Source organism: Leuresthes tenuis, unplaced genomic scaffold, assembly GCF_036924035.1.
Source record: "Leuresthes tenuis unplaced genomic scaffold, fLeuTen1.0.hap1 SCAF_21, whole genome shotgun sequence".
Lineage (NCBI taxonomy): Eukaryota > Metazoa > Chordata > Actinopteri > Atheriniformes > Atherinopsidae > Leuresthes > Leuresthes tenuis.
The window spans coordinates 26,805,549-26,942,981 of record NW_027325375.1 but is presented as its reverse complement, the minus strand read 5'-3'; the positions used below and the strand labels follow the sequence as shown (position 1 = coordinate 26,942,981).

The 137,433-nt window shown below is 40.4% G+C and overlaps 5 protein-coding genes across 11 annotated transcripts; 2 read left to right on the top strand and 3 right to left on the bottom strand.

The window, feature by feature from the left end:
* Positions 1-3,869: 3,869 nt before the first annotated feature.
* On the bottom strand, positions 3,870-8,188 carry LOC140280285 (oligodendrocyte-myelin glycoprotein-like). The gene is made up of 2 exons (XM_072375587.1): positions 7,876-8,188; positions 3,870-7,139 (listed from the first exon to the last, which is right to left on the bottom strand). Exons 1-2 carry the CDS (start codon positions 7,881-7,883, stop codon positions 5,747-5,749), a joined length of 1,401 nt encoding a protein of 466 aa, XP_072231688.1. The 5' UTR covers positions 7,884-8,188; the 3' UTR covers positions 3,870-5,746.
* A 9,284-nt stretch (positions 8,189-17,472) lies between these two features.
* On the bottom strand, positions 17,473-41,978 carry LOC140279167 (kinase suppressor of Ras 1-like). Of its 5 annotated transcripts, none has more exons than XM_072374226.1 (21): positions 41,469-41,978; positions 32,818-32,958; positions 29,331-29,475; positions 28,750-29,239; positions 26,267-26,448; positions 25,954-26,023; positions 25,756-25,839; positions 25,003-25,064; positions 24,804-24,913; positions 24,241-24,409; positions 23,932-23,973; positions 23,557-23,605; positions 23,388-23,451; positions 22,972-23,259; positions 22,687-22,883; positions 22,493-22,589; positions 22,038-22,171; positions 21,636-21,767; positions 21,390-21,525; positions 21,133-21,266; positions 17,473-19,176 (listed from the first exon to the last, which is right to left on the bottom strand). In XM_072374226.1, the coding sequence occupies exons 1-21, from the start codon at positions 41,676-41,678 to the stop codon at positions 19,170-19,172; spliced, it is 2,943 nt and encodes a 980-aa protein (XP_072230327.1). In that variant the 5' UTR covers positions 41,679-41,978; the 3' UTR covers positions 17,473-19,169. The 5 variants fall into 5 exon arrangements, with proteins under 5 accessions (XP_072230327.1, XP_072230328.1, XP_072230332.1 ...); XM_072374227.1 differs by having other exon boundaries at positions 23,388-23,448; XM_072374231.1 differs by lacking the exon at positions 41,469-41,978 and adding an exon at positions 39,414-39,573.
* A 9,001-nt stretch (positions 41,979-50,979) lies between these two features.
* LOC140279480 (vascular endothelial zinc finger 1-like) lies at positions 50,980-64,386 on the bottom strand. Its single transcript, XM_072374616.1, has 5 exons — positions 64,301-64,386; positions 57,920-58,668; positions 54,468-54,537; positions 54,218-54,380; positions 50,980-53,413 (listed from the first exon to the last, which is right to left on the bottom strand). Exons 1-5 carry the CDS (start codon positions 64,331-64,333, stop codon positions 53,049-53,051), a joined length of 1,380 nt encoding a protein of 459 aa, XP_072230717.1. The 5' UTR covers positions 64,334-64,386; the 3' UTR covers positions 50,980-53,048.
* Positions 64,387-68,322: 3,936 nt separating this feature from the next.
* On the top strand, positions 68,323-69,441 carry LOC140279819 (gap junction delta-2 protein). Its single transcript, XM_072375014.1, has one exon. The coding sequence runs from the start codon at positions 68,323-68,325 to the stop codon at positions 69,439-69,441; it is 1,119 nt and encodes a 372-aa protein (XP_072231115.1).
* Positions 69,442-70,673: 1,232 nt separating this feature from the next.
* On the top strand, positions 70,674-130,488 carry LOC140279834 (unconventional myosin-XVIIIa-like). 3 transcript variants are annotated; one of them, XM_072375032.1, is made up of 43 exons: positions 79,970-80,899; positions 82,258-82,371; positions 82,543-82,614; positions 83,881-83,940; positions 85,011-85,098; positions 85,436-85,542; positions 85,630-85,806; positions 85,947-86,157; positions 86,255-86,397; positions 86,721-86,821; positions 86,962-87,025; positions 87,122-87,266; positions 89,509-89,679; positions 90,528-90,618; positions 91,016-91,208; positions 93,134-93,220; positions 94,990-95,128; positions 95,859-96,018; positions 97,096-97,282; positions 97,921-98,146; positions 98,333-98,442; positions 99,570-99,635; positions 101,084-101,212; positions 109,164-109,307; positions 109,459-109,548; positions 109,710-109,829; positions 109,938-110,052; positions 111,228-111,355; positions 111,497-111,651; positions 112,353-112,476; positions 112,567-112,767; positions 112,960-113,070; positions 113,591-113,695; positions 113,878-114,024; positions 114,220-114,333; positions 115,306-115,422; positions 115,628-115,711; positions 118,771-118,908; positions 119,737-119,922; positions 120,013-120,152; positions 125,441-125,563; positions 126,114-127,530; positions 130,407-130,488. In XM_072375032.1, the coding sequence occupies exons 1-42, from the start codon at positions 80,045-80,047 to the stop codon at positions 127,513-127,515; spliced, it is 7,440 nt and encodes a 2,479-aa protein (XP_072231133.1). In that variant the 5' UTR covers positions 79,970-80,044; the 3' UTR covers positions 127,516-127,530; positions 130,407-130,488. The 3 variants fall into 3 exon arrangements, with proteins under 3 accessions (XP_072231134.1, XP_072231135.1, XP_072231133.1); XM_072375033.1 differs by lacking the exons at positions 79,970-80,899; positions 82,258-82,371; positions 82,543-82,614; positions 83,881-83,940 and adding exons at positions 70,674-70,772; positions 71,765-72,848; positions 120,929-120,973; XM_072375034.1 differs by lacking the exons at positions 79,970-80,899; positions 82,258-82,371; positions 82,543-82,614; positions 83,881-83,940 and adding exons at positions 70,674-70,772; positions 71,765-72,848.
* The last annotated feature ends 6,945 nt before the right edge of the window (positions 130,489-137,433 follow it).

Here is a 137,433-nt window from a genome sequence, read left to right as displayed (position 1 = left end):
AGCACAATAGCACTTTGGTTTGTGATGACATGCTGTGATAATAGGAATTAGTATAGGAGTACAATAGGTCTGAAACCTGCTAGTTATATGCAGTAGCTGTCACGATTTTCTTGTCAAAACTTGAGTGGAATGGGTTGGGAGTCTTTTTTTGTTTGCCTAATTTGGGGTTAGAGTATAGGTCTCTGGAAAAATTAAACCTCTTAGGAGCCATAAGTTTGGAGAAACATTCAAATGCTAAAAAAACATCATCACTCATGTCTGCTTACATTGTTGATTGAATTCATAACTTTGGCTGCATGTAAGCCTCTAATTATCATGTCCTGGCGTTGCAGTAAGCTTGAGAATTTTGTTCAATAATGAAGTTAAGCAGAAGAAACTTTTTAAGGCTTTTCTTTTTGGAAATGTTCAAGTATAAGAATACTTATATCCCTATAAGAATCATGCCGAACTTTAATGTTAATGACAAACAATGTTTGTCACCACAAGAGGGGAATCAGAGCATGTGTAATCATAAATAAAACTGATGACTTATTTTATGTGCCTTTGTCGACCTGTGCTTTTCTATATGTTGCTTAAAGATCCAAGTTTCTTGTGTTATTTTATGAGTGATGTGTGAAAAGCCAAATATATACCAGGTTCACCACCTACAGTGCACTGTGACCTCTCTTACTTCAGCTAAGGACTGTGTGCACTGTTCAGATTGCAGTGGGAAGAGCTGAAATAACAGGTTGTTTCATGAACTCCCCTATTTTTTTTTTATTAAGTCTCAGAGAGAACATACAGTTCCAGGTTAAATCCAATAAACTGTTGTGTCGAGACAGGTTTGTATCTTTAAAAACAGAAAAAAAATTACCTTTTCAGAAACAAAGATGCATAAACAGCCTGTTCACACTCACAGTAACTGCATGCTTTATTAATGTAAAACATTACGTGTTCTTAAAGCCTTTCTGTACACAAATGTCTGAACACGGCGATACATACAACTGAGTGGAGATTAAATGTGCGACGAGAACACAAGAGGGCAGTACAAAGAAGTAAATCAAGGTTGAGTCTTATTGAATGTGGCTAGAAGAAAGAGGGAAACTCACTCAAAACAAGCTCGGGTGGTGAGATGAAGAGGGGAGGCATGGCAGCAGTAAATGATGCTCGCCTTCTACACCTTGTCAGTTATTAGGAGTAGCCAGAGGAGAAATCTGACATTACTTTGTGCTGTCTACACAGAAAATAATTGGCTTGCAGGCTGGCTCACTAGCACCAAAAGTACTTGGAAGAGATGTTTCAAAGTTACACAGCTAAAAGGATATATCTATATATATCTCTCTCTATATATATATATAACCTTTATGTTGACATATAGATATGTCTACATATGTATAGACATATACATATGTAGACATATACATATGTATGTGTATGTTTCCCTGACTGTTGTTTCTTTAAAATCATTATGTAAGGCTAAAGAAATTTGGCTTTTGGATTTCGTCAAATCTCCTCCCAACATTCAGTGGTTGTTGCAGTAGTGGCAAAGCCTTTCCAGGTAGCTTTTTAATCAAATTATGATCTAATCAATTATGGAGGTCAAGTTGAGATCTGGGAAAACCTAGAAAACAGGGTTTTCAAAGATAAATCAAACCCTTAAATCTTAACAATCTCTTGTGAAGTGGTGCTCTGATCTACCGTGTAGCCAGTCCTGCATAAAAATGACCTTCATGGATGACTCATCGGAGGAAAACATGTATCCTCACCCTGAAATTCAGCTTCAGAAGTCTGTGTAGTGCAAATCTGGAGTAAATCTAAAACAAGCTGCATTCTGGAAACAAATCCTGTAAACTAAAGCGGTTTAAATGCATCTTTATTCACTGTAATGACCACAGCTATGTTTGTAATAAACAGGGAACTGGATATGATGAAAGGAACACTGGCTGTGGTAGCCACCAGCGCTCAGGAGGTCAAGTAGTCATATTTGAATTGATCCTCAACTGCCCAGGTACCCTTGGGCAAGATACATAACCCCACATTGGCTCCATGTGTTCCTTGCTTGTAAGTTGGTTTAGATAAAAGCTGCTGCTGAATAATTGAATGAGTGAACACCTCTGCAAGGAGCACAGGGTGGACTGACCACAGTTTGGGCTTGTGTAGCACTCAGTGGCTCAGGAAATAATTTACTGGTGGAAGGAAGAATAGATTCTGTTCCATATCTGCACATTCTAAAGGCAAACACCACGCTGTGCTCAAAAGAAGCAGGAGGTGAAAAGAGGATAGTTGCTACAAAAGTATAATAGTCCTAAACACACTGCAAAATCCACAATGGGTTACGCCTCAAAAGATGTATGTTCCATAGCTTTGAGAGTCATCAACTATCATCAAAAATCTGGATAGACCCCCCAAAGATCAGTTTATCCGAGACTCACACAGAGGTAGGAAGATTTTTGCCGGAAGACTTGGTGAGAATTTCCCAAACGTGAACTGACTCATAAGTCTCCACAAGGAAGTAGTTTTTTTTATTATTATTATTGTTATGTGAAAGATAGAGATAAAGCAAATAAGCCTTTTGGAGATAAGTTAATCTTCGACTCAAGTGACGACTCATACCGACAGAAACTTTGAGCAGGGGAGCCCGGTTATTTGCATGAGTGTAAATGATTCCACGTCAGTTTGAAATTTAAATCCCACCAGCCCTTCACCTTCTAATTTTCCATAAAACAGGACTGCGGTGGAATAATTGGCTGACTGGATATTGGCAGAAATACAGATTCTGTTTTGTGAGATTAGAAGCAAAACAGACAAACAACCAAACAAAAATGATTTAGAAAATTAATGATTTCTTTAAATCAAGTCTAAAACCAGGGAACTGAGAGAGGAAATAAAAAAAAACAATTTGACTTTCTTTGAACATTGAATCCTGCTCAGAAATAAGAGGCGCATTAAACAAAAGTTTCTTTTTGTTTCTGCGTCTGAGCTTTTAATAGAAATTAATCTAGCTTGTGTTTGATTTTTAGATCAAATAAGTGATTGAAGTATTTTGTGGAAATCAGTGTTCAGTCATTGTAGATGTTCAGCAAGATTAAATTATTTTTGTTTAAAAATCATATTCTACTTGCTCCAATTGTCATCAACCACACAGTACTTTGAACTTCCTGTGAGAAAAATGTTTATGCAAGGATGTGTTTTAATCGTGGCTTCATGTATTAACCACAGCCTGTATGTCTATCAGATGTTTATCTTTTTACTGTGTGGCTGGTGACACACAATAAAAAGCATACTGTTGTTGCAGGCTGAACCACAGGGTAACCTTTTCACCAGGCTCACACCTCTCTGTGTCATTCACAGCCCAGAGGACTCCTGCTTTCTCTGTCACAAGTGTCCTCGCTTCTCTTCAACACAGTGATGCTGGTGACGCAGAGGGCGAGCTCTTCTGGACAAGTCTTTGTACCACATTGTACATCTTCTCGTTTTTTATGTTGTCAAGTGAACAAAGAATATTATTTGTTAAGTGACCAGCAGATAAAACCGTGTTTGATCTGAGCGGTTTCCAGGCACAAATACTGTAGGGCAAGCTCTTCCTTTGCGCTTTTCTGCTCAGGATTCCAGCATTCCCTGGAAATATTAACTATACATTTCTGTGAATAAAACCTTGGCTATCCTTTATTTTAACTGATGGAAGATAAGGTTGGTTGCCAAGTCCCTTCATGCTAGGCTAAGATGTCAAAACTGAGTCTAGTAGAGTCTAGGACTGAGCTCTGTGTTGATCAGCTTGTTTGACCTCTCACCTGAGACTTTATCAAACTGAAATGAACTTTTGCAGGGTAACTTGAAGTAGAAGACTTTATATGAAGAAAAGCAGATGTGGTAAAATTCCAACAATCATCAGAAGCTGTAAACCATCACATTTTATTTAACATTGCATTATTAAACTTGTACCCACGAATTAACGCATTCCCTTTCACAAGCTCTTCTTTAGTTGATCATATTTAGCTTGCTGTGATGCATGTTTTATTATTTAGGCAACTTGTGGTTTCTGGCGCTAATATGTTACTAAAATGTAAAAATCTATAGGGTGGTGCATCAGTGCTGCTTAAAGCAATGGGAATTTGAATGAACATTTTTTTTAGAAAAAGCTGAAAATGCCTGTGCTTTAATGCTCTGCAGCAATATACCAGTAGCTTAGCATTCTTGGAACGTTCAATCACCATGCAGATCATTTTCGCGAGTGTCACTGAATCATGAAGGACACTTAAGTCTGAGATGTGATAAAAATACAGAAGCAGCACTCTGAGTTTGTTGAATATAGTAATGCAGCGCTGTTCGTTTTTTGCCCCCCGCGCAACAGACTCACTGTGGTTTCCTGATATGCATGTGTCATTATAAATTTATACATCCTGTTCAAAGAAAAGACTACTCATGTATTAAATGTTTGAAGAAAATGTTTGCAACAGGCAGACGTCAAGAATAACAATAATGATAGTTCAAATGACTAAACTTTGCACGTCACATGTTTAAGAGAGCAAAGGGAAAACAGAATCAGTAGAAGAAGAAAGAAAAACCTCGACAACAATGCAAAAACAGTCAAATCAAGTCACAAAATTTGTAAAACTGAAAATAAGAGAAGCAACAAACAAAATAAAAGAAGCTTGACCAGCCTGTTTTTTGGCATTCAGTTACATAACAAACTGTTAGCTGAATGTATAGTGCCATCATGTGCTTATCTGCATTCATTACAACATTCTTTTTGCTTTATTTTGTAACTTTTGAAAAGTGTCATTAGAAAAACGGCCCGTTTTTTTTCTTCACATTTTTCTTTTAACATGTTATAATAAAAGTAGCATCACCCCGTAAGCAGCGCAGCATTATGTCATGTGTCTGTTGTGCTGAAGAAAGCTTTCAATATACAACTGTTTCCAAAAAAGTTGGCATACGCTTTAGATGATGAATAAAAAGCACACCCCAGAGAGGTGCAGTTTAAAAACAGGGAGGAATTCACTGCTTATAGACTGTGCAGACAAACAGTAATGGCTTTTTCCTGATCTAAAATTGCAAAGAATGTGAGGAATTAACTGTATTTTGTACACAATAGAATCTGGAGAAAAATCTGTACGAGAAATATGAAAAGTATGAATGGCCTCTCTTGACCTTTGCTCATTTAGGATGGTCAGAAAAATGGAAAAACTGCCTTCTGTCTGACAAATCAAAATAGTCAGTTCTTCAAACAATAAACACGGCTTCCTCAAGCCTAAAGGCAAGAGGATCATCCCACTTACAATGAGCACAGAGTTCAAAAGCCAGCCCCTGTGATCGTACGAGTGCTTAAACATGGTATAAGTTGCACCATTATTGCCAAATTATATTTTCAGGTTTTTGATCAACATATGCTCAAGATGAGGAATGATAAACAAAGTTTTGAGCATTATGAAGCAAAAGTTTTGAAATGGGAAGAAATAGAAAAACATTTTGCTCTAAAAAATACACCAACTACACTTCTCAGTTAAGAGAATTTTGTAGCTCTTACAAGACAGTGATAAACATTCCATGTTGTTGGCATCAATGCCTCTATATTACATCGAATCAAACTTTGGAATTACATTTTTTACAATTCATTTAATTCTTTTTTTTTAACCCACATTAGACACAGCTACCCAACTTTCTTGGAAACGTGGTTGCTTAGACATGACAGTTCTCCTCCTGTCAAAGGTCTTGTGTGTGTGTGTTTTATTTATTTGTGCTATAAATTTGCAGGTGTTAGTGTTTTTCAGAAGACTTGAGGCACAATGAGAGACAGAATCCACAAGTTGTGAAGAAAAGAGAATAAAGAACCAGTAGAAACAGCTGGGCTGCTGTTTCTCATGCCGTCAGGATGCCTCCTCACGCTCCTGGTGCGAAGAGTGGTTGTTCTCTTTGTTTGGATGGAGGGGGTCTCTGTTGTAAAGAATCGATCTGTAGCCAGCACCATGCCATTCCCCTTGGATGTTTCAGTGATGAGACTTTTGTCAGAGACATAGGGGCCCGAGCCTGTGCCGTAAAGTGACTCAGAGGGTGAAGTTTCCTTTGTGCCAGAGACGAGATGATGAATGGTTGCTGGACTGGCAGTTGCTGGCAGGTGATTAATTGTTAGGTGAGTAGCTGCAGTTAGGGTGGAAATACTGATGGGTGTGGCCGTGAGGGTGTGGTCCTGTGAGTTCAAGGTCTCCTTGGGGGTGTCAGCTGTGCTCAGCAGAGCAGACAAGTACCACCAGCCAGTGACATCGGCTTCAGGGGGCATGGTGCTCAGACCCGGGGCACTGGCAGCCAGAGGGGGCAGGTTGTAAGAGGCAAAGTGCCACCCTCCAGTCCGGCTGGAGCGCGCTCCTCCACAAACGGGGTGGGTGTGGCAGGGGCAGCCGAGGACACGTGCAGGGGTGTGCTGACTCCAGGACAGTAAGTAAGCGATATCATCGTAAAGATGGCAGGCCCATGGGTTGTTTCCCAAAGTGATGATTCGAAGTGACGTCATCTTGTCAAACATTCCAAATGGCAGCGAGGAAAAGCGGTTAGCATGGAGGTACAAGTGAGTTAGCTTGGGGAGCCGGTCTAGAGAGCCTGGCAGCACCTTCATAAGCAGGTTATGGGACAGGTCAATGGTCTCCAAGTGTGTAGGAAGGTTGGTGGGCAGAGTCCAGAGGTGATTGTGGCTAAAGTTGAGTGTGCATAAATTTATTAGTGTATTATTGATGAATATGACCTTCTCCAGCTTGTTGCTTGAGAGGTCCAGAATTTGCAGATTCCACTGGTAAACCGTATCATTTTTGTCCAGCAGCTGGATACGGTTGGAGATGGCGTGGAGCTGCCAGAGGGAGCGGGGTAAGTCCTTGGGCAGCCTGCTCAGCCTGTTGTGTGACAAATCAAGGATGCGGAGGTGGGTGTATGGTGCCAGCTCGCTGTCCAGGTTGTGAAATTGGTTGTGGGACAGGTTGAGGGAACGTAGGTTGTGCTGTAAGCCATCAGGCAACTGTCTCAGACCCCTCCAGGAACAGTCTACCTCTCTGTGGCTGTGGCTGCAGGAGCACGCAGAGGGACACACAGCCAGGACACGCAACTCCACCCATAACACAAGCACAAGTCCCAGAAAGGCCCCATCAAGAAAAAGCTTCAGCAGCACATGCCGACTGAAAAAAAGACAAGGGGACAGGAATATTAGTGGACACAGCAAACCTCTTTACCACCCCGAGGCACAGTTTGAAAGTAGAGCTGCGTCTGCAGTGTACTTGGATTGTGAACTCGGGACACACACATTTACTGTGTTGTTACTATAGAGGGCTGTGTTGAATAAAACTGGATTAATCATCTTAAGCATCTGCAAGACTCCTCCTCATGCACACCTATTATATACATGCACACTATACATACCCACAGTGGTAGCCCAGTGTTTACTGCACATCTTTTCATCTTTTGTTTGCAGGTACACACTAAACATTACACGACACACTAACTCCGATTCTGTGTCACTGTCCCTTACATGCACCATTACACGAGCATTGAAATGTGTCCTTTTCCATAACAGATTAACATTTGACCTGAACTGTGGGATGATATTTCAACTCTATTGGAGAATAACATTCATCAACGAGGAAGAGAAATCCCTGCAGTCATTTTCCCTGGCATCAGTTTCTGTTCAGTCATCAGTGGTTGTCAGTGAAGTCAGTCCCATGCTCTCAGAGGAGGAAAACTAGCTCAATAGACGGGTTTTATTAATGACTCCACAGAGGACTCATGCATCAGTTGGTCCAAAGGCAGGCAAAGACACAGACAGGAGCTCTGCGCCATTGAATCTGCAGTGTTTGCGAGCCAGGGTGTGGCTGAATGTGTGTGTAAAAAGAGTCTTTAAATTTGTCTATAACTCACCTTCTCATCTTATCATTCCAGTCACTTTGCTCTGTTCCTTTTTTTTTTGCTGTCCAGAACCTCTTCTCTCTCCTCTCTTGCTTTCAAGCTCGGGACCAGCTGGTGCTCTGCAGAAGTTGATTTTTTTTCTATGATTATTTTCCTTCTATATTCCTATTAGAGTTTGACCCTTGCTCACTTGTCCAGCGCAGGTGTTTTGCCCACCCTCACTGGCTTGCAGTTCAGTCCTTTTGTCCTCCTTGAAAGCTGAGTGTTTACTATCGCCTTTTATGGATCTTTTGGGTTAGCGCGATCAGGCACTGCAGGCTCTGGATTTACTGTGTGCAGTGGAAGTGAAAGGGGAGGGGTGGTGTGTTAAAGGGGAGGGGGGACTATTGGGAAGGGGGGGAAGAAATGAAGCGCATAATGGAAGTGCATACAAGAATTCCACTGGGGAAGCTTCTTAGTCCTTTTTAAATCTGACAGCTTTCAGGATTTACCTTTGCATTTCAAGTGATAACGATTGTTGTGTTTAGATTAACTGACTGTTTGTATTCACTAAAAGATAAACTGTTATCAGTTATCAACTAAATCTATATCATCCCTCTCTGAAGTGTCCCTGTGCCAAGTGATGAAGTGCTGTAATTGGTTGTTATTTTCTCCATGTAAATAAAGAGGCTGCCACAAAAAGCCTCAAGATTTATTGCAGAGGAGTCTCCTCCTCTGCAGCATCCTACCTGTCATCAGCAATACAGGCAACTCTCCATTTTGCACTGCATTGCTGCACTTCTACCCAAGGTCCCAAGGTCCAACTAATCAGTGTACAAGCTTTTAAATTGTGATAAATTCTACCTTACTAAGGTTGTATCATGTTCCTGATTTTTGCCAACACATCAGCTGAAAGCCTGAGATGTTTTCTTCAAGCTGAGAGATGTTCTTGTCTTTGCTTAGTGGATACACAAACTAAAAAAAAGCTCTCTTTTGCGTCATGCTTGCTTCCTCCTCATTTTCCACCCTTTTCACTTTCTTTTCTCGCCTCCCTGCATGCTTCCTGAATCTGGTTGCACCAATATCAAAACTCTTCTACCAAACCTCGAGTCACATCCTTGACTCTCCCACCCCTCCCCTTACGGTACGATACATTCTAGCTGTGTTACCATTTATCAACTAAATCCTGCAGAAACAAAGCTTTCACTTTAGAAATATTTTACATTGACTCACTGATACTGGCTCTATACTTGCACAGAGCTTCCCAAAGTCAAACATTTGCTTTTGCATTCACTGTTCAAGTTTCAGATTCAGCACAGGCTGTTTAGCAGAGAACAAACTATTTAGAGTTTTTAATAATAGGTGCACATCCGTCATGATGTCATGACTACGCAGATGAACAAATATCTGCACATGACAGCGGAAATAACCCCATATTGGTTTTTTGAAAAGGTTTTTTGTTCGGCTTTGTGGGCTCTGGCTGAGGTGAAAGAGAGCGTTCTTTCTGAGTTGTGTGGAGCTGCCTGGAAGAGGCACCTTCCCTGCTTGCTAATCGAGCAGCTCTTATTCTCTCTTTGTCTCTATAACACACACAAACATGCACACGTTACACATCTAAATGGGAAATGAGAGTATTTAATTCAAAACTGAAGTTGTTACACATTACTGCTTGTAGCCTCCAAACAAATGAAATCACAAAAAGTAAAAAAAAAAAAATGTTTCCCACAAAAGTGTAGGGCACAAATATCAGAACAATACATTGTCAACAAATTGGTTTTGATCTGAAATGCTCAGTGCACAGTGTGACAGTTTTAGGAACACACACAGCTGTTTGACTTAAAGGTAAGAAAAAGCTGCTGGGAACAAATTATTTACAGTTGAGGGGTTGTAAAGCTATAGGGAGGTGAAAGCAGCTGCAGTAAAAACTCAGGTTTCACACATGGAACTCTACTCCACATCCTTTGGTTCCTCTGTGCCTTCAGAGGTGGAAGCAGCAGCTGCTGAAGTGGCTTCAGAGGAGGCAGCTTCTTCTTGTGGCTTTGAGGTGGATGAACTGTCTGCAGTGGCAGCAGGTGTCGATGCCTCCTCACTGCTGGGAGTGGCCCCTTCCTCCTTCTCTTCTCCCATTTTTCCATCCTCGCTGACCTGCCCACCATCCTCTTTGGCGGTACCATTCATCTCCTGATTTGTTTGACTTATTTCAGTCAATAACACACTGGTTTCTTTGGTTTCCGTTCCTGAGTTGGTTTTGTCCTTATTGACAGTTTCCATCTGGTACTCAGAGGTCATGATCAGGTCGCTGTTGCGACTGATCATCTTAAGGCGTCTGCTCAGCTGGCACACCTTACATACCAAAAGCAACATAGCTAACAGGAAAAGAATGCACAGTATAATCAGACCAGCACACACCAGAACCACTACGGAATATGAGTTCAGTAAGTTTAGCAGTGATGTTGATTGGGTGGGCTGCGGTGTAGGTGAAGGTGAACTGCTTTGTTCAACCATAACAAAGGCTATCTCAGTTGACTCAGTGTTCACTGCGTCATCACGATTAACACTGGAAGTTACAGTCTCCGTAGAAACGTTGACTGAGTCTTCAGTTACTGTCTGGTTACTGCGTGCACACCATGGGATAAACAGTAAAACACCCAGAATTTCTGTGCAATACAGCAGGCAATTCATGTTGGTATCTGAAAAGACATGGGATGACAGTTTAGGTTTTAATTACATGCTTAATACAGCAAGTACAAGTATGGAGAAATTCATAGACACTATTGGTATTTCGAGGTACTTAAATTGAACTTATTCCATTACATTTTACAGATGAACACTTGACTTTTTATTGCACGTAATATGGTCAACCGATTAAATTACTCAGGCAGTTTTATAGATTAAGCTGCTCTGCACCATGTGGAGCTTTATTTAAACTTTTACCAGCCACACCATTGAGGTAATGCGTACACATGAATGGTGATCATACTCTGATGTACAGTCATGTAAGATTAAAACTCTATATAAGGGGTATGTTTGGCACATTGAGTAAGTTTTAATGCAAATTCTTAAATAAAATTTTGAGCTTTTGAATTTTGGATTTGCATTGCACTTAAAAATATTGTGTTTTCTTACTGTTACTTTCCACCACTGTGAGTATCAAATGTGACTTAAATTACTGGTCAGCTTCTGCCAATCATAATCTCTTAGATTTTAAAAATACATATATTTAACTTTCCTTGCAAACAGAGGCATGTGAAGAACAAGAATAACCTAAAAAAAATGTAGGTTGACACGAAAGAAGATGGGCCCAATGAAATATATGAAAGAAACAGGGAAGCCACTAAAAAGCATGGCTTTGTGAACTGGGGTTTTGGGAAAAAAACATGATAAAACACCATTTTGACAAAAAATTGAAAAAATAATAATTATTACACTGTGCAGTCTAATGTTGGTGATGCATCACTACATGGATGTTTTTTTACATACATCCGTGGAAACAAACGTTTGACCTTCAAATATCTAACAAAAGAAAGCGCATGTAAAAACCCTAAAAACAGCAATGCACTGTGATATATAATACATGACACTGATTTAATATGGGGTCCACTCAGGTAAAAAGATAAAGTTTGTTTCAATAAGAAAATAAATCAAAACAAACAAACTTTCTTAAGACTGGGGAATTATTTCTTAATACATTATTATAATTGTACACTATATTTCTACTATCAATCATAAGCAGTCATTGATGTTTAGTTGAAGGTTTAGAAAATTCGAGACCGTCTAATGTACCATTTTCGAAAAGTTTGTTTCAAATGGTTTCTAAATTCATCATAAACATTCGTTATCTCACAGAAAAAGAGATCGTTTAAAGAAACAAAAAACAATTTGTCACTTACATTGTTGGTGGTGATGTGCTGCCAAGAAGACCAGAGATCTGTGCCAATGAGTATGCACGCAACTCGCAGAGAGTGAGCAAAGTTTAGAAGTGTCTAGAGGAACTGAGAGACAGTGACAGCAGTCCAGATGAATTGCACGCTCATCTCGCACTCTCAATCTAACTTCTTCCTTTGGACTATATTAAGAAAAGGAAGTGGTTTCTGCATTCTGTTCAGTTGTGCTGCTGGTCATGAAGACATATATGGGGAGTCAGAGTATAAAGAATAGCACGGACTGTGGTTACTGTGTAGCTAATTTACAATAGTTCTGACTCTAACTACGAACACTGCAGGTCATCTTGTTTGTTTTTCTCTTGGACTATTAATATTCCCTCTATTTTTCTTTATAATTGACATATTTTTGCATTGTTAACTCTATCGTATACTTGTTGAATTCTAACACTCACTCCTACAGATCAGTTTTTATTTTTCACTTTTTAGCGGTGTGTCTGGTACTCCAGCTTAACATGGCTACCAGTTCTCTCCCTCCATCTTCTGCTTTCACCTGCTCTGTGTGTCAGATGTTTAGTTACTCCTCTGCCTCCTTTAGCGATAATGGTACATGTAACAAATGTAGTCTTTTTGTAGTTTTAGAGGCAAGGTTATCTGAATTGGAAGCTCGGCTCTGCGCCGTGGAAAAGCACCCGATTGCGAACCAAGTCCCTTTAGTCAGTCAGTGGGTCTACATGATGAGATTAATTGGATTATGGCTATAGTTGGGTTTTGCTCCTTATTTGAGCAAGGGTATTATCCTTGGCTATATGGCGGTGAATGAATCGAATCATTGGCACAAAGCATGTCGTACCATAGGTGGCACTGTACCAATTTCAACTATTGCTAATAGAGCCACTTCTGGTTGACCTCTTCACCACCACCACCAACAACAAAAGACTCAGGTATTCGCGAAAGATGGTGAACGAAGAGCAAGATGAAGCTACGTCCCTCTACATTTCGTTTATGATGAGCTGGTTATGGCACAGACGCGATTCACAACGGCGCATTCTCCATCGCGTTGTTTGTTTCTTGCCGAAGGCGGCAATAACAACAGTAATATCGTCTCCTTCGACTTCTGGGTCACGATCCCGGGAATCTCGAGCATGCACAGAACGCTCAATTCAATTCACCACGTGCTTCACCGTCTACATGCACGCTTTGTGTGACTATCAACCAAGTTATCTCAGGGTCTTAATCCGACCGCGAGTAAACCGATCTGGTCAATTTTTTGTCAGACTAAGGTGTATACATGAACTTAATAACTCCGTCTTATTGTAATTTAGCCATTAATCCAATTTCTACAGTGCCATGTAACCCCACTGAGCTCCATAAGCTGCCCCCTAGCAGAACCCGAGCAGCCGGGACCCCAGGCTGGCTGGGTAACTGTCAGGAAGAGGAGGCATAGTCCTAAAGTCAAGCCCGTGGTTCACCATCAACCTGTCCACATTTCAAACAGATTTTCCCCACTCAGCGACACACCCGCTGAGGACAAACCCCTGGTAATTGGCAGCTCTATAGTCAGAAACGTGGCATTAGAGACACCAGTGACCATAGTCAAATGTATTCCAGGGGCCAAGAGCGGGTGATGTAGAATCCTATTCAAAACTGCTGGCTAAGGATAAACGTAAATACGGTAAAATAGTTATTCCCGTCGGCGGTAATGACACCCGGTTACGCCAATCGGAGGTCACTAAAATGACTGTTGCATCTGTGTGTCATTTTGACGAAACAATGTCGGACTCCGTAGTTTTCTCTGGACCCCTGCCAAATCTGATCAGTGATGGCATGTTTAGCCGCATGTCCTCTTTCAACCTCTGGGTGTCTCGATGGTGTCCAGCAAACAACATGGGCTACATAGATAATTGGCAATCTATCTGGAGAAAACCTGGTCTGATGAGGAGAGACGGCATCCATCCCACTTTGGAAGGAGCGGCTCTCATTTCCAGAAATATCGACGGATTTATTAGTCATTTATTAGTAAAACATGACAACCCAGGGTTGAGACCAGTATGCAGAGTTGTAGTCTTACACATTTCTCTGCGGCTTCCCACTTGCTGGAAAACCTAAAAAAAATTCATATAAAAAAAAAACTGTAAATTAGTCTGGAAAGATAGTTTAACAACGTATAAGAAAGCCCTTCGTGAAGCTAGAACTGCTTATTATTGATTTATTATTGATAGAATAATAGAATATATATGTATATATATAAATATATATATATATATATTTTTATATATATATGTGTATATATATGTGTATATATACATATATACACACATACACACACAAGTTGTTTTTATCAAATTCCCTTTCTAGTTTCCTTCAGATTCCCTTGTGACTTCATTTCTGCAATTTGTGTGCACCTGCACTCCTAAAACACAGTTTAGAGGAAACCTGAATTTGACAAGTTTCTGTAAATGGCGGCAGCATGACTGAGTTCACTCAACGTTCATACGTTCATAAATCCATATAGCCTCATGAAAATTTGTTTTGCAGGAATAGAAATAAAGATCCTGGTGTTTGGAGTGTGTGACCGCCTGCTGTGCTGTGGACATTCTCATTACCATGACAGACTGGAAAAACCCATTTTGATTAAAATGACAAAAGCTGGAATTTTCAGGGTTTAAAATAATCGTTCAAGTGAGACTATCTCCCAAAAAATCTGTGCTGAGAATATTTGACAGCATTTTGTTGCTTTTCAATCAGGCAGAAGGATGAAAGTGAAAACTTACAGGTGTAAAACGCTGATGTCTTACATAACTGTGTAAATTACTGTGGCTGACCTTTAAAGAAACAAGCTGGCATGCTGCTGTAATAAACCCTAATCTACTCCATTTTCACATTTGTCATTTATTCACTTTTTTCACGTATCAGTAGTGGTCAAAGATTAAGTGCAGAGCACTTGCAGAGTGCATTGTTTTTGTTTATGATTTTCTTTTTCCTCATTAAAGAAAAATGTAGTTGGGTGCTGAGGATAAAACTATTTCTAAAGCTTTCCAGTTGACTTACAACAAGAGAAAGTAGAACATAGTATGAGCTCGGCTCAATGATGCAGATTTACTCTGATGAACAGGAAACGCACCATCGGGCTAAATATGCCAAAAAGGAAGTGAGAGCAGAAAGCCCACAGATGACTTCACCTCAAAAAACCCTGCACCTTCCACTGAGAGACAAAAAGCCCCATTTGTCAGAAATAGCACTTTCGCTGCTATACATTTGCCATGGATGCCTGTGTGTGCATGTATGCCCCTGTTTTTGTGGTCCATTTGGTGCTACCTTCACATCTATAAATAGCTACTTGCTGGCTGTGATGGTGGATAGCTTCATTAAGGGCAATCCCAAGGACAGCAGTTGATGGCTGACAGATGCAACAGCGGGCTCAGCAAATGTCAAAATGGCCTCCAGAATGCACCGCTTGCCTTTCGTTCTGCCTTCACCCAGGTTTAAGTGCAACATCACGGTCATGGTGCATTTCCATTCATTTTAGGTTGCAGTTTTAAAACGTGTTCAAATAACACTCGATTTGATTCAAATGTTATTGAGCTGATAAAAGATCAGAGCCCCAAATTTGGTCAAACGAAATAGCAAAGTCAAACAAATGACTAACTGTCATTGCATGACTGGCCTCCTTGTAAAGGAAATTATTTTTTCTCCTTCGCCAAAAGCTGGTCATGTGATGCAGTACCAGTTGGAGTCATAGCCCTCTTGGTTTCAGCAGAGGCTACAAAGCCCTCTCTTCTCCACTGGATTGATACCAGCACTTGAATATCAATCCATTTTTCCCTCATTTTAAAGCTGTGTTTCAGTATAAATGTGAAAAGGCGAGGCATGTATTTTGAGGTTTAGAAAATATTGTCTTCCTCTTTCATAGGATATTATTTCCCTTTTGATTACTAATATCAATATACGGTATGTGGGAGCAGACAGTTTAGTCACTTTATTGTACACTGGTTTAAAACAGATGTGCTGTTAGTCAAAGTCTTTTTTTAGATTCATGAGACACTTTTATTTTCCATAACATGCTTTGGAGCAGAACTCAAACTGCTTTACTGACTTTGATGGTAGGTTACATTCAAACAAGCTGAATGAACCATAATGAATAGAAAAAATGAAACGTGACCAAAGAAATTTTCAAAGATTATATTTTGGCACTTTGCCTTGACTGCTGTTGCATATGAGCAGGTGACTGTCTGTGATCTTGGCTGCTGTGGGTGTAACACTCACTGATGCACGTGAACTTATTTCCCTGAATTAAACAAACTAATGTTCATGTAAAATGTGCACAAGTGTAATAAGCTGAGCTCCGTTTCAGTGTGAGATCAACTTATACGTCCAAGTTTTCTGTGGGGTATTTACGCCATCTAGAGGCAGGATTTTGAAACTTATGCAGCTGTAATATCAGATACATCTACTAAAATGAGCTTAAAGGCTCATTACTGAGCCTGAAAACAACTATTTCATACACATTTCATGTTTTCTCTGAGGCCTTCTCTGCAACCACCAGAAGCTTCAGCTGGTTGTGACGTCTTCCTGCCTTAAGTCCGATCTTTAGCAGGTAGACTTTTGATTCACTCGGCCAGTTGAGGATGTTCTAAAGTCACGTTAAAAAGACCCTACCACTTTTAATTCTAAGGTTTTATGTGTCAGTTTTAAATTAAAGAAAAAAAAACACCTGGCCCTGAGCAGGTCTTAAACTCAAGCAAACAGAACCTGAGATAAACAACGTATGACATTATTTAAGGCTGATGAACACATACAGTACTCTGGTTTACCTCAGCCAGGTTAACTGAAATTTAACCTTTTGATGCAAAATTAGCTTTTTAGGCAAGATTAACGTGCACACTTTCTAAAAATGTGTCAAATTTAACACGGTAACAGATGTAAATATATATAAAGATATATCCATCACATGACCACAGTGTACGATATTCTGGTGGCTACTTCCAGCACGATAATGCACCATGTCACAAAGCTCATTTCATCTCAAACTGGTTTGAGATGAAACAATGAGTTCACTGTACTCCAATGGCTCCCACAGTCACCAGATCTCAATCCAATAGAGCACCTTTTGGACGTGGTGGACAAGAGATTGGCATCATAAAAGTGCAGCCGACAAATCTGCTGCAACTGCGCGACGCTATCATGTCAATATGGACCAACATCTCTGAGGAATGTTTCCAACACCTTGTTGAAAGTATGCCACGAAGAATATGCACATATATGCATTTACACACATTTTTTACCGAAGCATAACTTTATATGGATTTTGATAGATTACACATTTTAAAGGCAATAATACAATAGAATTATTGCAATTTGTGCTGTGCAAAAGCATAAATTAACAGAGAGTAAAGCAGAGAATTGGCTTGATTGTTTCAGCCCATTCAGATCTATGTTTAGGTGTTACTTCTAGAACGTGAAGGTTTTCTGGAAATCTTAAAACTGTCCATTAAAACTCAATCTATCAGTCTCTGGTGAAAGTTGAAAATTGGCATAAAAACCACAAGACTTCTTACTCTAGATAATAATGGGCTTTGTATTGTATCCGTTTAATCACTGTAATATTTCTGCACTGAAGCCTAGTGATTGAGATATATATATATATATATATATATATATATATATATATATATATATATATATATATATATATATATATATATATACACACACACATATCTTAAGTAAATGAATAGTATCTGCTCTGTTATTACATGATCAGCCAATTTTATTGTCCTCCATGGATGAAAACAGAAACTGTGTGTACATAATGGTAGTCACATGCAATACAAAAATATGAATTTTTACAACATAAAAAACATGTATTGGCCCATTCTTAAAAAGGAAAAAGAAAGAAAACAAAATGTACAGCTTTTATACAATATTTTATACATGAAAAAAATATAAATATATATACATATCTGTAATTGCCATAACAGTACCTATTCAAAAATGTTGTGATGTATCTTACATATAAAATGTTTATACAAATATTAGAAGAATCATGTTAATTTGCTTTATATTAAATAATGTATCTACAGTACATACCAGTGAATCCACAACACATTTACTACAATCTCTCTCTCTCTTTCTCTCCAAAAACAAACAAACAAACAAACAAACAAAAAACTAAAAGCCTACCCTAAAGATTCCAAGCCCCGGTCACCCAGTTGCACATGAAATCACAAACAAAAATAACAAAGGAGAAAGAAAAAATAAAACCCACATAAATACAAGCACTAAAAAGCCAGCAATCACAAACGGTGTACACAAGCACGCACGAGAGGTACTGTTCAAGGAGGAGGAGATAGGACACTTTTGTGCCAGGTTCCTGATCTTTATGAACGAAATCACTTAATTCCTTGAAAGAAGGATCTTTCCGAGTAACTCTTTTAAGGTGCACTTTACACTTAAACAGATGTACATTATTACTGATAAGTATTTTGTCATATAGAGCCAGTAGTATCTATTTCCATGTAGATTTCAGCTTTTCTTTTTTTTTTCTTTTTTTAAACCATTGTTTACACACACACACACATTTTTGTCAGTGCCCTGTTTTCAAATGCATCCAATAAACAGTGATTTACCAGACTGTACTCCAAAATGACGACATACAAGTAAACACATCACATTGTCCAGCCTCTGCAACTCTCCTGAGGAGAAAAGCTATAAAACGGCAATAAACACTATGCGAGATAAAAACTGAAACACAACCCCAAAAAAAGAAAAAGTCCATGATTATTTTTCCTTGCTGAGAAAGTGCATATTGTGTCATCACACAACCCTCAAGAAAGTAAGGGAGAGGAGGCGAGAGGCGGTTCGTTTGAGAGCGTCACTCAAGCAGCCTGGCCAACAAGTGTCACACCCTCAGGGAAAAACAGAGATAAGTGAAGTGGTCCGTTCAAAGATGGAGTCCATCTCATGTCCAGCAGTGTGTTTGTGTGTGCGTTTCAGAGAGGAAAAAGCGCCACGTGGTCAGGACCCCAGCGAGAACAACCACATCACAGCAGCACAGAGAAGGTGAGCAGGCCGAAGACAGCGCAGCCGTCAGCAGGCACAGATCACAACACGCCACTCAGTCTCGGCACAGACACCACGAGCCGGCGACTCAACTTCAGAGTCCCGACTGACATTTTAGGACAAAACAAAGGGAAGGCAAAGAGAAGGGAAAGCAAGGAGGCCGATAGTGGCCGTCCCCATGGCCACACTTCAGTCCACCGATCCTCTCTTCCGAACAAGAAAACCCAACGGTTAGACATGGAAGATCAGACTGTGGATTAGTGGAAGCGGTGCCCGTTTCAGGCAGAGGCAATGCTTTGATCAATCCTGTAAGAGTTAAGGATTCAGGAGCATGCAAGGCAGACCCAGGCTTTGTTTTGCATTGCTTATGTTTCAGAGTGACTGCTACAACCTAGATTAGAAAACAGAACAAGAAAAGAGGGAAAAAAAAGCAAAGGAAAACACAAATGTTAGACAGTTAGTGAGAGTGTAACTGGCTTACACTGAAAAAGCAAGATAGCTCACTGACACACACATTGATTAGTTTAAGGACATTTACTGCTTCAACACAGGTGAGGATGTAAGAGTTCATTTTATCCCCACTTCACTTGCATTCTTTCCTCTTACAGGTTTCTTATGTCTTTTCATAACTTCAACCAGCTGTGAGAAAACTAGCTGTTAAACATACAGGGATCAATAGTGAAGCCCCTGAGTGTTGGTAGTAGTCTTGGAGCAAAAGCAAAAAGTGCGTGAAAAAGCAAATCATAGACGAAAAGCAAAGAAAAGTGGGGCTCGAGTCAAATGGCCTGTTTTTAACTTGGAAAAGGTTCGTAAATAAGTGAAAAGGCCCAGATGTGTTTAAGTAGCAGCCACGATATGAGCTGAACCCACTTAAAGTCAAGGAAAAGAGCCTCAGTTCTCCCATAGCAGAGGACACTCTGGACCATCTTTTATGAAAGAGGAAAACAACGTTCCTCAATTCCTTGTGGCCAAAATAGCCAAAGCCACAAACATTTTCATGCATTCATACTAACGCAGGAGCCTCAGGAACTGGCGTCTCTTACTTATGTGCGTTTTCAATTCAGAACCTTGGCATTATGCAATACTTTCACAAGTCTGTTCAAACGTGCATTCACAAAAGGGGGGATTCATTATCTGATGGCCTTTTTGCTATCCATCCATTGCAGTTCCATGCGTTGGGCACACCACGGTGGTCTTTTGTCAAGCCTTTAAAACTCCCTGTTCCATACGTCTTAATCCTTGTCGTTTTTAAATCAGGGCCAATGAAAGGTGTTTAGGAAAAAAACAACGAAAACAGGAGACAATTTGACAACAGCCTGGGAAACATGGCGTGGATGTGTGATGGAGTCATGTCAATAAACAGAAAATGGCGGCATAAAGTGGAAAAGCTGGTCTAGATAAAGGGAGGTTGCATATTCACTCTACAGCAGAAATCTCCAGAATCATTAGGCAATCTAACACAGAAATCTAGCTTTTCAAAACAACCTGTTCCCCCAAAAAAGTTGGAACTATGAGTAAAATGTGGATAAAAACAGAATGTAAGGATGTTGGGATCATTTAAACCCTGAATTTAGTTGAAAATAGTACAACAGTCACAGTTCAAAAATATACGCTCATTTTGAATTTGATACAAGCAACATGTCTTCTTTTAAACAGCCACATGTTGTCCTCATTCTTGATAGAAGATTTCAGTAGCTTAACAGTTCAGGACCTCCTGTGTTGCTTCTTGTTCTCAGTTTAGATCCTGCTTTCTTTTCATCTCATTCTGTTATTATTCATAATTAACACAGTGTTGCAACTTTTTTTTTTTTTAAAACAAGGTTGTATTCACTTTCTTTGTAGGTTCTCTCTGCATAAAATGTGATCTGTCACAGTAAGGTCCATCCTATATCTGTTTGAATCTGGAAGCCTTCTGCAACTACACCGAAAAAACTCAATAATCTCATGCTAACATCATCACTTAATCTTAAATGTATGAGACAGCTACAATCAATCCCAGAGACATACTTTTCCTGTCACAGTATTGTTTGATGAAGCATAAATTAAACTCAAGAGCTCACATATTCATCTATAAACCCCAGAGATTAAATCATATCAGAGGGGGAAAAAGACATCATCAGATCGGGGGAAAGTTGGCGTGTTGATAAAGTGCAGCCTAAGCCTAACACCACATCTGGAAACAATTCTGCTTCAGTCTCACATTGTTTATAGAGTCAGAACATGACAGCAGCACAACTGACAGGCCATTGTACCACAGGGAACCACAACATACACAAGAGCAACCAGAATCTGTGGAGTATTCACATGTCCAGTGTCTTCACACCCTCCCTAACTGTGGAATACCTACTCTGCAGACTTCCAGAAGTGTCCTGGGTGGGACAGTCTGCGGTTGAGTTTGGGCAGCTTCTCCAGCATGTCAGCCAGCTGGGTGAAGGTGGGCCTGTCTCTCAGGTCATAGGCCCAGCAGGCAGAGAGGATCTCCTGGAACAAGACATACTTTGTTTTAACTGCTGCCGTTTTGCAACTTACTGATGTCTCTGAATCAGTACAGCATGAGCATTTGCCACTCTTCAGAATGAGTGACACACTTGTGCACTGACTCACCGTGACCTCCTTGCCCAGGCTGATCTCAGACAAAACCTTCTTTATACCTTCTCCGCTCCCAACCTGCCAGATAGTGGCTTCCACAGGCTGGTTGGTGATTGGCCAGTCCCTGGCTTGAAGTTCATACCAAATAGTTCTTAAAAGGAGGAAAGCAGTCACATGTTCTCAGTCAGAATAGTCGGAATAAGGGTGAAAGTATCCAGAACTTTGACTTAAATCTTGATGAACTGTGTGCTCAGAACTTACCCAAAGGCGTACACATCAGCTGCATTGGAAAACGGTAGGCGGTCTTCGTTGTTACCTGGGCTCATCCTACGCACAATCTCTGGTGCGAGGTAACAAATCCAGCCATGTGGAAGTTTCAGTTTATTCTCACGCCTGGAAAAAAAAAAAAGAAAAGAAAAGCAGGCAACAGTTTTAAGTAACTACTCAAATGGAGTGGAAAGTGTCAGTAGAAGGATACATTAGCTAAATTCAGTCAATCTCCAATTCCCGTGTAGAAAAACAGCCATTTATAAAGCCTCACGCAAAGGAAGTGCTAAGTTAGCATGCTCTTAAGTTCAATATGTGCTTCAGAAACAAGAGTGGGCACACAATTACACAGATTCTGCAGCCGAGCTTGAGGTTTCAAGATGTGGCACTTCTTACCTCCCTTCCTGAACAACTCCAGAAATTCCAAACAGCCCAAAATCCGTGATGATGACTTTATTGGTGTCATGGAAAACATTCTTTGACTTCAGGTCTTTGTGTACAATGCCTTTGGCGTGGAGATAGCCCATTCCCTGTATCAGAAGGCAAACGGATCAAGAAATGTTGCCACCCACACTGATGTTCTGACAAGTATGCATGGAATACATATACATATACAGCCTCGTTCGATAGTAGTAGCTTCAGTGTAGAGCTACAAGGGTTATAGGTTGAAGTGGCTCCCTACAAGATGGATTACAACTCCATTTATAGTATAAATGTCCACTTCCCTTCAAAAGACACAGGACCCCAAACCTTATGTGGCGATGCACAGAATGGTGCACGAGATGAAAGTGGCAGGAAATGGGTTTGGGTCTGTTGAATGCATTGTGTGGCGATAACAGGCAACAAAATACCTTTACAATCTCCTGAGCGATTTGTCTTGTCTTGTTTATATCCAAGGTGTTTTTAGTGTCCCGGACAACTGAATATAATGTCCTCCCTTTACAGAAACTGATGGGGGGGAGAGGGAGAGGAAAAATTACTTCCATGGAAATGCTTGTATTTGGGTAAATGCAAATGTTGAAGAGTGAGGCAGCTCTGGTCTTACCTGGTGATGATGGCAAGGTGGGGTGGAGCCATGCAGGCTCCCATGAAGAGGACCACATTCTCATGTCTGGTTTGTCTGTAGTTCATCACCTCCTTTTTAAAGAGCTTCAGATGGTCCTGATTGTTCCCATCGATCTCAAGAAGTCGGATGGCAACCTCCCCGTGCCACCGACCCTTGTGGACTTTACCCCAGCGGCCCTGGACAAACAAAACCCCGAAGTACTGAGGTACTGAGGTACAAGCCCCTGCTCAAACTTTGACACGGGTAATGGGTCCGATTCCTCACCTTTCCTATGAGTTCTCCGAGATCCAGTTGTTCAAAAGGAATATCCCACTCCTGCAGGTAGACACTGGTCTGACTGGCCTTACGGGAGATGGGGACCTTCCACTGGTTTCCCCGAGAGTAGGGCAGATCGTTAAGCTCATCGCACTCACCGTCCGAACCCATATTCATCCTGATCTCCTCCCTGTCATCTTCATAATCTCCTCCGTCCTCATTGCTCTCGACGTCTTCTTCGTGATCCTCTTCTGCTTCGGGATCTTCGTCTTCGACTTCAATGTCCTCCTCCCCATCCTGCAATCATACAAAAATGGTTTGTGTATGTACAGAGCATTATTCAGAAAAATAACGGCTCCACAGTGAAGCATAGTAAAGGAAGAGTCAGAAAAAGCTGAGAGTGAAGTATATTTTCTAAACATTACCTCTTCATCTTCATCCTCTACCAGCTCAGCATGTGTGTCATCAGCTGACTGCTCTATCTCACTGCTGTGAAGCAGAAAATGATATCAGACAAGTAGAATTCAAGAAAAACATCTGTGTCATCATCACCGAAACTGACTGAGCTTCAATTTTGTAATAGAAATATCTTACACTCGGTCATGGAGGCCATCAGAGTACACATTTGCAGGACTGGAAACATCTACAGAGAAGGGGACACCATGATTTAGGGAGGAATAAGAGGACTAATCGTCCCTCGTTCTTCCCTTGTAAACCCTTGTTTCACAACATACAGAACATAACTGCTTATGCAAATCCCCACTAGCTCCAGCAGATGGTGTCAAAATGCTGTTCACAGTCAATATGCACTAATTCTGCAGGCATTCAGTGAAAACAGAGCTACACAAACAGCTAAATCCCGAAGCAAGCATGCAGGAAGAGGAGATAGCTGCAGGGCATCAAAGGTATGCAGAGTGGTAAAATAGAAAAATAACAGGTCAATGTGTTATATTGGGACAGTCAACTCACCAGGGAAGATAAACTGCTGTCTGTGCTGAAAGTAACAGGCAGCTTTTACAAAAATAAAGAGAGGGAAAAGTCAGATAAGCATTGCAGGAAAGAGATTTTTGGTTAGAGAAAGCTTTGAATCAAGAGATCTTGTCCATGTTAATATATGTAGAAAAAGAAGGGGTTAGAAGTGTATGTGGGGCTCCATGCTATCAAAGACGAGAATCAGCAGAAATCTGTGTAATGAGGAGAAATAAACACTACATGTGTCCGTATTCGTCTATGTTTGCCCGGGCATCGTTTGTTGTGGATTTCTGTGCCCGGATTTACCTGGAAAGTTAAAGCGGCTGTCTCGATGGCCTTTGGGCGAAGGGTTGGGTGGTGGGGTGGCACTGGGGGGGTTGCTCTGCTGGAAGGGTGCTGGAGAAGAGGGTGTGGATGAGGTGGTGGAGGACGGATTGCTGCTCGAGTCCAGCTGGTTCATCACAGGAGGATGATCCTGGCAAGAAGTGGAAACAACTCTAATGAGAGCCTATAAATATTAGTCACACGATACTGCATTTTAGACCGCTTCTGCAACTTCTACACTTGTAACTTTCTTCTGCGATCACAGGAGTCACGTGTTCTTATAAGACTGCATTATGGCAGAAAGAGAAGCACCCCATAGCACAGATGACAAAAGTGACATGATGAATTGCTGTGTTATATATCCAAAATAAACTCCGGTCTTCCATGTGACAGGATATTGTGATGATTATGACAAACATGGAGACATATGAGGCACTTACATTATTGACACAGCGCAGCATTATCTAATCTGAAAAGGATTCATGCTGCTCATGAAAAATACAAATGTGCACTCTTATGCAGGACTCTTTTTCTTTTCTCTTTACCTTTTTAGTAATGGCCTTTGGTAGCGTGCCAAACTGCGGTGCTTCTTGTGGCCGGTCCACAGGGTTGTTTATGTCAGAGGGAACAGACTCAGTTCTCCGGATTTTGGCGACTGTAGGAGAGGAGGTGGACATTTTTAATATCAAACATGTATTCAAGACACAAAGACTGACAGCAGACCAAGAGTGGGACAAAACTTACTTGGTAGAAAAGAGATTCTGCAAGATGGAGCTTCCTTTGTACATTTGTTGTGGCACTTTAATCTGCAGAGAGAGGGCAGCATATGAGAGGCTTGGTAGCAATTAGTATTTTGTATCTAGACTCTTCAACTTTACGCCAAGATTTAATCGAGTACCGGTAATCAGATCAAGTAAGGACATCATGTAGGAAGTACGCTGATGTTGAATTTGAAACCTTTTAAAAGCTGTCAAAAAGTTGGGATGGCGTCCTGTTTGCCACTGTGATGCATATGGAAACATTTGGGAACTGACAAACTAAACCAACTGCTGTGGTTGCTCTAAACTGTGCTTTGATGACAAGCTGGAACATCTGTCCCCACCTTAACCAATTCCAAGATTTCCAAAAGAAACGAGGAAAGCCGAACAGTTTTTGGTCTATTTTAACTAGAGAATTTGCATCAGTTCTTAATGCAGAAAATAACGCCCCGACAAGTTAGTTAGCATCCATTGCGTAGTGAGATAAGTGATAGCTTTACTTTTAGAAGCACTACTGTTTAACAAATGGGGAGAAACATGCAAACTCCACACAGGAAGGCCCAGCCGGGATCTGAACAGGGAGGTGAGGCGACGGTGCTAACCACCACACCACTGTGCAGCCCCCCTAATTACATGAGGATTACATGATTCTGGTGTTAATCTACATTGTACTCTGCGCCTCAACTTTTTTTCTTTGTTGAGGCATGATTGCACTTAAGAGTAGAAGACCTAAACTTACCGACAGTGTTTGCACTTAACCCCAAACATCATGTTCTTCTGGCACACTTGACATGTCTGAGACAGCCAGGACTTAGTTGAAAACCTACACAAAAACAACTTCTGTAAGTCCTATAATCAGATTAATGTAATCATATTCCTGGCAAACCCGGCACGTTTGCTTTACTATGATTTAAACACGTTTAAAAGAGAGGTCTACCTGTGTGTGACTGCTAGACCTATGTCCCTCCTCACTGCTTGTGGGGAACTGCGATGCACTGCTACATTATCTAGACAGACAAAAACAGAGAGAAGGATAGACACAAGGAAAGAAAGATTAAGAGGACAGTAGGGTTAAGTCGAGAAAGGCTGGTAAGTCGTGTGGAAGTTTTTACTTTTGTCAGAAACCTAAAGCCTTCAGTCGCACTTCCCACACAAAACCAAAGCACGCTTAGTAAGTCCAGAAATCCCAGTGATTTTAAACATTTCTTATCCATCATATTAGGAAACGTGTGTATATATAAATGACTTACTTTTAATTATACTGTGCTCCTCCATGAGGGTGGGTGTCCCCGGATGGGTGTAAGGTGCTGTACTGGGAGCTGTGGGGACTCCAGGAGTCCGTGTGGACATGACAGGGTAGCGAGAAGGTGAGTCCTCACATCCATTCCCATTAACTTGCATATTCAGGATCAAATTGTTCTTCTTAACACACCTAGGAAGGAAAAAATGAAAGATTGAGCAGATACTGGCAAAAACTAGACTGGACACCACACGTCTGCAGCAATGCTCGAGCTCCGTACAGCACATGGAGGGTTATGTAAGAGCTGAAGGGAAGCACATTGGAGCACCTTAATACCATTGGCACAGGACAGCAAGGATGATATCCTTAACACCAAGACCAAGGTCAGAAGAGAAGCATCAAGCAGTGCCAGACCTGTGATTTATGTGCACATGCACACGCACATGTGAGGAATAATAGTCTAATTTGCTCTAAAAATGTGCACAATTAGGCCTGTGACCTGCTTTCAGGTTAAAGCACCGTGAAAATGTACACAACCTGGACAAACTAGCATGATTATCTGCGTGTGTGCTGGATGCATTGGATCTGTTTACTTGTGCCGTTGGCAGATTTTTCCTCAATAAAACTTTCCATAGACAGGATATTGTGGATAAACATGTGGCTTGTTTGTGTACGTGCACTTAATCACAATAGAGAGACAGAGAAAAAAAATAAGAGCGAGATTGTGTGTATTGCCACCTTTGAGCATTAGATCTGGGAAATATTTCCTGTTTTGACATGACTCAAAATCTCTGGGAATCTGTGGAGGATTAGCTCCGCTCATACAGTGAGAGCAAAGAGGCAACAGGCAGGATGTGAAAGGATTTAACACAGCAAGTACAAGTGTATCTACGGAAAGTTCTGCCCCTGCTCTGATACAGTTAAGAATGATGTTTTTCGAACAGGACAATGCTTTATGAAGCGATCTTACCAAGCGCAGATATTAAAAGTGTTTGAGAAATCCTACCCAGATAATGCTTAGCAGTTGTATCGATACATGACATAAGATTATCAATCATAATTACATTCAATTCATTGCCTGAAAGATGAGCAGCAGCATTACTAGCTGATAAATACACACATATATACACAACATACAGGGTTTTTCTCTGAAAGGATTTCTGAATTTCAGCTCATTACAATGTTAAAAAAGACTGAAATTGCAGTTTAACAAACAATAAAATGCTAACTTGTTTAAATTCTGAGACATTAGTTTGCTCTTTGCAGGCAGTGACTGGTTGAAGTCTGGGACCAATGGGTGTCACCAGAAACTGGGTTTTCTCCTTTGTTGTTTTGACAGGCTTGTATTTCAAATGTCGCTTGTTTCGGGAATTTCCGTCTTTAGCTTTGTATTCAACAAGAAAAATGCAGCTCAACCAGGTTGAGATCAGGCGAATGACTTGGCGGTGGGAGATTATTCCACCTCTTTGCATTTAAAAACCTCAGAGGAGGTGTTGCAATAAGTTTTAGACCATCGAATCTGAGATGACAGTATATCTCTATACACTAAGGAACTCATCCAGCTTTTCCTGTCTTTTGTCACATCATTGATAAAACTACTGCCACTGGAAGCAGCGTCAAACATTTTTACCCCTTTTTATCCCCTTTAACCCTACATGCATTGTATCCCTAAAGAGTATAGTTAGTCTTTTTTGTGCATCCCACAATCACTGTGATTTAAAAGTTTTTTCTCTTGGTATATTTATTTCGTTGCTGCTCTCCTTCTTGGCCTTCACTAATGAAGCCGGCCTGGTTCAGTGCGCAGCGTGTGGTAGAGGCTGAAACCACCACCCTGTAAGTCTATAGATGGTGTTTTTTCCCCACCAACAATTCAAAGCAGTTTTTTCACTTCTTTTATTTAATTTCCTCATAGGGCTACATCCTGCTCCTAACGGTTCTGTTATGATGAAACTTTTTGATAAAACTGTTTACGCTTGCAACAAGAATTTAAACATTTTTGGCAACTTTAGATTTTTTGATAATAGTATCTCTGATGCTCTTAAGACAGCGGTTATCCTCATCATTGTGAAACAGAACCTGGAAACAACCAGTCATTTTTAAGCTTTATGACAACTGAAGTCATGTGAATGCTGAATATTAAGAGAGGATGAGTCTTACTTGAACAATACCTGTTTCATTTGATCACATGGATGATTTAATCGCTTTGCAGTTGTGAGCATATTCTATATTGTGTACTTACGAGTTGTAATTCAGTGAGGCTAATTATTCTGACCAGGACTAAAAGATTCTGCAGTTCTCCTACCTCAGGACAGTTCTTTAACTGCCCAGAGCTGAAACATGTGCTGCCAGAGGCAGCAAAGGTAATTTGTCATAATTACAGTGCTGGACGAAAGGTCCTATTTAGCTCTTATCCGACTTACTAAAGAAAACCTGTGGACACGGACTGTTTCTCCAAAACTACGTCAGTTGACAGGGCTTTAGCGAGACACCTACTTGTTGGTGGAGGGGTCCTCGATACGATTACCCAGCTGGGACTCGTGGCTTTTGCTGCGTGTGAGTGTGATGTTGGGGAGCAGATGCAGGACTTTGCGGGATGGAGGTGGAGGGGTGCAGGGGGGCTTCGGACGGTGCCGCCTCTTTGAAGGGGGAGTTATGGGTGGGGTGGAGGTGCGTCCATGGAGCCGTGCTGTGCGGGATAAGGGCATGGGGAATGGATCTGTGAGAGGACTTTCACTGTGGATATATGATGCAAACGCCTCTGGTGTGGGAGCCGCTGAAACTGAGCCCGAGCGAGGATGGGAGAAGGTAGCACAGGGGGTGGATGGGGTAGACTGGATTGTCGATGGGCGGGCTAGAGGAGATGGACTGTGAGGGCGAAGGGGAGTTCCCAAATTGGTTAGCTGGTCTGCGGTCAGAAGAGATCCACTGTCCCTCCTGGTGTGTTCGGACAGCCACGAAATGCTGTCGTCTCTCAGTTCACCTCCTAAAAGAGACAAAAAAAATGTAGACAACTCAAGGACAAAACACTGATGCATTTGTATGTATGAACGCTCCCATAGTGTTAACAAACATACCTTCAGTGGCACTCTTTAAACAGGAGAGGGCAGCACTGAGTCTAGCACATTCTTCTGAGCTGGACCCTAGTCTTCGCATTGCATCTCTCACTTGAGGACGGGTCATCTGCAGTAAAGCATCTAGGGACAACTTTACTTCGACTGCCTGCAGAGGAGAAATTAAAAGAGAAACAGATTGCAGGTCCTCTATGACTGTACAGAATAAGGAAAAACAAAAAGCAATTTGCAGGATGCTTGAGGGAGAAACTGCTGAAAGCTAATTTTTAAAAACATATATAGCTATAGATAATATAAGATAAGATATCTTAAGTATTTAAATACAGTTTTGAGCCAGTCATACAACTTCTAACTTCTAACACCATTCATTGAAATCAGTGTTTTATTTTTTGCTGGTTTATGCAACTTCATATTTATCTTAGTCTCTTTACTCGTGGATGTTCAGATGAATGCAGGTATGGTTAAATAAAGAGCCTAAAACCTGACTGTTTCAGCACTATTCGACAAGAAAGTGAGACCATAAGAGCAAACAGTTGAATATACAGAAAAATATAAAACATTTTCCTCAAGAGCAGAACATCAGAAATACACAAAATGTTCACACTCATGACTCCATTTGACCCGAACAGAACTGAGGACAAGGTAACCTGCCTCGCTTTGAAATCATGCAGTGTGTTGCACTTGCTTTAGATTTTCACACAGTTTCACATAAAGTGTGAAAATCAAGAGGCAGCTAAGGAATATTAGTAGGGTCTTGCAGTTTTATGGGTATCCTGCAAGTTTAAATGGCTTTGTTTGGGTCGAGATGGGATTTTTGGGTTAGAATTGGGTCATGGTTAAGTTGAATACAGCATCCGGTTGTGTTACGAATAAAGAAATAAAACAACCAAATGCAACATTTCAAAGAACCCAACAGGATACTGGAAGTGGTTTTTAAACCAGCAAAGAAGAAAAGAAAGAAGGTCAATCATTACCGAGTTGATTTTAGTTAAACATGAGAACATATGTTTCTTCTTACATTAAGCTTATTACATAAGTAACATCAATCTATCAAATCAAAGGGTTTACTTAGTTTTACTGTTTACTAAAACGACTGATTATCACAGAGTATCTGCACACCAAAGAGTTCAAGACAAGACTGAACAGAAACTGTGAATGTAATGTTTATCCAGTGTTTAGTTACTGGGATGGAAAGTAAAAATAACGGCATGCAGCAGCTACAATCTATGGAGCACAGAAGGAAATAGGATCTCGTCCAGATAATTGGGATGTTTTTTTCTTCTTTTTTGGAATGGGAAGTGCGCAATCGCTTATCAGTCAGGTTAAACCCTTTGCTCTGAGAGGGCAAGCACTGATCGCAAATCTAGGCCAGCCTCCCACACTCGTGTGTACACTATAAGCAAAGCAAAGCGCACACATACAAAAACACAAGTGAGAATGAGTGAAGGGACATTTAAAAGGGGCTGTTGGTCCTCTGCTCCCTTCTCAACTTCTCACTTACAGCAACATTACAAATTTAGCCACACAAATAAAAGGGACTGTGTACGATAGCTGTACTGGGGCCTCCCTGAAACACTGTTACAGCTCAGAGCTCCAGTGGAAGTGTAGTATAGAAAGCAATAAACAACACACTGTTTTTCATAGATATTAGGCATCTCCTCACAGGTTGGCATTTTAGAATTCTTTGTACATAATAGTGAAATGCACATAGAAATAGAAACAGCTAGAAGGATCTAAATGTACAAATCTTCCTAACAGAGAAATCATTTAGGAAGCCAGCCTACATGAAGCCTACCATTTGAAGCATGGGAGCAGAGAAGTTGTTTTCAATAAATAAGCCATAATACAGTCTGCACGGTATATAACAAGGAGATGCACTGCAGAAATCTCACTCTAATAATGTGTGAGTATCTAAGTGGGTCATCAACATGTCATGACAGCTCCACATCTATTACGATATCCCTGTTGGTATGTAAGAGATACGACTGTGCACCTACTATTCCATCCAAAACACTTTTCTCACTTCCAACTAAATGATTTGACGGGAAGTGAGAGCCGGGAGGCAAAGTGGGAGGCAAAACTGAGCAAGACAGACAGGACTCAACTGTAAACAAAGGGCAAATAATCAGTTACTGAGCCAAGCCATAAAACAAAAAGAAAAGCATGGAGAAACTGGGGAAAAACGGAAGACTAACAGCCGCAGAAGTGTTTGAAAATGACAGTCAAGTCACTGAGCAATAAAAATACACAGTAGCTGACGAGGACTAAACAGTTTACAGCAACAAAGGAAGGGACACAAGTGAAAGGGGAGTAAATAGCAAGAGGATCAAATACGAAAGAAAAAAGAAAAAATGAAATGGTGGCACCCATATGTTCGAACATTTCACTTTCTTATGCAAAGGCACAGAGGTGAACTTACTGAAAATGCAACAACTTAATCATGTGGGATCTTCATTTATCATCTTATAACATCTTTTAAGTTGGTAAGGTAATATAACTAGATAATAGAACTAGATAATATAACTAGATAATAGAACTAGATAATAGAACTAGATAAGAGAACTGGATAATAGAACTAGATAAGATAACTAGATAAGATAACTGGGTAAGATAACTGGATAATATAACTGGATAAGATAACTGGATAATATAACTGGATAAGATAACTGGATAATATAACTGGTCCTATAACTGGTTCTACTGCAACCCGTCTATTCTAGCAGTTTGATGGGAAATGCTGCAAACACTACTGTTTACTTTATTATTCAAATAATATCTGCACTAAAATGAGGTTCTTATTGAGAATAAAACTACACCTTATATAAAGTAAACCTTCCCAGGAACATCATTCATTCGGTGATCTTAGGCTTTTATGCTTGGACTAGTCCATCAGTAATAATTCATCAAGATCTCTGTTTCTGTTTGTTCTTATTTAGAAAGTGGATTTAAAAATAAACAATTCACATTCTAACACCCGTACAACTATCAAAAACTCATCTTCACTAAACTACAATTTAAAAAAAGAGCTTTCATAAACACATGTGAGACTTCAACAAACATTTACGTCTGAGACATTCCTCACACACTTGTTGGAAAGTCACTCTTCAGTCGCACAAACGTGGGATCAAGTTATAAATGGAAGGATGCTGGGAACCGGCTTTTTAGGCATCCAAGATGAGTTTGTCTAAACAAACAGGCATATCTTATGGTACCAATGCAATATCAATAGTCACTTTGGATGCTGTATTGGTTGAAAGGAGCATGTTTTAAACATTGCATCTTGATAAACTACAGAAAGATTCTGAAAATAAACCAGTTCAAGCAGAGATTTCTGTTGCATCAAAAGGCGTGACCAGCGGCCTTTTGATGGCATTCCTCATGCACATGAGAACATGGACTGAGTACACATACTGAACACACATTTATGTGACACAAACGCATTTGCTCAGGCCAGAGTAAACTGGCCTTCACACAAAACGACATGACCTACCTCAATGAGCTCCGGTCGCAGGTTGATGGTGCGCAGCCAGTCTCTTAAGCGTGGGTAACTGTCAAGGGCCTCGGGCCTCTCAGTCTCTGGCACTTTCTGCTTGCACTGCAGCTGTTTACAGATGTATTTCATCAGCTTCACCTGCAGGGAGCAACAGAGAACATAGCTCAGATGGGAGGGGCAGTTTAGAGGGGAGGCTCACAGCATGTGTGGAGGCCTTCGCTGTGACGGGTGTCTGCCACACCTGTGTTGCCAGAAAACTTGTTTTTGTGGAGATGGCAGAAAAGCTATGCAGCTCATGATCAATATGCATAACATTGTTTGGAATAGAAACAGTTATCAACTGCTGATTTGCGTAATTAAATTACACAAGAACCTGACAAACTTTCCCATCTTCAGAAGTGCCTGATGATGTGTCGGATAAAGCAAAAGACAGATGCATAAATTACGACTGGCTCCCACACTCAATGTTTCCCCATTCTGGACTCAATGTACCTGTACTGGTGACAACACCAGTACTGGATTCCCAGTACACAGCTAATTAGATAGAAACTGCTATTATCGTGCATGGACTGGTCATCTAATGAGAGCATCTGTGCTGCTGGCAGAGCAAATAAATGCATTAGGAGCAAAGAAATAGCTCAGTCACATCAACGGTCTTAGAGATGGCAGAGGTGCAGCATGACCAATCACTTTTTGGGATCGTAACGAGGTCAGTGTACTTCCTTTTTTATCTGCAACTCTGTGAGTTGTGCACCTTTTGTCATGGTCATGATGACTATGATAACACAGTAAATAAATGCAGATTTAGAGATGCAGAGAAACATCGCTTTCTTTCAACTTGTATCATGTTGGCCTCTCCAGGCAGCATTCACAATGCCACCGCGTTGCAATGGCTTAATGGAGCGAATGGAGAGAAGAACAAAAGATCGCCTATTGAAATCTGCCTGTCAACATCACTCAGAGGGACAGAAACATACTGTCATACTCCTGTTCTGTTAATGCTTACATCTGCTAATTGGCAAAGCAATAACTAAAGCCGTGTATGTATGTCAGATGACGTCAGACACATCATATAACCCTGATGGGTCTGAAAGCCAAAACCCTCAAGTAATGTAAATGATTAAGTTAGAGTCTTGTTTTCAAGACTCTCTCTATAAAACTGAGACTTTACTTCAATGCATCCATGTCAAGTGCAGTGGTCCGTCCTGTGAGTATTACAATGAACACCATGGTGTTGGTTTGCAGCGGCCGGCATTGTGCAGCTCAGCATGACTGTATAATGTGTCCTTATCTCACAGTCTATCTGTAAGAGTCCATTACAACAGGCAGCACCTTCAGAAGAGCTGTGCAGCAACCAGTTAGCTCACGAGCCACCTCGCACATTCTGAATGCCGCAACAACAATGGCGAGCGCGAGTCTTTCTCTGCTCATTCAACCATTTCCATGACACATCCACTCTCAACCAGCCAGAAACTTGTACAGCCGCGCTACTCTCTGAAAGTGCGGCCTTGGGAAGTAAAAAGCCAGTCTCGACGCAGCTAACAAAAGAATCTCTTTTGCAGGCTGGAGAAATGAAAAGAGGATAGAGAAAGAGGATGAAGAGGAGGTAAATGCTCAACGTTTTAATCTTGACCCTGCAGCCATTCATCAATCATCAACTGCATGGAGAAAGTCAAAAACACTGAGCATAAACTAATAAAAAGTCACTTAACTCAAATACATCATGAAAGCGGATTAGTCAAGATCAAAATAAATGGTAAAAACATAAGCCAAAAAGCTACATTTTAGACCACAAATGTCAGACAGACAGAGATAAGTAACAAAGTAACAGGAAGCTCCTCAGATTATACTTCTAAACAAATAGGCAAGCAAACTGACATACAACCACATATACAAAGTGGATGGATGATACAAGCTGTCCTACACAAGGGGAAGCCATGATAAATAGTTATGCCATATCCTAATCAACTAAATTGAAATTTTAAAACATTATTCACAGAGTTCTCTGCCAGCACAAGTAGCGTGGCTACTAGCAGGACAACAGCAAGAGGCACTGACTCAATGGAGCTAACAAGCTAGCCTCCTCCTTTACCTCCCTATACAATAGTGCAGCACTGTGACGTCAGGTTACCTAGCAACCCCTCTTCAGAGTCGTCAGCAACATTTCAGTGGGATTTTCCCCATACATGTGAAACACAGAGCTCAGACACAATACATCACAACATACAAAAGTCATCCTGTCTCCCTATGACAACAGCTGCTGCAGCGATCAAACATGACCAACATGTTTATCTCTTTGTCACTCACAGGGCATTCATTTTACCAATTACGACCCTAAATAAGTGCGATGGATAGGATTACACAAGGACACGTGTCCCCAAATCCCTTACTGATATCAGAGATGTGCATGTTTGTGCTGGGAGCACACTCACACACACCAGCAGGCCAAGAGATAATGACAGGCCCCTTGCATTTTATTTTTGGTGCGGAGTGGAGAAAAACAGTGTTTGACGTGTGGCCTGGAGGTGGGAGGAGGGGGAGGATAAATGGCGTCAGAGCCCACCTGCCAGTGGAGCTAAACAACACCATGGCAACGGCCTAATGCTGCACGGAGCATGAGTGACAGCCAGTGTGTGAGCCACCAGAGAAGGCAGAGGAGTCCCAGCAGCGGCCGGCCTGACACAGCAGACTCGGGGAGCCCATCCCACTGCCTCAGTTGTTTTCTCAGGGCTCTTGCTGACACAGCCACTTTGGTGCACCTGCCAAGGATAGCATGGCCTATCTGAGAACCGAGCAACAATGCTCTATCCCAGAAAAGGATATTTGCACAGTAAGGTCAGCTAATTTCTTCCAGACTAGAAGACACACATATATTCCTTGTCTGCAGTTACAAGACAGTAGACCCTTGTTTCTTTACATGTGACCATTCTAGTTAGTGTCACAGTAGCATCTAATGTAGATTGATCCGTTGATCACAGCGTTGTTACAGTATAATGCAAGTCAAACCTTCAACAGGCTGCTGTGCATGTAGCTGAAAATGAATTCTATTAACACATAAAAGAGGACAAACAATGGCAGACACAGTAATGCAGAGGTCAGGTCACAAGAGGGGGTGGGACCATTGGGGTTACATGGCTGCTAGTCCTAGACAATGGCCAACCGCCCCTCCTCCATCATAGTTACAGGGCTGGGGGGGTGAAGCGGTACCAGAGCTGCTCCCGTTTCTCTCTGTAAGTGCAAGGTGTGTCTGTTCAAGCCTCGACAAACACATGGTCTTGTTTTGTATATAAAAAAAAAGAACATATGGCGACTGAGGCTATTCTACATATCCCAGGGCAGACTTATAGATATTAACTGTCCATGTGGCTTCTGGCAACCTTTTCCAAGAGGACACTCTTTACCATAAGAATATACATTTATTGACTTGGAGATAGGGCAAGCAAGCAAGCAAGCAACCCCCCCCCTACAAAGAGCAAAGGAAACCTAAAAATGACAGGATGTAATGCAACTCATCCTGAGCCGGTTCAAGAATAGATCAAGGCCTGCCTACACTGTTCAACCATTCTGATTTCTACACCATACAGTCCATTCTTATTGGCTACACCTCCCTTACAGTCAGGGAAAAAGAAGGAAACGAAGTCAGGGTCAGCGCTGATTGTCACTAGAGTTGTGTTTCCTCTAAACCCTGATGTGAGCAAAATTCTCTGCTGTCTAGGCGTCTGATAGACACACAAACGCACACGCAGTGGTTGTCATGTCGCAAGAAGCAGTCCAGCGGATTGGCTTTGATTCTCCCCTCCCCTTTCCTGCCTGCTCTCCCTTCTTGCTGAGGCTCTTTGCGCGTCATTTGATTTTCTTATTTAACAACCAACCCTGAAAATGCGTAGGAAGAAAGATGTCTAAATATAGATGCAGCCACAACAGCTCGCACCACGAGTGCACAGCAAACTCTCTCCAACACCATGAGGAGACAAAACAGAGTGACGCTTTGCTGTTTCTGATAATCACAGAGAGCACTGATCAGAAAGATATCATACATGAAAGATATTACTTTCATGTGAAGATTTAAAGCTTTGAGCAAATACCTCCCAGCATTTATTTAGGCTATTCAAAGAAGCACATAAGCAAAACACTTGGGTTCTGTTATAAGGACGCTTTTAAACTCCTATTTCCATCTGTCTTGATCATGTAAATCTGTCTGGTTTAGAAACATACAAACATCTGAGACAGCGCAAGAGGATATGATCAAACAATTGTCAGGAATAAACACAGAGCTACAGTTAAAGTAACACCGAGGCAGCATGAGAGGCAGACAGAGACCAAGCTGAGTGGGATTAACATGTGAAACGTGAAGTACCAGTTAGCACTCCATTTGAGAGCCCAGTATCATTATCCTCTCACTGGCAAAGCAGGAAAAAACACACACAGTTCAAGTGGAATAATAAAGCTCGCCCAATGAGAGAATAAAGCCAGTTCAAGCTGCACTTGATTGCTCTCCAGCGCAATATGGGAACGATAACCCTCGCCACAAGTGAGACAACTTCCATGACCTCACACAGATTGCACACATTCAACGAACAAATTAACAGCTTTGGTTGTGGTGACATTTATGGTTTGCCACTTTAACTATACATCATATGTAGACAGTTGCAGCCCAGTGTGCTTGCTAGAGTTTCGAGTCTGTGGGAGGCCACTGGAGGAAAGCTGCATTCTTTTTTTTTTTTTTCATCTCAAAGGAAATAAAGCAGTTAATATCATGGCTGAAGTGAGAGTTACATTGGTTTCGGAAGTAAAATTGTCATCTAGAATCTAACTGCCGAATCTACTGATTTGTAACAGATGAGGCAAAAGACAAATCTCAAGAAAGGGTGAAGCAAGAAGTGAAAGTGCGCACTTATTGGAAGTTGCAAAACAGTCTGCCAGTAAAGACTTAGGAAGTAAGGCTGGCTTCACCCTGGTTGAGTGCTGTGGCATTGCTGCATGTGGTTAATAAAACCAACCATCTTTCTGCAGGCCATCTACTGCCAGCACAGTTTTCTGACACCGTGGTGCCTTTAGCAACAGACACAAAGAGTTTTGTGTAATTCACAGCTGATATGATTTCAAAAGTAACGACGTGAGTTAACCGGTTGTAATTTGAGACCAGTCACACACAACTGCCTAAATCAACAACTGTCATCATCATGTAATAATAGATTTGACCTGTTTTCCCAGTTGCAAAACAATTTCTCTAATGGGATAATAAAGTATCTGTCCATCTACAACTGGGCGGTCCCACAGCAGAACTATGCCAAGTGGCTCCGGCTTGGTTTGAGCCGAGACGTGTGTTATGCGGTCAGTGTGGATGAACTAATCTGTTAACACGGGAGTGTGTCGGCACACGCCCAAGGCTGCTGTGAAGCTGGCCTCAGACCGTTGATCTGCATACATCTTGACCATGTGAACAATGATGAAGAGAGACATGTTTGGTGTTAAGCCAAACCTGAACGGTGAGTTTACATAGATGAACCGTGATGTTGAAATGATCCGGTTACTTACTAAGCAAATTCACTTGAGTTTTATGATATGAGACAATGTTTCATATTCTTCACTATTTTCTCCCCCCCCCCCTCACAGGATGTTGTAGACAGGACAGTTTGAGCAGAAAATATGAAATTAACCCTCTGACTTCTAAAGTTGTATCCTAAAATGTCAGAAATTTCGAAAGGGAGACAGCAACTGTATTCCCACACGCTTGCTTTAGCTGTAAGGCCTTCTCCTTCATTGTTTTCTTTACATCTATTCATCTGCTTAGATAGTTAACCCCTTGTTGGAGAGACAAGAAATGAGTCGTTCAAACAAGGCAGCATTGCACTTGGTTTGATCCTTATACCCTTATAAAAGGTGAGCTGTTCATACACTGTAACGACAAAACAGAAAAATGCAGAATGAGACAAAAAAGGATAATGTAACAGGAAAAAAAACCCTCAGAAAAACGGAGTAATACTCAGAAAAGAGACCTTGATGACTTTCCATTTGAACTGTACGCTTGAAACAGTCACACCATCTGCGTGTATGAGTGTGCTCCGTGACAAAAGGTAAGGCACCGAAGCTGCGGCTGAACACAAACCCTTTATGACTGTACATTTGCGTCAGTGGTCAGTCGGGGAAAATGAAATTTCACAAATGAAATTCACAAAATTTCACTGAGAGATAGTAAATTACTTTGCTGTAAGCCAGAAAATGTCTATAGTACCCATTTCCGGTACAGCAACTTCAAGTCAGTAAGCACTCTGAGGCACTCATTTCCACTGCAGCAGCAAGTAGATTTCAAAACAAAAGGTTCTCAGTTCTTCTTCTTCTTCTCAAAGTGCAATAGGAAACAATTCTGAACATGGCTAAACTACAAACCAGCTAAAACTAACTTTTGATAACCACATCCACCATTTTCACAAATAATATTTAGAGATAGTACCTAGTAATGGCCTTGTAGGCACAGGAAAAAGACCCCGGAGTAGTTTTTGGAGTCTTTAAGAAGCATGTGAGAGCGGCACTGCCTGTCCATTGTCATGTAGAACAATGCCGGTGCAAAATGTATCTACGAGATAGCATACCTCAGGAAGCACTCTGCCAGATCACGTCCTGTTCAACCGACGAGGCACACATGACAACGGATAAAGACGAGTTGAAGAATGTAGACTAGGACGGGCCATGACTCCACAAGTCCCTGTTACCTCTACGCTTTAACCAGTTCAGGCATGCATTCGATAACCTGCAACTTTGCTTCAGGAAACAAAAATGTAACCTGAAGTTTCAGCTACATTTTCTCGCACAGCTGAAAAGGAGTGGGAGGGGGTTTTAGTGTGGTCTTAAACAGGGTTTTTTCTTCTGGTTTCCATCTCAGTTCATAACCGACTTCTTATCTTTTTTTTTTATTTTACACCAGGCTTCTTTACTTGTGCCAGTGAAACTCAGCAGCTTGCTAAATTCTACCAGAAGCCTGCCAGCCCCAAGGTGCCCCAAGATTCCTATTGTTAAACTGGAGAAAAAGTAACACTTGAGCGCATGAGACTGCTTTGTCATCTCACTGTTTGCCCGCCCGACCTGACAGTAACCAATTTACAGATATGATCGAACACCACCAATAAATAACATAGCTTTAAAGAGCTGCTTTACTCATTAAACACCATTCTTTAGCATACTTAGGGTCTTTTGAACCTAGTTTGTTGTGGTTCCAGAGTTCTCTCTGAAACATTAGGTGTTAGGAGCAACTGTACAATCGTTCATATGGTTGCTCAGCTATACATATATAAAAATAAAAAAAACAGACATAGATAATTGATCATCTACATCTTTAATTTATAATTGATCATCTATCCTATTGGGAACATTCCTCTACTCTCATTATGGTTGGATTTGAAGGCATCAGACTTGTAATATTCCAGTTTTTTCTATGATCTGATCTCAAGTCATTTATGTCCTAAACAAATCCAAGACAGATTTGGGGCCTGTTGTCATGTAGAAACACACAGGCCTGTCAGCTATATTCTATAAATGTCATTAGAAGGAAGTACAACTGACAAATGATAAATTAAAGTCCACTTGATTTAAAATGTACTATTGATTTTCCATGTAAGCAACCAACATTTTGCGTCTTAATCTAGAAAAATGGACATTTAGACATATGGCATTCACTGCCATTACACAAAAGCACACAGTATCCAGACCAGACCTCTAAAGGACGAGCGAGAAGTGCCACGAAGACTGCTAATAAATTAAGAATATCAAAAATCACTGAACACACACAGCTGAGGTAGAATAAAGACGGAAGCAGCGAAGCACATGATGCATGCGAGACTGTACATTTATCCCCACAAAGCGGTGTCAAGTAGGCCAACATCTGACCGTTTAGAATATGTGAGTGAGAAACTGTCGTGTGCTTCCTCGATGCTTTCACATTAGCAGACATGACTTTTCTTACACTACCTGCGATGTGTAAAAAAATATATATAAGAACCCCCAAAAAACTAAAGAAAAACAACAAAAATACAAAAGGACTCTTGCGCAAAGCATTGTCAAGTCATTCAAACACGACGGCAGTGAATCTGCATCCAGATGGAGAACACAGACCCCGCTTGCCTACATTTTGGAGAACCACATGGAACACGTCGTAGGCTACGTCTCATTTTGTATTTGTCTTGCAGGCCCAGCTGTACCACCACTAAATCCGTAGCCGATCTGAAAACGGTAACAGAAATAATGGCAATACCAGATTATTGAATGTGTGCCATTAGGCCGGGATGAATTCAGCTGCACGGCACCGTGTTGTGAACTATCCGAGGAGCTCCTGACAGATAACTGAGAAAGAGGTCACATAAGTAGCTTGTTCATATGCATCACTGATGTCTCCACCATTTAGGAATATTCTAGAGAGATAATGAAGCCCTCGTGATAAACATTTTCCAGCCGTCGTCACCTCAGTGCATCGACCTAGCAGCACACTGTAAGCGACAAAATGTGCTCAGCTCTCTCGCACGGTGAGGGCGCCTCGCTTGCAGCCCATATTCAGCCCGTGAGGCGGACAGCGTCAGGGCTTCATGACTCCGCAATTTGACTAGACTGCTTTCTATGGAGGGATGCCACTTTGACCTACCCGAAAAGCTCATTACCTCTAAAGTGCGTATTTCTTGCTGTGTGAGGTCGTTGGACGCGGCGCATTTGGTCCGCAGCCCCTGTAAACTGGAGATGGAGATATCAATCATATTCTGGATGAGTTCGCATTGATGTAGTGCGGCCATCGCTGCGCCACCGCCGCTGTCCCTTTCCGGCTGCTCATCACTCTCGACCATATTCCCTCCTTTGGCAGACACACTATCCATTCCTCAGCATTGGGCACGGCTGGAAGGGCTGGAGTCAAACCGCTGAGCTCAAATAAAACACATGCAGCGACGCAGCGACCTATTGTGGAAGTTAGCTGACAGCAACTGTCCCCTGCTCCCAAATGTAAAAGCTAAAGTCGGCACTCAAACTAAATATATTTTTATCGCGACAGTGTTCAAGTCGTAAAACGGTCCGAAGTCCGGTAATGCTCGTCTTGTATTTTCAGTCCGTGTTCGGCTTCCGACGAGAGTATACACTAGCTTCCACCGACAGCTCTGGCAGAGGCTTCACCGTCTGTCAGCTGTTGGGAACATCATGGAGCGCGGTGCAATCTGGGAACTGGAGTCATGCAGGTTACACAAACGGCACTCCACACTACACCTCCCAACCTCCCCCAACACCTACTTACGCGAAAGAAATTAACAACAGAAAAAAAAAACACCAACGACTTTTGTTTTGTTTAGTTTAAATATCGAACAATATTTAGAGCTATTTAAGTTAGCAATGGGAAAAAAATTCACCTGTAAGGCAAAGACAGCAATAGCTGAGGATCTGATAGCGTTAGCACGGGCTGCATTCCATTTAGGTGCGCATTGACCATGGTTTTACAATGAATTTAGACATGCCAGAGTTGGAAAATAACTGTGGAAATTAAATCAACACATATTCAAACAAAACACATATGTTGTAGTGATCTGGTGTGTACAAATGCTTTACTAGTAGCACTAAAACAATACTAAAGAGTCAAACATTGGCTTTGTTGTGGTGAGCACAAATTCTTAGCAGATGTGATTCACAGTATCAAGAAAATTGAGGCACTGTTTCACTTGTTTGTTGGGACACTCATAGATCATGCTTATTTTTGTTTTTGTGAACATTTTCATGAGCAATGCCTGTGCTTCTTGATAATTTCAGATGTTAAAAAGTCATACTGTAAATGCAGATTCACACGTATGGTATGACTCCAATTGTGTACTTTTTCTAAATTAGATAACATTGTTTTCATGTGATAACAAGCCATTTCATCTAGTTTTCCTGCAAAGTCAGCTGTTTGTTGTTCATGAGAAGGGAAGTGTTGGTTTCTTGAGATCATAGTGTGATAATGGTGAACTCAAAAAAGACTAGTTTCAGTATTAACATGTAATTTCATTGTTCAATATTACAGTCATGACAGTTGCGGAGATTGTATGACATTAGATTGCTTTTATCTTTTATCCTGTTTTTTTAAATTTTTTTAAAATTTTTTTATTGTAACCTTGGGTGACTTGAAAGGCGCCTCCAAATAAAATGTATTATTGTTATTATTAGGACAAAGCGTGCGTATGTGATGCATGTTTGCTGGACTGAATATGGTAAACTTTTGGTCTTGAGCACAGACAGTAGCGATAATATGCACATATTACATACTTCCATGTCATATGCATAGACAGTCAACTCTGTTACACTTCAGCCAGTAGCTGCAGGATGGCCCAAAGGCTGCTGTTTTATAGTGATGGGAAGACAAACTTTAACTAACTAACTAGATATCCATAAGCTGGAGAAAACAATCCTTGTTATTTCGAGATAATAACATTATATAATATAACAATTAAACTTTACTCCTACTAGCTGAGCTTCATTACCTTAAGATAATCAGATGATTAATTTGAGCTCTCGAGATAATATTTTAAAAGAAAATCCAGCACAACCTCTCTCAGCTTCCATACAAAGCAGATAAAAAAGTACTGTCAAATGATATGATAAGATGTCAGTTACTGTAACGATGTGAGGAAATCTGGGTTGCTGAATACAAACCCTTTTTCACGCACTGATACACAGCACAGCTTAAAGTGGCAGAGAAAGGCAAGGAGCAATTTCAGACTAGGTTTGGGATCCAAGAATAATCACCACCTTTCACCTCCTCATGTGCAGCACCACACGCTGTCATTACACTGTGCTGAGCAAAGCTAAAGCACTATGAGCTCTGGTGGGAAAATGTTGCCAAGAATACGATGAACAGACTACAGGCAGTTCGACTAAAGTACACTGTAGCCACATTAAAATGTACTGCATTCTGCTCTTGAGACTTTTGAGATTTTTGTGAACTTTATTGAATAATTCTCTTCCTTTTTATACTCCAATAAAGGCCAAACTCGTAATTTAGTTCCCCATTCCAAAGATTCAAAATAACGTGAAAAATGTATAAAGAAAGAGAAGAGCAGACTCACTATTACAAATATCACAGCTTGTAAAACCTTTTGTATTCAGCTAAGTCTTTGAGGTCTTGTTAGGGGGAATGTCTGCCCATTTAAGACAGTCATGGGGGATAAATGCAGCCTTTAGATTGAGCATTCTAGGCATTTCATTGAGGAAAAAGCTAAAAGCTGTCCTAATTTAATCTTTTTTATTCGACAGTATTATGCTTGCCAATCAGCTGGTATTTAACTGAGTCCAAATCATGATAGGTCTTCCCTCGTGCATAACAGTTGGAAATGTTTTCCTGTGATGGAATTCTGCAGCCTTTGACTCATCGTGCCCAAAATTTCTATCTCCGCTTCATCACGCCATGGGAATTCTTTCCAAAATGTATCAGGCTAGTTTTAATATTCAAAACAAAATGTTATGGTTTGTTTTCATAGTTTTCAACACCTCGATCAGACCTATGCTCTTGTTAATTGTTAATTGTGATTACAGCACAAATTGATCAAGTGGTAATCTGAAAATATTTCATTTTGTTTCACTACATCTCCTGCTTGGTGGGCATCAATTATGTTATTTTCAGGCTGCGAGGCAGCGTCTTCGAAGAGCCCATGGCTACTGATAGTTAGGACAAGGTTTGAGGAGTTTACACGACTTCAAAAACAAATGTTTTACCAAATATTATGAATTATAACTCCAATAAGCTTATAATGGTTTGAGATTGTAAGTATTATCTCAGTAATTGTCCAAACCTTTTTTCCTCACTCTGAAATTGCACTCAAAACACTAAAATACAGTATTCTTGTTTAAGATGTAGAAAAAAAAGTTTAATCTTTAGGTTTAGGCCTTTTGGAGATCAGCTGGCCTCCTTCTTATTTAACTATTCACTCTAACTGTTACTTAAATTACGTCATAACCTTTTCCCAGACTAAAAGCCATAAAACTGTGCAACCAAAAACGAGGTATTAACAATTTCTTCTGCAACCTCTGGGCCAAAGTAGATCATCTGTCCTCATATCAGGATTTTGCTTATAATATGTGTTTGGGTAGGATGATTAGCAGCTTCCCCACGACCAATAGGCAACAGTACAAGCTCTGCAATGAGGGTGTGATGTTCCTTCCTTTAATATACCCTAATTATACAATTGAACATGAGTCACTTGTCATGAAGCCCTGGGTTTCTCCTCTCCATCTGTCGATCAGTCTCCTCTTCTGATTGCAGAGAAAAATGTACAGTGTCTTCCACAGGCAACTGTATGTACCAATCCATATTGTAGCCCGAAATGGTGTCATGTATGAATCAGGTAGCGCAGAAGTGAAAAAGGAATAAGAAACCTCACTGAGTGTTTTGGTATACCACTGGGTTAGCCTCAATTCACCTGAAACTAGCAAATAAACATTTCTTTGTGAACCAACATTAAAATCGGATACAGCTTTATTTCAAAATTGCAAATGTATTAAGTCATTGCAGTAATGAAATAAAATCAGTCAAGGCATAAACTGTTGCTGTTGGCCTGCAGCTTGATAATTCAGTCCTGCTTTACTAACAGCACAGATTTGATGGTGACGTGCCAGCAGACCACGATGCCAGTTTCAACTCCTCTTTGCCTTGAAAATTAACTTAATATGCACCAATGATAAACCTTAAAGAGACATGTTAGTATGTTTTTCTAGTATATGATTTTCTTAATGACAGCATACCCTCTGAAATCAATAATCAAGTGCAAACATAGAAAAAAAATGAGAAAAGGATAGTTTTTTTTTCTGTGCTGACATAGAATAACAGCTAATGTCTGGCTCATCATCTGTTGCATTCATTCATTCATTCATTCTGTTTACTGCTAGTAAAAAGAAAACATGTAAACACAGCAGAACCCTCTGCATATATAGAGAACTTTTTTACCTCCTGTACAGTACTTGGTATGGACTTGGTTTCCCTGATTAAAAACATTTCATCTTCTCACCATTTGTGCCATCTCCCCCAAGTGTTTTTGCTGCAGTTCTTTCCAAAACTTCCTTTTCCTTTGAAATTACACTTGAAAATAATTATCCTGTGCTCAGTGATGCACGATGAGCATCATGCAAGCAATCCAAAAAGTACCAGCAAACTGACACATAAACAACAATCAAACCGTTGACAGCTAACTGGCACGGCTCACAGAGCTGAGGACAGCATGATCCTTTCTCAACATGACGGTCTCTTAAGCTGTTTAAACTGTTGTACTATTGGACGGCTAAGACACCACATGCAGCGTGGGACTCACAGCTTCAGATTAAATTAGACTCTGCACAATCTGATCCCATCCTCTTTACTAGCCAGGATTTCCAAGGGGCATTCCTTCAAGTTAGAGAGGGTGAGTACCCCCAGGGATCATTTTGACCCAGTCCGCATGGGAAGACTATACAGCAAACTTGGGTCACTGCACCTTTTGAATACATATTTTTGGCCCAGTTTAAAACTTTGCATTATTCAAATAAATCCACGTGTGTGCCCGATGCTGGTTTTGAATGCAATGTTGCACATTTAGGATTCACGTTTTATTTGTTATGCAGTGCACTATGACCAAATCAGGCTTTCATATTCTTTTTTAATATGAAAGAAGAAAACACTTAAAAATGCATATGTTGGGGATATGTTGTTTTGACAAAATGTTAAGCTGGACCATGATTAAAGCCAGATATACAATATTTAGGTACATGAAAAACACCAGTATTAATCTTTCCTTCACTTTTAAGCGCAACTATATGTAACTGAATTGTAACCTTTTGTAACCTGAATTGTAAGCATTTCTTTGGTATTTGAGAGGGAGTCATTACTGGAATCAAATTTGAGGTCAGGTTGATTACATGCTGGCTTTCCCGTCCTCGTTACTGCCTCACCCACCAGTTCTGTGTTACAATCCAGGAAGTGCTCTGTGTGTCATAAAAGCAGCAAAAGTCACTGAGGTTGGTTGAGCAAGGTCTCCATTCAAAGTGTTACGCAGTCACTCATGACGCCAACCCTCAGTCCTGTTAGTCTAGTTCTCTCACTGTTTCTGGTACAGGCTTTTCCCAGTCTTCAGTAGATTATTTGCACTGTTTTCTTCCTTAGAAGCCCAGTCAGAAGTGATTTAGCTGTCACTTGGTCATAAATTAAGCTCTAAAAGTAAAATGGTGTTTTGGTGATGAAAGAAAGCTGTATTATTCATTCACAGCATTCAAGAGATCGCCACAGTACTGGATTCACAGTACAATGTAGTATATTTATCTTTATGTGATTTGACTCTGCACAACTTTAAAAAAAGCTTCTTTTTTTCATTGTACCTTATAACCAAGTCATTTAAAACCCCTACTGTCTGTTTGATATGAAAACAGGAAGTAAGAGAGCAACGAACACTTGCTGAACGCTCCACCTTACACAGGAGAAATTTGCTTCTCTCCTCCCTCTTTTTATCTAAACATTTTCATTAATATAAGTTAGATCTGGTTATAATATGAGTCGAACTCACAATCCTATATGGAATGTGAATAAACATGGCCACATTGGCAACCTGCTGAATTGTTTCTGACTGTGGGGAAACACGGGGAGATTAAACCTGGGAGTGCAGCCATGACACCTCCCGATGAAATATTCATAGACAGCACCACCTGCTGGACAACTATATGAAGCGCAACTATCAAAAACTGCATGGGGAGGTTCTGATGTTAAGGTGGATCACAGTACTGTAGCTAGAACAATAACACCGATTTGATGGGAGTCTTTAAAGAAGTTATTCTGAGAAGGAAACCTGTCAACACCAGTCAGTTCATTAAAACTTCTACTCAACTAAAACAGCAGTGTGCTTTGGAGGGCTGATAGCTTATGTGGTTGATCGTATACAACCTACAAATCAGCAACAGCTCCAACCAGCCTCTGCCCTTGGCTGCAACTTTATAAACCTGCTGGCGGCTGCAAAGCAAACTTTGGTTTATTCAAACAGCCTGCAAGCTGCAAGCTTAGTTGAACTTAGAGTGAACTTGGTTGTTTGTGCTTCATTTGGTGCACCTGCCAACAGAGTTTATGGGACTTTCATGAACTTGGCTGTTCACAATAGTGTAAATAAGCATGCTCTCTGCACTCTCTGATTCTTGGGATCAGACAGGATTTCCAACAAAGTCATAAGATGCAGTGTCATCCACTGCAATTACCAAGTCTTTGAAGTATGAGGCTTTAGTCTTAATCAGTCTTTTTTCCACAGTCTCAGTGTCCTGGTAGATGTCATCAACCCAACCTTAAAAACCAGAAAATTAACTGACATACATCTGGTATTTGGGATACATCCCCAGACAGACATATCCCATGGCAGATAAAGCATGACAATTATCTGTGTTCTCCACAGTTTGAATCCAGAACAGTTTTTATCCACAAGCGTTCCATCATTCAGGGCAGGAGAGTTCACCACCTGTGTTGGGAAAAACAATGTGAATTATTATTCAGATTCCAGATGACATGAGAACTCCACAACATAGCCAATTATAAGAAATATTTTTTAAAAATGCAGCAATATAAAGACAATATGGGATGCCAATCTAAATCAATTGTTCCTGCCTTATATAATCTAGATTTATGTAAAGATTAAATTATTTACATCATTAGCAAGATGTCTGAGTTAATCAATTGGTTACTTTACTGACCAACCTCCATTATTCATACCGGTTAATGCAATTTCCTTACCTGAAACAGTGGTTGATAATGAAAGTACACATACACAGAGTGTATGCAGCTGTAATCCAAGCAAGCAGCATAAAAACCCCAGACTGGCTGAAAACCATAGACCGTATGCAAAGTTTACACAGTGATGCCAGTTAAGTTCCACAACCTGAATAAAGAAAATACAAAACGGGCTTTTTAAAAATGCTGTGGGGCAACCTCTGAGCGTGTAAGTTAAAAAAAAAAAGCTGTCATCCTCTGTGACATTCCTGTTTGGAAAACGTAAACATTGGATGGATCTTCTCATTATTTCATCATAGTGCTTAAATTCATGTCAATCATTGAACTGCAACAGTTTATACAGTCGCCTACCAAAACACACCATCTGTCAGTTTATCAGGACATAGCAAAGAAAACAAATCACCTGGTCCTTATCGTGTCTTATGAACAAAAAAAAACATGACGCATTACTCTGACAAATGTTTATTTAACAAAGCCTTCACCAAAGTGCAGAAGAAGTGTGTGAAAATGGAAGCTTATCCCCTGAAGAACCGACAGCACGAGCAAGAAATCCATAAAACATCTTGAAATGTGCATGAAACAGTGGTAAAAACTGACACCAAGCAACCACGAGGTCATTTTTGCTAAATGGGGCATTACTAGTGTCTCTGGCCAAGGGTTTAATCATTTTCCCCAGAAAATATTACATCCACTGATTTTTTTTTAAATCAATTTCTTTAAAAAAGTCAGTAAGTTCTCTCGGGTGTTTAAGTGTCACTAATCTTTGGCAAGTTATTTCTCAAAACCCCTCTGGACTATTGACTGCTTGATGAACAGAGCACAGTTTGTGTGATTGAGGGGGTGATCAGCAGCACAGAAGCACCAGAGTCCGTTTTTCTTACTCAAACTTCCAGTCAAACTGCAATTCCTCTCATCTGTAACATACAGATGTTGGATGAGTATCGAGAACCAATAAACCACTTTGGGGCTGTAGATTTTTAGAGGACCAGGAAATAAACCACATATTTCCTTCCTGGGATAAGAGATGGAGGTTATGGGGGAACTACAGATATCTGGGCGTTTACGGACTGGAAATTCAACACTAAAGCTGGGCAACGAGGAACCAATACTCTGGGTAAGCTTGAGCCCTTAATGTTTGCAGCTGGATGTTACATATTTTATAGGTATGTTGCACCAGCTGCTAAACATAAGAGACGACATTGTGCACCCCCTACTCAACATACTAAATTAACTTGCTTCTTCAGCAGCGCGGCAGTCAGGACCGGTGCACGTCATTCCTGTCCATGACCAAAACCAAAACCCTACAATGATTCTGTGTCAGGAGTGGAGTCCACCTGCTGAACGGATTATCGCTACATTGCTGTAAACTTCTTACTTTCAATCCATTTTTAGGAGACAGCTGTGGATTTTTCTGTAATAATGATGCCGCAACAGTAATTTTCCTTGGGGAATGAATTAAGCATCCATCTGGCCTGAAACACTGGATATAACTGAGGTGAAACATACCCGCCCATATATGGTCTTACAACTGATGGAAGCCATTCCTCACTAAAACACTGAAAGTCAGTGTAGTGCAATAAAGATTACGGTAGTGTTTGCATGTGATCAGCTCCAATAAGGATGCTTATCTAATTAGATTTAAATTCATTTCCAGTTCTAATTCCAAAATGGTAAAGAAGTAATAAAATAAAATCGTTAAACATTAGCATGAACGTCAGTTCAGAAGTTTTTGTATTCACAGGAAACATTAACAATTTGATATTTAAATGGGATGCACGGATTGTGAAATACTGCTGATACCAGTTGTTTTTACATTAAAAAAATAACCGAACAGCGTTTCAGTCCTTTGATTTCTGTCACACATCTTTATTTTAACTGCTCACGTGAAAGGATCCTTTGTGTGAAGCTGAGCCCGTTTCAGTTGCTTTTCATGGCTCAACAATGTTTTTGTGCACCGCAAAATTAAACGCAAGCAAAATGTGGTTGGTTTCAAGAAAAAAGTCAATGCAACACAACCAGGACACACCTGTCGGCTGTTCTAAACCCGATACCAGCACACATGATCACATGCAAAGTCCTGACACAGATATCCTTTATCTGCAAAACCTAGCCGTGCTCTGCAACAGCTCTCTTCCTTGGTATGTCAACGGATCACAACTAAAGACAAAACTATTCTTCCTATGGGTACTCTCGTATTCCTATCGAACCCTGTTAGTAACAGAGTTTGGAGTCCCACCCTAATAAGGACCGTGACTATTCAGGGAACAATGAATGGCCGATGCAGAGAAACAGAAGAATTGTAAAGTGAAATCCTCCCTCGGAGTGCTCAGGATCTGCGGCTGGAGTAAAGGTTTTCTTTGCAATAAAACCACGACCTGAATGAGCATTTAAGTGTTGTTAAACCTCATATTAAACAGTACTTAATACATAAACACGTTTGATAATTTTCTTTTATTTAGACAACCCAAATAAAAGGCACATAACATTGCGCATGTTTAATAATTTGACAAACGTACATTTAAAAAAAATGTAGGAATGTTTTTGACCTTTCTGCTAATCAGAAAGCCTAGCTTCTCGTATATACAAAATTATCAATGTTAATGTTCTAATACAAAAGATTTATAAAAAAGGTTATCTTATCTTTCACATCTATTGTAACTACCATATCCTTGGAACTAAAATAGTTTTGTACAAAGATATACATTCAACTGCTTTTCACAAGGGTCCTGGTATTTCCAATTAATCGTTTCCTTAAAATAAATGAGATGTTCAATTCCACAAGAAATAGTCAGGTTATCACATTATTACTGATTCAAATTTGGCAAAACAGGCTATTATAGTGTGTCTACGTAAATGCATAAGAACAAAAAAAAAAAAAAAAAGGAAAAAAAAGAGCTACGCTAATAGTTTGTTTAAAAAAACTTGGGAGGAAAAAACAAACAAAAAAACCCGACAAAACATGCATATTGCATTTCTCAGTAAAACCGAATCAACTCAAAGAGCTGCAACACTGCTGAGATAACATGGCATTCATTTAAAAAAAAGTTAACAGCTACAGCGTTTGTGGTCATGCAACGTCAATCTTGCACCATTTTTTTTCTTTTTATTCTAAACGGACAAACTCGCATTTTCACCAAACTCATTCAGTTCTTAGCCGCAACGCTGCGCAGACAGAGAACGTGAAAGGAAAAAAATACAGCATTCATGTCATTGTACAGCAAATGATCGGTTTTTTAAATGGACGGCTATTTAAAATAGATACGTTTGGACTTCTTAATAAGTGAAAGTTAACGCTCCGATGCCAAATGTGTTCTGGAGCATCGAAGGATCAAGAGCCATGATTCAAAGAACTTCACGAATAATGGGCTTTTCTTTGCATTTCCTGAGTGAGAGGTTCCTTAGTATCACCTTGGGGCTGTAACAGATTAATGATAAATAACTATCATAAAACAGTGTAACCAAGAGTCCGCTAAAACTATTTTAGTCACCTTTATATGACGACATTAACAGGCTGAAAAGCTCCACTACACGGCCAGGCTCTTACATAACCAGCCACTAGATGGCCCTCAAGTGTAGGCTGGCTGACCAAACACCTAAGACTCCATTTGATCTTTGATAATACTGCTGTTCACCTGCATGGAGGATATGCCTTCAGTGCAAGACTCATTCCATTCCGACTTCATGGAAAATAAAAACAAACCTTTGTGTTTCCATACAAATAGAAAACAAAGTAAAAAGATCTGATGGCCAAGAGGACAGCGTCCACTTGAATGACAAAAGCAAAAATTAAAATGCCGACATGAAAATACATTACTATGTCAACTGTACAAGTTAGTCACTGTACCTCAAGAGCATACCTACTATCTGAGAAGAGAAAGAAAACGCTCTAACATTGTGAAAAAATAGTCTTCCATGCACGTGGAAGCTGCTGTCCCTTTTACTAGACTCATTTCCTATAACATTAAATAGTGATTAGCAGGCTATAGTTAAAAAAACTACATACAAAGTAACACCCAGATGCTCTCGGGAGAACTTGTAAAACATCAGAAACAGCAATTTAGTTATTGCTTCAGTCCATTTCACATCTCCCGTACAAAAGCACAGGTGTATATTCGTATAGTCCTCAAGCGGGCTTGAGAAATCCTCTCCTCTCGTTTGTCATGATACAAATCACAGTTTCATCATTCTAACTGACTACACTAAGTCTTACGGCTGTCCTGATTTCAACATAAATCCTACTCAAATTCTACTCAAGTGTCCTGCATCACATGCCAGTCACTTAACCTTAGCTGGGACACAGTTAGGACTTGGGGAGCTCCTACTGACCTCACAGCTCATGTAAATATTCACTTCAGGGCTTGGTGAAGTGAACATGTTCGGGGGGGGGGGGGGGGGGGAGAGAATAGGAGCTGCATGCGAGGTGCAAATATGAGGAAAGGAGTCTCCCGTTTCACTTCATTTTCCCTTTCTTTCTGGCCTGTTAGATGCTAACTCTTTTTTATTACCAAGGTGGGGAAGAAGGCAGGACTTGGGACAGAAAAGGCATGCTATCCAGTGGCCTCATCGCAATGTTTAGTGGACCGGCTATATTCATAGGCATGGGGGTTGTTATTGCGACTGGGTGAGCAATATTCATGGGTGCTGTGGAAGGGATGTTCACAGAGGCAATATTGACAGGGCCGGTGATGGTGACTGGGTGCTGGAGGCTGACTGGAGATGTAATGTTGACTGTATTGGTGCTAATGTTCATTTGTGCAGCTATGGTGACAGGGTTGTTGTTTGGGTTGCCCCGGTTCATCGTCGAGGTGATGGGGGCAGAAATGGTCACAGGTGTAGCTGAGGCAGAGTTGCAGACTTCATTACCTTCTGGAAGAAAGAAAGAACTCTTAAACTTTTAAGAATTGAAACGGTAATCATCATAATGTGAGGTTGTAACAGGCTGAAAAAGTAATATGGCAAAATGAGGAAACGTTTAAGACAATTTTACGTAAAGAAGACAAAGAAAACAGCGTGAGACCAGAGTCAGACAACAAGAGTTCCAAAAGTTAGAACAGTGAATTCAATCCCAATCCCACACATAAAGATCAGCATCAGACGATGACAAAAACACTTCAAACACACACCACAGTTTATTGATACGGTTCCTGTTCCAGCGGGAGCAACCAGAAACTCACAGGAAAGCAAAGAAATGCTGTTCATTTGCAGTGAGAGGGGGGGGGATTAAATCATTGGTAAGACATCAACCCAGGCTGGCTATTCTTCAGCTAAAACAGTTGAATTAATTATCAAATCAAAAGGTTGCTAGCTGCTGTTGGCCTTAGGCCCGTTTAATGTTGTCTGACTGCTCTGAGAATATAAGCGTCGTCGTTTTAACCCCTAAATATTAAACAGGAATAATATGTTTGGGGTGGCCCAGATGAGTCAGCAAGTCATTCAGGGGTATAAGACAAGATCTTTTCTATAGACATTATGAGATAATCTATGAAAAACGTCTGCACCAACCAATATCTCAGACTGGGGGGAATAAATCCATCTGCTTTACAGCCAACACCTTGAGTTTAGCTTGATGTGGTTTCGACACTTTGGTAAAGTAACAGTTTGTATTCACCACAGCTGAGAAACTGAGGGATATCATGTCCGGGGTGCGTGTTTCTGGCTGATGTGACAAACCTTTGTTACAGGAGTTAAAGTTGGTCTGTCCATGAGTCTTCAAATGACTGGTGATGTAGGCTGCACTGAGCATCTTCCCACAGATGCTGCAGGTGACCTTGCCTTCATGCCGGATCATGTGGGAGCGGAGTCTGTCTTTGGTGGCGAAAGCAGAGGTACAGGCCTGCAGTTACAGGGCCATAGGTCAGTGGAATACAACAACAACTCGTGTAAGTATTGAGATCTGGACACTTCTGGTCAAGATTCTTACCGTTACTTGACATTTGAACGGTCTTTCTGAGGAATGCACATGCTTCACATGGCAGCTCAAGTGGTCTGGTCTAAGAAAAGAAAAAAAGAAGACAAGGGGAAAGAAGAGTAAAAACACATTCGATCTTTGAAAGGATGCAGTCAGCTCACTGAGCTGCAGGAGCGACACACCATTCCACTGCCACAGAAGCACAGGACATCTTGCTGATTGCTATTTGCGCTTCTCAATAAGTCAATAAATAAACGGACACCTGACTTTTGCTGTTATATATCCCCAGATTCTATATATCCTGTACACCACATCACAACAGATCAACTGTAATGCAGATATGTCACCTTTAACAGATGCCTAATTCACCAAGACCGTATGTATGAGGTCAGCAGTAGTAAAGTAGCAACATGTATTAGTAGCATTGAAAAAAAAAAAAAAAAGGTGTGTTTATAATTTGGTGACAAGGAATGCCATTCAAGTCCAAAAGCAGGAAGTGAAAAGCCTAAACGCCAAACTTAATATGCATTAAAAGTGTGGAAGAGGATGGATGTGCTCTGTTTGCTTTGATAATGAGGGGAAGGGCAAAAAAATCCCTAAAAATTTCAGTCAATGGCAGTTAATTCTTCATGATCAATGGTGCGTGAATTAGTTTGACCTAGTTTCAAACGCGCACGACAATGAAATGGAAGTTTTTTTCCCTCTTTTTCCGCCCATTTTCCACTTGAGATTTCTGTAAACTGACAGTTTGCTTATTATAACAGTTCTTCGTTGAACAGAATCCTCGTCATTACTTCAAGGACTGAAGATGTTAACCAACTAAAAGCCAAATCTTAACATCCAGCACTCTCTCTAAAGGTCGGGAGAATGTTGAGTAAACCTACATCATCACATGATGAATTATTGTGCTTATTGCAACAGGAAGCAACTATGGGAAAGTATGAAGTAGACCTTTGCAGTAATGTGAGCCTTGCAGAATCAACAGGTGAAAACGGGGCCTTTTTTTCCTCCATTGTTTTCTGAAGCGCGACAGCTTGCAAGCACACAAGTATTAAACTTGAGCACTTATGTCACCAATTGGGAATAGATATGTAATACAACACAGTGAATCATTAAATGTTACAGAGACCGTGGCAATATGTGGTGTTTAACCGATGCTGGAATATCCTTTACAATCCGTGCATTCGTTACCCTCTTTAGTCCAAATGTAGATTTCTGAATTAAAGGCTTGAACTACAGTATTTGGTATGTCTTGATGTTAAAAACAATAAAGAATCTTATGTGTTTATCTGCTGTATAACTGGAAAAAGGTTCACTGGAATCCACTTGACCTTTACAGCGAAACTCCAGCATTCACAAATTCTTCTTGGCACCGATCCTCCTCTGTCAGCATGTTCGTTCGTGAAGCTGTGAGCTGAATCACGTTAGAAGTGCCATAATGGAGCGAGTAAGGGCTGCAGCTTGGCAGCTGCTCGCAAACCGGAAAGTTTCACGCTGCTGGAATTTTATTTTTAATACAAATCAGAGGAGTCAAGTAGAATCTTCTCAGTGGGGCTGTGAACCGGATTCAAGCTTTTTTTTTTTTCTTCTTCCTCTCTCCCATTGACGAGCAGAATCCAGACAGTGCCTGCCTACAGATCTGGCTGAGTGGCAGTGACTCAGTGCCCTGTTATTCAGTCCCCATTCTCACTTTCCAGTATGCTGATGAATCCCTAGCCCACGTCACCGAGTTGGAGGCATGCCTAAAACTGCTGTACGCAGCACAGAGCTAATGTTAACAGCGTGAGCAGGGTCCACTGCTGATGATTTTCTTCACAGAACACGTCTTACTGCCGTAACCACCACCCCCCGATTAATCAGCACCGAATTAAAAACTCCCCAAATTAAGCAAGTTCCAAATCTCAGGCCATCGTAAGACTCTCCTCTAAAAATGTTTATATACTACTTATTAAAATGGCTGACCTTAACATTACACACGGTTCACTGAATTCCCAGGGGAAAAGAGTCCGTGACATGCTGGCGGGAACTGCAAAGTGACAAGAGACGCCTCCCCCTCTCTTAATCTGCTGGTGCTCTCCCATGTTTGACTGTTTAAACATGTTGAAATGGCAACGTGGCCGTAAATACAAATCTCAACTGCTTATTACATAAATAAGAATTAAAGCTGAGCCACCAAAAAGGTCAGATACGACAGTTCCTTACAGTAACCTTAAAAATCATACAGATATGCTGTTGCATTGGGTTGCAGTTTGTAACTACATTCTTTGTGTATTTGCTGCCAAAAAAATAAAACAATAAGCATAAAAGACTTAAAAGTATCTAAAATTATGTCTCAGTCTTGTGAGCATGTTCTTACACTAACGTGCAAGATTAAACTGTTTTGGAGCTGATAAATACATCATCCGAAGAGCAAGTTTATTTACTTATCACATTATTTTAAATTCCATTTAGACAAGTCAAGACTTTTCTCTGTGACCATGGAATGCAACCACCAGAGGGTGAAATTACTTCAGTCTCTCCTCCCGCAAGAATAAATTAGATTTCAGACTCAAACTTCCTGTTTACAATGGCCCTTCTTATTTGTTGGTACTTGTTGATTAAAAGCTTAAAAATTAACTGTTACAGTTGTGAAAACAATCATTGTTGCCCTCGTCCCCATTTTCTCACCAATTAAGGATTTCCTATTGTCTCTGTTGCAGATGGTCCCATTGCAACCAAATGCAAGTCACCTTTTGCTGCAGAGTATAAAAGCTGAGTTATGTCAGAAAAAATGAGCAGTGAGAAAGATTCGGTGTCGGCGCACAACAAAAAAAATCAAGCGTTTGCACCCCCACGCTCACGGCACGTCTACTAAGGAGAGCGGGGCTTACATTCTGTAGTTGTGCACATGAGGAGGTGCAACACAATCATCTCACAGCTGACGTCTCACTTCACCGTATGAAAGCTGCACATAATAATAATCTGACATGAAACTGCTGTCATGAAACTGCTGTCATGAAACTGCGTATTTTCTTTAAATACATGCAGGAGTGATCGCATCCCCAACTGCTTTATCTCGGTAGCTAATGTAGCAACAAGCAGGATAATCCAGGAAATCGAACTGCACTGGGCCTTTCTCACCAACAACTTTTCAACTAAACTGTTGTAAATAAAGATAAAGTTTTGATGACTGCTCAACTTTTGACTTATGAAGGCTTTCTTTAAAATGCCAACCCCTGCTTTGCTGCTTTCTAAAATGATACCACTCGTGCTTTTTGTCAAATATCTTCAAAGTACAGTTATGAGAACAAAAAAAAAAGAAACAAATCAAAGCAGCATCTGATGTAACCACCATTAATGTGCCGCAATGAGGCATAATAACCGATGTTTAGGACCCTTCGAGATCACCTCAAAGCCCTGTTTATGGCATCAGGACTGATTTCATGATTACCGAGCCAGATTTGACAAAAATAAGTGTCTCTTACCTTGAAAAGCCTTTACCGCACACAGAACATACATAAGGCTTGTGGACTCCCCCATCATGAGAGCGAACGTGGTAGGTCATCCGGTCCTTCCGTTTAAAGCGTTGCTGACAGATGGGGCACTCAAAAGGCTTCTCATCTGAATGGGATAACTTGTGGCGATTCAGGTGGTAAACGTCACGAAAGGCCTTGCCACACATCTCGCACCCGTGGTTTTTCTTGACAGGCTTGGCAGGTTTCTTGGGAACATTTTGCTGCGGCACGTTGCCCATCGCCGATGATGTCATGATACTTGTGCCTGAAGAAACAGAGGTGGTTGCTGTAGAGAGGATGCCTGCTACCGTGGAGATGTAGGAAGAGTTGCCGTTGTTCTCTCGTGGCATGGAAGCGATCATGGGTACCATGGTGGGGGCTGTTTGGGCTGTCTTCTTTGGACGCGACACCATCTTGATACCGGTGTGGCTGGACTCATGACGTCTCAGGTGGTAGCTGTCACGGAAGGCCTTGTTACAGTAACCGCAGACAAAGGGTGTTTTGCCTTTGTGTTCCTTCTTTATCTGCACCTGTGGCCGTTGACCTCCTCCACTGGCCACATTGTCTTTCAGGAGATCAGCAGCACTGACGGGTGGCTTCTGGTCTATTTGGATGGGGAGGACAGGCTTCTGGTCAACTTGCTCAGCTCCTGCATTAAGAAGTGGCAGCAGGCTATTCTGGGCCACCTGGTGCTGGTGGTGGAGGGCTTCATTGGCCTGCTAATGAAACAAGCACACATATTTTTGGTTCAGCTAAGACAAATTTCAGACATTTGGTAAGTTGTTATTGACACCAGCATGGGGTCGGTCTTGCAACTTGAGAACAACTAGTATTCCCAGCAGTTCAAAAATACATGTTGTTGTCGACTGCTGCTCCACCACATGGAGCTGTCAGAAGGCAAGAATCGACTTAAAAAACGCTACGACAACAAGGGTTAAAAAGATCTTCCACAGTGCGAAATGGGCACTGGGTCTGTAATTAATGAGGCTGATGTGGCATGCCACTAATGCAGAACAATCCAAATATACTGGGTGAAAAATGATCCCATCATGACGGTGCTGATTCATCATGTGACTGCAAAGCAGGCATACCAAATTAGAGGCATAGCAGAGTCCAGTTTAACTGCCAAGAAAGAGAGCAGGCCATTAAGCTTAACTACAGAGCTCACAACTACAGAACTCCGTTAGGAGCTACAGAGCAGCAGAAATGTGGTTGGGTGAAGCAGAAAACTACTTAAAGCAGAAAAATACGGCTCACCACCAAGCTAGATAAAACATATAGTGGCACAATTGTTTTCTGTGTCTGTGGCCTACTACACCCAATTTCCTGGAGTTTTGCAGGTGCAAACCAATATGTACGACTGCCACAGCACAAATGAAATAAAAAGCTTGAGAACAACTAAAAGTAGCAACGATCAGTTGCTTAAGCTCATCTAAGCAGTCCTATTTCCTGACTGAGGAAAAAGACAGTTTGTACTCTATTCTAATATTATCAAGCAAGACAAAGTGGCAAAAATAATCACACAGCTGTGACTAAAAAGGATTCAATGCGTTTTGTTTGGGCATCAAGTGAAGATATAATAAACTATATTACTTTATTTTACAGCGGAAGATAGGAGAAAAAAAACAACACCCTAAACCGAACAAAGTATAAGATTAAATGCTTTCGGTAACTTCTATCCCTCATGATCCCAAAGCACCCTGAAACTGCTTTCAAGTTTAACACTTTATACAACACAACTACCCAAAAATAAAGCGCTACAAGGAATCTATAATAATTGGGAGTTTCTGAACTTGGGTTGCTCATTTTAAAACGAAGGCCAGTAGTTAGTCTAAATGATCCTTTTCAAAATTATACTGCTTCTGTGTTCAAGTGCTAAATAATCCTGAGACAACTTAGCTGAGCGGCAAACAAACGGCTGCTAATGCAATTTCATCGGTTTGGTATTATCAATGCTTCTGGTAGTTTCCACAGATAAATTGGTTGTCATCGCTCTGCAACAGCATCGTTTTTTAAAAAACATCCCAAACAATCAAAAAGAGTTAACGCTGCACTTTCAGTAAACGGACACAGTCCAGACAACCATGTTGTCAACCACTAGCAAGAAAGGGCAAGGTGAAATACTTGACCTTTCCTTTGAGGTTCAATCATCCATCGAAAAAGGCCAGCCAAGACAGGAGTAGCAAAAGAGGAGACGGGATAGAAAAGAAAAATGAACCACACAATGTCCTCCTTATGTCATCCAGCCTATTGTGAAAGACACAAATCTGAGCAGTGATGCACTCGGGCCTCAGCAGGGGATCTTTGTATGCTCATCTTCATTGATTTGGCTCATCTATTCATGAGACAGAGACATTGTTTATCCACACACTACTCAGCTAAACTAGCCGTCATCCCCTCATATGCAACGGGACCTGGGAACTATTAGAAAATACCACCATCTATTTGTCTGAGCACCTGCTTACACTTGCCACCTTCCAGGATTAGTCATCATCATGCCAATGCAACCCAGTCCGCTGGCACACCAGGGGTGGGGTGAGGGGGGGGGGGGATACCAGCCGGGAAACCCTCTTTGTGAAGCTTGTGAACAGCAGACGTAGCCACTGCAGACAGCCTGGCCTCTATACAGAGGTGCAGGGCCTGTAAGCTGCTGTGCCTTCATGCAGCTCTGACCATTTTGACATAAATGTGCTCTGACAACTGGGGCTGCTCCCTCATAAATAACATCAAAATGGAGGGAGTGTCCTGATGGCTCCGTGGGCCACTGTAGACTTGAATTGAGCTCATGGTCTGATTATGCACCGCCTTTCTTCAGTCTTTTGTGCCACTCTCTACAGCTGCTTGCCCAATTGTGAAAAAAAAAACAAACAAAAAAAACTACAACTGATAAAACACAAAAGAAAAGAAGAAATGTATTTATATATATTACCCCATTGTCTTTTCTAACACTTTCAGCTCGTGTTGAGTTTTGTCCGGCCGTTCTCCTACTGTACAAAAGTCTGGACGTTACTCATTATATCAGGTGGACCAAAGTTTTTAGAAAACACAATTTATGTATGTTCACTATCTTTTTCCATAGAAAATAAAGTAATATGAATTGTAGGAATTCATGGCCTCACTTCATGTTGCAACTTAAAACTTCTGCTAGAAATGAGAAAATGTTTTAAGAGGAATGCCTGATATATTCAGTCTTTCACGTGGGCTTGGATCAGCCGTTTTAAACCATCTCACTGAGTCATCTTTCCACACATGCACCAAATTTACATTTAATATATCACTTCTATAACAAACAGTCCGACATCTAAACAGCAGTGATGATATACTCAAGTTTAAAAAGGTTTTAAATGCATGTCCATTCCCAAAAGGGAGCAAAATGCCATATAATCTGTGAAATAATATATTCTGTTGCTGTGCTATGATTTAGTACTTGAAATCATACATCAAGTGACTAAACGTCACACATTTGCAGCATAGCCAGTGCAGTCAAATCCATAGTGACAACACCTGGTAAATAGACGCAACACTGAGGTCAAACCCTGTTGGGAACCGAGAGTCTCTGAAATTTAAATGTGTGCAGCACAGAGTAAAATCGAATAACATTCAATTATACTGAGATTTTGTTTGCCCGAACAAATCATTTGGTTGAATTCTTTTCACAGCAGAAATGTTGCCGTGTCGTGGCTCACGAGGACAGTTTTTGACTCAATGTTGAAAATAATTATCAACAAGTCAAAATGCCTCAAAAACCATGTTGGTACCAAGTGAATGTGCTGCTCTACATTTATACATCCGACTGTTCCTATTTATCCTCAGCTTCCCAATTATTAGTGTACAACTTAGTTTTATGAAAAGATTAAAAGCATGTGCTGTGAATTTTCTCTGTAGTTTACCTCGGTACTTTGACTCGCTATTTAAGCCAGAATTTCAAGCACATATTTTGACTTACAAACTTAATGGCACTGCATCATTTCCCTGCAACTTCTCAGTATTATGGGTGCATCACCGACCCACATCTACAGCTAAACTGATCCAAACACGAATCGCAAGTGTAACCTGAGGGACACCGAATCTTGTTTCATACTTTACAATTATCTAAAAAGGAGGAGATAAAGGTGCCGTTTAGTGAAATGCAAGATGGTTCACACATCGACATGGACAGCACACATTTTTGTTCTTTTCTTTGAAAATGGAAGCTCTGAAAGTCCCAAAAAGCCACGTGTGCTGTGATTGGTCAGCTTTACTGGCTCTTGTTTTTTGTTCAGTAGCGTCACGGAGGAGGGACCAAAAACTTTGAGGCAGCATTTCATTGGCTGCAACATCAGCATCCACCCCTCAGTGCACAATTTGTCATAACTTTTTCTTTTCAAAGGACCAACAAACTAAAACACATGTGAGAATTCTTATAAAACTGTACAGTCATTTACACCAAATTATCATGGTAACAGTTTGAGACACAACACACACACACCCACCCACACACACACACAGGGGCTTCAGGCTCAACACCATCTGTTGACCTTTCTCACCATAAAGAAAGAGTACACAAAAATGTAATTAACTGATCAAATTTAAGTATTAGAGTTCCACAAAAAAACCATGGCACACATCACTTTTTCTTGGAACAACTTAAAGCGACTATCCAAATTTCTTCCAACTCTACAACCTTACACTTAACAGGTGAAGCTTGACAAACCCATTATTTTCTTAACTTTTGCATGCTTTAAACTGAGAAACACTACAACCTCCTAGCATGAAGACATTCAAGTTATTCGACTGTCATCTGTACTTCAATTCATATCAATACAATATCAACTCACTCTTGGAGCCAATTTTGATCTTCTAACATTCAATTTAATCAGCTGATAATACAGTTTAATAATGCTGCACAAAAGACTGAAAATATATGCTAGTGGTGAATGTTACAGTCAAAATAGTTTAGCAGCTGGCCATAAGAACCTCTCAGAAGATAATTAGCTTGTTACCCTGCGACTCTTGTGTGTAAATTTATCGAAACAGGTTGGATTTTCTACCAAAAAAAAAAACTGAGTGAGAAGTAGTTTTGTGAATTAATTTTTTTTTTTTTTTTAAGTTCTTCACGTGAGGATTTGTCATGAGGAGTAACACACAGAAAAACACCCTTTGCTATGAATAAATACACTTAAATAAAGAGATGACACGTATTCATAAAAGCTAATGCAATTACATTGAACACAAATAAAGGAGGCAAACAAATTAAAAATAAAAATGACAAACCAGAAATCCTACATTTCTCATGTCCACATCAAGCTCATTTATAAAAATGCAAGTTAGGCCACAGGAATAAATAACACTGATACTTTCTTTCAGTAAACGTCGACCTCCCGCTTGAACACACAATTAAATTAACCAAAAACGGGGCAAATGTCACATAACAGCAGCACCCAACTTTGGCCGAAATGAAATCTTTAAATCGCGTATGGTCGCTGCTAATTTGAAAACCTGCTTCTTCGTTGCTAGTGTTAGCTGGTGTCGTGTGCATAGTTTAAATTCCTTTCCACAACGCTCACCAGAATAAATAGCTTGTTAATGAACAGAAACCTGTACGACACTCGTTATCAAGTCATGTAACGTCAGTTTTTCAAGCTCATTACGGCAGCCTCACCCAGATTAAGCTAAATTAGCCAGCGAGTGTAATCAAGGCAGCCTAAACATCGTTAGCCACTTGGCTAGTTACTGCCGAACAGGCTGAAGCAAGCGGAAAGTTGACCGCGGACTTGGGAATCGCCGTTAGTAAATCTCAGCGGCTGCTAACCACAGCATACAGTTACTCAACGTTTGCTAACACAATGTACTTTCAAATCTAAATTACACGTTACATTCTCCACATTAAATTGGTAATATTCGCTGGTAATATATCTTATTATCCCACGGCGTCCGATCAAAGCCACCAGTCCAAAAAAAAGGGGGGGTGGGGGGTGGAAACAGGTCTGTCTCGATTGTAACGGTGCAGTGGCGTCTCCAGCTTTACTTCAAGTGGTACCGCATGTTTTGCTGGCTTCGACCAGACAAACAAACTTAGTAAAATCACAAACGCTGTCGAAGTATGTAACGTCCACACTCTAAATGTCCGCACAACAAAAAAAAACAAGCCGTTTCTCAAGCAGGGACTGAGGAGATTTGATTTTTTGTTCTAGCGTCATTCCCAAGCCTCACAGCTGGAAGCCTGGATTCATAAACCATTGTTTTGCTTCGTTACTTGTTCTTGGTATTACTCGTTTGAAAACCGAATCTGCAGCTAATATAACCTGTGCTTAAAAAAATGATGGCGGTTTGACGAACTATCGCGGTTTCCCTCCCATAGAGTCAACTTACTTGGAAGAGAAACGTACTCCAGCTCGGCTCCATTTCCACACTTACTGATTCTGTAGGAAACCTGGTAGAAGCCTACAACAAAGCAACCAAACATGGCAGCTGAAACAACTTCCGGTAACCTCGAGGGCCTAACCACTTTTCATATTATTTGGCGGGGAGTATGGAATTTAAGTATTTCGACGATAATCCGTGTATACATGTTAGTGACTTCCAGAGCACAAACGATTACATAACTAATTTCAGTTTATAATGTTCAATGAAAAACCTTCCGGAAAGATTTCCTGAATCGCGCATTCTCTTTCCAGAAGTAATCTGGTGTTGTTGGATTTTTGAACACCCCTCTGGATGGTTTTTCCCTGATGCTTTGAGGGGCATTTGTTATATTAGATTCTTGCATGTGGCTTGAAAATGACTGGGTCTCAATTTCATTTTGTCCGTTTTTATGAGGAAAAACAAAACATTATCCAGGGTGCGTTTAGTTACTTAAGATAAACACAGAGAGACTCGATCCGTAGTCGTTTCTTCCGGCAGATTTATTTCAGTTTCGACGGATTGAGAGAGCAGTTGCAGGTGTTGCTGTTCATTTTAATTCATGAAATATGGATGAATGAAAACGACTAAGCCCTCAAAGTCAAGGCTATAAATTGTCTGCACTGTGCCGACTAACATATAAAGTCCACAGTTTAGTAAAGCGAATGAACAGGTGACATCTCTTGAATTTAGGTTTAGCATGTTTTGTTTTTTTACTTTCATCGTGCAGAATTTGATCATTTTTGCATTTACCACCTTAAACCTGTTGAGGTAATGAGCCTCACCCCTGTCTAGAAACAATGAAGTCCTGTTTAAAAGTAATATGTTTTTAATGTTATTTATAAGAAAGGTTACATAAAATTACTTTGAGATAGTAATTTACTGAATACAAAACACAATCCTCTTGATTACAACCGAACTAATTCAAACTCAAACATTCAGGGTTGCTTTTGTTTTGAATGACTTACAAATCAAACAGAAAAATCTTGAATCTTTTCGTGGAAATATTCACACAGCAGGAATAATTAATGTGATTTTTGTTGTTGTTATTTTTAATCGAGGGCCACGTGGATTATATAAAAACACTCAATGAAAATTAAAATGAATTTTGCCTGAAAATAAAAACTCTTTAGGCACTAAAAAGTGTTAAGTCACAATGATAAAACTGGCTACTTGACATGAGAAACTTACTGATACTGTGGAACTGACCTATAAACTATAATTGGTCAATTTAAAGTAACTTGAATCAAACATTTTTCATGTATTCTGTCATGATGATAGTTAGATTTTTCCTCATCTAGTAATGGCATTACAACTACAAATGGTAAGTCACTATCAAAAGCTGCTTACTAGATGCTGATTAAGATTACTGTTACACACCATTTTTGATGTACATGTTATGAGTGCTAATTTGTGTAGCAGTTTTACAGCATATACAGAAAAAAATCCCTGACTGTGTTTATCTCTCTGATAAGAGAGCAGTTTTCCTCCTCATTGTGTTGATATTATCATCAAAGAAGAACTTGCATGTCCAAAGCTAAACGCTCAGAAAAACAGCAACTGACGTGACAACCGTAGGAATCAAAACTGCCACTTTTGCACCTGCTCAGAGATGGTTTATTTATTGGTCTTTAGTTTAATCATTTGAAAGAGAAAATGATGATGTGATACAAACACTATATAGTTGTTAGTACCAATGAATAACTAACACCACTTTATGAGAGTTTAAAAGAATTCTATCACCCAACCCTTTGGCTCTAACCCTCAATTCAGTTCAATTCAGTTTTATTTTTATAGCACCAAATTACAACAAATGTCATCTCAAGGTACTTCAGTAATATAGTCCAATTCAAGCCAATTGGAGTTAAATTCATCCATCCATCCATTTTCTATACCCGCATAATCCTTTGGTCGGGTCGTGGGGGGCTGGAGCCTATCCCAGTGGTCATAGGGTTAGAGGCAGGGTACACCCTGGACAGGTCGCCAGTTCATGGCAGGGCCACACAGAGACAAACGAGACAAACAACCACACGCTTTCACACTCACTCCTAAGGACAATTTTAGAGACACCAATTAACCTAATATAAGCTGGAGTTTGAGAGGACAGAAAAGAAGGGACAACAAACATCATAATACCATTCAAAGGATACCTGTTGAGACAGGAAACCACAAGTTAATGACAACAATAATGCCGAATGTACATGATATCATTTGAGAAATTAAACGGGGGAAAGTGAAGAAAGGTGTGACATAAGAGGCCCCCTGGCAGGCTAGGCCTATAGCAGCTTTTTGCAGAGGTAAAGTGCGCCTTTTCTTTAAAGAATCAAAAGATAGCAAGCCCTTCAAAAGATAGTTAGACCCTCATATAGTCCTTCAACAGTGGTATTGAGGGCCACGTGGATGGCGAAGTGACCACTACTTCTCGGTCTCTCCTAGAAAAGGAGCACCTACCATTTCTGCAAGTTAAAAACTGTGGGGTAGGGTCAAGGTGAGGAGTTTGGATTGGGCCTTGGTAAATGCAGACAAAAAATATTTGATTCCTTTCTGTGGTTAGTTGATACTTCACACTGTACACTGCAGACAGCAAAAAAAGAGTACAATACAGTATGTGATGCCAAATAACCTTCATGATGTCTCAAGGCTCAGATAAGTAAAGTACACCAAGAGATATCACCCCACGTCCTTTTTCCTGACCCGTGTACATATGGATCAGGAAAAAAGACACAACAAATAAACCCTGGTGTCCTCGCAATAATATAACTGACAGATATGTGCAGATTATTAAATGTGTCAGTATAAGATGAAGAGCACAATTTCTTGTCAGCACCAGGCAAAGGAAAGTTAAAAAAAGGGAAAAGTTGTGAGTAACCCTGTAAACGCTCATTGTAAAAGGCATTAAAAATGAGTTTTTTTTTTTTTTTTGGGGGGGGGGGGGTATTTTTCACATTACACTTAAAAGTTCAGCAACATGCCCCCCACAATAACCTGAATATTAAAATCCTCTGGGAAATTATACTGGTGTTGGAGCTCTAAAATTAAAGAGGATAGAGATCTGTCCATGAATCTGTATTGTGCACACTCTTTCCAGTTGGTTCTTTGGACTCTCTGCTCATCAGTGAATGCCTCTTCAGCGAAGGTGCCCCCTTTGTACATTTCAATCTTTGTCCCACTGTACATTGAAAGCCTTTATTCACATACAGTGCAATGGCCATTTCAGTCAGAGTTAGAGAATATGTGTGGTCAGCCCATTCTGTCCTTATCCAGCTCAAAAGACACGATAACATCTAGCAATGGGCTCCACTTAAAAATAAAGCTATGCCGATTGATTCCTTCGATATTTTTCCAAAACTGGACAGGGAAAACTCACGTTCTCCAAAGGTAAGCTCCTCCGGGGGAGTAGAAAATAATGAATTTAACAGAATTTGATCATTTTTAACTTTAAAGCAAGAAATGACTCATTAGGTAGTCCTTCAGGGACTTTTTAAATCTGAAATAACTTAATCCATCCATCCATCATCTACCGCTTATTCGGGGGTCGGGTCGTGGGGGCAGCAGCTTTAACAGAGAAACCCAGACTTAATCATTTTGAATTAGTCTCACTCAGTGTTACGATACTTTTTGTGAAAATGAGAAGCCATTGATGATTTGTGAATAAGAGAAATTGGTGGTCATTGGTTCTAAGTGACAGTTTATTAATAATACTAAATTCATCTTGATTATAACACAAGTAAATAATCTATTTGAAAATCCCATACATCATCATATCAGATTTTGCAATATTAATATAACTGTGACTCTGAGAAAGCTGTTGAATGATTTTTGTATATATTTGCTGAGGATTTCACAGCCAATTATAATGGCGTATACTTTAATGTACAAATACAAATTGTTTGGTAAATTTAATTTCTTGCCAAGCCCATTCAGTGTTTAAATCTTAAGAGCAACCATTTAAGAATAATTCAGTCATTGTTATTTGCTGTGTGTCCACAGAAATGGGGGATTGGTCCATTCTTGGTCGTTTCCTCACCGAAGTTCAGAACCATTCTACAGTTATTGGCAAGATTTGGCTGACGATGCTGCTCATCTTCCGAATCATGCTTGTGGCTCTTGTGGGAGATGCGGTCTACAGCGATGAGCAGTCCAAGTTCACCTGCAACACCCTACAGCCTGGATGCAATAATGTCTGCTATGACACGTTTGCTCCGGTCTCGCATTTGCGGTTCTGGGTCTTCCAGATTGTTCTTGTCTCCACACCTTCTATTTTCTACGTTGTGTACGTCTTGCAAAAAATTACCAAGAATGAAGGGTTAGAGGTCCAGAAGGCTGATGTGGTACCCAGGGCGCCACCTTCATTTGACAGACACAGACATTTAGGAATAGATAAAGAAACAGCCCTGGAAGCTGGCAATCCTTACGACACTACTTTTACTAATGAGGACTGGAGCTCGCAGGAAGGTGAGTATGAAGAGATGAGCCAGTTGGAGGGGGAAACGAGAGACGTGGGAGAGGACCCAACTAAACTCTCAAGTAAAGTGCTGCTTATTTACATCATACATGTTCTGCTGCGCTCTATCATGGAGATAATCTTCCTTATTGGGCAGTGTTACCTTTTTGGATTCGAGGTCCCACACCTGTTTCGCTGTGAGACCTACCCATGTCCAAACAGAACCGACTGCTTTGTGTCTCGAGCAACAGAGAAGACCATCTTTCTAAACTTCATGTTCAGCGTCAGTCTTGGTTGCTTCATCTTGAACATTGTGGAGCTGCATTATTTAGGCTGGATTTATATTTTCAGAGTGCTGTTCTCTGCATGTTGCACACGCTGCGAGTCAAATAGGGCAAGCGTGCAGCAGGTGGAATTATACTCCTACAGCAACCCTCTGTTGCTTGAGCTCAAACACTCTTTACGTGGAAGAGTTGTCCTGCAGACCGCCGCGTCCATGTCCCGAGACAAGAGCAGCGGTGTCCCAAGCCAGGGTCCTGCCATCTCCTTTGAGACAGACTCTATTTTGGAGTGCACTTCGAAGAGAAATTCAGATGAAAACGAACGCATGAAGACCAGACAACACAATTTGGGCAAAACAGGAAGAGGCAAAAAGTCTTGGCTGTAAATGATTTCAAACCATTTACTATTTTTTAACGCTATTTTTCTCACCTTTTATTCAATTTGTGAAACTCAAGATTACATTTTTTTTTCAAAATGAAAAAAACTGTTTTAGCTATGAAATATAACACAATGAAAATAATTATCAAATTTTGGAGATTAACTGTATAGATTTAGTGTATTTGTATCAAGCCTCACACTTAAAATCAAGTTGTGTAATTATTTGGCACCATGAAGCGAGAAATCCGGAGCCTCTTGGAGAAGCTCCAGACTCATCAACTATATAATTACTGTAGTGGGAAGTACTGATATAAAGTCTAACTATTTTCTGAAGTGGTATCTGCAGATAAATGATTGTATTTTTTGTATTTTCCTCACTCCAACATTTATACAAGTATTGCTGTGAAAAAAAGGAACCATTAACAACCTGTTGTAACTTGGCAGGTGATAATTTAATCATCAATCATTCAAATGTAGCATCATTAATGAATTACATACTTAGCTAACTTGTTAAACAGAAATGCACATGACTTTGAATAAACAGAAAAAAAAGTGTGAATGTTGTTAATTTCTTATTGTTTTGTTATTCTGAAGTGTGTGATCAGAAATTTAAATCAAGTGGGGAATAAGTTTTTTTATTAAGTTTATTTATCACAATATATTTATGTATTTATGTGTTATAAAGGTTAAAAGTAAGTAAGTAATGTCATTATATATATATCTGTATCTCTAAATGAAAAAATGCTAGAGTCTTGGCAAGTAAAACCTGACAGCCAGGGACTAATATCCATATCCACACCCTCCGTGTTTTGGGTCTCACAAATAAAAAGACCAGGAGGGGTCACTGCTGTCCAGCGTGCACTGACGCTGCTTTCAGGTGCTGTTGGAATTACTCAAATTAAGTTAAATTTAGACACTGACGACCCAAATATTAGTCTGGATCCAACTCGAACACATGTCCTCAAACAACAGTTAAAGATGGATTGTTTCCCCACGTCTTTGTATTGAAATAGTTGATTGTTTCAGTTTGAAGCTAATTTATTGCACAGCAGAAAACTGCAATTTATTTCTACAAATTGTAGAATCACACATGGTTTAGTCTAGTGATGTGCCATATGTATTTTGATTCATTTTATTATTTCTAAAAAACTCAAAGAGGAGTTTTGTTGCATTCTTATGGGTTGTTTACGTTCCACTATAGTTTACTGAGATCCGAGCTTACAGCAAGCGTTTGAAGGCATCACGAGTACATTGCTCGCACCTACTGACAATTACAAGGAAGAAAATGCCGAAAAGTTCTAGTAAGAGGACAACGCTGACAGTTTTGAGCTGTTTCAGGTAGGTAATTGTCATACCATCTAACAGCATTTACTCTTGTTATTTTTCATGAATGACATTTTTACATTGCTGAAACTATTCCCAAATGTCAATGCTCGGGAATGAGGGCAAAGCAGCTTAAAGCGAGAGCATTATGGCCAAGCTAGGACCTGTCACAGCGACAACCCGGCTATACATACGGTGTACACCGACTTCAGCAAAGCTACGAGAAAACTCTCATTTCCAGTGAAAAGTCGCCACGAGAATTTCACTTGGCGTGCCTATAAAATGCTTCAAAGTAACTGTAAATGTTCTTTTGTGGCTATGTCATAGCAGTTTTGGCCTCAAAAGGCGCGATTAAATGTGGATTAAGTGCGAATTTCTGCTTATGGTTTCACAAAAAAACAGAGCAGGTTTGCTAGCTTTGCAGGCAGCTTCAGTGGAGAACATCACGCAGTTATTCGACGTTTTTTGGTGATGCTGGACAGTTTGAGAGCGAGAATTGTAATGTCAAAGCTTCACTAAACAGCCCATTCATGTAGGGCAACGTCAGATCAATTGAGCCACAGATGTGTAAGTGTACAGAAGTCAGCATAAATTCCAGATACGTAGTTTAAATACGTTTAAGCCAGTTTGTTGAGACTGTGATGAGTTGGTAAGTAATGTACTATATGGTACTGGATACCCTTTGCTTTGGATTCATAATTGATTGTGACTGTATGTTGATATATTGGGTGAAACCAGGTAATTAATATGCAAAGTGCATATTGATAAGAAGTGTCTTGGAGTGTTTTTCCACCCTGAAATGTGAAAAGAAAATTTAATGTCAATTTAAGGCCAATATATAAGCCTACGTACAAATATACAATAATCCTGCTGTAAGCAATATAAGGCTCAAATATGGAAGAAAAAATCAGCATATGTGACCAATGACTGATTTGCCAGTTTGCAGTAAGACTTTGATTGTAATGCGCTGCTTTCATTAAAGCTTTTCTTAATTTTGCCCTTTTTAGATGACGACATACCCACCGTAGATGCTTCCAGATAATTCCATGAGAACCTAAATCTGACAGTTTCCCTTTGTAAACAAGTTGAACTGGTAAATAACTGTAGAGAAGGTCAAGCATGTTTCACCTAATTAAGAAAGACAAGGAGAAGGAAAAGGAGCAGGGAAAGAAGGAGAAGAAAGACAAGAAAGACAAGAAAGAACGCATGTCCCAGGCAGAGTTAAAAAGCCTGGAAGAGATGGGTATACGAAGAGGGTTCTTCCACCTTCACCGAGGGAGCTCCAAAAGGGATTCTCGGAGCAAGTTGGAGATCTCTAACCCTATCCCAATTAAGGTGGCTACCAGTTCAGAGCTAAGCCTGACAAACCTGGAGGCTGAGCACCTTCACAACACCCCAGAGCAAGATTTAGGGCAAACAAGTGCAAACACCTCTGAAGATATGATAGGGACTGCACCCGAACACCACCGCAGCTCCGTAAAGGAGAGAGCAGCAAAGTTTGGGGAACTGGCGAAGCAAAATTCAATGGTGAGCCAAAGGCGAGCGCCTTTACCTCAAAAGAGCACAGAGGCCAATGCTTTAGAGGATTCAGAGCTCTCTGACCAGAACAGGACTGCATTTAATTCAAATTCCATCCCCAACCCAAAAAGCACGGTCGTAGTCCACATTCCTGAGATGGTGGAGAAGACCTTCCCTGGTGCAGAGTTGGAGTTGCCTGTGCTTGTTGCCCCACCAGCACCAGATCCAAGAGAGCTTGAGATACCGCGACGCAGCACCGGGGATTTTGGCTTCTCTTTGAGGAGAACCACCATGTTAGAGAGGCAGCCGGATGGAAGAGTGTGCCGGCGTGTGGTTCATTTTGCTGAACCAGGAGCTGGGACCAAGGACCGTTTTTTGGGTCTGGTGCCAGGAGACAGACTTGTAGAAATCAATGGAATCAACGTGGAGAGCAAAAACAGAGATGAAATTGTGGAGATGATCCGTCAGTCTGGGGAGTCGGTCTGGCTAAAGGTTCAGCCCATTTTGGAGCTGAGTGAGCTGAACCGCAGCTGGCTGAGGACCACTGAAGGTCTGCACAAAGAAGTCATTGATGTGAGTACTTCTGCTGAATCACGCTTCGTCTTCTGTGTGAATAAATTCTGGTCCACATTCAGTAATCATCAGATATTTTTTCTGTACCATTACATCAAATTCATACCTGCACTTCATTTAGTTTTTATTTAATTTTGGGTATAAAGATTTCTGATGATTTGTGGAACATTTTGCTATGTTGGCATTGCACATGTTTGGATAAAAGTTCTCATTACCTCCAATTACAGGAAAAAAACAGAAACAGCCTTTTCATTGTCTGCCTTTTATTCCTTAAGTCTTGTCTGTTGCACACATATCTAATGGATTAAAGTTGTCTTGGTTATGGGTGGGACTGTAATGACGCCGGTAATGTCATTTTGTGCATGTGTTTATTGGAGTGTGTGTGCGTGTTTTGAAAGAGAGAATGTGTTCTGGTGTACATATAATCCCCCTCCCACCCCCCCAGTGCTTTGAGACCAAACAATGGGACGCTGAAAGAAACAACGGCCCAAACGCCACCGCAGCCCATGGCCATATGGTCTTCTAAGACTTGGCTGGCGGCCCATTCAGTTCTTTTCTCCCGGATAATCATCGGCAGCAAGTAGAGGGCCAACAAGTTAAATAGTTTATTAGCCGACACAACAAACACCTGAATTTGAGCCTGTTGTTGTTTGGCTCGCTGGTGGTGGAGTTTGGAGAGCAGGTTACGCATGACACGGCTGTATGCTGTTATGTGAGTGGCATCAGTAATGGTGGGTGAAGTATACTAACTACTCTAAAAGGATGGACTGGTAGAATGGCATTTTTACCCACTGAGTAGCCTTATCTTAGGTGAACTTGCGGAATGAAATGAATCCTCTTTACAGCATGAAATTTGGACCATTGTCACGGTCTGATTTATTTGTAACCATGAACAGAAGTTCTAAAATGATAATTGCTGGATTAACATCCTCACTAATATATCCACAGTTAATTTGCTTCCTTGCATGAAGTGCTTGCCTTCCTGTCCCACGTTGTCCTATATTCAAACAGTCTTGATTATCATTATGAGACAGGCCATTTGAAAAAGCTGAAAATGTGCTTGTGAGGCTGACCTAGAACCAACAGTCCTATTTATAGGTGGTTATAATAAGATCTGGATTCTAGATCAAGAACTGCAAGACAATTGGATACCACTGGTGATGTATGAGCGTGTCGCACTTCACTGTTTTTTGTGGAAATATGCCAGTTCATTGTCATGTCTGCGTGACAAGATCGATGCTGCTCTGGTGCTCGTCTGTTAAATATATAGCTAGAGACAGTTAATGGTTGCAGGTAAGCACTGACTTTGTGGAGTGACAATGTCATCAGTGTGAAGTTGCCAAGCAACCAGTGTAACTGCAGTGAGCATACAATAATAATAAGCCTGTTACTGAACAAAAAGTGCTCAGTATAGCTATCAGGCAAACACCTGCTCTTTTGCTGTCTGCTGTCTGTTTTTTTTTCCTGCTTCATTATTGTGTGGCTTCTGATTACAGCACCAGCAGCTTTCAGCTGCATAATATGTCCCACACCTTTTCACACAAATCTGTCTGGTTGTCTTAAAAGGAATCTTCTCACAAATCTAAATCTGACTAACACTAAATAAATCCTGTATTATGTAAAAGATTAGCATATTTTCTGCTCAAACAGGGTCAGTGGTTGATCCTGTCTGAAGAGAGTGAAAGAACTTTTGCACCAAAACTTAATAATTTCATGCATGCGAGCCTTTTGTCCATTGGGTGACAGCCACTGTTTAACAAAACATAAGGGCAACTGTTAGGGGCTGCCTCTTCTGTTTAATTTCCGAAGTCTTTTGTGCCACTTTAGGGTTTGCATCGCAGACATCGAAGGGTTTCATTGTCATGAATGATCTTACGTATACACAGTATGCAGTGTTTTCACCCCAGAAATAATCCTGATGTCACAGGTGCTCTCTTAACCTTTGCTGAGGTTTCTGTCATGCTTTCAGGAGAAACTGGGAAAGGACAAAGCCAGTCCTGATGGCGTAAAAAGATGCCACACATCTCTCAAGGCACGTATAGTAGTCCTACTGTACTTCACAGGTCAGCCTGCTTACTGTTGCCAAAACAGTTTTGGCACTTATCTGCACACATTTCCTGCCTTTCTGCAGTTCAGACTAGTAGTTATATAATTCAGAAATTAGCTAATGGTTTAATCTCTTCTCCAAGCTGCTCATTAAAGTGACATCATCCCCATTAACGTTGGGGAGATGCTGCGGAGGCAGTGAGTACAAACAGGACTCAGAAAGAGGTGGAGTTTCATTGGAACAACAAGGTGTTTAGTTCACGATCGAGGCTACACATCAGAGGTCATTTCCCTTTCATTCTGTGGAGATCATATACAATCCATATTTAACAAAAAGCTTTGTTTTTTGCCCTGACACCAACCATGATGCCTGTGCGACTATCCGTTTGAATGCCTCACTGTGACAAAGTGAGGCAGATGCCTCGAATTCCTGGGTGTGTTGCTCACGTCACATCTGTCAGTCAGTGAGATTTACACGCTTGCCATCCACACCTTGTCTTGTTGGCCAGAAGCAAGAACTGTTGCGTGGCGCAAAATGTATTGAGATTAAGGTACCATAAGGTGTGCCACTGACCCGGGGTGTTGCTCAATGTTCAGGCTTTTGAATCATTATTCCTGTTTGTTCAGTGTGGATGTTGTCTTTTTTGTTATGTGACTTTTGTCAGTGTTTTGCCCCTTTTGCATGGTCTGTTTTCAAAGATAAAAGCTCTAATGTTCAGGCCTGGAGTTTTGAAATTCATCCGAACTTTGGACTTACAGAGGCATGGATGCCAGTCAAATGCCTCGTGCAGTTTCTTCTTTTGGGATATGTACTGTGGAGAGTTTATCCTCAGCCTCTATGAATGAAATACTTTTATTTTAAGATGAAACAATAAAGAGTTCACGCTTCTAGATTATTTTGAATATTTTTCATATTGTGTACGTTGTTTTTCATGTTTTATTTATTATTTTAAGAATGTGGCATTATCTGTACTTTTGGTGGTGAAAAAGCAGATTTTTCTTTCTTGTCCATACTTCAGATGATGTAGATTAAAGACATGCGTGGTGAGTCACTGGGTCATCACTATTTTGCTGCAGGAAGTCACTGTTTTTGGACTTTATCCCCCAGAGATTAACCTTGCATTCTTTGTATTGAAATAAAGTTCGTACTTTTGTAAACTCTGGTGTCAGCCTTCACCTTGTGCTGTGGTCTGAGCTGACAAACCATATTCGTAGTATGGAACGATTTATCAGTTTCTATGGTGCACGTAGTCTTTAATCTTTATTCTGTGCTAACCATGTGTAGACAAAACAAGTCAACACATCGCTATGTCCCAGTAACAGACTCCTGGGGATTAGCAGGCTGTGCTAGACAGACCAGCACGGCTGTTTGGTTGACTTGATCTTGCTGACTGTTGACATGTGAGTTTCTGAGCTTAACACCAAAAGGAATGTTGTATGTTTTGCAAGAAGTATTTTCGCTCATTAAACACAATCCGACATTACTTGTAAAGTAGCAGAATCCTCACTGACACTTTCTCCTTCTGCAGAATCTGGATGAGGTTGCTCAGACCACACACACGGCTGCTATCAGTCCATTTGATTCCTTGATATTTGCTGTTTTTGAGTTTATGAAGAGGAAAACAATGTGCATGATTGGACAAACTCATCCCCACCCAGTTAAGCCTGTTGCTACATTTCTGTGTTGATCTTGAATGACTGCTTATCATGGAGCTGGAGAGATAAACGCCTACCCTTAGCCAGCATACCCTTATGTGTGTATTTACTCAACTGGTTCTGCCGCAATGACTTTTCAACAGAAAAAAAAAGCTCGGATTGATAGATTATGACATCGTGTAAGATGACTTTAAACTTTGAAATCCTGCAAAGTGCTTCTGATCAACATGGAATGGGTGTAAGGTGTGTAAAGCATTCCTTTCGAGGTTTGCAACTTTGACTGTTGTTCAGTAATGCGTTAAAGCAGAATCTTTGCTGAAGCAGGGAATCACTTCATTGGTTTATAGCTCCCTCTTGTGGTGTGGAATGTGAAATGACGGACATGTCTGACACAAGTGTTGACGATATTATGTGGCCTGAGATAAACATCAGTATTTGCATATTTATATATGTATATGTAGCTTTAAGTGTCAGGAAATGTGAACTGGGTGATTTAGGAGATAGACTGCCATTTGAACTGAAAATTCTTGTTTTGTTTTCTTATTATTGAAGTTATATATTTGATTTTGTCAACTGGAACATTGTAATTAAATTGCTTGAAGGACATATAAAAGTTAGTTGAGTACCTGATTAGTTGGACTGTAATTTCGACACTGTCACCAGGAGAAGAATGTGGCAGGGAAACATGGCTGAGGCAATGAATGTAGTTGTGCAAAGTCTATTAATAGCCTCTCTGTATTTCAGCAGCTGTCCCTCTTCCATCCCCCGGCCCAGTTCCTCTCATATTACCCCCCCCTCAAGTCCTCAGACCACAGCTTTGCTGTGCGGCTTTGGTTCTGACCCCACCCTCTAGGTCGCCCTCTCTCTCTGCGGTATGAGTGTGTCTGCTCCCAGCAGACTAAGGTCTTACCCTACCTTAACTCTGACTGCACTGCTTCAGTGACTGAATGAAGATTGGAAGGTTAACCGGGCCCAGAGAGGAGGTAATGGGCTTGAGCCTCTGGTGGACTGTGTGTGTGGCGAGTGGTGTGATCTGCCTTGGGTGTACATGCTCTGCTTAGCTGTTCCATTAGGGCTCTGATAGCGTCTCAGAATGGCCTCCTTTGCTGCTCAAACTATTTATAGGAGTGGACGCTGAGGAAAGCAAGGCCAGAGATGGTGAAATAGCTGCTGTGTGACTTATTCTTACTGTGGCGCCACCGAATTTTAGTTTAGCCATTGAAAAGTTGGAACAGAAGTTTAAACATTTTTTTTGTTGATGGCACAGCCTATTTTTGCAGTTTCCCAGTCATTCTGTTGTAGTCAGTCTTGTGCCACCCCTGTGAAAGAAACTAATTCGATACGTTCTGATTTCAACCATAGTGATTGAAGCAAATGGCCATTCAGCATACACAGCTATGGTTACTGATTTAGAGTGAGGCCCATCGATAGCAAAACAGCTACAGGAGAGCATAGACTTTCTCTCTCATGTTCTTTTTCATTTATCTGTTACTCTGTGAAAGAAACAACGCTTTCATTTCATTATATTCTTCCTGTTTTCTATTCTCAGTTCTGCTTTCCCCCCCTGCCCTGTTGACGTATAACCTGTTGTGAGCAGAAAACAAGACCCCACGGCTCACCCTTAAATTCTCATTCTTCATCACTCAGCACAATCCATCCCCTACTCTTCGACTGCCTCACATTTTCCTCTCATCATTCCACACATTTATTCTCCACGTCGTCCAGCTTAAATCCATGACTTCTGGCTTGTCACCATGGCGTACAAATCACGCTTTTCATTCTGGGAGCAAAAGGGAAGTCCTGTTTCTGTGTTTCATGTCAGCATTGGTTGCTTGTTCAGTTTGTTAAACCTTCATTTACTGGGTCTGATGCTGGGGTTTGATTGTCTTTGTGTTGCTTTCCTTTCTGTAGGTTAAAGTTGACAGCAAACCAGATGTAAGTGTTTTTTCAGCTGCATGTGTGTGGACAGTAATTCACTTGAAACAAAAAGGCTTAGCTAGGATTTTATAAATAACACTTTTTCTCAGTGAATCGCTTAATTTTTCACGACACCTTTTATCATTTAAAGGGACATATGAAAAAAATCTCCTTTAGTCTGTGCTTGAGAAGACTTATTGGGATGGCCGAAGTCACTATAGCTGTTTTGGGCCTCCTTATCTGAGTGAGTGAGCTCAGATTTGCAGTCGAAACAGACAACACCCTCCAGGGTTATCAGCCCACGTCCGCCCGACTTTAACTGAAGATCAGGCTTTGCACGCTGTACCTTACAAGTGGAAGGCTGAAATTCTTTGGCTCCCGCCTTTTGCTTAACAGCAATCAATTCTCATCGGCAGTTATATTGTTAACATAAGAAATAAGTTGGCCAATTATTCTCTAGCTGTACTTTATTTCATGTTTTATATCATGAAAAGGAATTCTGACTTATGATCGGTGAGCCTTACATTTTTGTTAACCAGTCAGAAGTTGGAGACGCTGATATCCCTTTGTCTTTGAATGCACCACCAGTAGAGCGTTGTTAAATTACAAAGCAAGCATCGATGAAACATCAAGCAACAGATCTTCATGTTAGCTGCAAAAGACTTAAACAAAACAGACGAGTGGAGCGAAAGGAAAGTCCAGAGTTTATGGAGCCGATAATTGATCAAGTGATTCCAATATGAGTTTTCATGAGTTATTAACTGACCAGCAGCTGTTACATTCTGCATGCATGTTTGAACAACTTAGGCTAGTTAAACACATGACTCAAGGCGAGACTGAGCCTAAAAGAGGCCTCATTCGCTCACCAGTAAAGTCAGTTTAGTGTGTGACCTAAGCTCTCCATCTATTTACTGTATGTTTTGTCAAACCATAACAATGTGTGCCGTGGGTTATTAAGTACTACAGATCTCAGTGAGGCAGAGAGGAGCAGAGTCTAATGGATCACTCAATGCTCCTAAAATGGCTCACTTGAATAGAGCTCTAATTTAATGGAAAAAGGAGCAGCTGCACTGTTTGTCATTTTGACCAAAGCGTGTGACAGACATTTCATTAAGACCTCAGTTTCATTTTACAAATAGAATATAAACAATTTAAGGGCTGTTGACACAGGCCCACGTTTCCACGCTTCAGTCTTTTCTGAGCGTGCTGTCTCCACCTGTTTTAATTTGCATGAAATGCAACAGCAGAATGTGGTTATGCATTTTTGCCATTGAACTTCACAGTTGCATATGACTGACATTATTCTATTTCTTGCCTGATTGCAAGGGTATTAAGATATGCAAATGATAGAAGTCCATGTCAGAATAATCCTCAAGAGTTTTTCAGACTAGAGCCATCTGCTAAATTCTTTGACACTTTGTCTGTGTCAGCCATTGGAATAATCTACACTACGTTGCTTTGTTTGTGTCCAGTCTGATAGTAGTCAGCCACAGGTAGTCACTAAGGCTGGGCAAGATGCACCAAGTGGTTCACAGCCGACTGCATCATCAGCTGAGAAGTCCAATAGTAGCGCTGCCATGGTGGGCCCTGACACTCCAGCGGAAGAGGAGATCACTAGTGGTAAAAAGGTGGTGAGAGTTGTGAGAAGAGTTGTTAGGCGTGTGGTTCCTGCTGGGACAGAAGTGCAGAACCAGCCCACTGTTTCTACATATGCTGCAGACTCAGTTCTCACAAAAGCTAAAGCTGCTGGGCAGGATGATGATATCTCTATGGGCCTGACCAATCTCATGGGCAGAGGTCGAACCAAGGAGCACCGGCCTCGTACCCGCACTCAGGACCGTAAAGAGGACATGAAAGAGGAGGTGAAGCAGAAGGAAGAGAAGGAAAAGGTGGAGGATGGTGAGGAAAAAAAATCTGTGGAAAAAACGCTGGAGGCCACTGATGCACCAACTATTACAGCCTCAAATCCTGAGCCACCAAAGTCTGACATCCTCACCCCTCCAGCTGGGTCCATCCCTCCACCCAAAGCCAACCCTTTGGCCCCACCAGCTGGGTCCATCCCTCCACCCAAAGCCAACCCTTTGGCCCCACCAGCTGGGTTCATTCCACCACCCAAAGCCAACCCTTTGGCCCCACCAGCTGGGTTCATCCCCTCACCAAAACCCAACCCTTTGGCCCCACCTGCTGGGTTCATCCCCTCACCAAAACCCAACCCTTTGGCCCCACCTGCTGGTTTCATCCCTGCACCCAAACAAAATGTGTTGACTCCTCCACCTGGTTTCATCCCTGCCAGAAAATCTAGCCCAGTTCCCCCAAAACAGAATCCCTTGGCAAGACCTCCAGGATTCATCCCTGCCCCCAAGACAGATCCTTTGGCTCCTCCTACAGGGTTCATACCAAAGCCTCGTCTACTTGGTGTGAAGAAACCAGAGGTACTAAGAGAAAAAAGTGTTTGCCTCTTTTCCTCTACATTGAGCATGCCTTGTGATAATAACAAGATGTTACGCCTCATGTACATGCACTTTCCTCTAACTTAAACTTGAGCAAATCTGCTCTCAATATGTATTCTAACTTTTTACGTCATGTATTATAATTAGGCTGCACCTAATCTTTGACGTTAACAAAATCACTTGAACTCAATGCACTTTCTCCAAAACACAAGTTCAGTTTAATTTCTGAAAACTTGAATCGGTAAAAAGGAAGCGGCGTGCATGTGTGAGCTCATGATCAGCCTTCATCAGTGGGAATAAGCATATGCTCGTTGACTGCACTTTGGCAGGATGGTCCGTAGAAACTGCCTGTGAGCACTGAGGTGTGACTCATTACTGTCATTTTCTGCAGGCAGAGATTTGAAGCTGTTCTCTGCGGTAGAACACTTCAGGCAAAAGTTGAAGGATTTTTTTTTTTCCGGCATTCTTTTAAAAAGGAAAGAAACATTTTCAGAACTCTGATGATGTCCTCATAAATTGAAGTAATTAGCCGTTCTTGTCAGTTTAACGTTAATTGCCTGAACAAGTGAGAACCAGAATCTTGGTTTGTCATCAATTACCATTGGTGCGAGTCCGTAAATAATTAGTTTAGGTTTAGTTTAATTTCCAAAATATTGCATATTTCATAGAACATATTCGTGCAAGGACATTGGTGTTGTAGAAGTTTCAAATGATCATCGTCTGTGTCACAGTTTGGGATTTGGATATGGTTATTTTTGTTCCTGTTATTTAGTTTCTTGGAATTATGTTAAATTATATCAGGAGATGTCTGAAATCTGGGGAACAGTCGACCAAGGTGGCAGGAATTAGATTTTGGAGAATGCAGCTGGTGCCGAAAGATCCTGTTTCCAGGAGATATTCACTTTTGTAATAATCGGATCGAACTTTAACTTAGAGCATCAGTGAGAGTTTTTCCTGCCTTGTAATCCAGCTTTTCTGCGCCTGCTGAACCTATAATTGCGGACCAACATCATATTAGGAAAAAATAAACTTATTGAACTTGATAACCTCCTCTTCAAATGTTTCACATGTAAACAGAAGCAAATATTGAACGAAACGCTCTTGCTGCAAGGCTTGATGATCCAATTTATGTTCATTTGCACTTTTCTTTCATTCATTTTCAGATTGAATTAACTTGAAAACTAAATTAGTTGGTGATGTGAAACAATTGAATCTAATGTCAAAAGAAAAAATAGACCAAGCTGAAACATAATTGCCATCCTCACCTTCACCCCGTCATGTTTTTTCCATCTCTCTTTGCGCACGTTTGTCTTTGTAAATGTTTACATACGTTACATAAGGAAAAGGAGACATCTCCCCCTCCTTTGGTGCCCAATGGTAAACCATTCCCTGATGAACTGCCCCCTGCCCAGTCTGCATCGAATGAGCAGGACTGTGTTCATCCTCCTCCAAAGGTAGACATTACTGTGTGTGTGCTTCTCACATTCAAAAGAAAAGGATATTTTCCATGTTCTCTTAGTTTTCAGTTTCTCTAAAGTGGACAGTCATAGGAATTACTTTTGTTTTAATTTACATTACTCTCTGGTTGCATGTCTGCTTTTGCTGCCCATGCTGTCCGATTGTAGGTTCCAGGGCTTATCCCCTCTGAGGATGACTACAAGCGTGTGAGGAAGATCTTCTCTCTAGACGGAAACGATGTAAATCACATCTGCCTCTGCTTTTATGGTGTGCATGAGCCATGCTTTACCAGGGTTTAACCTGGGACTAGCTTGAGTAAGCTGCTTGCCTACTTTGATATTGGGAAATTTGTCCAAAAATCCCAGAGTTCCACTTGGTTGCCTCAAACACACCGTCTGCCAAGAGGATTCTGGTCACAGTCGGCCATCTAGTCTTGATTAGTATCGTTCCTTTGTTTCAGGAGAGAAATTGGCACACATCTTTTTCTCATAGGCAATTGTTCCTGGCTTATTGCATCTTTGCATCCATTTTGTTGCATAATGATAGTGAGACACCACAGAATGACAGTGAACTTTGTCATTTTTGTGGTGTTAGATTTATGGCATTGAACTTGTTGCCTCTAGGTCCAGAACACTTCCCTTTATACTTCATCCCTGCTTTGATGAGCTGTGTTCTCAATTTAATGTCTCCTCCCTTGCTGTTGAGGGTCACTGGATCCTGACTTGTTGCTCCCCTTTTTTTGCTGTATGCATGGTCAGGGTGCTTCAAGCCACCAAAGGTCTCCGGTACAGCTCTAGTGTGGGCCCCTGTGGCTTTAAAGTGCTGAAGTCTAAGCATGTTCTCCTTTACTGACCTCTCTGTAGCCTACCTCATGCTGCTTGCTGGGTTCACGCAGAGGCCTGGAATGTACTAATGTGAAATTAACCAGTGGTTAGGGTAATCAGCGGGCCTTGACCAGGATTTAGAAAGTCACAGCAAGGTTAATTTAGCACTGCTACATTGACTTGCATTGCCCCTGTGTGCCCTGTGTCTGTATAGAACCTCTGTTGTTTTTACTCTGTACGCTGGCATGTACGTGCAGCACTGCGGTAAGCTAGCAGACATACAGCAGCAATCTGCGTCTAAAGGTTATTGCACTTCAACTCTTCTTGTTCTTGTGGTGAGATGGGTGCCTTTTGAAATGAGTAACTCAAGGAACCCTGCCTTTGCTTGTAGTATTGCTATATTTCTTTATTACTGTATGTTGTTGCATCATTGTGTTTATGCAGTACCTTGCATAGAAGTTTTGTCCAACAGTTCTACCTTAAAGTATGCACAACTGATATTGTAATTGTGACTGTTTGGTCTGCTGTTGGTCTTGTTGCAGTGTCGTGTGTTAATTCTTCACTCACAGTAACCGTTGTTCTACTACTTGTTTCAACATGCTATATTTGGCATTGCTGACACAGCTCTTTGCACTGAACCACTCAACACAACATACTGATTGTGATTCTTCCCTTCTCCAGTCCAAGCTTGTTGAGGACCCAGTGGCTATCCTTCAGGCAGCACACTCAGCTGCAGCTAAGGTTTGACCGTGGAAACCAGTGGTTGTTTTTCTGATTGATTCCCCCCACATTTCAGAGTGACGTCTGCTATATGGATTTTATGTGTGACAAACTAGTCAGTGTGGTGGTTGTTAGTGAGGCAGTCTCACCTGTTAGAATCCCAGGACTTACCTTGTTGCTGTGCCTGTTGAAGTGTCTCTACTACCCTACTCGGTGTCAGGACTCATTCGTTGAAGTTCCCATGAAATGGCTTTTTTTTTTTTTTTGCCTCTGCATCTTTTCGCCTTTCCTATAAAAAACCCTGATTGATCAGCTTTACTGGCATTTGGGGAAGGCATTTCCCATCATTAGTGAATCAGCACTGTAGAAATTTAGGAAGGAATACCTATGTCCAAACACCTCTTCCTTATGGATAAAAGAAGAATTTTCTTCTAAAAAGATGCAATCATACATTGTACAATACAAACCTTGTATTTTATTTCACGGGGACTTTAACTCTGACCTGTATCCACTTTAGGGAGAACTTATCGATTGTAAACCCCCCCCCCCGTGTTTATTGTGTAAGCTTGCTTGTATTTCTTATTTGAACTGTGTTATTTTCATGCATGACTCTTGAGACACTTGACTTGCTTTTGCTTGGTTGAATGCTGTGTTTTATCCCCTCCTTCTCCAATAATTAAAGTCAGATTTTTCTTTTTATGTGATGCACTTTGCTGTGATGGAAAAATCACAATTTTGCCTCCTGCCCGTGATGTCTTCATTGTGAAGATATTAAATGCACCTCAGCCAGTTCAGTGAACACTCTTTAAAGATGCATCAAAAGGAGAATCATGGGAACCAATGCTTTAAAGAGTAATATGTATTTTCTTACTGGAAGAAGCCCTACACCCAGTGAATTCTGTTCCCCTTGACTCTTTTAAAAGTAAACTGTAAGTTAATCACTTCTTGTGGTTAAAATTTCATTTGAGGGATCGTTTGGAAATACATTACGTGGTTCTAATCAGTGATTTGGTCCATATAGCCCTTTTATAATGTCTGATAATTGTTTATAAAAGCTTATCTTATCCTTATTGTTTCCCCTATTCTGACAGGGAAAGACTGAAGAGCAGATAAAAGCAGAAAAAGCCTGGTATGAGACAGAGAAAGTATGGCTTGTCCACAAGGATGGATTTTCCTTGGGTTAGTATAACTATAATTGTCTGTATCTGCCTAATAATTGCCTAATGTTTTTATTTTTTTATATCAACATTTGATTGCAGGGATGTTGCAGCAGGCATGGCTAATGTTTTTAAAATATTGATGTTGAAAAGTCACTATAATGAACTACTTCCATTTGCTTCAGGCAACATTTCTCTAGACTAACAATGTTTTCTTGCTGAAGGTGTCCTCTGAATAAATCCCAGACATTACTAAAAGAGATACAGCTGCCCCATGTTGTCAGGCATGTAAGATCAGATAAAGTGGGGTTGAGATTACATATCCTAATTAATTAATTTTACACTTTGTGGTGATGCAGCAACTCTCCTGAAGACGGAGACAGGCAGTCTGCCTGAGGGGAAGGTGAAAATCCGCCTGGAGAGTGATGGATCTTTATTGGATGTGGATGAAGACGATGTAGAGAAGGTATTTAATCATCAAATCAACCCTGAACCTCATCCATTATTGATGATGCTGGGTGAGTATGTGACTCTCTCTGTTTTTGAACTCTAGGCAAACCCTCCATTATTTGACCGAGTGGAGGACCTGGCTTCTCTGCAGTATTTGAATGAGTCTAGTGTGATGCATTCCCTACGGCAGCGGTATGGCAGTAACCTGGTGCACACCCACGCTGGGCCCAACATGGTGGTCATTAACCCCATTAGTGCCCCCTCTATGTATTCTGAAAAGGTAGGTGGCAGCCTGTACATGTAATGAACATCTCTTGTGCCTCAGCATAAATAAGAGAGTAGTGAGAAATAAATAGCTCTACTGAAGTGGAAGCTGATTTTATTCTCCTCTCCTGAACTGTCTTCTTGCCTTCCTTTCAGGTCATGCAAATGTTTAAGGGCTGTAGAAGAGAGGACACTGCCCCTCACATTTACAGCATAGCACAAGCTGCATATAGGAACCTCCTGACCACTCGCCAGGATCAGTCCATTGTTTTGCTTGGCAAGAGTGGAAGTGGCAAGACCACCAACTGTCAACATGTCATCCAATATCTGATTACCATTGCTGGAAGCACCAACAAGACATTCTCCAGTAGGTTGGAAAGGGTACACTCCAAAAAATGCATCTCTTAATGACTATTTGATGATGAGCTCTCCTAAATACCTGCATTTTCCTCGGTCTCTTGTAGCAGAGAAATGGCAGGCGGTCTATTCGGTGTTGGAGGCTTTTGGGAACGCTTCCACCTGTATGAATGGGAACGCAAGTCGCTTCTCCCATGTTGTTTCCTTGGACTTTGACCAGGCTGGCCTGGTGACGTCCGCCTCTATCCAGGTACAAATTAACACTTGTCCTGACTAACAGCAAATACTACGGCGGCCCCTGCGTACAAAACACGATAACAAAAGCAAAAGTATAAGATGATGACGACTCAAAAAAACCACCAACACTTTTTATATTACAGGAAAACAAATTGAGAAAACAGCAGAAAACAGCATTTCAGAAAGAATAACAACTGCAGTTTGTTTTGTTGCATTCTGTTTTCACTGAAGACACCTTCACCTTCAAGTCCAGCTTTTATTATGCTTACTTGTGTTGCCTAAAAGAATGTTATTCCTCTGTAATTAATTTTTTCTTGTTTTAATGTGGCTTCACAGACCATGCTTCTGGAGAAGATGAGGGTGACAAGAAGACCAGAAGGAGAGTCCACTTTTAATGTCTTTTACTACCTGATGGCTGGAGTAGATAGCTCTCTCAAGTCAGTATTGATTCTCTTATGCTAATTAAAATCACATTATACCTCTATTCTGCACTTGGTGTTTAACATGCATATATGTCAGTGGTCTAGCACTGCAGCGACTTACACTGTCTTCTGTTTTGCTTTCAATGCTTTATCAGAACGGAGCTGCACCTAAACCACTTTGCTGAGAACAATTCATTTGGAATCATGCCACAAACTAAGGTAAAGGCTAAGTGTTAATGAAAGATCGGTAGTTTTTGATTTTGATTAATTTCTACCTGTTTAAAAAGTTGAAGTACTTTTATATAAATCTGCTAGACGGAGGATAAGCAGCGAGCCTCCCAGCAGTTTTCCAAGTTGCAAGCAGCTATGAAGGTTCTGGGGATCAGTGGGGATGAACAGAAGGCCCTTTGGCTCATCCTCGGGGCTATCTACCATCTTGGAGCTGCAGGAGCTACCAAGGGTAATATTTCTGATTTTGCATTAATAGTAATGTTTTTTCACGATGAGATGCAGTACAAATCATTTGTAAAAAACAAAAACAAGGACAATGACAAAAAAAATGTCATTGTTAGCCAAAATCTTTTTCAAGCAACACTTGATGTGATCTGTCTGATGTCAAGTATCCATTCTGAAAGCATCATGTGTGATGCAAGACAGATGTAATCCAGTCAACTGAATTATGCATCTGCGCTTTAAGAAGATGCTGCACTATGCACAGGTTGTTAGTCTGAGCTGCTCTGATTCAGCTCTGAATTAAGAAGAAACATTACAGAAAAGTTCCGTTTTAGCACTAATAACATTTGCATATAAAAGAGCAATCATTAGAGACTCCTTTTCCCAGACTCTTCCTGCTTTTATAATTTTAGGCTACCGTAACATTTTTTCTTCTAGATTTGAACTTCTGTCCTATTTAGAGTTTTGAAAGAACAAAATAGATATGCAAGAAATATCCAATATTTAAAAGCAACTTAAACTACTGGCAAAGAGTAGAGTAGTTGTTAGAAAATGCTATTACAGCTTAAGAATACAAACATTTATCTTGTCATTACAGAACTAACCGGAACAGTTATCCTTTGTCTGACACTACAAATATAATGAAACCCAACCAAAGACACAAGTCTTTTTTTTTTTTATCTCAAGTGAGAGCACAACAGTTAACTTTCATCTTAAAATTAGCAATCTGACATTTGGAAAGGCTGACACTGTCACAAAGATTTGTATTTTTGGTGAAGTAAGGGCTCTTCATATTCTCATCCTTGGTATGAAAGACACGTAGGCCTTTAAAGGTGAAATGATCATTTCCTCTCCCACCCCCTCCTTTTTTTTCAGTGTCTCTTCACTCATTTTACTCTGTTTTGTTAAGTCAAAGTCGAACTGAGGATACTTCATCTTATAACACATGCTTGTATTTGATTATCAATCTGTTCATTAAATCCATATTGTAGTGTCAGAATGATATACGTCATAGTTACCCCAGATAATGTGCTGCATTTTGTGCTTTTCATGCATTCATTCATTCGTTCACTCTTCACCCCCCGTCTGCACAGTCCCTACTGCACGCAGTATTGCTCGCCAAATTATTGTCAGATTCCCTCCAGCTGGCTACCGATCTCTCTGGTAGTATAACACCATCTGGGAATAATCTGAGAGCATTTGAACAATGCTATTGTCTTTCACTGGGAAAACAGACCTTAAACAACGTTGTTTTGATCTGCAAATTAGGGGATGACATTTAAACTTAGGACTGTTGTCTTCCTGTTGAATACGGAAATTCATAAGACTAAACATTGTATGATAGCGTGGGGGGAGTAGACAGAGGGTTACCGCAGTGATGGCAGTTTGACTTTGTTATATGGCAATGTTACATTTATTCACAAGAGGGCTCTGCATCATTAAAATACACATTTATAGCCTTGGAAGGGTTTTGTATTTGCTCTCGCATGTGATAACAAACAGTCAATAAAAGGTTTGTCAAACATGCAGCCTCATTGTTTAACACTAGAGGGCAGCAATGATCTCTAATCCCCCAAAACAAATTAAAGAGGCTCCTGAAATTAACTCATTTTTCTCTGTTTATTGTAACTGACTAATGTAGGTAGAGGAATGGCTCACCACATAAGCCATTTGACCACATTGGCAAACCCAGTTTCCTCCTTTGGAGCTTCAATAGAATCTAAGTAATTGCTGTGCCACATAGCAGTCAAAGCAAATACAATCATCCTGCTTATCATTATAAGAAGTATGCAAGGCCGCCGCTGCTGATGAAACTGATAGAGCCCACTAATTTCTGTAGAAAATCCTAACTTTTACTCCTTCAGTCGTAAAAGATACCAATTCATGGTGGATTAAAACTGAAGCTTGTGATCCTATCTGAATGTTTCCATATTTTTTTCTATTACTATTTATGAGAAATTTGTGTTTCTGAAATTCAACAAATCAGCTTTGCCGCCTTATACTTAAATTAGACTTTTGCTTTTATGCAAGTACTTGCAGAAGCTGGTGGCTATATCTTTTCTTTTCAGCAACGCTTAAATGTAATGTACTTAGATTTTTAGTTCTAAGCTTTTCATGCCCGTTATTATCGGGTTTGTTCATTTCACCAGAGTAGAAGTGTAACCTTGTCCTTAGAGACAGGATTGTCACAATCCAACTGTATCTTGTTGCCAGACGTTCTAATGGACGTTTTCATGCATGTGTCTCAGCTGGCAGGAAACAATTTGCACGTCATGAGTGGGCCCAGAAGGCAGCCTACCTGCTGGGCTGCACCCTGGAAGAGCTTTCCTCCTCCATCTTCAAGCATCAGGCCAAGGGCACCCTGCCCAGAGCCAGCACCATCCGCCAGGCTTCTGATGAAAATGGCACAGCAGATGCAGGTACTCCACAGACCACATTTACCAGGATTCTTTTCTTCTCCTTGGAGCCCCCCCGCCTTGCTTTTTTTCCTCTTTGTCACTCTCACTCTGTTTTCTCACTCTTACCTGCACACGGATATGTGTCTGCTCATCACCTGAGGGAAATTGCATGCATGGGAGAAAGTAAAGCTTATCTTAGTAATGAATACTACAGCTTCACAATGGCTATTGACAGATGAGTGCACACACACACACCGTCAAGACAAGCAATTTTGGATCCTCTCTTCATTCATTGTCCTTGAAATCATAATTGCCTCACATTGATTTTCACATGTGCAGGTTGTCTGACTTCCATCAAGGCAGCAACAGATTTTGAAGGGCACAGGGATACAGTTAAAAGTCTGTCACAGCAGGGATGGACAGAAACGACCTCGGTCTCACCTTCCCTGTATCTCTACTCACACATAAACCAGCTGTCCAGTATGTGTATGTGCACATAGTAAAACATCCCCCCACCTAACATAAACTCACTATTCTGTGTGATAGTGGAATGAATTAAGTGAGCTTAACAGGTGGCCATTGCTGCTGGGCACAGACTTTGCACAATTTGGTCTGACCAGTTCCAAAGCACCTGAGTCCTAAATGACACTGCTCTAAAAAGACAATTTCAGGCACAGCTTGGATACTTTATGCCTCTGGGTATTATACAGTCAAAGTATGATGCTGTTGCATTTCCTTTGAGGAGCAAACACTGGGCCCATAGTTTTAGTTGGATGCTGACATTCTTCTATATCTTATTCTTGTATTATTTGACAATTGAGGTATTTTGAAATGGTAATTACTGATGTGTATTTTCTGGCTGCTTCCAGGATCCAAAGCTACAGCCATGGAGTGCTTGGAGGCCATGGCAACTGGGCTGTACTCTGAACTCTTCACTGTCATCATTTCCTTGATAAACCGGTTAGTATCTAAACTGAATTGCACATGTCATGTTTTTGGCAGAACTGTTGTATTATTAAGACAAGCATTTTTAAAAAAAACATTGATTTTTTTTATGCATCTTTATATTTATCTTTGGAAACCACAGCGTCTTGAAAAAGATGGATTCAGCTGTTTTTTTTAAGAATACAAGTGCCCATGTTCACTTTCTGATTTGGACTGAGGCTGCAGCAAAGAAATAGGATTATGTTAATTGAGGTTAAAGTTGGGGTCGTAGAGGGAGGTTGAAGCTCGGGCTTATGCAGTGAATTTAATCAATAAAAGTAGTCTGACATACTGCAATGCTGTTTTTTTTATTTATTTTTTATTTATTTTTTTAAACTCGAGCTTGTGTACGGCTTTTCCCTGTGTTGTTAAGGGCCTTGAAATCCAGCCAGCACTCCCTGTGCTCTCTGATCATCGTGGACACACCAGGCTTTCAAAACCCCAGGCTAGCTAAACGTGAGTGCGGCACAACCTTTGAAGACCTATGCCACAACTACACTCAGGAACGTCTCCAGAGCCTCTTCTACCAACGTACCTTTGTTCAGGAACTGGAAAGATACAAAGAGGTAAAGACATGAAGGATAATGCTCTGTGCATACATACATCCTCACTCCCGTCTTCCTCCCACCTCTTTCTCTTTTCCTTTGGCTGCGATGTTCTCTCAGATATACCAACTCGAATAGTGTATGTGTTCACACATCAGACATGCTCTCCGTCACACCTGTCACAAGCTGTGACAAGTCAAAGTAGTTCATGTGTTAGAGCTCATTAGTGATGCCAGTCTTCACCTTCTCTGCCAAGATCAAAGTAAAGTTACTCACAGCAGCCTTTGAGACACGCCCAGCTGCACAGCCGTGGTGTTGCTCCCTGATGAACAGACTATTCTTCTTCTGTCCTCCTTTGAGCTCATTCTACCAGGACTGGGCCGTGATAACTGTGTGCAGTCAACCTCGAGGATTTATTTAAGGACAAATGATTTTTTGAATTTACAATGGATTGGCCCCTTTCAGCTGTCACAACAAAGTCCCCGAAATATTTTTCTTGGCTGATAATCCACTAGTTAACCAGAAATGCTGATTCTATTCCTTTAAATATTGTGAACAAGGATCCAGGGACTTTCCACCTATTTTTCCACCCACGTCCTTTGCCTGGGAGAAAGGGAACTTGAGTGAAATGAAGTGTTGCATAAATCTGTGCAGTGTAATTCTCTCCTGTCAGTACAAGTTGAGAAAAGAAGAAGCCGTAAAACTCATCACAAACTGGGTCAAACTCATTTAAAAACGGCACATAGTGTTAACAGCGACAGCGACAGGCAGGTCAAAAAGGGATTATGTGAACAACAGGTCCAGGCTCTGTAATTTTGATTTAAATGCTGTTGAGTGGTGAAGCCGTTGGTGTAACATTTCTGTGTTTCGGCTGCACATGCACAGTATAAAAAAGAAAAAGATCATTTAGACTGCTTCACACACAGTGAACTCCAACACAGGCCTGTGTCATGGCCACATTACTGACATTTCCAACCATTTCTCGTGCAACGTGCACTTTCTCACAGTGAGCTGCTACATGCCGATTTTTGCTCTGGTGAAGGTAATTTAGTGTAATGATTTCCACTTCACCCCAGAAATGTTATCATCTGTAACGGCAAATGACCCTTTTAGCATTTCCATTTACCTATAGGTAAAATTGTCACAGTAAATGCCAGATATTTTTGTAGGTAGAATAGATTTGTTGTGGTTAAGTATTAGTGTTTTTTAATGCCATGTGCATTTGTTTATTCATAATTTCCAAAATGATCTTCAGAATGTTTGTCTCTTGGCATCTATGTAAAGTACACAGACAATAAAAAGGCAATCTTACTTGATGACTGGCCCCTAACTGCTGCAAAGGCATCCAAGTCAATATCAGTGAAGTGAACAGTTCTAATCTATTATTATTCTTTTATTGTTTGATTAGTGACTCCAGCCTTCAATCTTAATCATTTGTCAGACTAACTGTACTGTAAATAGCTGTACATATTAATTACACCCATGTACCGAATCTATCACAATAAAAGTGAGCAGTGAAATGTGTTGCTTTTTTTTTTTTTAACTCATTGTTATGGATTTCTAAGCTCTGGCGTTGATTTATTTTATTTATTTTTTTGACGAGAGCCAGGGTCACATAAAGGCTGTGTTTCAGAAGGCTAATGGAGGATCGGTCAACAGTTTCAGCTCACATTCATACATCTTCCCATTGCGTACCACGCACAGCCAAGAACCGTTTCCTACTTTGTCTTTTCATGAATATCAGTTTCTTCTTGATTAAACATATTCATCTCTGCCCAAAGGAGAGCTTTAACTGCCTCACTTGCATTAAAATGAATGAAAAACTCTGCTCCAAACTTGATTTAGGCAGATTTTTTAAAATAAGTTTCTCTTATTTTCATTCTTGCAAATTGAACACCACCGCACAGTGTTAATTACCATTAAACTGCTTTTCTCTCTTCCTGCAGGAGAACATTGAGATTTCCTTCGATGACATGGAGCCCAGCTCATCTCTTTCAGTGGCAGTGGTAGACCAAACCTCAAGCCAGGCATTAGTGAGTGTTTTTTTTTTTTTTTCTAATCTTACATTTTTTAATTTCTGTTTTCCTCAAGGTGGTTTTCACACTGCAGTGACGATTTGCACAGTTTCCTGTTTTTTCCTTCGTGCATAGCTCGGGAAGTGATGCTTATAACTTGCCTCTGAATGCTTATTCGAATCTAACCTGACCCTTGTTGCCCATTTTAACATGACAATCACTGGATGACTTTCATAATTCAGAAATGATTGTTGTTAAAGAATCATAAGCTGTCTTAATGTTATACAGTACTGGCTCTGCAGAGGCTAGAAAAAGAGGGTAGAAGACAGAAAAGAAAGGTTAGAGAATTGACTTCAAGAAGGAAAATCAATATCTGGCCTTTGCAGACTTTGATCTGCACCATGGAAACAGAAATGGCAGGGTTTAAAGAATCATAGATCACGTTGCTATAATTCCAACGTGTTTGCTTTGAGCATGTTGCTTTCTAAAGGGTCCCTCCTATGATGGGAATGTCATCAGAAGCTGTGAGCTGCTGTACACCCCACAAACATACAAAAAACCCGAGTTATTTCTAAAGTCTTCTCTAAAGAGCTGTTGCTTTGACTGAAAAGACGTTTTGATCAAAGATTTTTCTCACCCACACATGTATTTTTTTCTGTCATAGCTCAGATGTCCTTTATCACAAACAGCCTCAATGTTGAATTCATTGCAAGCCTCGTAGTTATCACATGTCTCTTCCAAACTGATACCCCGTGTTGTATTTGCAGTCAGTGTTGTGTGCCCTGCTGATAAGGATGTCTCCAGTGTAACTTCCTGATAGGTGCTAAAAGAGTTTTTGGTTTCCAAGCAAGGCTTCCCAGGCTGGTTCCAGGTATTAACCATGTCAACTAACTCGGCTACCTTAACGAGAAGATCTTTTTTTCAAAAAAAAAAAAAGAAGTATCTTGAGTAGTAGCTTGTCTTTCTTGTCTTTGGGTAAAAAAACTATACCACTTAAATCTGTAACTGTAATGCTGTTTGATTCTGAAAATACAAACCATAAAAGATGCTATGATGTGAGCAGACTCCCCTGATAAAGTTACATGTACTTGCATAGTATCTTACAGGAAGATATGAACAGCCTCTGTCGTGCACTTATTCCATGCTCATTGGTGCTGGAGTGGATTTAATTTCCTTCTCTCTGTTGGTACTAATTGTATCACTAATTGTATTACTTTTTAATCCCTTCTCTCGCCCTACTCTGTGTGTTTATTAACTACTTTCTGTTGCCGCTTTTATTATAAGGGAAAAATGAATTGATGATGCCATTATTGCAGCAGTGGCTGAAGGACGCAGGGACCATAAATGCTTTTGAAACTTCAATTTTCAGTGCTAATAATATTATCAGGCCTTTCACAATGGCTCAGATGGGAAAAGCATACAGCAAACTACTTATACTTACATTCAAGAGCCTGACTGCAGAGTCAAGCAACCAGCAATTGAGGGATGGTTTACATAATAATTTATTTTTTTATGTACCCAGGAAGTGGATGAATAATAAAAACTAAATAAGTATACCCTTGATTCATGAATGCATTCCCATTAAACAAGGGTAATGTCCTTGTGGCAAGGTGGCCTATTTGTCATGTGACATTATTCTACGTTTTTGTCGAGGCAGACAGTTGGTAACAGAGGTCAAACAGGTACAATTGAAAACCGGATTGATGGTGCAACTGAATGTTCTCAGTCCACAGTTGGACTTTACTGTGGATCCTGAGCATATGTGTATATAACCATTTCTTAAACAGGTGCGCACAGTTCGAACAGATGAGGCACGAGGCCTGTTGTGGCTGATGGAGGAGGAGGCTCTGCAGCCTGGGGGATCAGAGGAAACGCTGTTGGGACGTCTCTTTAGCTACTATGGACCAGCTGAGGGCGAGAGTAAAGGTGAGGACTGACCAGACACACTCGCATTAAAGTCTATACGTAAGGTTGCGCACCGTTTGCAATAAATTGACAGAAGACTCTTTATTTTAAATCTGAAAATCCTAACGTGGATGTTTGATGCAAAAATGATCATATTATTTGTAATTGTCATGTAGCCAGCTTTGATAAACATGATGTGTTGATAATTAGTCTTCATCAACTCTTGCTGTAACATGTTATCTAAGTAATACTTTTGTCAGTATTGCAATTGTAATGTAAGTTGCAGAAATCCCATCCCAAAGTACGAGCTTCTAAAAAGATAAACGACAGAACTCAGAAAGGTTTAGAAAAAAACAGAATTTTTGGCCATTATCTGATGGCAATGTTGATTTTTCCTTTAATTACTTTAAAAATATATATCTATATTTACACAATGGCCAGTGCATGGAACAGGGAATTCTGTTATTGGCTAGCTACACCAAAAGCTTTATGAATTGGATCGTTGCCCTATGTATTCCTCCTCCAAACTGAATGAACAAGGACTAGACAGTCTGGGATTATCCCTATATCAGTAATATCTACGTAGGTTTGTGACAGGTGGCACTTACCAGAGTGATCAAGCAGTGATAAATGTGCTGGTTTTGATAAACTCTTCATGCAGACGGTATACATGTCTTTCTAAACTCTTCCTGTCCATCTTCCTTGAACAGTGACTCTGGGGAAGTAACCACTAATCCTATCTTCCCACCAGGTCACACATTTCTTTTGAGAAGTGAGAAGGAACATCACTTTCTGCTGGGCCATAGTCACGGGACTGACTGGGTGGAGTATGATGCCCGTGGGTGGCTGAACTTTGCCAAACAAAATCCTGCCTCAGCCAATGCTTTGAGCCTCTTGCAGGACTCCCAAAAGTAGGTGTCACACATGCAGCTGGAGTGTATAATTAGTCGAGTTTCTTTTACTGTTTTTGATGTGCATTTACAATGAAAACACAAACTGACCTGACTGATCAGAGTTTTCTCAGATATGATGTAATATCCTCGATATTCTGTGAGGTAAACGTAATTCCTGATGACGATATATCTCCATTTACCCTATTTTGGATGTCCACCGCAGCGTTTGTCTTTTTTTTTCCCCATCCTTGAGGTAAGAGCTCTCGGTTATGGTGAAATACTAGAGAAAAAAAAGAAGTGCGGAAACAAACCACACTTTCACTAAGCTGTGATGTGGGTCAGCAGTGGATATTTAATAAATATGCTACAAGAAATGCTTTAGATACTTTTTCATAATCCATTCTTATCACATTGCTATGGCATGTAAATATCATATTTTAATCATATGATATAAAATACTATTTTCTTATCAAGGTTGATGGGTAAAATTGGAAAAAAGAGGACAGACGTAAAATCCAGTCTCACAGGCTGCTCATACCCACCCTCCTTTCCTCATATTTATCCACTTACGTTTAAGTAAGTGCGACTGGATAAATGTAATCAAGTGTTGCTTTGAAAGTTGCGGTTGCAAGAAATTGTGGAACAGAATTCTTTCATAAAGGATGATCCACTATTTACTTTGCTAAAAGAGATAATTAAAGATGGGTTTAAGCTTCTTTCCTTAGTATTTAGAGAATTCAAGCAACTCTCATCATCGCTACTGCTTAGATAGTTCCAGGCCATTTCACTCGGTACCCTCCTAAACAAAAAAGACTATTTGATCGGATCCCATATGTCAAATTAGGACAACTTCTTCTACCACTGAATTACAACCACTCAAACTCTACTGCTAGTGTCTGGCGACACTACGGGGCCTAGTTCATTCACTGTAGATCATTCTATGGTCACATGTCTGAGCTTTTTAAAAGATCTCTTTAGATTTGCTTCGTTAATGAATGGAAACTTAGCTAGCTGTTGGTGTTGTACAGTAGACACGAAGCGTTGATTTTACCCAAAGTTACCAAGAATCTTGCTGAGGCATTGTGTCTTCTGCAGGAAGAACATCAGGTCATTGTTCATGAGCCGATCAGGTGGAGCTACTGTGTTGTCTGGTTCCATCGCTGGTCTTGAGGGTGTTTCCCAGCTGTCTTTGCGAAGGGCTTCTAGCATGCGGAAGACCTTCACCACAGGGGTAGCTGCTATCAAGAAGAAGTCCTTGTGCATCCAGATAAAGCTTCAAGTGGTGAGAGGAGAGAACAAATCAGCCTGACATCATCCGTTTTCCCCAATATTAATGTAAAGTTTTGAAACATTTGAAGTGAGCTAAGTTATGGGTGTTAATGTGGGAAGCTGTGAATGTGTTTTAGAGTCTACTTTGGGTCTCACAGCATTCACAGACTGCGTTATGCAGATCAAAAGAAAAGTGTGGAGATGAAGGCCAGTAGTTGGGCTTCATTTGGCAAAAAATTATATCAAACTTCTTGTTACAGAATCCTGCTCTGCTACTGCTTTAATGTTCAACGCTTCTAACCCCAAAAGCGAGTCTTTTTATGGATTTTATTTGAAAATGTGTATATTTCTCAATAACTGAAAAACTTAAAGCCAGAATTCTGACGCTGTTTAAGCTTAATGTGATTTGTATTGCAGAGTGTGGTATACATTGTACAGTACATCAGCCGTAGTGAGACCCTGGCATGATATCCCTGGAAAACAAAGGGTGGCTTTGACACTTTTGCAAAGGAGTATTTTTTAACTACCCCATACATATAAAAGATGTCAGGATTTTTGCCTGTACTGTACGTAGATACATCACTGGAAGATGCGTCATGTACTGCTGAACTACTCTTATCAGAGTCCCTGACTCTGCCCTATCTTTTCCAGGATGCTCTTCTTGACATGGTGCGGAGGTCAAGGATCCACTTTGTTCACTGCATATTGCCCAAGGCGGATGCCCTGAAGGCTCTTAGTGGATCCCTGTTCAAAGCAGGGGAAAGTGAGGTTCAAGGGGAGACTGGAGATTCTAGCTTAATGCAGCTAGATGTAGCCTTGCTCCGTGCTCAGATACGTGGATCCAAGCTTCTTGATGCTCTAAGAATCTACAGGCAAGGTGATGCAGCTGTTTAAATCTTATCACTAAAAAATCACAATCACTTTGAACTTCCTTACCTGTATGTTTTGGAGGGAAAATTTATCTAAATTTAGTTTTTCTGCAAGGAGGTCACCTTAAATTGATGAATGCTCTCGCACATATATTTGCAGAAAACAGTGTTATTCAATATTGACTTTTCTCCAGGTTACCCCGATCACATGGTGTTCTCTGAGTTTCGACGGCGCTTCGATGTGCTTGCTCCGCATCTCACCAAGAAGCATGGGAGGAATTACATTGTAAAGGATGAGAAGAGAGTGAGTCAATCAGCAAGAAAGCTAGTAAAATGTACGGCTCCAGCAGGTGCCAAGCGCAGGGAAGATTGATGTTGTGAAGAGGCAACTTCATTACATCTGGCCCTGGTTTGTCAGCAGCCACCGGACAGAGAAATAGACATTTGTCAGAGCTATAGTAATGACCTAATCAACTTAACTTAGACGCTGTCATGCCCCTGAAAGAGAGAGAGATCAGAATTGTGGTTTTACTGCAATCAAAGCTAGAAATGTACTTTTAACTAGATGTATCTATATATATATATATATATATGATCTTTTGTAATCACAGCTTCCATAAATAACTTTCAAGGTCCTGTTTCTTTGACATACAGTTTTTTTTTGTGTTGCTTTCGTTTTTAGCTAAGTTTCATTCTTACATATTTAGCTATGAATGAGGGTGTTCTGCCTATTGATCCTCTGTAAAAGAGTCCCTAGTTAAAGTGCAGAGGAGAAACATAAGAAAGTTGGTTTCCAAAGAGAGTTGAGAGAGTGCAAAAGAATGGGGTCAAGGAAGAGTATAGCTCTTTTCCTGAGTCTGTGTATTGGGGCTGAGTATCTGTGGAAACACTGACAAACAAAAGCCCCTCAGTATTCGTGGCAAACCTCTCCTGGTGTAATCTAGATGTAGTCTTTCAGGCTAAAGGCTCAAGTAGAGCGAAAAGGCTGTGGCAACAATAAAACTACAGTATGGTAGGGCTGGTAGATGGACAGGCAGAAGTGAGGCGCCCAGCTGGCTGATGGTGCACTGCTACATTGGATGTTTGTTCTGAGCTGCAATAAGAGCTAACAAACCCAGTGAGTCATGATGAATGAGCCAGGAGCAGGTGGATTCTGGGGGACAAGTTGTAATTGGTTTGTGGATGTTCTGACTTTTCTTGCGCTTACTGAGTTCATTTGGGGGAAAAAAAAAGAAAAGAAATAATGTGAAAATAGGTGTGAAGGCAGAATGAAAACAGCATTGTACTACTAATTTAACAGCTTTGGGGAACTGTGGACTACTGAACTTTTGCTATGTCTGTAAACATTCATGCTGGATCCAGCTGTTTAAAGACTTGGCGTGTGTGTGTGCGTGTGTGTGTGTGTGTATACACATGTGCATTTTCACCCAGGCTGTGGAGGAGCTACTGGAGTCCTTGGATTTGGAGAAGAGCAGCTTCCATATGGGTCTGAGTAGGGTGAGTAATGCCAGCACATCTTACAGAAATGAATATCTTTAGTGATACTGAATGAACCTTTGCTTTGAATCACTGCCAGTTTCTATCCTCTCTAAACGCTAACAACAGAGCTGCAGTACACCTTCTTTTTGAATGACACTTGCTGTGTGGGGAAGTGTTTTTCATTACACCTGACCCTCTTTGAGGTTAGTTTGCGATCCTGTTTTGGAGAGTTGCCAAACCTTGTCCCTTCGATTAGCCTCGTAGTCAGTGGCTAAGTGATAGGTATGTCTTTACCCTGGCAGTCAGTGAGAAAATAATTCCCTCTTTCATTTTGGGTCACTGGAGCAAATTCTCAATTCCGACGCCGCCTTTGTTTTCCCCCATGATTGTAGTACGGTAGTCGTGGTAAGCACTGCTTAGAAACCCTAACCCTAACTCAATCATGTTATCTGGAGAGTGGCCATCAGCTGAAACTGAAATCAGAGCAAACAATAACATGCCAAACAGTAGATCCTATGCTCCCAGAAATATGCCTTGTACAAGAACCTTTTAAAACACATGATGCAAGAACGGTTTGGAGGCAGCCTCCCATGGTGCCACACTTTAGAGTGTGAAATGTGCTCAGAAGTAGACAAGCACAGTTGGCCATTCACAAAGCATTCCACTGGCGTCATAGCAACCTGTCTCACTTGCATGCCAATTACACCAGCCTCAAATAACCTTCCAGCAGTGGATTCAAAGCTCTGCAAAGGATAAAATCTACCTGTAGAGATAGCCACATGTGGAACAACAAAATAGCATCCCACATTTTAAAAAGAACTGTGTGCATCTGATGATGATAAAAGACATACTTCTGCTCAAGCCCTTGAAGCGGTTTGAAAGGTAGTAATCCCTGATGTCACTCAGTGCATCACTTCTCTGTGCTGGATTGGAGGTTTCTCGACTGAAGAGCCTCAGTTGTTTTTAGCTGCTCCTCTGTTAATAGATCACATGTAGATTTGTTATTTATAAAGCACTGGGACTAGCGTAGAGGGAACTTTGGTGGTCATTTTTGTAGCTTGTTGCCATCACATTTGGAATGTATCTGAAGTACCTAATCCCTTTTAGGAATAGACAAACTGTGATGAGATTATTTTCAGTGGGCTGTTTACCAGTGTTTTACCTTTGGCCCAGATTCTAAACAGACAAGGCAGATAGTACGAGATAATAACATAATCTCAGCTTTATCACTTAGATAAGGCTCTCTTGTCTGTGGATTACACTGTTTCTCATTGATTTTCTTTTTTCTTTTGTTTCAGTACATTTATTTACCTATTAACTCACTTCCGTTTTAACTTTACTGCTGTGCTGCGCATTAAAGCAGTGTCCTGGATCTAATTCCCTCTAGGCTAAAGTAAGCATTAAATGGTCCGTCATATTATTTCCTTTTGCTGATATGTATTTGTATACCATTTTTCTTGCTCCAGTTGTTCTTCAGAGCTGGGACTCTGGCTAAGTTGGAGGAACAGAGGGATGAGCAGACCAAGCGTAATCTAAGCCTGTTCCAAGCTGCCTGTAGAGGTTACCTCGCACGGCAAGCCTTCAAGAAAAGAAAGGTATTTAACACAGCATTGTACCACAAATGGCTTAGTCTTACCAAGTCTTAGCTGCAAACACAGATAATTCATGCATTTAGATTTGCTGAGGGTATGTTTAATTAATCTGTATAGTCATTAGAACGAGACAAACTAAAATGGATCCACTTAAGAAGCAAATAAGAAATGCAAAGATAAAATTGATATGTGTAAAAGTGAACAAATAAACATTGTCCACGTCCTGTTTGTTCTGCTCTTGGGTTAGATCTAACTGGCCTAGCCTTCAAATCTTTAACTAATTACAAATAAGTACTCTACATCAACTGCCCGTACCCCCTGCATCTCTTTGATCCATTAAATAAATCAGCTTTCCCGACCTAGAGGCAGATCCATTTCCAAAGCAGTGTATTAGCACACGGCCCAAGAATGCAGCCTTATCAAACATGCTGCTGACTCTCACATCCACCTGCCCCACCCCTCTTCCATTACTCTGCCAGCATGCGAGGCTCCATTTCTCTGGACCTCATACATGCCCTCCTGTGATGTATGGAGCCCTGCACTTTTCCATCCCTGTGATTACTATTTAAGTGAATGTGCTGCTTCAGCTGACTTGTGATGAACCATCAGAAACAGAATCAATGTTACTGTTCTCCGTCCACTATGACAAGCTGAAAGGGAGTAAAAATCTTGTTTACATGTACATGATGGTAGTAAAACAATTAAATTGTCATATTTGCAATAATATAAATCCCTATGTTTGAAATATTAGTTTGCTTCCTGCTTTCTTCTGTTAAATGTGTTTTTGGTGTGAGACTTTAGAGTTTCCTTTTCAAAAAATTTTCTTTCAGTTCAAAGGTCATTATTCACTTAGTGCAGCAGGCGACTAATGTTCTACAGTCTCCTGAAACATGAAGAAAATCAGCAGCAAGGAACCGTTGGAAATTGCCAAGCAACGGGGCAATTACAAAATCCATTAGCAAAGAAACAAATTTTCCCTTTGCCCCCTATCTCCTGCTAATGTATCTGTAATAGAAAGATTAGACTTTAGTTTATCTCAGTTTTATTGATCTGTAACTCAATTTAGGTTGTCAAGGTAACATGTTAAATGCAGTTACGATTGTGATGGCATCTGCTGCAGATTCTATCGAGTCAGGGGTTTCACAGGCTTTTATGAACCGTGCACATGTTGGTGCACATACTTTGCCTAGTTTCTCAAAAATGAATCTGTTCTGTTCAGTTCACTGAAAAGATCTTGAATAATCTTCAGTGGAGACGGAGCCCACACACACACACGCACACACACTTACAGTAGTTCTGTAAAACTGCAGCACTTTAACCTTTTGATTTATATTTTCATTGAATTTAACAAAAAAATAAATAGATGAATAATCCAAGCAAAGACTTTCTATGACGTTGCCTGCAAAACAAAATATAAACAACACAAAACTACACGTGTGCATGTTTTTCAACTAGTCAAACGGGCCCATAGAATGCAGTCTACTACATTTACCCAGTATTCAAGTCTGGACATTTAGCCACTTTCAATTAGTCTAAACCATGACATAAAACAGTGTCTAAGTGCATATTGTGTGAACTTTTTGCTGTTCTTACATACAGTATTTCCCTGCTTGAATATTCTGACATTTCCCTTTGATCAAACTCTTATTTTCAATTCTCTTTCTGTGCCGTTACAATTTAACATCATCAGCCTTTATTTCAGACACAAAGGTCCAAATAGACATAATAAGAACAATGAAATAAGAAATTACTCATTCTCAGTTGTAAATCTGGATGTTATACAGGTTTAAATTTGTATATCTGTTGAATGTTGTTGATAGTTCAGATTAAAACTACAAATAAAGTCTTGAAATTACATGAATATTTTTATATTCATACAGCTCTGCTTTTGTGTGTATGCTATGATTGCCACTGCTTCCAATATTGAGAATGTTCCCCGAATACAAATAACACAACTGAGCCATAGTGAATTATCTTAGTTAATAGTATGTAATGAATGTATTTATGCCATCCTTGAGTGAATAAGAATTTATTTAATTTTTTTGCAGAGACAATCGATCTGTTTGGTTGAACAGTGAGCATAATTTCCATCTGTCCAGTCTACTTAGGACTCCTTCTGCAATTAAACATAGAAACAAGGGGAAAAATGCTCCAATATTTTTGCTGTTTAGTCATTTCAAATGACTTATTTCTTTTCAAACCATAGCGCCTGTGATCAGGTAAAACTAGGTTCTTTAATTTAATTCAGGTTCTTTTTCTTTCCAGTGAAATATGTTTGATGTAGGAAACCACTTGGAGCTTAGATGTAAACTAAAATACACAGACTCATCCATTTAATTGTGTAGCCTGAGAGTTTACGGTGTGACTGAATAAGGTCCTCAAAGTGCGAAGGCATCTATTGACCCATTCTTTGGTTGACTCAGTTGTTTTAGGTTAAACATTTTTCTTATGTTGACTGATCTCTTATTGATCTATTATTCACGAAGGCCACTTGGTTAGAGTATTTAATATTTGGTAGGGTTTGTAAGCTTGAAGCCAACAATTATCTTAGTATTTGACATGAAAGATCGAGCTGTCTGATCGGCCCACAGTCAGATGTTACCATAGCTACCTGTTACATTGACTTCATCAAACGTAGCTGGAACTTCTAAAAACATATGTTGCTAAACCAAAATGTAGCAAGACTTTTTCCATAATGTAAGGCACAGTGAAAACAGCCTGACGATTCCAGGCTTTGTTTTGTAGTTTTTTTTATCCATTAAGGATTTCATAGTTCTTATTCTTTGATCAGGGCATAGCACATGTATATTGGTGTTAGAGAAAATCAGTCCTTACTGCCATGTTATACTGCACAGCACTGTTTATCTGTGCAACCTCTCGTGCTGAAGTGCTTCATTTATCTCTTTTGCAGAACGTTTGTTTGGCTAAACAGTATTCTAATTTTTCTCCACCAACATTGAAAACATTTTTTTAACCTATTCTTATCTTATTTAGTGTCTATGTTATAAAATCATTGATCTGAAACTTGCTTGTTCTTGTTACATTGGCTTTTTCCATACATTTATATTTTAAAAAGCTTCTTTTAGGCTGCCAATATTACTATAATTCAAAGAGATCTTACAGAGCTTCACTTAAATTGTTTAATTCCGCTGCTGCATGGTCTTTAATGGCAATATTAGCTTACATATTTGTTAAGAGATTACAAAAAAACAAAAAAAACAAAGATTTAATGATGTCCTATATGCAAATTGCTTTCCTATCTTAGGTTATCAGTTACCTCTTTTTTTTAGTCCTGTGTAGAATGGTGTGTATCACCTAATTAAAGCCACCATCTAATATTATGTGCCCATCCATATCTCCCAGAATCGTATTTATTTGATTAAACATTTGTGCGTCCTCTTTCTTAGGTACATAGATGTCACATGATATCACCAATAATCCCTATATCCTAAAAATCTACACTTTAAACACATTTTGAGAAATATATATTCAATAGCTTGCTGAGAATGAGACTAAAGGATTGATCTTTCTGTGGAGCCTGCATAGCAATTATCAAGTTACTTCCAGCAGCATGTTATCTGAGGTTAGGACTTAGCACCTGAAACAAAGGTAAAACACTTAAATGGCTCTGTTTTAGAGCCAAGCTACTTTAAAGGGACCAGATTTCTGAAATTAAAACTGGAAACATTCCCTGTTGGGTTGTTAATACATTTTGAAAGTCTTGACTGTGTATAAAATAAAAAAGGGACATTTATATTCTACATATACTTATCAGCCATTACTTTAAACCACTGAGAGGTCAAGAGAGTAACAATAAATATCACATTTCAAGATGATCTTTCAGTGGGTGGGATACATTAGATACAAGATACAAGAAGCAAGAAAAATGGAAAATCTTGGATCACAACATGTTTTTAATATGCTTCTTGGAAAAAAATGACAGTAAAACATCAATAATCACAATCTGATTATGACAATTAATTACGATCGAGAAGAATCTGTTGATGAATATGGGAGACGGGCCGTTTTTTTTCATAGTACATTTAAAATGATCTCAGTTGACCAATGTGCCGTACAGGATATATGGAAATAATATGAAAAACTGTCTCGAAATCAGATAACTAAACGATAACTAAAATCAGCAATAAAACAAATAAAAAAGAAAAGAATAACACATTTGATACATTCCACCCACATGGACTTTGTAACAGACAGCTTGCACCCTTCCAAAGGCGGTGGCTTTTTTCGGCAGCTTAATGCCTCTTGAGGAACAACTCCTAGTATTAAACTGCTTGACTTGGCCTCAAAATTTCAATCAGAACAAGCATCCGTGGAAAAACAAGTCTGATTAGTGGATGCCCCACCTTACACGTGGCGGGCCTTAAAGGATTTATTTCCTTGGTGCCTGATGCCACAGGACACCTTCAGAAGTCTGTGGAGTATGAGGGAGATCTTCACAGGGTTCTGGTTTTAATGTACTGGCTGATCGTAGTGCACTAGAATATATATTGAAACATATTGATATGTAGCATAGTATGCATCATTGTGTTGTTTTATAGTTGATTGTTATAATTGAATATATAATTAAACCCCAGCTCAAATCTGCTGTCCTGTTGTACCAAATTGTTTTACATCGTATTTGATGATGCAAGATAAGTGAATGCATGTCCTAAAAATAGAGATTGAAAGATGAAAATGTAGTAAATGTCAAATCTAAAGAAACATAAAACCTCAGATGTCCCGGTCAGCAGGTTCAAAGAGGGTCCGCAACGGGCACAACAATAGTCATACATTTGTAACAGAATTAAACAGAATTCATCCAGTGAGACCAGCTCTATAAGATTCATGTCATTTTGCTCAAGTTGAGAAAGCAGCGTATTTAAACACCTGCTTCCCAATTCGCAGCAGCCTTTTGAGGTAGACAGAAGGAATAAGTCTTGGATGTGAAGACAATATTTGATCATGCTTTTCTGAGAGCTGCAGATAAGATAGAAGCAGATCAAGAATAGCACCATATTGTTAGTTTCTTTCTACCTGGATGGGTCTGAGTATGCAGCTATGGGAAACACATGCAGTAATGACATGATCATCACTGCAAATGCTTTCTTTGAATACAAGCAGGAATGAGAAGTCCGTGTACTTGGCAAGGAAAATATTTTTGACCCAGTAAACACACGTTTCCCAACCTGAGGATATCTGCTGTGTAATCAAAAATTTAGCTGTAAAAATGTCACTTTGTGGGTGACGGCTCAGCTGTCTGAGTTGTCAATAAGTACAGATTGTGATCTACTGTTTGGTGCTGACCGATGATGCCACAGTGGTTGCAGTAATCAATAGTTATTAATAGTAACGCCAAAACTAGATGTGTTTAATGAATTTTGAAGGAATGACAGCTGAAATGCACAACATCAGCTCCTGTTAAAGCCATATTAATGTGTGAGCTCCACTGTCACGTACACTGTCTGTGTGCCTCCAGCAATTTTGGCATTTAAACTGTCTTTTGTCTTATTGTCATGACATTTGATAGGTTAGTGTGATATTCAGTAGCTGCTGTGTTACAAATAATTTAACTGTAATGTTCTTCCTGTTTGCCAACTCTAATTAGTCCCGCCCCTCAGGTTCACAGGATTGGTTTCATAGTTTTGTTACATATGAGATCCTGGCTGCCTGTATCTGCATTTTCAAACATGTTGTTGGTATGCCTCAGCTCAGGTTCTGCTGAAACACCAAATGGAGGAGAAATCAGGTATTCCAGTTAATTGCCTCATATTATGATCACTATACATTACTTTTGGGCTAAATTACGTCTTGCACTTAAGGACACATGCAGCTTAATGTGCCGTTTCTTTGCAGCACCAGTAAAGCCCAGATTTTCCATATACTGTACATAAAGCTGCTAACATTATTAGCTAAATGTTTTGTGTCTGCAGTTTATGGGAATGAGATGTGGGCTGTAGAAAAGTCGAGATTGAAACTGGTTTGCCTCCTTCTGCAAACACTTTTGTTATATATTTCTCCAACAGCTACAGTATGCTAAATTTATTCCTGTTCAGCTGATGCATATATGATAAATTCAATCTCACCTTGCAATAATTTTTTGAAGGGCGCTTTTTCCCATTGATTCTCCTTCTGTTTATATTGTTGAATCAGTTAGTCACCACCAGAGTTGGGGAGCAGATAAATGGCTGTGGTGGCTTATTGACTGATTTCCATCTCTCCTTCTCTGCATTGTGAATATTTATTAAGTATGTTGCTGTTGAATCTTTGAATAATCACTGTATAATAACATCCATTTGCGCCTTTGCTGTTACCCTGATATTACTCCGTGAAAACTGATACAGCTCCATTGTCTCTTGCACCGTTCGAACTTTGCAGTCTGGTACAATAGATGCTTAGTTGCCTCTGGAACCGTTAACAAAGAGTACCAGTAAAGCTTCTCAGACACTTGCTGTTTGATGTATATAGATGTGACAGGAAGTCACAATTTCCTTTGATTTATATTCCCTGGCATGTTAACCTTGTGAAGCTGTGCCAAGCCCATGTGACATTAAATGACAAAATCACAGTTTTTCTTGTTTTTTATTTTTCCCTTCCAGCTGTCTCCTCAAGGGGACAGTCTGACATTTTTAAAGTCTGTTATTTTGTCTCAGTGGGCACTTGCTGTATTTGGAGTTTTGTCCTTCAGGTACCCTCTGAATGTGTCTTTTTTCCTTTTTTTTTGTATTGAAACAGAACAACATGTATCTGTTGGCACAAGAAAATCATCAGAAATGGCAAAAAAGACGTATCCCATTGGATATGTGTGGTTGTGCTCTTCATTGGGATTAGATACATTTCTTTCTATACTGTCTTAATCCATTGCTAATGCTGAGAGTGAATATTATAGATCTCGCTGTTACAAAGAAAATGCCTAGTAACTGAAATTATCCAGGCAAGGCAAACCACTGTGTTTATGTTGAGTCCATACTGTAACCACTGTCCTTTACAAGGCATTATTTTCTGATGAAGAATTTCACAGAAACTAAGCATAAAGTCTCTGCTTCAGAAGGAGGATCAAAGTGACATCAGAGGGTGCTGCAGTCGTATACTGGAGCACTCGTATGTCTTTCATGTATACCCGCTGGAGTGTATACACATGGGCTAAAAACACATGTGTCGAATACTCCGACAGAGAGTGGAAATGTGTTTTTTTGTTTCTTCATCTTGGTTCACAGTTTTAATTCACATCACACTGTTGTACAGTTGTCACATCGTCATGATATGACGCGAATACCATAATATTTATCCACGGCGCTCATGTAGCATAATCTTTTATTTGTTTCCTATTCTTTTTAGACTAAATATGACAAGTGAGACCTGTTTAAATCTGCTGTCAGAGAATTGCTGCATTTTGTTGCACGTTATGGCTTTCACTGTGTGACAAATCCTAATTGGTTATAGAGAGTACCTTCAGGGCAAAATGTACCTGATGCTGAGAATTGTGTTGCTCTAATTGGGTTTGCCCATAATCTTCAGCTGCTAGAGAGCCTCATGCATAAGCAGCATGGAAATCGTGTAATACTTGGAATTAGCTGCCAACATGTTTGATTTAATTAATCAAAAATTAGCTTCCAGCCTTGGAACACGCGCTGTTGAAACTCTCAAGAGGAGGTTGGCAGGTCCTGGGATATCTGTTGCCCATAAACAGACAACAAAGCTCGAGAATGAACTATGCATTGTTTTTTAAATTTAATTCAGTCGTGGTGAGGATGACAGATTTCAGTATTTGAGATTTTTAGGTGTTTTTTTTCTGAAACCCTGCTACCATGTGATACCTGTGTATTACTCTCAAACCTTTATTTCCATTTAATTTGTTTAACATTGTGTGGTGAAAATAAAGAACTTAGACTGCTACAGACTCCAACAAGGAAGTAAGCTTTTCTCTGTGGTGACTTGCCCATCTTTGTGCGTTTAGATTCAGGATCTAGCGATCCGGTGCATCCAGAAAAACATCACAAAGAATCGTGGTGTGAAGCACTGGCCATGGTGGAAGCTCTTCACTACAGTCCAGCCCCTCATTAAGGTCCAGCTCACAGAGGAACAGATGCAAAGCAAAGACGTGAGCAGACCTCTTTATCTTTATCACTTTCAAAATGAATTGCCAGTCGCTGAAGTTTGGTGCTTCTTATCATCAATGTTCAGCATTTCTTACAATACTTAATATTTCACATTTTCACCTGTAACATGACATGTAAAATATATTACTCCAGGAGGAGATACAGCAACAGAAATTGAAGTTCGAAAGAGTGGAGAAAGAGCGAAATGAGCTGAGGCTGAACACGGATCGATTGGAGAGCAGGGTGGGTCCCTTTGTCTGTGTCATTGCATTCTTGGAGATCGGTGGTGGAGCTACTCTCTTTCATTTGAGTTAAAGATTTGATCACTTACTTGCACAAGAACTATGGCGAGTGATTTGTAGCTTTGCCTCACTCCCTGACTGTGACTGTTTGTATGTGTTCAGATCGCAGACCTGCTGGCAGAGCTTGCTGATGAGAGGAGCTCCTGCGAGTCAGCTACCCAGTTGCTGGAGACTGAGACTTCAGAGAGACTCCGCCTGGAGAGGGACATGAAAGATCTACAGGCACTTATACACAAGAACATCAAAAACCCACTCCACAGAATTTGAAAAATATCAGTTTGCTGTGACTTAAGCGATCTTCTGTTTATTGGTCTTGTTTGTACCTTCCAGGTTAAGTTTGATGCCATGAAGAAACAGTTAGATGCCCAGGAAATGGAGGTGATGGAAGCACGGCTCATGAAAACATCAGAGCTCAATGGAGAGTTTGACGACGATGATGATTCTGGTTAGTCGAGCAAGAAGCTGTTCATGGACACAAAGCCAAAATACAGTAGAAGATAATTCTGAGGATTTCACTGGCATTGAGGGCACTCTTTGGTAACACAGTCAGTGCTTTTAAACATTTGTTTTAAATTCCCTAATTAATTGTGCCTTTTGACACTAGCAGCAGCTTGACTAAGCCTCCCTAATGGGCATGTCGGCTCAGGTCAGAAGCATAATTTTCCGAACTGCTCATAGCAGCATTATGTGCGCAGTTTGAAAATCTCCCTTACACTAATTGTAGCTGCAGGAATGAGTGGCTTTGTTCAACTGTTTCAGCAGGAGACATGGCAGTGAGACTTGGTCACATCTTGCATAATGCTGTTAAGTATATTTTCCAAGTTTAGGATTTACCGCTAGGGGATTAAGATGTTCGCTCCCAGGCACACAACTAATGCCTGCTGCTGATTGGTTTCCCCCTGCTGGAAATAGAGCGCCTGCTGAGAGCATATTGTCCATGAGGCTCCCGCTCCCCCTCCAATTCCACCCCCTTCAACCCACCTCAGTAGACAAGCCATTACAGAGCATATCAGAATTCTTAGATGAATGAGAAAGTAATCGTTGGGATCAGAGCTGGTGGCCCTGCAAGTTGTCATTATGCTATATATATGCTAATGAGCAGCACTGATGGAGGAGCCAGTGTTGGTATGTGAAGGAGAAATGGACAGGCTCTAAAATGATAAGGCTTGGAAATGAACCTGAACCTGAATGTCTGCCTGGTCGCTGTTTTAGTTCTGATAGCCTGTGACAGCTCCAGAATTAGGGTCGGCTAAGAACTGTGGAAAGCGCCACTTATACGTGTCCTTCTCTAACTGCTATTGTGGCGTGTCCAGAATTTTTACCTAAGGTTTATTCAAGATTAAAGTTGAAACGTAAAGGCTGCTTTGTAGTTTTTTGTTGAATTTTTTGACCTTATAAGGACAGGTTCTGATGAAAGAAGCTTTATTTCATGAAAGATTATATTATGCTGGTCCTTGAATGTGATAACCATCTCAGCCAGTGCAGTGCACTCCATAATCCACAGCATCCATCATTTCTGAGCTTTTGAGCCTCCACTTCTGTGTACCCTGCTAGGCCTGCATTAAAAGTGGCAGACAACCAAATGTCACAAAGACATTTTGTCGTTTGTCTTTTCTTCAGGAAGCGAGTGGCGAATAAAATACAATCGAGCCATTCGGGAAGTGGACTTTACCAAAAAGAAACTCCAGCAGGAGTTTGATGACCAGCTAGAGGCAGAGCAGCAGAGCAAAAGGCAACTTGAGAGAAAAGTAAGAAAAAAACACAGTGAATTTAACTCAGAAAACTGTTTATTCTAATGACTCGAAACCTTTAAACTGCATACATGTAACAATAATCATATGCATTGAGCTGTCAGAAAAGAATAATAAAGGTATGTCTGCGTGCTGCAGCTGGCTGATTTGCAGACAGATAATGAGGATGTGCAGCGCTCTGTTCAGCTGCTGAAGAAGAAGTGCCAGAAGATGACTGCCGAGCTACAGGACACCAAGCTTCATCTGGAGGGCCTGCAGAGCCGCAACCATGATCTGGAGAAGAAACAGAGGAAGTCAGTTTCAACTTGTGCTCTCATCCCCGTCTGCACTTCCATCTATTAATTCTAAAACACTGAGAACTTTACATCTTTGTTCTCCTGGGATTACCCAGGCCCATAATGCTCAAGTTTTCTGTAATTTGAATAGTTACCGAGATGTTCTGTAATCTGTGGAATTGCATTAGCGGAGAAAATGACTCAGACTTTAAGCACTCGAGAAGCTATCGCTGTGGCAGAATATGATCTCTCCCCTGTGGCTAATTGAAGATGCTCTGTGGGTGAAATTATTTTCAGCTGCACTTCAGAGAGAAAAACAGGGAATTAAGACGAGCTGTCAGCATGAAACACTTAGCTGTTAAGTTCACTAACGATAAGTGTCTCTGCCCTAGACATTTGGAGAAAAAAAACTAGCAGATTATCACAAGCCAATGCTAAATTGATAGCAAATAGAAGGGGATAAAAGTGAAGGCTAAAAAAGAAGTAGTGCTGAGGACAGCATGTTCTGTGGAGTAAACAAAAGTGAATATAGAGAGCTGATTCTGTGAGTGTGTTTCTCTAAATCCCTTTTCTGTAAGTGGCCTCACAAAGGCAGAATATGTTAGCTAATAGTTTAAAATCATTTTGATAAGTGCTTTGGATGATATGTCTGTATGTTATTGTTATAATCACTATTTTTCCAAGTTGAGGTTGAGTTTGTAACCATCTGTATGTTCCAGATTTGACCTGGAGCAGAACCAGGCTCAGGATGAGGTACAGAGAGAAAGAAGCCAGCGGGAGAAACTGGCTCGAGAGAAAGACTCAATGACCGGTGAGATATTTAACCTCCGCCAGCAGCTGCAGGTAAGCCTCTACTCCTTCCGCTCTCTGTTTGACATACTGTTTCTGGCTGGGTCCAGATGTGCACTTGCACTTCTCGTCTTCTGTCTGCAGGACAAGGACACAGAATTATATGCTACAAATGTGAAGGTGCAGCAGCTTGAGGCAGAGCTGCAGGATCTGTCCTCCCAGGAGTCCAAGGATGAGGCCTCACTGTCCAAGGTGAAGAAGCAGCTTCGCGACCTCGAGGCAAAGGTTAAAGATCAAGAGGAGGAGCTTGACGAACAGGCTGGAAGCATCCAGATGCTGGAACAGGTACAGGGTGGTACAGAAAGGGTAGTTATTTGTACTGCTAAAGCTGCTTATGTTGTTCTATGCAGAGTTTTAACTTCTGAAATGAATTTGTCTAAGTTCTTAAACTCCACAAAAAACAAGATTTACTTACAAATTCATTCAAATGTGAATTTATGCCAAGTGTTGTTGTGTGTGTCCTCATCTTGTACTCAGGCTAAGCTACGGCTTGAGATGGAGATGGAGAGGCAGCGGCAGACCCACTCTAAGGAGATTGAGAATAAGGATGAGGAGGTGGAAGAAATCAGGCGGTCCTGCAGTAAGAAGGTAGGCGTTGCTCATTTTCACTCTTCCATTTTGAATTAATAAAGATGTATTTCTGCTCAAAGCCTCTCTCTCCTGAAATAACCAATCAGGCGTGTTCAAGGCAGCACTGAGAAACACACACTTATTTTCACAAATGTGTTGAAGTTTGTTTTAATTGTACTGTTTTTTTCAAGTTCATGTTGTTTGTTTTATACAAAAGTACGATATCTTTAAAAAATAGATTTTTTTATTTGAAGGATTATACATGCTGAGATGGACTGTTCCTCTTTGTCAAACAACACATGCAACACATGCATGAATAGAATACAAATAGCGCTTACATTTGTTCAGCATTTAATGTAAATAAAAATAGAAATTGCTCTTATAAAGTATTTTATGTGAAGCTTCTCTGGTCAGGGAGATCCATTTGTCTGTGATGTGTGCGACCAGTCATGTCTAACAAGATGGTCAATGGTGTGTTATGTATGTCTTTGTTTATCTCTGATGATCCATCTTTGTCTCTTGACATTCTTTTCTGCAGCTGAAACAGATGGAGGTACAGCTGGAGGAGGAGTATGACGACAAGCAGAAAGTCTTGCGGGAGAGAAGGGAGCTGGAATCCAAACTGCTGATTGCACAGGATCAGGTAAGTCCTTTACTTCGCCTTTGGTCTCTGTCACTGTAGCTAAGTGTATGTGATTTTAGTGAGGGCCACTTCTTTTGATTGGAAATAAATGCCTTTGAGTCTTGAGAGATGCTATGAGTTTTGAGGGAGGATGGAGGGTCATGTGTACAGTAATGACTACAAAGAAGTGCTTTGTTATTCAGGTGAGCCAGAGGGATGTGGAGACGGAGAAGAGGTTGAAGAAAGACTTGAAGAGAACCAAAGTCCTTCTGGCTGATGCACAGATTATGCTGGACCACCTAAAGAGTAACGCCCCCAGCAAAAGGGAGATCACCCAGCTCAAAAATCAAGTGAGTCATCCAGAGGAACATTTAGCTTCTCCCTCAGTAGATGAAGATACAGGAGCTTATTAATGTTTGACAGAAAGTTTTGAGTACAAAAATTGTTGATTGACTTTTCATTGATTATTGATCTTTGCCCACTTCTTACTTCGTTCCCTCACTTCACTTCCGTGTTTCACGTTTCCTTCCTCTTTTGTCTCACAGCTGGAGGAATCAGAGTTCACTTGTGCGGCAGCAGTGAAAGCTCGAAAGGGCATGGAGATTGAGATAGAGGACTTGCATATCCAAATGGAGGATGTGGTCAAAACCAAGATATCGGTGAGTTTTCACGTCTGTTTGCAGTTTCTTCTGAGGGTGGAATGATGTATGATGTAGAAGGAACCTCAACAAACACGGTTCCAATTATTCACTTGAGTAGGCATGAATGCCAATCACTTCTGCTTATGTTCCCAACATGATATATTTTGTGCTTCTGTTTATCTGTAACATAATCAACAATGTGTACATTTTTACATGTTAGTTTTAAATGCGATATACTTCCCCTTTTTTCATTTACCAGTTTTGATAAGATAGAAGCTGTTTGCATAAATGTTTCAATACTTTTAATGAGCAAGTAAAACCAGAGACAATGTTTAATTACTTGTGGACCTCTGCCTATCAAATTTTCACTTTCTTCAAACTGTAGCAAGGCTCTCATTGTTATGCATGCATCAAACTATGCTGGGATATTAGAATGATAAATGCCCTTTGGCATATGTCTGATTTCGACATTTTGCTCTAATGGATAAATGGGCTTTGTTGAATTTTTTCTTGTTTTTTTTCTCAGTCTGCTCATTAATAGCTGTCTCGAGAGAGAGCTGCCTACATTTTAGACTCATAGACTGAGGATGTTTGTCTCTTGGGATGACACGGAGTGCTGTGTGCCTGTGTTTTGCTTTTTAATTGCTGCATTTATGGAAAGGGAGGGTCTTGTAAATGTCTGAGACTAGAGAACACATATTGAAAGAGCCCCCCCTCTCTGAACAACGTAGAATGAACTCTAAATAGGACATCACCAGAGCACTGCTCTCACTGCACTTTTCCATGCCTAAATGAGCCAATTGATTATCTCCAATTGGTGTCATCCTCCAACCAGAACCCTGTCCAGATTGTGTTTCATTGCCATTAGATGAGACTTCAGGACTGCCACGGCCTAGCCTGCTAATGACCATTTATCATATTCAATAGCTCATGAATAAATCCTGTCATTCTATACTACAGTGTGTGTTTCCCTCTCTGTTTGTCACTTAGTTAGACGAGCAGGTCAGCCGTTTGCAGAGAGAGAAAAATGAGCTGCAGTCTCGCATGGAGGAGGATCAAGAAGACATGAACGAGCTGATGAAAAAGCACAAAGCTGCAGTTGCACAGGTAACTTAAATTGTGAAGCACCACGGCCAGTTGTTTGAATGCCTTGTAAATGTCAGTGCAGAGATCTGCAGTATAAAGGTTAAAAACTGTGGCCAGTTACCATGACAAAGAACTTAGTTTATGAGCCATTAACATTGAAAGTGATTTTTTTTTTTTTTTGCACAGATAATTGATAGTTGATTTTGTGTGTCTGTATGTGTGCTAGTCTGCCAGAGACTTGAGCCAGATCAGTGACCTGCAGGCCCAGCTGGAGGAAGCCTCAAAGGAGAAGCAGGAGATCCAAGAAAAGGTACAGTAAAAGGAAGTATTTATAAGCAGTACAGCAGCCTGCTGGGAACCTGCTTGCTGCCTCGACACTTCTCTCTGATTAGGCCTCAGCTTTTCAAAGGGTCTCTCTGATTATTATGACCAAAAATGCTCAGTTTCTGTGGCAGCTTTCTTCTCACAATTGCAACGCAATCAACATGTAAATGGTAGGAATCAGCGAAAAATTTTTTCAAGGAGGGAAACTTTTGCCTCTCAGATCTCACATCTACACGAAGGATAATGCACAAACACTCAGATTCCCCTTCAACATGGATGAACCATGACACTGATGAAATTCAGGGATTCATTCCACATGGACTGTCCATTTCTGCCTTAGTTATTCTCATGCGCGGTTTGTTTGAATTATTTCATTAGAAAAAACTAGGACTATTCTCAGTTAGATGAAATAATGCCGGTTGAATGTTGGCAGTTCAACTTGTTGTCGAGTAATTAAGTTTATTTGTTTGTCGAATGACTGAGCTATTTAGGAGAAAACAATATATAGTACAACAAGCAAAACCTTGTTACTGACTGCTATGATTATTACAATCAACAGAAAAATCATGAAAGTGCCATTTTACTGTCGCACATGAAAAAGGCCCTCGCAGCAGTCGCTCACAGCTGAGTCATGTTCCAAATGTCAAACTACAATTTTGTAGGAACCAGAGGATCTCTGCTGTCTATTTATGTCCCTTTTGTGTCAGCCCACTCACTGTATTGTACATATAAGCATTAAATATATGTTCATTCCTTTATTTTCTTCATGTTTGCATACACAGTGAATATAGATAGAAATTGTATGAATGATAAGATGTTGGGCAGAGAGATCTCATTTCCTTACTGACTTCTATTCACAAACCGTTTGTTATTGTCGTCAAAGCTGAAATACAGAATAATGAATGAGTATAACAAAGCTGAATTTCATGTTGAAAATGAATGTTATATGTCGAGACTCTGTTTTGTATAATAGTGGGATTTATTTTGTCTTCATGCACATTTAATGGAGGTCTGACTCATAAGTTTTATCTGTTTATTACATATAACCTATTATTATGAACAGTGCTTGCAAACTCAGACAGAATCTGATCATCTTTCACACACATTTAATGCATCTGCTTTTAATTTAATTTTAGTTTTGCTCTTTGCTATATTAACATGAAGGGATGCTCTGGACTGTAGATGTAAATTTGTTGTAGTGTAGATGCACAATGGCAGTCAGAGGGTGAAGCCTGCTGACTGTGGTGAGCTTCTGCTCTTTTCTCCAGCACCACTTCCAGGTCTAAATTTTCACTTAGTCAGTGAAATATTTCAACAACCAACAGATGGCTTGACAGTAATGATTCAAATATGCATGGGCCACATTTTAATGGCTCAACATCAGCATGTTAACATTGTCATTGTGAGTATTTTTGCACGCTGACACTAGCATATAGGTCAAAGCTTTGATGTGTCCATGCACAAATGCCACAGAGCTGCTAGTGAGGCTGCAAACTGTCGCTCTTGTTTTTGTACTGCCCATTGCACAGCTGGCTTATTGTTCACCAACTAAAAGCTTTTTATTTAATCGTACAGCTGTAACAAATCTGAAGCTGCAGTTTCATTTTAATTTGCCTACTTCTGAGCTGATTGGTTACTGTATTTTGTGAGGTGTCTGCTAATGGTTGAAGCTCATCAATGTAGTTTCATGTGGTGAAAAGGTTAATGCACCTGTTCTCAACCTGTTTTTATAACTGTGCTTTTATCATGTTTTTTTTTATAGAGACTCATTTGTTCCGATGATAATCACAGTATGTGAGATGTGTCACATATTAATGCATGACCATTTGTCTTTGCTGATGCATTTGTTTTCAAAATTTGTTTTGGGTAATTTAAGATGAATATTGTGGCAGTCTGTATGATGCACATGCAAACACACAAACTCAGGCTCAGATTCATCAGATGTCCTTGTTTGGCATGGATACACAATGGTGCTTAACAGCAAGAGCATTCTAGGCTCAAACCTAATTTTTCTTTAGTTTCTCCCTTTGTGTGGATTTTCTTCCAAGTGTTAAGACATGCAGGTTAATTTGTTATTTCAAATTGGCTGTAATTGTGTGCATAGACAGTTTTCTTTCTCTGTGTGTCAGCCCTGAGATGGACTGGTGTCCCGCCTCTCACCCAATGTTTGCAGGGATAAACTCCAGCTCCCTGTAACTCTGTGCAGGATAAAGTGGGTATAGCTGATGAGTGGATGGATCTGCAGTGGATTAAACAAATACAGCCATCTGCTGTAAACAATATTTGGCTCAAAGCATCAAACTGAGATCACACCACTCCAGTTTGTCATGTCTCTATTTCATTAAAATATACGTGTGTCCAAGCTTTTAGGCCACTTAAGACCCACCCATCAGAGTATTTCTGGCTATACTTGAGACACAGTACTCTGCAAGGCACTGTTAAAACCTGCTGGAGTAGGCAGTGATTGTTATCTAAAGCATCTGACCTTGAAGTGGTTATCTCATTCCCAGTAGGAGGGAAATCTGTCTTTTTTTAATAATATCAAAGGAGAGCTCCAAAATCCTCCTTGTCTCAGATGCAGAAGTCCCTCATTAGGTGCCAGGGTGCCTTTTGGGGCCAGTTTTGTTGTGACGTGTCTTTCTTCCTTTCATCAGTTCTGAAAAATATTATTTAAATGGAACAAACGTGCTTTGCATGATGCTGAGGCCTTTCTCAAAGCCTGTGAAATTACCGTGACTCACTGTTACTCAGCCTGAACCACAAGCTCTTTTTTTTGACCATTTGAGGTAGATTGGAGGCTTATCTCTACTCATTATTCAGACTGAATTCACATAATTTACATTTGTAAAGATAGGTTAAATTGATGCAAAATGGGTGAAAGAGTGAACATCAATCTATTTTTGATGCATGCACATGACATTAATATTTACTCTTAAGGTTTTATATTCCCCACTTAAAAGAGGAAGTGGAAAGCACAGATGAAGAAAGAAGTGTGTGGTGAGTATTACTCCTCAGTGACTTGATATGTGTGGGATCTTCCTCTAGCTCCATTCGCTACAGAGCCAGTTGGAGTTCCAAGAACAGTCTATGGTGGAGAAGTCGCTTGTTAGCCGTCAAGAGGCCAAGATTCGTGAGCTGGAGACCAAGCTGGAGTATGAGAAGACGCAGATTAAACGCTTGGAGGTGAGATGGTACTGCTCATAACATACAAATGTTATATAAACAGGAAGGTAATTCTTTAATTTTTCAAATGGAAGGAAATAATTTAAATGCATTGTGTAGTGTCCCTTTCATGTCTGACCAAGAAATGCATCTGTGGAGGAGTAGAAACATTGTGCTTCATAAAGAGTACAAGCGATATGTTTTCAAGGTCCACTCAGAAAACTTGATTACAGGATGTTGTTTTTATTTATAATGTGCACTGCATGCCACTCAAAAGTGCGAGTAGATACTTGTACAAAGCATAAAAATGTTGAATGTAATTTAGATTTACGTTGATGAATTATCAGGTTTGCCTTATATGCTTGAATAAAATCCATTGAAGGTTAACGTTGCTGCTTACACATCACAGCTCTCATAATGTTATACCAGTCAGTAGTTACTCCACTGGAATGTTTTCAAATATTATAGAAGGTCCACACTATATCCTTGAGGAAAAAAAAAAGAAATAAAGAGTAAAAAGTTTACATTTACTCGACAGGAATTGTAACTTCCTCTAATTTATGACGGTTACCTAACATCTTTACCAGAACACCTTTACATCTGCAAATCTTTACTCTGTTCAAATGCTTTTCAGGCCAAATAGAATAAATTATAACAGGTATCTCTAACTTTTGTTTTGACTAGATCGAATTAGGTTTTATGTCTCATAAACTTTCGGACTGGTCACAACGTAATTGTGACTTATTTTTATCTGTTGTGCTGATTCTGTATAGTCAGACTTAGCTGATAGATATTAAATCAACCTCTGGTTGGAGCAAACTCATCCAATTCCCATCGACTGCTCCCCAGAGCCTTGTGGGACGTCTGAAGGAGAATCTAGAAAAGATGACAGAAGAGAGAAATCAACGCATCGCTGCAGAAAACAGGGAGAAGGACCAGAATAAGCGCATGCAGAGGCAGATAAGGGACATGAAAGAAGAAACGTCAGAGCTGTCCAAGAAGGAGGCTGAAGCAAGCCGCAAGAAGCACGAACTGGTAAGGCCTTGGTTGCTGTCGGACCTGATAAGATTCACGATAGTTAACACAGACTGTAACCACGTTTCTGTGTCGCCATCCATTCAACAGGAAATGGACATTGAGAGCTTAGAGGCAGCAAATCAGAGCTTACAAGTGGACCTAAAGCTGGCCTTCAAGAGGATAGCAGACCTGCAGGCTGCCATAGAAGACGAGATGGAGAGTGATGACAATGATGACCTAATCAACAGGTACAGCTTGAACACAAAAGAAGTTACAAAATACTTTCTTTCCAGAGATTTGCAAGGAAAGCACAAGTACGTTAATGCAATTGAGCATGTAGGTTTACGGTCACAGTTTATGGGAACACTAAAGGGAACTCAGCTGTCACTAATGTTATTAATTTCACTCGTGTTCATGCTGTGACAAGTCCCATTGTCTGCTGTGAAAAAGGTCTATTGCCTTTGCTTCATTAGATCTACATCCGTGGTACACATACAGCAGTGTAAATGGAATATCTGCTCATTTTCTTGGGCTGTCAGTCACAACACATCTTTTTTATGCTCCCACATTTTTCTGCATACATTCTTTACCTCTTTTGGAATCTGAGTCACACTTCACTCTATCTGCTCCCCAAGTACTTCTCAAATGGTTTAATTCAGCTCCCTGCCTCTGATCTTTTGTCTCTTTGCTGGTTTTCCCTGTTTGATTACCCCCTCCCTCGTTGCAGTGGGGTTGAGGGTTATGCTAGCTTTGAGCCGATGGAGGTAAAGCCTGGCGGCAATAATACAGAGTTCTAAAAGGAAGACATTACACACGCCAGCTCTGTTTGAGCAGTCATGAGTTGATTTAATGCTTTACAGAACAATGGGTAGCTGTTTAATGTGTGTGTGTGTGTGTTAATGCAGAACACTATTTGGTTGGTGTTATCTCATTTTGTCCTCCTTTTGTTATCTGTGTATCTCACCTTCTCTGTTTCTCTTTCTCCCCTTGTTCCCTTTTCCCTTTTCATCCTCACTTCTGGCAGTTTGCAAGACATGGTGACAAAATATCAGAAAAGAAAGAACAAAACGTGAGAACGGAAAATGAATCTTTTGTTTGTTTTCATATTTTTTCACACCCATTTCAACCACACGGGAGAGTAATGCAGTATTCCTTATCCTTTCACTTTCTGTTTTTCCCAATGGCACAGTGAGGAGAAGACATTTTAAATAGAATGAAAAGCACTGCCTGTGTTATACATCTCTGATATGTTTAAAGGATGGCCCTGTGTTTCATTCATTTTTTGCCAAGTGTCTGAAGTTGTACACAGTCTGCCTCATTGGAGATTTCAGGGCTTGTTTTTTTTAATGTTACATAGAACAGAAAGCAAGAACAGAAAGTCAACCATAATACCAGATGTCAATATCATTCACCTTTGAATTAGTCTCACTGATTTTTGGGAAAATGTAAACCAGATGAGGAACAGTAAAGTGAAACAATCTGACGTAATACTGCATTATTGTCTCCTTAGACAATAATCATCATCTGCTACATTTGAAAAGTCATCGCATGTTCTCACGTGTTTGTCTAAAATCTCCTGTATTCATCTACAGCCTCTCCAAAGCACATGCAAAAGCACACCGTTAGTGTGGTTTACACATCAAACACTATCAGCCTGTGCTGCCTCCATATGAAATCATACATGTTATATTTAGGGTAACAGCAATTTGTTTTCTCTCTGAAGTAAATTACAATCTATCACCATACCTTTTTTAAATCGGTTGTAGTATTATAGCCTTTGTGCAGACATAGTATATTTCCATGGCTTACATGTGCTCTGGAAAAGCTTACACACAGGTGTGTGACGGATATGTGCAACTGTTGCATGATGAACACACGGGGACTGCATGTCCATGGCTCCACAGTCGGTACATGGTGCAAAGCAATGATATTGCATGTCACTGTTGAAATGTTTTATGCCCAGCTGTTTTTCATGCACGCATATGATCTACTAATCCCAATCAATGTCATTATGCTGTGAAAACATTTAACCCACAGAAATTCACCTTGTCTTGCTTTGAAATAACGCAGTCACTGATTGTGAATGTCGAATATGTTCTTTTGACTGACTGAATCCCCTTTTCTTTCAGTTATTATGCATTGACGGGATTTTTCGTGGCACCTTATGGAGTTATTTAGGTCTTCGTCGGGCTTTGTGCCGTATAATCCTCTGAACCTTCCTGTTTTTATCGCCGATTTCTTTTACCCATCAGGCTTTTTATCTTTTTGTTTTTTGCGATCACGTTTTCATCAGACTGCCCATCTGTATCAGTGTTCTCCCTTTCTTTTTATGCAACTCAAGAAAATTGGCAACGATTTGCCATGTTTACTTAATCAAATTTTCCCTCCTTTGACACCATTGTATTAGCAGCATGGAAGAACGGTAACGGAGGAGGGGATTTTTCTTCTAATTATGAAGGATGATTTGCTGTACAATACAATATCATTGTGCTCACTGCTTTAGAACAGAGGTTATGATGGTGGGTAAGATTATTATTATTATTATTATTGTAGGGCAGATGATGTAAGTTAGATTTGTGTTCTTCAGGCTGGGTAACCCTTCACACGCACCGCAGCGTAATACTTTACAGCAGATGTAAGGCTCCACTTCATAAATTATTCATTCTTTCGCCTTTAGTACCAGGTGATAATTATATTTGAATATTAGGTTAATTACATCTCAGTGTCACGAGTGCATTTTGTTTTGCTAAATTAGATGCTATAGTCATATGGTTTTATGGTTCTTTTATTTTAGCGTTCAATTGATAGAACCAAGCCATACGAGATTTGATGCTGAAAATAAGCATTTGTGACAAAGATTTACAACCAGTGCAGGCCAATTGTCAGAAGCGATTAATGTTCACTTATAGATTCCTGAGGCTTGTTTGTATCTACGAGCCTCTGGACTGGTTAGCTAGTCGTGTGGGCCAAGGACAAATCGTTTGTGACACCATTTTTACAGCACTCAATTGCAAGCCACCTTTTATTTTGCTTGCTTGTATGTGTTCCAGAGAGGTGGTGGGGTGGGGGGGCGCTGAATTTCAGACGGGCTAGTTTCAGTATTTTAATGTATAGCCTTAAAAAAGCCACAGGATCACAGAGCTGACAAATGGCCAACACGTGTAATCAACTTCCCTGTATTAACGAGCCTATTATCTTGTTTTTGGTAGGCTTTTATCAGCTATTGATAGTGTGCAAAATGAGAGAGGGAGTGGAAAATGCAGGGAACAATTTTTGCTTCTTGCCTCATAAAGCACCTTTCAAACTCTAAAATGAGCAAAGTTTTGAGAAGGAAATACTTTTCACCAGGCCATTAAGATTCTCTTGAATCATCATTACCTTCATGTCATAAAAGCAGCGGCCCTAAGTTACTATATTAATGCTTTTCCAAAGCTTGAATACCATTTACCCAAAGACTCTGATGCCCCTTCCTCCCTGTGCATACTCCCTCACAAGCTACCACAAGCTCTATAACCAGCTTTCTTCTCGCTTTTAGGCAAACTGTCTACAGGAAAAAAAAAAAGGAAGTAGGGAGGGAACATGCTTTGTTGTCTGAGGAAAAATGACTGAATGTGAGTCATAAAGCTTTGGGACAAGGGGGTGGTGTAGTGTTAAGTGCTGTACAGTGGGAGACCCGTGAACATTAAGGCCTATATGGTACTTGAACGAATGATGGAGCCCAGCAGTCTGCCTGTCATTTCACACCTCTTGGAATATTGTGTTGACACCTTGCAAGCATTTTTTTAACATGTTCCAAGACTCGGATAGATAAGCTTGTCCTCAAAAACATATCTGTGAAGTGCATTGCTGTTACTTCTTTTTTTTTCTTTGTCAGCTGTGTATAAACGCCGAGTGACATATATCTACAGTTTAACTCAACTCAACTTTATTTATAAAGCCCTTTAAAAACAGCCGTGGCTGAAACAAAGTGCCGTACATGAATAACAACACCAAGTATAAGACAGAGATATACAAGGCTAATATTTTAGATTGATGAAACATGGCTCTTCCAAAGTTTCTGTAAGGCTATAAATAATAGTATAGCCAGCCATTAATCAAGAAGAGCTAAAAAATTGAAGATGCTTTACAACAGCCCTGTCATCGCTGTTTTTAGATATACAGCCTCTTGTCTTTAAACTAAGAACTGTATCGTGCAGAATGTAATTTTCCCTGACAGACCTTAGCGCAGCGTCAAACATACTTTAAGCCTTCAGAACATATGGGTCTCGGTGCAATGTGCAAATGTATTCTCACACATTATGCAGGATATGAAGGCAGAGCATCTGAGGTTAGAGGCAGTGTGTCCTTAAACAAAAAAACAACATTTTTTTTCTCTTAATGCGTTTCGACCATGATGGCAGTATTGACTTAGAGGTTATGCCTCTCTGCTCTCCTCTCCTGTCACATTAACCTTCCAGGACAATGAGGTGCATAATTCAAAATATTCAGCACAGATCTGAATGAATGAATAAGGATTGACCTTATCCAGGTGGGATCTGCTGAGCTTTTTCATCATGATCTATTGGTCTGTGTATATTGATTGCTATGTCAAGCGTAGATTCAGTGGGGCTGCCTCATCGCTCCTCTCCAATACCAATCACCAGGGGCAGGTGACATGCCACACGGATGCTTGCAGCTTAGAAGTAACCAAACAAGTTAATTATACCTCCAAGAGTTTTATTTGTATGCTGCACTTTTATTAGCACGTTTGCAATGCATTTGTGTTTCAGAGGCGATGAGTTGTTTGGGGAAAAAAAACATATAGGATTTGTTGAAATTATGGAATCACAGCTGTTGCTTAACTGATTTGTCTTGCATCATCAAAGTAACCCTATAATTATAAGAGAGGGAGTCCAACTGTGAACAAATGCTTACAATTGTCAACTATTATTTTGGCTGTGTAATTCCCTGGATGTGGCGCTGCGTGGAATATTCATATAACGAGTCCTAAAGTATAATTTCATGTCTGAAAATTTGATAATTTTGAATTTCCTTCAACCTTATGAATGGAAGGAGAATATCTAATCACCATCAGATGTGTATCTGGGGTTTCGCTTATATAGCCTATCAGATACCATGTCTTTAGAAGCGTTTATTAATTTTTACTTATCATCATTATTACGGTATTATTATTACTTATTTTGAAGAGGGCTGAGGGTCCAAAACTTTGACTATTGGAAAACTATAAGGAAAACACAGATGACATCAAGTTTTTTTTTTGATCTAGCTGTAGCACTCAGCACCTCACTAGTATTCTTGGTGTACAATGCTTTTTCTTATATTTAACTTTGAATTGTCACAACAGGCAGATTTTTGGCAATTTATTTGAACAGTATTAAGTAGTTATGTGAGGATTTAGTAAAACCCTAAAACTCTGTTTGTGTTTGAAGCCTCTGACAGTCCCTCACTTGAGTTCTGCACTTGAAGATACAAATGAGACGCTAGATGAACATTTTTGATGATCTTCACAAACTCCAGGTGGTTTATTTCTTCACAGTGGAGAGGAGACAGAAACCGACTCAGAAGTGGAAGACCGCGTGGATGGAGTTAAATCTTGGCTTTCAAAGAACAAAGGCTCCAACAAGACCCTATCAGATGATGGCAGTTTGAAGAGCACCAGGTCGGTATTCATGTTCCTTTTGCTTCATGTCTGATGAACATATATGATAACAACCATCCACCTTCCCAACCTTAAAAAGGCCCATGATAACCAGGGTCAGTGTATAAAGAAGAATGGGTATCTTATGTTATTGGGTGTTATCTCTCTCTCTCCCGGTAATCTGTCTAATGACAGGAGGTGGTGTCGGGAAGAGGCTGCTGTCATATTTGTTGAGGTGGCCTGTGGCCAGTTGGCACGCCTGCTAAATGACACCTCCGCCTCTGTTGGAGAGGTCCTTTTGCTAGTTGATTACCTCACTTTTAGCAGTGTACACTGTCTGCATAGCGGCAATAGTAGGAGGTACTGTATATGTTTCCTGTCTTACGACTCGTCCCGAGGACAAAATGAAAACAACAGATTTGTGCCAAAAAATAAAAATGTTAGCTACCACATATCATCTGAGGAAGTTTCATAAAGTTAAAGATTAGATTTGATGCTTTAAGTGTACTTTTTTTTTTCCTCATGTTCTCGTGATTATCTCAGGTGTCAATTTTATTACATAACCCCTTAGATATGCAGCAAATGCAGATGCCAAGGAGATGAAAGACAGTAAGGAGAAGATGAGTGACGGAAGTAAAGATGGGAAAGAGGTAGAGCAGAACAGATCAGTGTCTGTCATGAGTTCCCTGAGCTACAGGAAACGCTCCAATCTGAAGGACTCCATTGGGGGTAAAGGGGATGAGAGCTCACTGTTTAGCACTCTCAAAGAACAGTCTGACACACCAGACCATGCCGCCATCCGCAAAGCCAAGTCAAAGCCTGGAGAGCTCCAGGAGGACAGGAGAAAGAGTCAGGTTGAGGATGATATAGATGACAAAGGCTCTGTCATCTCGCTGGCCTATTCTGAAGCTACCAGCAGAGCAAGGAAGGGCTTAGAGTCCCGCTGGACCTCCCGCAGCAGCCCTGAATTTGATAAGGAGTCCATGGTGTCCTCAGTGGCTCCCAGTAGGATGTCCACCAGGAGGGGAATGTTGGATATGGATGATGACAACAAGTCAACCATCAGCAGTGTGAGCCGATCCAGCCCCCGTTCACTGCGCCGAAGCAGCTCTTGGAAAGATGACAGACGCAGCAGCTCTCGCTTGTCCGTTGCACGCAGCTGTGGCCTGAGTGAATTTGGTCTACATGTAGATGATGACGATGATGGCCAGAGTGTGGCCTTTGGAGAAAGTACAACCTCACCATACAGTCCCCGCTCCGTAGGTCGTAGCTTCTCTACCCCACCTCAACCACGTCCCTCAGACAGCAATCAGCCAGACACATCTGACATTAAATTAGTCACCCATCGGAACTACTTGGACCCTGACTTGGAAGCTGCAATAAATGAAGTACTTAGCTTCAAACCCATTAAGTTCAAGCGTAGCAAACTTGACGAGTCTAGTGATGAAGAAGAGAATAATAAGAAGGGTGAAGGAAGCGAGGACAGTCGGAAAAAAGGAGTTGATGAGGAGTTGGCCTGCAGCACATCAAGCTTGCTTCGATCTTCATCAAGCTCTGCTCAAGATTACCGTAAACGTCATTCAAGTACCTCCCGAAGTCGTAAAGATAAAAAAAGCAAGGTTTCATCATCGGACTCCTCCTCCTCCTCCTCCTCGTCTTCCTCCTCAGACGATCGCCACAGCCGAAAGAGTAAAAAGGGGAAAAAGGACAAGAAGTCCAAGAAGAAGTCTAAGAAGAAACCAAGTGAGTCAGAGGATTCCTCTTCCTCCTCCGATTCGTCAGAGTCCTCCTCTTCGGGCTCAACCATCTCCTATCGAAGTACCAGCAGTGTTAAAAGGGCTCCAAAACAACCACAAGATGATGAGAAGGATCTTACAGGTAATGGACAGTCTAGCAAGAACAAATCCAAGAAGAAAAAGAAGAAGGTGGATAATTTGATGATGAAGTACCTCTACAGGCCCGACAGTAACTGATACCAACAGAAGAAGGTGATGCTTGGTGTGATGATAACATAAGAGTCTAACACGAATTAGAGTGGATTCAGGAGGTTTGCTTGATATATTAACCTTGTTTGCTGTGTGTGAATGTTTTGTATTTATTCTGAATTATGAGTAATCTTTGTGACACACAGTTGACTTTCCCTGGCCATTTTTTTCCTGCAGAAGTCACACTGGCTAATTAGAGCATGCCACTATGTTTGACTGGACTGCTTTTGAAATGTTTCTCTCCCCCGGCTTGCCTCAGTTTGAGATGTATTGTTGCATGAAGTCATCACAGCAATATCTCTGGAGTGGTGCTGAACTCCTTTACACCCTTGACACGATTCCGCTTTTATGAAGAAAGATTATTTCTTTCTTTTTGTAAATCTGTGCTTGGAGATTACAGGTTTGTTATAGTACTCACACCCACAGCAATCATCAGCCTGTGCTCCACTCTATGTGTCGGGATTTTCTGTCATGGCAGTTTCACAGAGTGCTCACACTGAGGTGGTACTGTCTGCTGCACAAAACGAAGTAGAAAGTACCAAAAGCAAGCAGAGCACAGTCAAGTTGAGCTGTTGAAATGTTACAGTATGTATGGAGCTGATGCAAAGCTACCTGAAGTACACAAACGTACGCTTTTACAAGTTTGACGGAAAATTCTCTGTGTCAACAGTTGTTCTGGGATTTTATTTAGTTTTTTTCCAACTCGTTGCTCTGTTAAGACGAGAAAAACGGAGCATTAAGACGTGAATGATTAGAACAGTCACCATGTACACAAATTAAGTTTCAAAATCGAGAAGATTTCCTGTGTTCTCTGCTTTGACCTGCTTGTCTGTCTGTATCATCATCAGAAAATGATTGAACAACTGTATAATATATTGAAAATGTTGCTGTCACTGCAGTATCAACATATGTGATGCCAGTATCACAAAAGACTGCTTGGCTTGCAGGAAATGGTAGACTACAGACCATTTCACGGCAGACATTTTGACTTCAAATAAGGAGGACAGGCACTGTTGTAATAATGATGGCTGCATTCCACTTGGAGGACATTCAGCTTTTGCTACGACCAACTGGCATGCTTAGATGCAGAAGTGGAATGCAGCCCTAAACTTGTACGTACTGAATTATAATATACTGAAGAATCTGTTTTTTATGCTATAAGTCATATCATCAGTCACAGTATTTAACAGTAGTTATCTTGAATCGCAATACTGTGAAGCCCTAGTTTCCATGCAAAAAAAGTGCTCTAACGATGCCTGGGATTGTACAATACTCTCATGCCTGAGGCATAACAACAACACTGATCAACACTGAAACAAACAAACATAGCAGACGCAATGCCATCCCTATGTGTGATTTTCAATTTCATGCCAGCATATCTGCAAAAAAAATCTTGCTGTGACTCCAGGACTTCATATTATAAACACTGACTGTCCCTGTGACAAATTGCCAACACTTTTGCACAATGACCATATGCGATCCAGCTATACTGAAGGTTTTATCCTTTTCCTCTGCTCGTATCTGTTTTCGTTGGGAAAAGATTGGACAATGCTGTTGCTTCCTCTAAATGCAGTCGTGAGAACTGCTACTATTCTTGTTTTGTAACGATAGAATGCACCTCTGCAAATATATGTTTCTCTCAGTGTGATTTAGATGTTGTGATAACTGCATCCTGTTAGAAGAGAAGTGTTTGGCTGTGGCTTTTCCTCGAGCACAAACAGAGGCTGGCAATGAGGCAGACAAAATTACACCAATTTTTCTTCTCACTTGAGGTGAAACAGACCTGTTGAATCCGTTTGATGTGAACACTTTGCATCATAATTAAAATGCCAAAATTAGCCCTGAGCTTCAAAAACTATCCATTGTCAGAGTAATTTCACCAAAAGTTTGAACTTCTCTCGTGCTTGCATAACTTTAAAATTGATTTCAAGACAATTATCCTTCAATCAGGATAATTTAGTCGTTCTAAGCTCTGTTTTTTTTTGTTGCATTAAGGCAGGTTGACTGTAGAGCGCACGTGCTCATGCCAACAAAATAGGTGTTTTAATCACAGTGACAGACAACAGCTAAATGCTATTATTGATAACAGTTCTTTCAAGGTTGATTTGTTAATATGTGTCTTACTTTAACTTGATATTGTAGAATTTAATATAGGACATGTAATTCAAATGTAAGGTTCATATTGTAGACGTGAATCTTATTTTCTGCTTGCTGTCCTGAAGGTGTGTATAAAAAAGCTATAATGTTAGAGTGTAATGATTGATTATAATGCCATGAGTTGTCATGACAACTTAGTTTGAAATAGCCCTGGCAACAACCTTTAATGAGTGTAGCAGGTACTTTGCAAAAAAACCTCTATATTCTTCTCAGCCTTGGTTGAAGTTATCGAGTCAGTCAGTGCTGAATGAATTCCTTTTTTATTTACTTCACAAACTGCACTTAACCTTTACTGATGTTCGAAAAGCGTGCCAGTCATTATCCCATGCATGAGAAGTGGATTGGTCTTGCAGTTTGTGACACGAACAGAGCTTGTTTTTAAAAGGCAACATTATGAGAATTGTATTGATTGCTGTGGGTTGATCCTGGTAACACTTGCTCATCTGGGACCTTAGAGCAAGAATATTTGTGATGCATTTTTCCATTGGGGCGAATCAAAAGTAAAGATTCACAACAACCCCTGGTGCACCCCCCAACGTGCACAAATGTCATGCACACTTAAGGGGATGTGGTATTTACTGATCAAAGTAAATAACACATCTCATTAAATGGTATTTGTGCTTCAGCATTGCATGTTTTTATAACCGTATCTCTTTTCTCTCTTCTGTAAGCACCCAAGTCATCATATAATGATGTGTCTGTATTTCTGTTGACCTCTATAGCCCTCCTGCGTACCGGAGACACCTGACTCTGGGCAGATCTGATGACGAGGAGGGGGTGGACAGAGACTCCAGCAGGCAGTCTCTGAAGCAGAGCAACAGCGAGACCCTATTGACTGAGAGCTCATCATAACACAGGAGAGACGCACTTCTTATCCTCTTACTGTATTACCCCTGCCCAGCCAGCAAGGACAGATCAGAGGCACATAAAGAACACTGTTTTCAAATAGTTTAGCCTGGACTTTTCATTACGCACCCTTTCATCAGCATGAGGTGACTTTGCACCCGTGAGTAAACTGTACTTCACTTTCAGTTGACGCAACATATTCAGTCAGTCATAACAGCAGAGTTGAGCACTATCTGAAGAACTTTCTGCTGCTGCTTTATAAGAGCTTCTATTCAGGCAAATTTAAGCACTCCTCTGCACTCTCCTCCGACTATACTCATAGCTCTGCCAAGAGGATTTAGATAAGCCTGCTCCGGCTGGACTTCTTCAAGAAGGTCTGACCAACTATTAAGATTATTCTTATCTCAACTCCATTCTTGTGGACTAGCACGGTGGGAGAAATGAACTCATTTTCAATTAATTATCCTGCTGTAAGTTTACATGCGGCTCTTGTTCCAAGTTGAGATATCCGTTATTTGAACAAAGTGATGGTGGACGCTAATATCAAAGTAAAATATTATAATGATGTAATAATTAATTTCCATTTCAACAAAGCTGTTAGGTGGTACCGTTGAAATGCCTGGAAATGAAACTGAAATTTAGATTGAAAATGTACATATAGTATCGGTAGAGATCCAATATTTTATCTGGAATCAAATGCTTTACATGATATTCAAATTTAATAAGATTCTAATGCTAGTGGGAGAATGACTGTTAGAATAAAGTTTGTCATATTTCTATTTTATGCTTATCATGAAGTGGTGTGCATGCTGGAGTGTTTCTGGTTTGGCTGCTGTGGGATAATTCTTGAAGTTCAAAGGGAATTCATTTATCTGCTATTATATACTTAGAGGCTTCTCACCTGGCTTGATAGAACTTGCAGATATGATGTAGGAAATAAAAATAATGTATTTTTAAGGTGCATAAAGCGAGATTTTCATCTTTGTATGACAGATTACAGCTGCTTTAAATATCGTATCCTGCAGAATGAATTTAGGATATGCAGTATTTCTAATGTTACTGGCTCCAGCAGTAATCACTCTTTACGTTTCAGTGCATTGCGTTATTACGGTTTCAGTGTGCCAAATATCACCATATTGTAAGTGCTGTGTTGATGATGTCCAAGTCATTCTCTGTTTTATGGTGATCAGCCGCCACATTAAAAGCACTGACAGGTGACATAAAGAACATTGATTAATTGTTACTATGCAATACTCCACTGAGAAGCTTGGCATCCTGTGCTTCCTGGCTTTCATGTGGATGTTTTTGTGACACCTACCACCTGAAAATATTGTTCCAGTGAGCTCAACGACCTCTCCCAGCAGGACAGTGTACTCCATCTTTCCACCAAAACTGCTCAGGAATGGCGAGAGCACAGCAGGAAGGTTGAACCGGGCTGCAACCCTCCCAGCTCCCAATCAGACAGAGTGTCCTGGGGATGCATTGAAACAAGCCAGATTCACAGGGACCTCACAACCCAATCCGAGTGCCAGGAATGACACCCCCAAGAGATCCCCACGCCCCAATGGGTCAGAGCTTTTGTGCAGTATGATTAATGTCGTGGCTGCTTGGTGTAGAGGTGTTTGAAAGGATTTGGATGTTATCTGGTAGATTTCTCTACTCTGAGGCATTATTAGGACTGCATTTTCGAAGATAACTTATATTAGAAATAAATGCATCACGATATGAAAACCGTTGCTCCATAATAGTGAAATGTGCAATCATTGTCCTTGTCTGACATGTTTATTTTCAGTAATTTAGCTATTACCTCTTGAAATTCAGCCAAAACACAATAAAACTATCTGTTTATATGATTGAAGGCTATAATTTTAGACACTAAGTGGTAAGAACAGATCGCGAATCAGCATGGTGCCGTCAAGACAAATATGAAACTCGCTTGATGTTTTCTTTTTTTAGATGATTGTGAGACACACAAATATGTATACATCTGTGTTCTCATTTGCAAAGTGCAAAGAAGTGTCTGGCTTTTGCTATTTGCATATCAGAAAAAAGACAATTTGCATTTTTTGTTTTGTCTTTGTATCCGACGTGAATATTAATGTGGAAAAAAGGAAACTTTGATGTCAGTGATTCAGATTAGAAATCTTAAATGGGGGGAAAAAACAGATTTACACAATGTTTGTGAAAAGGTTTGTACACCATCATCTCTATTTAAAAATACTTGTGTTTTCATTATTAAATAGATTTCCACTTGTTATATTGGTGATTTTTGAGGGTTGTTTTTGGTAAATAAATGAAGCTGTTTACACAATCCTTGTTGGCCTACTCCTGTATTTGTACAGAGGTATGATTATGATGCGTCTTTGTTTGGAAAACACTGGTTTTCAACTGGAAAAAGAAGATCGGAAAGGGGGCAGAATAGTTTCGGCAGAACAAGTTACTGATGGGTTTGATTAATTTTAGCTCCTCTGCCTCAGAGAAATGCCTCTTCACAACCATCCAGTTTTCCCAGGAGACACCAATGGAAACAAAGCAGTTCATGGAAATTATTAATTCTGAGTAGATGAAAAGGCAGACTGAGCGCTGCTTGCACTACCTTGCAAGATTCGGCTTGTTAATATGACTGCTGCACTGCTACACAGTTCAAAATCACGCTTAGGGCAAATTCAGGCAGATCAAAAACTGAGTGCAGGATGTGTCTTCCTTCCCACATCAATCTCTTTTCTACATAGGTGAAGCTTACCTAGATTCAAAGGGATTGATGGTTTTAGATTACCACCAAGACTGACATTCACATGCACACACACATACACAGTCGGTGTGTTTTGCTTTAAAGGATCCCCTATTTATCCAACCAATCTGTAATCCTCATGCCTATACACAACCTGTTCTGGTGCTTTGCTCTGTGCTGGGGAGCTTTTGCTGTGATTTCACCTCACTTGCGTGCACCCTCTGGATGGCTGCATGTTGCCGCTTAAAGGCTTTCCATTGAGTGACAGATTAAATTCTGCTCCCGATTTTACTTATTTTGGCTCTAACACTGTTACACAAGCCACTGAAGCAGGAAGTCATTAGCTTGACAAAGCCAAGCAAGTCTGTGTTTACGGTGCCACCATCCCTGTTATTTAAACAGAGCAGAAGGGCCAAAGAAATGTGCTGCATTGGAAGTCTGATGCTGAGTCTCCATGGACAGGGTGGCCCTGTGTAGTAATATACAATACTGTCTGGTACAGTAAGCAGCACCAGCATTGTTTCCTCATATCCTTTCCTTGTCATTAGGAATTCAGATGAAATTATGTAAAACCACATACCTGCTCGTCTTCATGCACATAGATGAGTGTTTGAAATGAACAAAGCAGATAGTGGAGAGCCAGATTGAGTCATGTCTGGTTTTTAAATAGAAATTTGTGCCAGTCTTAGCTTGAACAGCTGTGTCTCCCAGCATCTCCTTATTTTGACCTTGGTTGGAGGCCACCCCGCCAGGCAGTAAAATATGAGTGGGTGCAGTTTGAAGGGGACATGTTTATCAAGCATAATCCTCAACCATTAGCGCTCCCAGTTTTGTGCTGGATGCCTGCTGTCAATAAAGCACTGATTGGAGGCACTGGGACACTGCCTGCAGGGACCAGGTGAGGAGGCTGCATTCATTTGCAATTCTGAGATGAAAAGAAGCAGCAGAGTGTGTTACTCGGGCGCCTCTCTTTGTTTGCACATATCATTTCCACTCTAATGAACGCTGCACAGTGGTGGGGCTGTGTAACAAGGCTCAAAGGTAAGCTCAAGCATTGTTTACATTTTGCATAGGTCTTTGCAGGGCCTGGGGAACAATAAAGCAGTTTCTCCTCTTGTGTGGGACCCACTGTTAAAGTGAATTATTTTAGCGCCCAAAGCAACAGGAAACCTGTGATTTATTTTGTGTCATGCCACTACAAAACCCAAGAAAAGTGTAAACCTAGAAAAACAAATTCCTAAAATCCTTGGTGTGGAAAAAGAAAATGTCTATCACTGGGTTTCACTGTTGAATTTGTCTCTATCTCCACTCCACACTATGCAGGTGGCCAATGCCTCCCGCTGTTCTCAGAGCTGTTCAGTGCTTAGTGACTGCCAAAGGAGAGTTGCTGCCCCTGTCGCTTTTACTTGTGTGTATGTGGGTGAGGGGGAATGAATACTCACGATGCACTCTACAGCAGTCCACGTCGTCTAAGGGATTTGAAAGTGTAAATGGCCGTTCTTCCTTGCTTTTCTCAGTGGGAAGGATAGGACATTACCTGTTTCACCATCGCCTTGAGCGCCAGCTTCTGCACAGTGATATGATTTCATTTGTGTTGTCTGTCACCTTCTCTTAGTATTATATTTTTCGTTGGGCAACCTATTTCCAAGATGACGAGATAAGACACCAGTGTCCTTGAAGATCAGCGTTGGATGTAACATGAAACAACCAGAATATTATTTGTCTAATCTGACCAGGGAATGTGCATTTCTGCACACCACTTCCCCGTCACCATCATACCTTTAGCGGCCAGTTCCTAATGTTAAAAACCCTGTGAATCTGAATTTAAAAAAATAAAATTACAAGACAATACAATACATTTCTAACGTTTTCCAAATCTCTATGTCAGTGGTTAAAAACAGTATAGAGAAACATGTATCTGAATACATGAAATACACAATTTAATAAAAGCAAATTGTTTACAATTTGATCATGCTCTTATATACAGAACCTTTATGGGGTAAAGGTTTAGGCTTGTTCGGTATATGTCTTCTATTAAAATCTGATGACAATGAATAACCTGAATAATTAGAATTCCAAACACTACTGAACTCAATGGCTTACTTGTGTTTTCAGCTGCTCAGTGATGGAGAGCAGTGCTCGTGGGAGAATGTTTGCCGTATCTCTGTTGCAAAACTTTATTTACAATCTCAAATGGCCCATGACAAAGCATGGGCAATTTTAAAAGAGACTTATTTTCCTTCTCCTGTATCTTTTTTCTCTTTAGCTCATCCCAGCTTTGTGGTCCAAAACATTCAGTAATAAAATCAGATGGGCTCTACAGGACTACATGTATTGCAGTCTGTGATTGCTAATGGGAGGAATGTCAAAAAATATTGAGTCAGGTACCAAATTTTTATCTGCCATTTCCCCAGCTGCTATATATTCATGTATTGAAGGCAATTCTGATGATCCCTGAATCCCATATCCCACTTCTAACTGTGATGCCTTGTTGTTTTCTGAGAGCTGCAGCCAAGCTGCCCTGTACCCCTTCATGGTCATTGCATTCTGCACTCTTCATTCTGCTTGTCTTGCAGTCTCAAAGACACCTTAAGTGGCCGATTCTAATTATTTTTGACATTCTTTTGGATGTCCTATGACTGCAAGAGTAAATCTCTTGATGAAAAATTTAAAGCAGAATATGTTTCTCTTTGAATTTTGAGGACTTTAATTGCAAAGAGTGTTGCGAAAAAACACATTGTGGTGACATTACAAGACACTTAACAAATACTTCAACTATTTCCCTGCATGAGTCACTGTGCTGAGAGATAAAATGTTCTGTACTCGGTGCCAGCACTTGACAGCTTGGTGGTCTTCACCTCCTAACTTACAAGCAACACAGCTATAAACTGATAGATAGCAAGAATTAACTATGCATCTAATTACAGACTTTATAATCATAACTCAGCGAGCAGATGGAAGTCAGTGGTGTTTTTTGAGTCACTTTATTCAAACCACAGGATACTGCACTGCATCATCTCCACAGAAACATATTACCTCTCAAAGTGGAATTTATTTTAAATCATACAAAAGCCTAGCGGCCATTTGGCAGAGGACTGGTATTGTGTCATTGGAGCTTGGCATGTGCAGAATGAAAGGGACTTTGCTGGAATGCATATGAGATTCAAGCTGTTGTCATAGACCATGTGCATATTACTATTTCCAGGTGGTGGATTCATATTAACCCGGTGTGAACTGTACAGTATAATCCTCTATGACTGAAATTTAAATAATAAACAGCCTGTGGTGGCTGTAATGTGTCTCTTTAATGACAGGATCTTTGAATATTTTGTGTGCTGCTGTCAAATTCTGTTCTGCAAAATTAAATGTTTTTAATTCACAGGGAGTCTTTGAATCGTTGTAGTCGTACTAATATCAGTTAAATGATCTAGTCACAGAAGTGCAATTTAAGTAACTGAAATTGTGCTAGAAATAAAACAGGATGAATGTTTAAGTTTGTCATCAGCCATATTGTGGATTTGTTTTAAAGCAGAGCTTTTATATCACAGGATATCTGATGTCTGCACTGACATTCCTCAGGAGTTGAGTCTTAAATTTTCACTGCGACCAGATGAAAGACATTTTCACTTCCATCTAATCCCTGAGTCTAAAATATCATTTCTTTTCCATTTCAGATTAACCTCATGAAATTGAGGAAAGCTATTTGAAGCTTCAGCCAACGGGAGGATCCTAAACAGTTATTCGAGGAGGAGAACCAATCACCATCTTACTGTGAGGTATTTAATGGAGATAATCAAGAGCTGAGTAAAAATTTGAGGCTGCATAAAGTGGTAAAGTAGTGCCTCAAATATATCCAGAGATTGACAGCCAGACACTGAATGAGTCAGGCAGGATACTAATGTCCGTCCTGTCATCTGGTCTTCCCTTTTAGCAGGATCTGTCTCACTGCCCATGTGGGAATGAGTCTGAGTGACAAGCCGCTGACATTTACAATCTCTCAAAGTCCAAGAGTGAGCAAGCATGCCTGTATCAAAATATGATCAAGCTGCACACATCATTAGCAAAATATGCTATGGGCATACATAATGTTATTACTGCGTCCGCATTCATTTTTTAATTTGATTTTGTGAAAAAGTGTGTTTGAACTGCTCTGCTCCCCTCTGCTTTCTGTG

Excerpts from the sequence above, each read along its gene's own strand:
- LOC140279167 (XM_072374226.1), bottom strand. The coding sequence starts at position 41,678 with ATGGATAGTGTGTCTGCCAAAGGAGGGAATATGGTCGAGAGTGATGAG. Across the intron at positions 26,449-28,749 it reads GAGGACCCCTCCACCAACAA|GTGTGTTAAGAAGAACAATT; the intron begins GTAGGTGTCTCG and ends TTTCCTTCCTAG. Across the intron at positions 22,590-22,686 it reads CACCTTGCCATCATCACCAG|TTTCTGTAAAGGGAGGACAT; the intron begins GTAAGACCAGAG and ends CCCCCCCATCAG.
- LOC140279834 (XM_072375032.1), top strand. The coding sequence starts at position 80,045 with ATGGTGGGCCCTGACACTCCAGCGGAAGAGGAGATCACTAGTGGTAAA. Across the intron at positions 86,158-86,254 it reads CACCAACAAGACATTCTCCA|CAGAGAAATGGCAGGCGGTC; the intron begins GTAGGTTGGAAA and ends GGTCTCTTGTAG. Across the intron at positions 110,053-111,227 it reads TGACGACGATGATGATTCTG|GAAGCGAGTGGCGAATAAAA; the intron begins GTTAGTCGAGCA and ends TCTTTTCTTCAG.
- LOC140279819 (XM_072375014.1), top strand. The coding sequence starts at position 68,323 with ATGGGGGATTGGTCCATTCTTGGTCGTTTCCTCACCGAAGTTCAGAAC.
- LOC140279480 (XM_072374616.1), bottom strand. The coding sequence starts at position 64,333 with ATGGAGCCGAGCTGGAGTACGTTTCTCTTCCAA. Across the intron at positions 58,669-64,300 it reads GGAGTACGTTTCTCTTCCAA|CAGGCCAATGAAGCCCTCCA; the intron begins GTAAGTTGACTC and ends TTGTTTCATTAG. Across the intron at positions 54,381-54,467 it reads CGTTCAAATGTCAAGTAACG|GCCTGTACCTCTGCTTTCGC; the intron begins GTAAGAATCTTG and ends CTGTAACTGCAG.